We start from the raw sequence: 144,179 nt of genomic DNA on the forward strand, positions 1-144,179 counted from the left end.
TAAAATACCATTATATATTCTATCTTTTTTCTTTTCTTTTTCTTTCTATTTTTCCTCTCTTTTAGTTTTATTTTATTTTTATTTTTATTTTTATTTTTATTATTGTACATGTATATAAGTATTTGAATATAATTTAATTCATGTAAGCGTATTGTAATTGGGACAGCAGTCCTGTTATAGGTGACAAATAAATAAATAAATACCATTTTATTCGATGATGATCTGCCATTGTCCCAGCACACCATAATCCCATCGCTGTACAACTTCTGTTGTTTCTGGTTGTAATAATAATAATAATATAATAATAATAATAACTTTGTTTTTATTGGCTTAGTTTTAAATTAACTTTACAACATTCAAAAAATTCTGCAGAGACAGAAATAAATAAGTCTGATGGTGCCAGATCCGGGCTTGACAGTAGATGCATTAACACCTCCTAGCCAAGTTCTAGCTATTTTTGACGGATCGTTAAATGTACATGTGGTCGGGCGTTGTCAGTATGGTGTATTACAAGCTTTCTGTTGACCAGATCCAGCCGTTTCGTTTAAATTGCTAGGTGCACTCGCGGTAGGGCGGAGGTTCTGGGATTCGAATACAAACCTCCGACTAGGATCCAGATACTAGATCAGCATCCAGGATCCAAGACCATATTTCAATCCCAGATACAGGTACTCGGATCTGACCGGATCCTTATCCTCGGATTTAACAAGACCTGGATCCGGCCATCCCTAAGTAATATCTTGCAAGAAAGTGAGGAAGGAAGGAAGCGACCATGGACCTGTATGGTAGGTACCATCCTGATATTCAGTGGTGTCCACCCCCCTCATGTCCATGACGCACCTGACGCACCCGCCCCCTCAATTGTCTATCCGTAAGTGTTCTTCCATGAAAAAAAATTATTTTCGATTAATTTTTACACACTCTCAAACATATTTATATAGATTTTTACCCCCCCCCAAAAAAAAAATATTTCAATGACGCAGTTTGCGTCATGGTCCCCCTTTGTGGGCACCCCTGTGATATTTGCCTCGTATGAATAAAGAATAACCTTATTCAGGATGGCTGGCTTGAGAAAAACGTTACACCATTTCGATGAAGTGTCCCCACCAGGATATTTGTTAAGAAAACCTTGCGGAATGAGTTTATATTACGACTCAGAGGGTAATAATTGGATATTAGAGCTAAGGTTCTTTTTAGCAGCTAGCCTATATGAGATGTGGATCCACAACTCAACATAGAATACGAACCACATGAACTACTACCGAGAATCGAACTTTGGTCTCTCGCGTTCAGGAGGATAATAATAGAATAGTGAAGATGCTTAATATCATGTTTTCAGCTATGACATTTTACATTTACAATTCGTATTATAATGTTTTCTAATCAAATTTGAAAAGAAAAGATTTGATAGAAGGTTCCTCAAAGAAATGTTCTCACCCTCCGGGATACATTAGGACCACGCTCTAAATAAATAAATAAAATAAAAATTTAAACTCCTCCAAGAATTGAAACACACGAATAGATTTCTTAAAATATTCACCCAAACCACTTGACTGTTTCTTACGCCATCTCAAATCTGCCTCGTGTAAAGTGGTTTTCTGTTCCACATAAAGTTTTGTTTATAATCAGATAACAGTTTTCAGCAAATAACAGGAAGTTACACCTCTTACAATGTTTAAGCGTATTTTTCGCAACTTCTATTTTCTTCTATGTCACGATAACTGATATAAAACAGGTTGAATCTGTGGAAATAGGTGTTGGAATGATCGTTAATAATAACAAAGCAATAATAGAGTTGCAATAACAATTACTTAAATAATCAAAATTATGAAGAAAATTATTTAACTCTGTTTATGATCGTCTCTTCATAGAATTTAGTGACTCGTCGAGACTTACAGGAAAGAAATTTAACTAGCTAATAGCTTTTTGTTCAATTTGCTTGATTAGCCTAGGCAAATAGCTACCGTATCGGGTTTTCACGCGGAAAACCCGGGTTCGAATTCTGGCAGATCCAATTTTTTTTTAACATGATGTAATTTTAATTTCAATCCATACGCAGTGTGATAATCAAGATCTTCTCCTCTGGAGAAGGAAAGAAATGTTGGAATGACGAAAATGACAGAACTGGAGTAGGGCCACGAATGGAGACAAAGATTTACACACATATATATATGTCCTTCAATTGTTCCACATGGATTACTTTCAGTTAATTTCGACCATTTTCTAATTCATGTATGATCAGTGTTATTTCCTTGTTCTTCTTATATGCAATATGTAATGAAATAATACATTATACACACACGAGTTATAATGTCTTTGATATGTAGCACTCATTAGACAACATGCTTCTAACAATAGAGATTAATCTAAAAATAGATATTTTTTCGTGCTTGAACTCCACAGCAATAGTTTCTTTCAGCGCTACCCAGGTTTACCAACTATCTTCAGCTGCTGAAATTATGTGCAGCAAGTTGGGTTGCATCTGTCCAGGCATTTGCAATACCAGCAAAAGTACTGGACTCGAGTGCAAACACAAAGAACTGTAGAATGGAGTTATAAAAGTCATGAGAGCAAATACTTCTGTGCCTGACTGTACAATTAGTCTAGGATTTCATAAAATGTTTGAAACTGTAAAAAACATCGCGGAAAATAGGGAAAACTAAGAAAAGAAAATAACTGTATTAAATAGAAAAAACAAAGCTGCAGTATTAACAGAAATTCTAATTATAAAACCCGTGATACCAATCATCATCATCAGGTATTCTGCCCTTACTGGCAGGTCACTTGCAGCAGCTGAGAAGCTTCCATGCTCCACGGTCCTCCGCTAACCTCTTTGTCTTCACGTATGATCTTTCTGTTTTTATATCCTCCATTAATTGTAGTCTCCTTCGCCCTCTGCCTCTCTTTCCCGCCACCATACCCTCTATGACGTCCCTCATGATACAATTATCCTTAGGCAATGTCCCAACCAGTTTCTCTTCCTCTTCTTAACAATATCTAAAAGTGTTCTTTTCTCCCCCACCATTTCTAACACCCACTCATTCGTTTTCCGTTCGACCCAACTAATTCTTTCCATCCTTCTCCACACCCACATTTCGAATGCTTCCAGTAGTTTTTCATCACTTTTACGTAATGTCCACGTTTCCGCCCCATACAGTACAACACTCCACACGAAGCATTTTATGAGTCTTTTTCTCAACTCTCTATTCAAGGTCCCACAAAACAGACCTTCCTTCCTCCTAAAGGCTTCTTTCGCCATTCCTATCCTTGCTTTTATTTCACGTTCGCACTTCATGTTATTACTAAGAATACTACCCAGATATCGAAAACTATTCACTTGTTCTATTTGCTCCCCTCCCACTTTTATATTTGACACAGACCTCTCCGTTTCAATCACCATGATTTTTGTCTTTCTTACATTTATTTTCATCCCATATTCTTCAAAGTTCATCCTTAGGTTTTCTAACATTTTATTGATTTCCTTTTCAGACTCTGCAACAAGCGCCATATCGTCTGCAAATCTTATGCATCTAATCATTCTACCTCCTACCGAAATGCCGTCATCATCATGTAAACTCTTTTTCACTATCTCTTCTAGATAGACATTAAATAGTGTTGGCGAGAGGCAGCATCCTTGTCGAACTCCCCTGCCAATTGCGCTCTCTTCCGTCAGTTCTTCCCCTATCCTAACACTCACTTGTTGGGTCATGTATAAGTTTCTTATGAGTCTTCGATCTTTTCATTTCAACCCTATCTTCTTTAGAGCTCCCAACAACAATTCCCAATTCACGCGGTCTAAAGCCTAGTGATACCAATAATGTTCCAAAATGAAAATACTGTATATTGACTGCATTCTAGACCATAAACGGCCTTATCAATCCTCGACCTTTACTTCTCTTTCCAGGTGTGGTATATACAATGCGAATTACACGAGTTCCGACAAGAAACTAAATCTTGAATCGTGATTTGCATTCGAAGTTTATGCTCAACACAAACTTTCTTATTGAATAAATTCGTAGAAGTTAGTCAAATGCTACTTTTAAAAACAAAAATGTACTTTAAAATACAACCGTTTTATTAACATGATTGTATGTACAATGATTCAAAATTTGTACATCTCTCTCCAAAGTCAGTTCCGTTTGTACAACTAAATTTACAAACATAAGCAATGTCTATACTTTGATTTACATTACTTTTACGTAACACAAATAAATTCGTGTATTGTCTCTTTTTTATTAATGGAGAATCAACACACACATATATTATATGACACTTCGTTTAGAGGAAAAATACATAAAATTAACTGTTGTGTCCTTCATCTAAGGCAACTTATATATATATTTCACCAAACACATGTACAAAAGCAGCCAAAAGGGCTGTTACTTTATAGATGTAAAATGAAAGCAGTCCATGTAAAATGTTTTCTTTTTAAAAAGTTCTATATATTTATCTTTTTTTTTTAATTACAAAATAGTTTTAAAAATTTTACCATCATAGAGTTAGCTGCACCTGAGAACACACTCTAAAACATATCATTTCCTGAGTTCTTCATCTTTCACACTACCAATCAATCATATTGAGATACAGAATGATAAAATTATGCTTGGACTTAATAAACAAGCTTAATGTTAAAAATAACTTTCTTTGTATATATGTATGTATATATATGTATATATCTTACAAAGCACAGAAGCTTGTTTTTTTATCTAAGGAATTCTTCATGGCAAGGAATTAAAAATAATTACGCTTACAATTCACTTTTTTTTAAATATGTAATCACGAATGTTTAATTTAAAAAAACAAATACAAGAAGACTTAAGCTATAACGATATCTTGTCTCCTGTAAAGCAGTCTTTGTTTCTTTGTATAGCACCAAAATAATCAGAAGAAAGCAAACGTTAAACCAGGGGCGAAGATTTCTGATCACAGCGCATTAATTTGTGCTTGTGCTCCTGTTCCGTTTTTGAGTTTTTTATTTACTTTATTTTTTAATTAGAAGACCCGAAGCCTTTCAAGATTGGCACAATTTCTTTTGATAGATAGCACAGTAAAAAATATCTTTTAAAAAACTGCATTGATAAAAAACTTGTTTCTATTTTATGTTATACAGAAGTATGAGTAGCTTCTGTTGGCCAGTTCTTGTTCAGCTTCTTAATTTCTAACTCAAATTCTGAATCGTCAATGTCACACAAATTCGATAGATCACTCGTACTCGTACAACCCCCCATGGAAAGAGACATTTGTTCGTGTTCATCCAAGGCAGTGATAACTGATCCTTCAGGATTGAAGGAATCTTCAAGTCTTATTGCTTTGCTTGAGCGAGGAAATCCATATGGCACTATTTCATCTTCAGTATCATCACTTGCAAGATTCGATTTCAGAGGAATATGTGCTTCATCTGTCTCAGTCTCGCTTCCAATGTTGTATTTTGGAAGGTACTGATTCGGATGACGCAAATAGCTGTCCTTTTTAAATTGATATTCTTCACTTCCACTGTCCGGTGCATTATTCAAGAGATTTAAATTAGGACTGTCAGGGTAGTGTTGACTATCTTCGTACTCTGTACCACACTCGGAGTCTCCAACGTACTCTGACTCTTGGTCTTCGTTAAGAGTTTCTATATCCCGTGCAGGATCAACAGGTCCAAGCACTAAAAGAAAAATGAAACATATTTTACTGTTATAATGGATTACACAGTTCATGAGAAAATATATGCACTTAACACATGCAATTACACAAGTAAATATTTGACATACAGTAGAATGTCAATTGTATAAACCAATTAATGACCTTCTGTTTTACTTCTTAATAAGCCGCGTAGATGAACATTTAATTTTCCTTTTTCGCACAAGAAAAGTGTAGGGTCTGAATCCCCGCAGATGGCAATCTGGGAGTTTTCAAGTTTTAGAGCAGTCCGATCAGATGAATGTTGGAATGGTACCTTTATATATAGATCCTATTTTACTTTTATTGGGAAGGTCTTTTTTTGCATTTCATTGTTCATATTTCTAAAGTAAAATCACTTATATCGGTAGCATCTGAAACCTCGTACAAAAATACATTATTTGCCCCCATGGGCATATGGGGTTCTTTCATTCTTCTCTGGCTAGAAGTTTCAAGATTTGCCTTATTTGTGTGAAACAATGGTCTCTAACAAGAGTTTTCACTTCGATTTCGTCCAACAGGCCTCTGGTAGCGAAGAGATATCTACCACGAGACTTCTGACAAGTAAACTAACAATTCAATTTACAAAGTGTAGATTACAAACACTAAAATGTTCTTAGTATCCAAGCTATGATGAACTTCATAGCGTAACTTATAAAATTAGTAAATGGAAAAATAAAATTAACAAATAATTTGAAATCAATTATTGCATCTAAAGAGTCATAATTGTTTTGTTTTCTTTTCTAATCTGGAATGCTATGTGGTGATGTGAGATATATTCAACATTCTACTGTATGAAAAAGGCATAAAACAAATTCTTCCAAACAAAGCCATGCGTGTTGAAAAGACGAATACCAATTTAACCTTCTACAATTCTATACGATTTTTAATTAGCCGTCTTGTAAGTACTGTCTAATGAATGACAACTGTTCACCGTTTTATTAAATGTGATATGACAACAGTAACTGGCAACTTCTTAGAATTCCAATGTAACATGTACAACTTTTTGTATAGTGTCTGCGACGGTTTTTCAGAAAAACGTTACATTTGTTTCATTTGCATTTGATTAAAAAAAAATTGAATCTGATTTCTTATTTGTGTAGGTGGTTTGATTAACTACCTTTTTTAAAAAAAAAAAAAAAATCAGTATTCTAACATGACTAAACCTATAATAAAATAGCAATGTTTCCATATAAATTATAATAAATTATTTGATAAATTACAACAACTCTACAACACAATGATTAAGTGATCCTGCGAAGAGCAACATGTCGGTTACCAACAGGCAGTCACAATGAGCACAACCAAAACTCATTGCTAAAGCTCGATTTTGAATCTGATCAAATTGTAGAAGTCAAATGATGGATTAGTTCTTGTATCCTGTAATGTGCGTGATCTCCGTTACCTATTTTGATTTTGTGGAACCGAAGACAAGCCACCTTGCAACAGTTGACCCCAAATTCAATGTTGTGTTCGCAGGGAAGTCATGAAGCGAATCATCTAGCACTGTCTGCATTATTACAGATAAAGCTTAGTAGTGTCCAAACAAAAAAAGATTCTTTGGCCAATGAAACATCTTAATGACTGCTTTAAAATTGCATGGCTTCGAGAGATATTTGTCTTTCTCTAAAGGTAGACGGTATGTTTGAATTGGACGCCAGCCTTACAAAACAATGCACTCGTCAAATGATGTTATATCATTTGAGATAAGTATGTGATTCTATGTCAATCTAGAATAGTATGAAATATCTTCAGCTGTTTTTTCTAAGATCATCACAGATCATTTATCATCTGTCAGTTATTTATGGTCACTGTTGTTTATAGTGTTTAAAGGAAAATGCTGCAACATTTACATCTTAGAATGGTCTTCTAGATTACTTGACTTTTATGGAAATTCAGGAACCACGTAGATGGCCCTGTTTGAGCGTAGATCACAGTACAGTCCAATCTACGAGATTTGTGGTGTTAACCATACAAGGCGATAGTGAAAGATGATTCCACATATTGTTATGATCTCAGTGGTGCTTCAGTGTATATCGTGGAGGATTAAAGTCATTCATGATGTGATTTATTGTATCAATAAGTATCTTATGTACCAAGTTTAGAATTAAGAACTAACACCTTCTCCATCTTATTTTCACTTTTCCCACAATCTTCATATACAGTGCTAATTTTTCTACAATCCATCTAGGTAATGATCTCCATTTCTTCTAACACTTTGTCAATACTATGTAACTACTCACTTCACCAAAAAGTAATATTGTGGAATGAAACTAGTCTTCTATTCGTTTAGAGTGTTATTTTGTGCAATTCTTATATATACATCTTCGTACTTTATACTAAACCATTTAGGTTATCCGTATCTATCATGTACTGTACATCTGTAATCATGTGAATGGTGCTCTCGTGCTATTTCATGGTGTTTTTACATCTAATTATGTCGCAGTCTCACCTTAGAGAACTGATAATATGGATATACCTTTAATTACTCTGCTAAATACTTTCAGGAGTTAACATACAAAAGCAATAACAAATAATAATTTTAAAAAGAACATTCAAATAAGTTTATTTATATAGCTTGTTATTTTCTACTATTTATGTGAAACAAAAAACATGCGCGTTGACATGCTACATATGATCACTGAGTTTAGTCACAATACAGCAAACGATTGTTTAGTGCGAACTCCGTGTCTCGTTGTAAGCAAAACAAAGTGAGTTAGCACACCAAACCGCATACCTTACAGAGAATCTATTGATTTTGGCACCCCCAACAAAGTCCAATATTTTTCTTGAAGATTCAATATATCCATGTGATTTTCTCACTTGTCGCTAAAAGCAGATAGACTACACTTAGTGTCTAATACCTAGCCTAATGACATAACTGAACTATGAAATTATTATTAGCAGATAAACAATTCTTTAGAATGTTAACAAATAATTAAAACTGGAGAAAGTTTCAAATTTTCGCAAGATTTTTATAAGAAAAATACATTCCCAAGTAATGCCCGTGAAAATTTCAACGAATCTATTTTCTTCTTCTTATCGTACAAAAATTCCATATCATCAAAGCTTAAACAGTACCACGGACACACACAAGCGTACACCATTAGGCTCATCTTTTCCACGTTTTTATATTATTACCATTTTATATTTATACATACATTTGTGCTATCCAACAAGCATTTAATTCGGGCAACAAGGAAAGATAGCAATTTTACTAATTTCCTAGGGAGCAATTAACTCTCTATCTTACTGAGAAGTACACGAGTTTCAAGATTCGGTTGCTTCTGGCTCAATGATATTTGGTGTTTCACTTTGTGTTTTCTGAGGATTAAGGTAAGTGTAAAGACTCGACTATCACCAATAGATGGCACTACGCGCCTATTTTCTCAAATGTGTTTTGTAGAAAGTTACAATATTCATAACAATTGAAATCAAATTCAAAGAGATGAATACTTACACTTTGTGCTAAGGCAAGTAGAATAAATAATCAGAGAGTATTCCGTGGATTTTTTGATATTTTGTTCCTTTCATTGTTGAGAATATTTAACTTTTAAACGTCCATTGGCGTAACTGCTGCGCCAAGGCTTTAAACCTCAGTTGCTCAGCCCTAATTAACTAGGAAGATAACTTTGGTATCAATGTGTTCCTGAAGAAGGAAGCTTTCCACCGATATGCAAATTATGTATGTGAGGAGGTACCACGACAGAGGGGGACGATAACGTTCGTGTGTGTGTGTGTGTTTTTTTCTGTTTCTTTGCAACAGGTTTTTGACGGCCATCCCCTCCCCCCTTGAGGGTACACTTATAAAAATTGGTGTGTTAAGTAATGAAGTAGTCCACTACATGGTAATACTCAGTATGTGTATTTGTTACTTATATGGGGGACGGGGCCAAGGTGGCCAATTTCTTAAGTCTCATTTTTTTTTTTAACATAAATTACATTTATTTTCAGGACGGTTCCATATAAGACAAGATATTTTTTCACTGAATTAGTCTAGAGGCGTAATTCTTGTTGCTGTACATGATGTAAATGTTAATTTGGCGGGTTACCAGGACCGCCAACTCGAAGATATGCAACAGCCCTTCGAAAATTATTTACAGGGCGTTTTCATAGGAATTTTGTTCTGAATTTTAATCTCGTTTTGTATTGCAGCAATGGCTACCAATTGTTATAGAGTATTGCCTACATATTAGCATCATTTTGTCAGCATAGAATGACTACAAGAGTTGCAATACCTCCCTAATTCTATTTTTCTTTTCATATTTTTTAAAAACTTTTTTTGTTTTTATTATTATTTTACGAATAGCGCGGGAATTGCACAAATGTTACCTGTGTTCCATAAGCTTCTCAACGATGTATCAATTATGACTCTGTGATAATTAGGGGCTCACAAGGGCCGCCAACGTGAGAGTCTGCGATTTCGTTTAAATCCCCGGCGGGAGTAGAATGGCTAAATATTATTCTTCAGAAATATGTTCCCAATTAATAAAACTCAATACTGAAAGAAATAAAGTATCAAAACACTGCACGAATTCTTCTTTGAGTAGTTATTCAACTTGTCTTTGCCCAACATTTCAGTATTCATCTTTTGAATTTAATTTAATTGTTTTGCATATTTTCGCTCCTTACAAAATACAGTGGAAAGATAGGGGGCACATGCTGCTATCTATCATTAGCACTGTTTAAACTCATCTCAATATTTAGAACGTCTTCGGAGTCCTCTAAAACTGCTTCATAAAAATCAATATAGGATTTTTTTCGGAAACGAGCTTAACAATAATATTGATTGATAGGAGTTTTTTTTTTCTAATCTCTAAAGACACATAACTGCTTTATGCTTACCCTTTCTTAGGTTGAACTGTAATAGACACTTCAGCATTAATATCAACTGTAAGTAGCTATTATCATGAATGAAGTGTGGTTGCGTGTAACTAAGTAACTTAAATTGAAGTACACTATCTATGTGATTATATTGATAATGCTTGGTAAATAAACTTTTTAACGTTAAAACTCATTGAAATAATGAAAATTTTATATTACAAGTACACGTATCTTTCAAAACAACACCGACAACGTTTAAGAGGTGATTCCTGATACCAAGATAAGACCAAAAGTATAGACCATCCTGGGTGCACAAATGCTTCCTTTCGGAGTTACAGACTGCCGAAATCATGAAAACATAAACTTTAAAGGTCCATAGCTCCAAAACTATGGGACCTACCATAGTCGGGTCAAGACTTAGGAACTAGTATATCCCCTATGTTCTATCCAAATATCCAAGTTTCATAATCCTGCGGTACTTTTGCAACAATGTTTATAGACGTAGTTGGAGAGTACTTCAAATAATATGCCCGTAGCTAAACTCCCTTTATAAAAATTGCTTCGTGAGTACTTTAGAATTCTGAAACATATATTTTTGGATAGCATACATATTAATTCCTAAGTGAAGTCTTGACCCCACTATGGTAGGTCCCATAGATTTGGAGTTATGAACCTTTAAAGTCCATTTTTTCATTTTTCGGCAACCTATAACTCTAAAAGGAAGCATTTGTGCACTCAGGTTGATATATACTTTCTGGCTTATCTTGGTGTCAGGAATCACCTCTCAAACATTGTCGGTGTTATTTTGAAACATCCTCTCTCTCTCTCTCTCTCTCTCTCTATATATATATATATATATATATATATATATATATATATATATATATATATATATATATATATATATATAGGATGTTTCAAAATAACACCGACAACGTTTGAGAGATGATTCCTGACCGTGTATATGTGTCTGTGGATTTATTATATTATTATTATGATGATTATTATTATTATGATTATGATTATGATTATTATTATTATTATTATTATTATTATTATTATTATTATTATTATTATTATTATTATTATATAAATTCCTACAGTAACGTGCGTGACAATTTTAAAACATCTTTTCCTTCTTCACAACATAGTTATTGTCCAGTCTTCAACGTTGGCAAACTCGCCTTTCGGTACACATTAAGAGTCGATATTCCATACTCCTGAAGTGCTCAAATACAGACTTGAAAGTGTTCGTGATTTATTTTCACAGTCCGAAAGTCCATTCTTTCCACTTACAGAGAACTACCAATGGCTCGATCCATACACAAGGTGCTACGCCAATGTCCGTAGAACGTGAAATTGTTAAAAACACTTGCGCCGAACAAAAAGAATTCGAATTAACGATGCTGGATAGACAGAATATCTCTAGTTTCACGCACATATTTGTTTTCCGAACAAGAAAATTTTTCATGTACAGTTGCATAGACAAAATGTCAGAATTGGAAAGTCTAAAAACCCTCATGTGCTTATGGAACTTAAGAGAGATGGAGATGGTCCTAAATTCAATGTGTGATAGTGTTATACACAACCGAATCTGTAGACCGTTTTTCCTCAGTGAGAACACAGTGAAGAGAAGTGTTTACCTGGATATTCTTGTGAGAGTATGTTGTGCACAATCAAAGGACCTTCAATAAGGTAGTATAATTAGGAAGGTATGCCATTACGTTACGGACGGCACGATCCAGTTGCACGGCTACTTTGTTCCCGAAACGTTATATCTTCTTTTATTTGTATGTTTGTTATATGAAGATTACTGATTTATTAGACAAAGGTATAGGATGACTGGTAAACTGAAATCGAAGATCAATACTGCCCACTTTGACCCTTACTAAGTGTCGGCTAGATGTGCTACACGCAACAAATCGTACGTATGTATATTGATATTTTATAAGTAAGGTTTAAAAAAATAGTTTTAATTATATCCCCAACCACATTTGTCTCCCTCGAAGAGTAGCTTTCTAATAAATGTGACAAGAAACTTTACGGACAATCTATATTATTTATATAATTATTAGGAATGTATATGCTTTTGCTTAGGTTGATTAGTTACACGCAACACCATCTTTTTCCATTTGTACTGAGTAATTTTTAAGATAATATCTACTATGGAATGTTTCACGGTAATTCAATATTAAACTGCAGATTCATTCGATGGAAATGGGTAAATAATAAATTAATCTCATCAAATTTCTCATGTTTTGAATGCTTAAAATAAACAAATAGGAATATAAATAATAATTACCAAGAAATAGTGCAACATCTGTGTGTTCCACAAAATAAGTTATTCGGGGCAACAGAACTCAAAAGATAAGTTTGATTATCCTATATACCAAAATTGTAGACATTTTTTGAGATATCGTACGTTACTAGGTAAATAAATAAATAAAACTACAATTTAAATGTAACATAAAATAATTAGATGATGAACAGAATTTTAGTAACAAAACTGATCATTTTACTTAGTAATGTTTTATAGGAACTAAAAAGCTGAAATTAGAACTTGAAATATGGTTTTGATTTAGTGGAATATTTTGGGGAAAATTGGGAAAGAGAGTTACGAACAAAGACATAGGATTCTGAACTGTATTAAGATGTACTTCTCAGTAATAAACTTAATAGTTTATTAAGTTTGAATGTCTTTGCTTTTACCTAGCATTTAACCTTTACTTCAATTCAAATTAACTAAGTATTTCAGAAGCATTCTTTGAAAGATTAAAAATACCAAGAAGATAAAGATTTAATCTTCTTTGTTCTGGTATGAAGTATCCACCACGACCATATACTAGTGATCTTGTATATTAAGGTATAAGAAATCAACTAACCGGTTAACATATGTTCAGCGTATCGTTTATATCATAAATTTAGTTCTAATTTTACACATTGAGTATACCAAACAATTTCTTACCTGGGGGAAGAGAAGTACTCCCCGGATGTGTATTTGATTCATTACTTTCATTGCTATGAAAGCTAGATGAATCTGGAACTTCACTACCAGGTACTTCTGTAATGTTCGGTAGAGGATTCTGACTGTGATTTGCCCAATCTGAGCAATCCCAGTGATAGCCTGGAAAATTGAGTAATAATGATATAAAATTATTTTAATCTTTACTTTACCTACAACATGAAAAGTTTCTTTACTAATTTAAGACTGATACAACGTACTGAACAAGAAACATGTTTACTGCATCGATAATATATTAAAACTTATAGAAAAACTGCTAAATAATTAGGGGAGAGATATGCCCACAAGTTAATAGATGTAGGTAGCTATTAAAATAGATACAAATGCAGACACACATATACATAAGTAAAAAAAAAAAAAAAAAAAAATACTGTACTGTTGAGTTCAAAGAAACCTGACCACACACCTTTAGAGGTTTGCTATTTACATACGTACGTAAGACAATTTGCATTTTAGTTTAAGAAAACCATTTTAGACAGAAATAAGTTTCAGATTCACATTTATCTGTTTTACTTCCACTATGAGGTTATTTAGAGGTAGATGGCCAGGGTTTTTTAAGCATGATTTGATCCAGACTCAAATTAATACTTTCACAGTTTTGTGGAATGTTATTCTACAAGATACACATCCTCTGTAATAGTGAGCTGCGGTATGGCACCTTTTGCTATTCTACACCACAGTAAATATTTTGTTCTGAAATTTTCTTTGGTAAAACTGGTATTAATGTATTATTCCTTTGATATTAATATATTATTTAAAAAGAAAAACTACCATCAAACATTCTTTTATTATTTATATAGACAATTTCAATTTTGCACTTCACTAAGTAAAATTCTTCTAATAGTTCTATATGTGATATTCTTATTTGTAATATCGTTTTATATTTTTCTATATATATTTTTTTAAATAACTTTGTTCTACTTGGTTTAATTAAACTCTGCTTTCAAAACACCACACCAATAGTTATTTAGTATATTATTTTTGCTTTCATTATAAAAGTGCTCCTATTACATTAATATTAGTAGACACTTTGATATTTCTCATAGCGAATAGTGAAATTCTGATGCAAACAATATGCAAGCTATAATTAATTCGTTAAAAGAATTAACGATTAATCAGTTAAATATATACTTATGAAAGGACGAAACAACTGATTGTTTTTCTTTACATATCAGATCCTTTATAGGTGCGAATTCTATAACACACAGAGTGAAAAAGTAACTGACTGGACCGAGACTCGAACCCGGGACCTCTGGCATACCACGCCGATGCGTTAACCACTACGCCACCCAGTTCTTCCCTTCCCAGGACAGCCACACACTCTCTCACTTTCAAGGTCGGTGCTCTCACCTCGGACCACTTGAGAGTGAGAGAGTGGCCATTCTAGGAAGGGGAATGAGTGGTGTAGTGGTTAATGGTATGCCGGAAGTCCTGGGTTCGAGTCGGGTCCAGTAAGTCACTTTTTCATTCTTTGTGTGTAATCAGTATTTCTTTTTTTAATTTTTAATTTGATCAATCAAACTTTTAAAGGTTAATTTTTAATTGATAATATTTAAAAAAAAATGTAACGATTAGACAAATCGATCATTAATTTGACTCGGAAACCCCATGTGAAATTAATATTTCTGAGTTTTATGATCTTTTAATATTAATGTTTATTAAGGTTCTCTCCTAAGCTAATCACAACCTTTCTTTTAAGTTTAGTGAATGACAAATACAATGGAGAACACAGAAAAGCGGAAAATGAGCCAAATAATTTGTGCAAAACAATAATATATGAACTTATAATTGTTTCCAAGGCCTTATATATTATGTAGAAATTTTGGTGCCCAACAATTGCGACGTCATAAACTGCACACCCAAATTTCTGCTCCATAAGAAAAAGTCTAGAAATGGTTATTAGTTTAATAGCATTTAAATATTACCTGGCTCACTTTTCATATTTTTAAAATTTTTCATCGTCTTTAAGTTATTCACTAAATTAAAAAAAAAAAAAATGGAGGTGAGCTTAGCGAAGAGCCTTAATTATCAGTTTTTTATTTATTTTTTATTAATTTTATTTATTTATTTTTTGAAAATAGTAACTTTTCATAATAATAGACTAATTTTTCCTTGCCCCTAACTTTATCCGTTACAAGACAATTCTAATTGCATAGTAGTGATGCCATCTAATTTGTATGCTCTTTTCGGCTTCGTTTTAACATGTTTTCGCAGTCTTATTGCTCTTTTCTTAATTTCTTCAGTGAACATTGTTCATGGTTAAGCAGTTACAAACTTCTAAGCCTACACATTTCGTAGTACTATTTTCATTCACGCACTGATTCAAAGTAATCTGCAAAACTATCAGTAACTGTTGTAGTCTGTTTGTAGCCAGGAAAGAGCTATTAAACGTAACAATGGCGCCCAAGTGGACGATCTATAACTACTCTCTGATGTCAAGATGTTTAGACATTTTTATTTATGAGTGTCAATATTAAACTTCATACATCTTATCCTCACTAAATACCTTTCCTTAGGTAAGTCTTTGACAACGCTGACAGCTGTCACCGAAAATTCGACATTGAATATGAGTTTTGAAATTAGAAGACCAAATTGAGTACATTTTGAGTATATTGGCACATTTACGTTATTTATTCTTCTTCCTATCTCTTGCCCAATCCTTCCTATTTCAAGTGTTTAGCGAAAGTACATACAGCATATTTCTTTATGTTATATGATAATGTTTTCATTGTCTTCTTGTAAATAATTTGCTTTTTAGCCCTGCTTCAGATTTCATTTGCCTCACTATATGATACATATCCCTGAACATAAATAAGTACGCTATTTTATATTAGATTCCACTTATTTTTAATTTGTAGATTCAAACTAACTGGCATATCTGACAACAATCCAATCCCGTGTATGTTGAGTGGTCGAACTGAACTAAAATTTTATATCACTTTCCACTAATTGATATATTTAGTTGTATATGCCTTCACAAAAATAACAATAATTATTACCTCCCACCATCCGTGGAGCATCCTCAGCAGAACTCAGAGATGTGACTGATATACCACTTGGAGTACACCGACCTGGTTTGCTGAGAATTATTCCCCTTGTAGGCACTTCTGGGGGGATTTCAGAGGCACGTTTCAAGTCTAGGAGAAAGTAAAAAAATATATTGCATCAGCATCTTTTCAGATTTTTTTTATTATTTTTAAATATAATACAACAAATAAACTTTTCGCTCTATCCTCTTACTATTGGTTTAACTTTAAAAAAAATTGAAAAAGGGTTGATTCAATACGGTGACTTGTTATCACAGATCACTAAGCGCAGAAACATCAAATAATTATGTGAAAAAGTTCTTATCATATATATATATATATATATATATATATATATATTAAGGCTATTGTTTCTTTAGCAGACATACAATTTATTTCGACTTTAATATTCTGTATAATTTCAGTTTGAAAACTACAATATTACATTATACTTGCTGAAACACTTGTTAATCGCACGAGAAGAACAGAATTATAGAAAATATTTGGATCCCCTTTCTCCTTAACGTACTCATTTGAATGGAAGTGTAATGACAAAAATCCGTGAGATACTCTACTTTTGGCATAAATTTCGAAATATTTTGTCCCCACCTCATTAAATACGTCTTTTAATCAAAATGACATGATTAAAACCCAATTTGAGGTGAGTACTACGTTCGAAGTCATTTCAAATGGGTCAGCAGTTTTTCCACCTCCAAAAACTATGGATTCGATATTAATTTCAGTCATTTTGAATATTTTATTTTTCACCTCTTCTCACTCACTATGCCGGTAGATGCTGAACTTCAACTTAACCCTTTAACCGCCATGAGGCATCAATGCTCTGCCTCTCTGTTTTTATAAATTTGTGCCACTTGGTACTTACGGATGCCTCATACTTATTTTGTTTTCGAAGATTATACACATGCAGTATGCAGAATCAGTCCAAATACAATGACAAAAATCAAAATTACGTTTTGGTCCCAGGGATATAGTTTTTGCTAATACATTGTGGCAGTTAAAGGGTTAAACGGCATGTCAGAAAATAAATAATGATGCACATGCCCCTTCAATTCTCAGCCAACTGACATGCCTGTTCTTATTTCAATTTGGATTTAAAGGCCATCAAAACCGTCACTAATCAGCTTAGCGACCCCAAAAGCTATGTAATCGACATTAATACCGATCATTTCCAAATGTTTTTACATATCACCACTTCCCATCCTCAGCCCTAAAGTTGATAAGGATGTCTTATCCCCTCGACTAAATTCAGGTTTACTGTCACTAACTACCTTAGCGGCTCCGAAAACTATGGATTCTACACAAATATCCGCAGTTCTCGATTATTTTAACACGTCATTCCCTTTCCACTATTATAGAGGTTTTAGGAATGTCTTACCTTCATAGTACGGTATTAAGAGTGTTACTATTCATTTGAGCGACCCCAAAAACACCTAAAAATTCGACACTAATATCGGTCGTTTTTGATTATTTTTACATGCGCACCCTTCCCACCCTCCCAGGAGTGCTTCCCACAGGTCTTGCGTGGCATGATTTGTTTCCAAATTGTGAGCCATACACGTATATGTGTCACGTTTGGAAAGTTATTCTAGGCGTTCCAGCGTTATGCTGGAACATATATATGTGCATACATCCATATTATATATATGTTCGTCTACTTTTAATGAGGAGTTTATCTATCGAGTGTCATGTTCCTAGTTTGAGGGATTAGTGAGATACTCAATTTTCAGCATAAATTATGACCCTCCTTAGGGTACTCATTTTAATCAAATTGATATGATGAAAACCCAGCTCAAGGTAGATGATAACTTCTTTCTCTCCGTCTTTTCCTACTTATATGGTGTTGACGTTTCTAATGAGTCGTCTCTATAAAGCCCTGTTCCAGAATTATTTTCCTATTAGACCTTTCTCCCTAAAATCATTCTTAACCATGTTCATATATTTCCTTCTTTTACCTATCTCCCATACACTTTCACTGCCATCACTCTTCTAACCACATAGTCGTTTATGCAGTGTTCCTTCTAACACTTTCTTAGATAACTCTACAATCATGGTTGTTCCCCTTGCTGTCACGTTCCCCACTCTGTCTCTTGTTATCCCATACATTCAAGTTATCGAGGTAGGTGATATCTACATCTAAAAATCACTTCGATCGGTTCAGCACTTTTCCCGTGGATCGATGATTCAAAAGATCACTTTCATTTTAATATAATAGATTTGCAATTGCCCTCATGTGTTATGTGAAAAAAAAAAAAAAAAAAAAAAAATGTGCGTTTCTCCTGCAGAAAATTCGAACGTATCTTATAGGACCTTAGGGAAATATTCCTACCTTGTTCCTTCCATTCTAGGTCAAATATCCAAAACGCTGAAATGTGTGTGTAATTATTTTAGATAAAAAGTTCAATCACCAAATTCTATGTCTCTAACGTTAAGGGGCTCCGAGATATAGACATCTTATTATAACAATTGTAATTACACCCATTTTTGTTTGCTCACCCAATTTTCTTCTCTTGGAGATAAAACATCAAAAAAAGCTGAAACTCTTATTATTCTAACTGAGAACTCCAAATATAAAAGTTTATGACTCTAACCTTAGGAGATTCTGAGATATATATGCATCTTATAATAATAATTTTAATCCCCATCCCTAAGACATATATCAAGAAACACTGAAATACATGTCTAATTATTTTAAATGAGAAGTTCATATACCAAATATCAGATTTCGAAATATGACATTTTGATATAATAATTATCACCCCTATTTCCCCCTTCCTTGTTGAATTTCACAAAATCCTTCCTAGGTGTTATTTTACGTCACAAATTCCATGCATTATCCAAATTTGAAGTTTCTAGCTTAAGAGGTTGGGCCTGGCATTGATCACTCAGTCACTCAGAATTTCTTCTTTTATGTATATGTAGATATACGTAAATTATATATAATTTTCCAAATAGAATACTGTAAACATATTAAACAAAAATACTAGAAACAACATTATTTATCAGCTCATAAAATTGTCGACTTTCGTCATGGTAAAATTTTATTTTCATATGTTCGTAAAAATAATCTTAATGCCAATCATCATAAAGCTTATCTTCAATTTAGGTAGGAAGTAAAAAGAAGTGTTAAAAATGTAGACCATGCATAATAAACACAACAGTATCATTCTCACCTTCATATTATACAGAGCAAATGCTTAAATGAATACTTCTTTCCACAGCTTTACATTAGCACAGTGTTCCGGAAGTTTGAATCCAAAGTAAAAATAATTAAGAAAGATAACAGTCCTTTTAGTTGCCTGTAGATTAAAATGTTCATCATTCTCAGCTATACAAATTTACATGTATGATGAAGGCTTCGCTTAGATGTCTCAGATCTTTCGTTCAAAGTTGTTATTGAAAATCTCATTATTAAAATTCGGGTACGGTTTTCAATAGAAGATCACTGACAGAGTTCATTATTTTCTTTTTCTAAATACGGTCTTGCATTCAATTCAGAAACCATGTGATGAATGAAACATTTAATTTATTATTTTAAAAAAAAATCCAGTTACAGCTTATCAGAAGGCTAACTGCCACCCAAATCATTAACAATCATTATATCATCATCATGAATATCACAAGAATGGGAAAGAAAACGAAAAGATACTTTGAACATTTACCTGGTGGAACTAAGAAACATTCTTCAGTTAGAAAGATTGATCGAGAAATACAACTAGGAACATCTCGATTACAAAGCAAGAATGAATGATAAACACTAGCATACACCCAATCAATGTGTTTTACAACTAAGTTTGTGTGGAGAACATCGGTTCGTGGGTTTTCTCAGAGTTCTCCCACATTCTAATTTTACCGTACTATATCTTTCAGAACCATTTCGTCTCCTTTAATCTAATGGTCATAGTCTAACGTGGAATGTTAAATGAAAGATTTCATATAATTTTTTTACGTTCCCGTAACATTTATCATATTAAACTGTTCCAAAAAAAAAAAAAAAAAAAAAAAAATTAAGAAATCCTATGAAATCCAACAATATAATTTTTAAATATATCGTTTCGTACAACAGATTCTTTTTAATTCATGGTGTCTTATATTTAAAAGAATATGTCGTACACTCCTTCAAATTTCACATTTAAACAATAGTCCTTAACAATAATAAAATTATGATACGAAATTTACGATAATTACACAAACATAAAGGTATTTATAATGAATCTTATATAAACATGGTTTACAGTATCCTAAAATGAGACAAAAAAATCTTGTAATTATTACATAAACACTGTTTAAAAAAGGTACCATTGCATTGACAATCACGAAAAATTAGATCCTGGTTTCAAGAGTCCGAAAATTAAGAAAAGAGAAGGACATAAAATGTGCAACGACTATACTACAACATAAAACACAAAATTTTTAAATTGTAAGATCAAGTACACTATACACTATACACTATACTTAAAATACACTATACTACTGTATCTATAATAATTGCTATTTTGTGTTAATATAAGTGTTTATTAATAAAAAATCTGCCTCATTCAACTCAGAACATTGAACTATCTGACTTTCCATATACGCTTATATATACCACACACATTTGTACCTCTATATACGTAAACCGAATAAAGTTACAAAGTTTGTTTAAATAGTTCATAATAATAATGTTAACACAGATTTCACATTGGCTAATTAGACACGAAATATTTTAAATCTTTTGAATTTCTTGGATCATATGGTGACTGAAAAGTCGGTTTTTATCTTTTACACAAATATTTCATATCTATTTTGCAAATTGAATTTTAATATTTTAATCCTTTTCTGGTATGATCCACCTACTCATTAAAGGTATTATGTAAAACACTTCAAATTCAGACTCCGAAGAGGACCGAAGCTCTAACTGCTGCTTTTCTTATTATGCTACACAAGCAAGTGAAGAAAGTTCTTTTTTGTCAGCTACTAAAGTGACAATTCATTATTATTAACAATAAATAAATAAAAATATTCAACGAAGAAGCATTTTCTTGGCTGCTTTACGAATGTTTGATCAATACATAAAACTAACTGACATGTATTTTTGTCTGTCCATAACAATGACCATCAAACATTTGAATCTGCTTTCATTACGGATCACAAATAACCTACAGAACAGACACTATTTTTTTTTATCATACTTGGGATTGTACAGTACATGAAATCAATATGAGCGATTTAACTTGAATTTTATAACATTCAACATTTTCTGCAGGCTCCTCTGTGATGCTCAATTGCTGTCTGTCTTTTCGTCTTTAGGAAAATTGTTGTAAATGCTTGAGTGACTGATTATATACCGATATGTACATAAGAATTGACATTGGGTGTCTCGTCGCATTTGCAAGATTTCATTCTTTGAAAACCATTTCAATTTTGCAGCTCTTAACAAGTTTACAACTCTGCATCGGAAAACCTACTCATTGTGAACTGCGGCTAATTTGAATCAAATTTCATCTGCAACTAAACAGCACAAGCTAAAGTATGTACAGCTCATAAGCTCATCCTATCGTGATTGAGCTGTGCGAGTTGTAATTTAGGACTGACAAAGAATGTATAAGCAATGTTCCTAACAACAATTTCAGAATTCAATGAATTTAATTTGAAATTAATTGCATGTTATATTACTGTAATAATTATTATAAAAGAGAAGTTCATATTTGCGCCACTTTAGGTACAGTCTTGCAGTCCTGGTTAGAAGAAAAGTCACACCTCTCGTTTCCTTTCCAAGTTATCTTAGTCCAATGTGTGCGTATTTCTTTATATGTATTAATGAATTATCAAATCCTTCTTGAGCAAGACTGTACATACACAAATATAATGCATAAGCTTATGTCTCATTTATTTCTACCATGCATTACGTTTAGTTTACATGCACTACTTTAAATATTATCTGCTTTCTGATTCCGATAAGCATTCATCATAATTTAATTGTAAAGTTTACGCTGAAAGAATTTTAACACTGGAAAGTGAAATGTTTATTGCACGCCGGTTATTATATAAGTGCAACTAACAACCTAAGACGTAGGTACAAATACAAACTACTAGTTTTTAACAAGTAAAGAAAGAAAAAAAAATCTTGAAGACAATAACGCAAATAATGAAGAAACTTAAACTGAAAAGTACTACTATTGAACTGTAATTTGTAACAAAAGAAAACGGAAATTACAAATTTAAAACAATTATTTACTCTAGAGAAAGAAAATTATTGATTCAGATTGGTACAAAGGAATCGCTTGATTTCACAGAAAGAAAGGAACTTGTTCAACACACTCACCATTCTTGATCTTATTGCCATCAATAAAAGTACCCAGTGGAATGTGTTCCGAGTCTGCCCAAGGTTTGTGGATGCTCTCTGTGTCACTGGCAGGATTAGAAGACGGAACGGGAGGAAGTGACGGAATGGCACTTACTGTGTTGCGATTTAGGTTGCGGAGATAGTCAGGAGGAACATTCTCAAGCTCGTCTCCTGCTGAGCCATAACTTCGGAGAGTATCTAGGTTGTTTAAGGGTGTGTAGGTTGTTTCATTGGTGCTGGGGGTGTAGGAAGCGGGGCGCGGGGGACACTGGGGAGGCACCTGAAAACAACAAAAGCAAAATAAATAGCACAAGAAGATGGGAAATCATGCTTACAAGCAGAACATGCACAAAAAAGAAAATAAAAATTCTACTGAAGAAGAAGCATCTTGATTTACCATGCTTTAGAAATGCTTTTACTACATTTTTCTTCACTAGTATTGAACGTACGAAACAATACCATCAAAACCATGGTGCCATGCACTGGTTTTTTTAACGTGCTGTGTGAAATAATCCTCTTGTTTCGACTCTCTGATAAAGCACAAATAAGGAACAGATATTTTTGTTAGGAAAATTATTTTTAAAAAATTGTGATAGTACTTTCGGTTTTTGAGTATTTTTTTATTGAGGAAAAAATTAAAAGTCAAGTGTAGGTATAATTTTATGCACTTGCACTTTCATATGTAAAATTTAAATATTTATATATAAGCGAATTTATAACTTAAAATATTCGTGCATTCTATTACACTTAATGTTTTTCTTTCTTTTTTTTTAAAAAAAAAAAAAACAATCTCACAATAGTATAATAGAATAGTTTTATGAAATTGTAGTTCATAGTTATTTAATCTAGAACTAATTCGGAAAAAAAGTAACAATACTGAGTTTGCACTGTCACAAAAAAATAATAAATAAATATCTATTCCATGCATATTCTTTTCTTCAATAACTTCGGAACGAAAGGACTAAAATGAGTGAACTATTCTTTGGCTCGTGAGTGATCCGAAAAATTTCCCTCTAATTGGTCTACTAATTCCAAAGATATTGACAAAAGAACACGTAGAACGTCTAAATTTTTGTGGAGATAGTTAAAGCCCATCTTTCATAAATAAGCTTTTTCAATAACGAGATTCGATACGTATTAATAGGAAAACAAAGTCAAAAAGAAAAGGAAATTCTCTCAATGTGGTAAAAAATTTAATACGCTGAGATCTCACAATTAGAACTTTAGAGATTGACATGATTCCATATACACATTTCTAACGTCACTAACTTACAATATATACAAATTTTAAAGCAAATTATTTACAGTACAATAAAAAGAAATTACTAACCTGGCTCACTTCAAGATTGCTCAGTTTTGAACTTCTTTTAAAATCTGTGTCTGGTCCCCGAGTTGAGTTTAACATTATATCCTTTCTAGGGTCATTATTTATGTTATTGGACCTTTCCCTGGAACGTTTGACACGAAACCTACGAAATAAAATGAAGAAAAGCACCAGAAGAAGAATGATCAGCAAAGCAACGATTATTCCAATAAGCTCCTCCACCGTGATGCTATGCTTGTTGGATGTTATCGGTGTAAAATAGATAGGTTTATTACAGGAATCTCCAGTGGAGTTGGGAGGACAAATGCACTTGTAGCTGCCTGGCTCATTGATGCAAGTTCCACCATTTAGGCACGGATGGCGTTCACACTCATTCACATCAATAGTACACAAATCACCCGTAAATCCACGGCACTTACAAATTGGTTCATGATTCCCTTCTTCACACACACCACCATTTTTGCATGGGTTCGGATTACAATACTGGCCATACTCACACCTCTTACCGCTCATATGAAGCGGACAGTCACACGTAAAATCATTGTTTGTACTATAGCACCTTCCGCCATACAGGCAAGGGCTAGAGGCACATGGGTCATTGTCAATTTCACAAGTAGCACCAGAAAATCTAGGATAACAGAGGCACTTAAATGTACTTCCCAAATCCTCGCAAGTACCACCATTTTGGCAAGGTTGGGAACCACATATACCGGGGGAAACAAGCGTTGAATCGCAGTGGAATTCAACGTTAAAAAAGCGTTTCAGTGTTGCTACGCTACTAGCACCACTCATATGGAGAGGGACTGACACGTGGTCGATTTTAATATCATCCATACAACCTAAGAATCCTCGCCGAATATCATGAAAGCCAAGAATTGTTGGATGCACTCGAACTTCCCCGCCGAAATACAATTCATCAGATTCTAAGTTGAGGATATCACTGATTCCTGGAGCTGCTCCGTGGGCAACGTGCTTTCCATCCACAAAAATTTGTGCATTGTTCTCTTCTCTCTCGAGTTTCACCTCATGCCATAGACCGTCGCTTACATATGTACTGCTCACACGAACAATGCCCTCTCCGCTGCCTAAATCAAATCGGTATTGGACAACACCATTCACAAGCTGAAAAGAGAAATATATATGTATATTAGGTTGCTAAATGTGTTCATTATCTATCTAAAATGCCATTTACATCTCCAAGTTTCCCATTTTCTCTTTTAATCTATTATCACCATTCACTTGCATTGAATTTATCATCTGTCTCCTTTAGCCTAAGAAGCATATGCATCCAATTATTTATTTTTTTGGTAAACATTTCACCAATTTATTTAAAATAAATTCTATTTATATAACTTACTAAGGGAAGTAGCGAGGTGTTATTCCGATTTCATATCGATACTATGTTCATTCGACTCGTTTTCACATATTAAACAATTAGACAACCGCAGAAATCCTCAATCGTAAGTGTCTTCGAATTACAAGCGTTGAATACATTGAAGTCAATAAGAACTCAAGAGTGACACCTCGCGACCTTTCCTAGTTAGAATTCCATACTCCTTCACTATTAAATCAAACTTCCAAGAGTTTGTAAACACAACGCTGTTTATCGTCTCTTCTTTCATACAATTTGTGGCATAAATTGTTTCATTATTATCTACATTTTTGTACTATCGTCTGAAATGATCATCATCTTATTCTAACGTAACAAATTACAAAAATATTTTGCATTTCTTGTGGTTTTACTTTTTTAGTTTTATGGGAAATAGTTCTATTAAAATATATGAATATAACTGAAAAATACTAATCGTAAATTCTTGGAGATTTTAATCTTACATTAGTCTTTACATTAAACATTAAGCTTTTAATCTTTATTCTAGTTCATTTTCAGGAATTTATGATGCAGCACATATAACTTATCTTTCCAGTATGTTTTGCAGGGTGCGACAATATTCGAAATAATTGAAATAATTTCGACAGATGAATATTCGAAATTTGCTCAAAGATAAACTGAATCAATAATTACAGAATAATTCGTGCACTTTTTGATTATATTTTGTTTTTTTCCTTGTACAGTGCACTTAATTTTACTCTTCAAAACCATGCTTTCAACAGAAAAACTCTCTCAACAATGAAAGGAAACGAAGAATCACAAAAGTGCTGTTAGCGTTTGAAGTTGTATCTTAGAATGTTCAGTTAGTAATTTAGGAAATTCAATTAGTATCTCCTTTCCAACTATACTGTCTGCAGTCGGATTAACTAAAATAGGTCTGAGCCTCAGTAATCTCGTTAGTTATTACTTTGGGTTAATTCTGTATTTAGGGGGCCAAAACTAGGTTAAAAAACAGAATATTTATAGGAGAAACGAGTTATTACGGAAGGTAATGAATGTGTAAATAATCTGTGAAGTGAAAAGAATTGAAATGCAGTGTGTGCAATGGAGAAACACGAAATGTTGCCGGGTGGTAGTAGGAAGCAAAATAGCAGTTGTCGATCTATACAAACCGTAAAGATAAGTACAAAGTTATACTGCCCGAGAAATATCTAATGTAACCTAACTAAAAGTAACATAAACTAACTAAAATTAGGCTATATTTTGCAAAAAATTATCAATTTTTAGAAAAAAAAATAAGTCTGGCCCCCCAAAAGCAGAATTTATCAATTACTTTAAACCCGAAAGGTAGATAATGTTCCTAAAGCAACTTGTAGTATATGTTTCCAGACTAATCACAAATTGCCTTAACATTAATACTTCTACTTCCGTATTTATCATTCATTTACCAATCCTTTCCTTCTTTTAATACGTATGAAAAGTATTATTTATTGTCGCGAACATGAATCATGTAGACAACTAACCGTTGTTTAAGTTGTATCAAAATGGATAAAATTATTTCAATAGTTACAGCACAAACTGCAACCAGAATGGCACGGACATGAGTTCGACATTGCCTGTATTGAAGTGATATGTTTAAACTCTTGAAGTATTATTAAAATGATCCTGAGACTAGCACCGAATGTGTTCTTCTAAACTACATAGTGTGAAAAATCACATCGATACGCGAAAAACGCCTTAAAGGAGACAGATGTATTAAAGGTGAGTAAAATCTTTGCCACTTAGCTGTCGAATTCTTTTTTTCTCTTAATTCTCGTAATGAAGAAACTTAATTCTTCACAACGATAAAATTAATCCGGAGTCTTTGCTCAACTTTCAATATAAATTACTCTCATTTACTAAAAATGCATTTAACCTAGTACAACTTATCTGATTTTACAATCAAAAATAAACAAAACACATGAAAAATTAAACTACTAAAATAGCCTGTGCGAACCTTAAAACACATTTCGCCTAGTATCTAACATCCTTCTGGCTCCATACAAGAAAAATAATCTGGTGTGCTTTTACTTCATATTCTTTTTCTTTAACATTATTCCATATTGTTTCAATTACTTTCTGATTCACATAAAGAAGTTATTTTGATATTGACCCATTGTAGATAATTCCTTTAACAGGTCTTTACTGAGATTATTTCAAAGGTATTCTTTGACGTGCACAACGAAAGTACCTTGCGTTTTCAGGAGGGCAAAGTTTTGCTAAACAAGTTGCTCGGGTTTCTTCTCTAATTATTGATTCAACTCGCCATTGAACCAAGTTTGAATATTCAACTTTTGGAGTTCACTCAATTATTGTGAATATTGTCGCTCAATACAAAATTTATTGGAAAGATAGGAGAAACGTGCTGCCATCTGTCGGTAATTAGCACTCCTTTAAACTCGTTTTAAAGAGAAGTGTCTAAAATCATAAGGCGACCACTTTTACGTTTGCTAAGCTGGATCAATTTAACTGGGGGACAAATGGAAACGCATATATGTAGACTGAATATAAAATTCGTGCTAAGCGCAAAAAAAAAAAAAAAAAAAAAAAAAAAAAAAAAGTTGAGTAAAAAGCCCAGACCGTGCTTCAGAACTGATAGGACATATACCCACGCGCATTATTCTGGGGATTATCTGAACTACTTCCACAGTGAATACTATATAGCCCGTTTTTCACTGAGCAGTATTAGGCACATAGGCCACATTTTGACATTAAATCGAGCTTTTCTATTTTTGGCACTTAGCACGGATTCTATAGTCAATCTACATATTTCTTGTGTACGTTATTCTGAATTCGACTTTTAACATGGGTACTAAGCCTCTAATAAATAAAAATAAAAATGAGCAGGGATTGGATCCCACTTTTATCAATGTGTTCTTGATAAATGATACTGAAAAGGGAATTCAACTACAATAATTCAGCCATTTACAGGTGCCTCACGATTTCAATAATAACGTGGAATATTAGAATTACTTCCTATAACTATTAGTGTGCTGTTGTGTATTAGAATTATTTCCTAGTGTACTTGAATAAAATAGTGTTACTTGTAGATCTGCTTTCAAGCATACATCTTTTTATATACTTTTTATTAGTGCATTCATCAAATCATCCTTCAGAATCAAAGGATTAAGTTTAGTTTTTCAGCCACATGAAGTATATTTTTTTGAAGGTATACTAGTAATGATAATTTGTATTCTGTAGTATTATTTATGAATACCTCCTGTGATCGTATTCAGTTCTTAAAAATGTAAATTTGACGTGATTAACATATAGGCATATTGCATTATATGTTTCGGAAATAAGCATGCTCATAAAATTTAACGAAAACCGGATCCGTAGTATGGGGATGAAATATTAACTGCAAAAATTAACCCAAACAGAGAAGGTAAGCTGAATAAAATTGAAAAAATATGAGCTGAGCTAAGTTTGTTTTTTGAGTAAGCATTTGGGATCATACAATTCGTCAAGCAGTTTATACGTAAAGTGAAACCTGTCTATGTTGGCTTGAGTTGAGTTGATTTTGAGTTTAAAGTCCCGTTCAGCAGCGAGGCTATATGAGACGTGGACCTACTGATTAACGTGGAATCCGAACCACATGAGCTTTCGCCGGAAATCGAACCAGGGTCTCCCATGCCAAAGGCGCGTACGCTAACCGTTTAGCCACGGAGGAGCTCCTGTCTATGTTGGCCACCATCGCACCGGTTTCATTGAAAAATGGCCAATTCAACAAAAACTATAACAGACTGAATATAAACCCTTCTAATGCAGTAACTAATTATCCACGTATTAGTTTATATTTTGTAAGCAATATATAGTAAAAATCATTTACATAACATAAAAACACAGTATCTAATAAATGTGAATATTAGTTTGTCATTCGCTCATAATAAAAGGGATTCAAACATGTGACAATGATAAAGGGTGGGCACTTATAGTTCAATAAATCCATCTGAATGCGAAAAATTTTGCACTGTAGAACATGAATATGTGACAGCCTTAGTGGCACTATCTTTCCATATGCTTGTAATCAACAGACATAAAGGCAATAAACAGAACAACCCGCTGCTGTATTTGTGGAAAAAATAATTTCAATGGACAAGTGTTTTCTTTTCTCCATTTGGTTTATTGACCTCCAGAATCATACAACACTAACAGAAGTTCTGGAAAGGTTTTTAATAAACGAAGATCACGTAGATGTCCCACATACAGAAATGATTTTAACATTAACAAGTTAGGAATAACATTGCTTCAGTATGAAAAAGTTTCAAATTCAGATAGGTAGTCAACTTACAAAGTAATATGTAATACAAGTCTTATAGGAAAATAAAGTTCCATAAGAACTGAGTCAAGATACATAGGTAACAGGTTTCACTGTATTACATTTATTTTGCTTACGATACTAGATACCTGAGCAGAATAAAGAAATAAAATAGAGCGAAATTAATAAGGACTTCGAAAGAAAGAAAAAAAAGCTCTAAGCAAATACTAAAATAAGCACATACCTCAAGAATGTTATAGTCGTATTTTCCTGCAGCATACATTAAATTTCCTGTAGGTTGCATAGTACGGATCCTGAGTGAAAGTTTCAGGTGTTTCTCTAAGGCCTTGTCAACAGCGTACTGAGCATAGCTTTTACCACTGAATGAAACAGGATTCCTGGGAATGTAACAGGATTCGTCGTGGCACTTTGAAATGTCTATGTTACATGTGGATCCCGCGAAGCCTTCTGGACACTGGCACGAATAACCTTGCTTAGACACATCAGGCACACAAACTTTGAAAGATGGACATGGTTCCCGAGCGCATTCGTTTACTATTATTTCACATCGATCACCTGGAAAATAATAAAATTAAAAGATAACTGCATGTATTATTAAAGAAATGACAACATTCTATATGGCTGACAGTAACCCACAAGTTATTCTTGTCTTTAGTACTCTTTTTCTTTAATTCTTCCTATCCCAAATATTCAGTATGTTTTTATTCATTACTCCGTACTTATCGAGCCACTTTTCATCTTAATCTTTTATGTGAACATTGAGATTCCTACGTTTTAACCCTACACACAAATCCAACGTGAAGTTACATTATCATATCGATATTCCCTCTTCATACAATTATTTTACTTCATTTAAACTATAATCATCATTAAGCACACCAAAGCTTACGAAATCCACCAAATACTTGTAAAACTTTCTCCAATACGCAGAACATTTGCCTAAAATAAATTTCCAAACTAACAAATTATACTGAATATTTGTTGTTTATCAATGGTATGTCATTAAATTAAAATTCAACACTTCAAACCACTCTTTCATACGTCAATGTGTGTTTCAAATGTGTGTATCGTATCCTAAAATACCATCTCTATCTGCCCGGCCAGCAGACTTCAATCCTCGCAGGTATTTCTAAAAATTGTTTTAGTTGAAATCATATCTAGTAATAATTTCACAAGATTCTTCGAAAATTTCCGGTCCTATCTTTGTAATACCAAGATTTTATTGCTGTATAGTTTTGCCACTGTTGGAGTATAACTTGTCCCCAACTGTTGTCAGGGTTATTTTGTTTAGCTCCATACAATCTTTAGTGTTTGTTGGACTGCCAAGTTCTTTTCCCTTTTCTTCTCGGCGACAGTAACAAACACAAAGAAAATATGCCTTCAGAAACAAGGGTAGAAAATTAACTCTTACTGAAACACTGGCTCTGAGATTAAACATACATATGTTTCTACCGTGATATTATGACTTGTGTGATAAAGTCACAATTTTCAAATACTTGGGAACTGAGGCAAAAGCTACTCCATAGAGTTCACGAAAACTTGCAGAATTAACACTGACACCTCCAAGATTTAGTTACACCAAAATGTGAACTCAACAGATCCAGCTGTTTTGTTCTTTCAGAGGAAATAAAAGAATCTCGATGTTGTTTCGATGTTGTTATATATCATAGACTAACAGAATATTCCACAAAATGTTAAGACTTCGGTGGAGTTTATTCACTCGAAATTATAAGTTTTCAATTATTGTGGACAAAAATGGATGCTAAAGGTATATACCACTTTCCCAGTCTCTTTGAAATAATATGACAAGAATAGGTGGACAAGCAAAACGCATTATTAAATGTGACAACCATATACATACACAGGTGCTCAGAGCAAACTACTCCCTTGACAACTTAAGAACCCAGAAAATTGTTTTCCTATGAAAGCAACGCTCTCTTCGGGAAGAAACTACGAATTTTGCTTTCAATTCTATTAACATTTTTATTCTTCATATATATATAGAAAAACATATCTGGACATATATACAACATTTCTAAATTTCGGACATTTCCTTCGTCAAGAACATCGATTCTCCAGAAATTTAGAAATGAAGAAAAGCATATGTTGAGCTACATGGATAACACGAACCACTTCGTACTTTAATGAGACACTTTATGGCTTGCATTATTTCCCCGATCTAAAAATTAGATACAAGGCCACAATATGCAGTTGTTCTGAAGGGGGAAAAGGGGGTTAAATTTAGCCTGTAATTAATCGAATGTTTTGAAATTAATTTAAGTTCATGAAGTGAACTAATAGAAGAAATAACACATGATGTTATGGTTTTTTTTTTTTTTTTTTTTTAATATTATTACTAACAATTTGGAAGATTGAAATATAATATGCAAATTAGTATTATTATTACTCAAATAAGAGATGAAGGCTGAAAATTTCCAAACTCTTGCGATAGGTGGTGCCACTCGATGAGGCACTCTTTAAGTATAGTGAAATTCTGGTTTCGGCCACTAGGGTAACTTCCGTTGTTTTGTGGAAAGTCACCCCTACCAAATACTAATTAAACTTAGGCTACCCAATAAAGGTTGTAGGTGGAACTAAAAAATGAAATCATTGGTAAGGTAGGAGCATATTGAAAATTTTAATTATCATTTATTTACGGTCAGAAACCAATAATAATCAAGTGAGTGGCGCAAGAGATGTGTACAATACCAGAAAAAAATTTTGAAAGAAAAGTGAAAAGGCTGGTTTTAGTTAGTAGTGTTTCATACATTGAAGTCTACAGCTGACTATCTACGTTTCAGTAAATTAACTTTATAACTAATTTGGAAGGATAGTTTTGGTAGCCATGTGTACATATTAATATTTTTTATCAAAGGTTTGAATTGGAATACCTCAAAAGTTCGAAGTGTTCATCACTCGACTGGGTTTAGGTTATTGTTGAGAATGTGATGTGTGGAAGTATACACATTAGAATTTTTTTTAACACGCACCAAAGACCACAAAACTTTAGAAGTTGCTATTATCTCGACTATATCAGACACCTAGACGTTTGCTATCAACGAAGTATAAATATACATATAGATATTTTGTACTGTTTAATGTAACCTAAAACGTGCTATCACTAGTGAACAAATGCGAGTAAGGAAAGATTTATTAAGATGGAGTTCTAATATCTCTAAGAAAATACTATGAACTTTTCTCATTGATAATAACACAATTGAAAGCCCCACCTGAACATATAGTAACTAAGTCATGATAATAATTTAGCATTTGCTATTCAGCCCAACTTCCCTTGTCAATTGCTTACAATCTATATTTTATTGGCATATAATTATTGTATTTCCTAAATAAAATTGATTTATGTAATTATGAATATTTACCAATAAATATGTTGTTCATTTTAAACAATTTAATTCATTAAATTTAACCCTGAGATGTAATTTTAATTTACGAACGAGGAAGTTTGAAGATAAATAGTTCCGGCAGGGAATCGTAGTCACCACCATCGTTTCTAGAGATATTATTATTATTGTTATACGATATTTTCGTGAGTATGGTGTCGGCTTGTGGTTGTATACTTTCTTCTATCTATATTTCCCCCACTACTGATTTTCTTACAAAAGACAAAAGATTGAAATAACAGTCGACAATGAGATATGTCAATCTTGTACAGATGACGAAAAGTTACTTTTACATGTGAAATGTAAATATAATTAAGAGACCTACCTGCGTAACCTTCCTTGCAATCACATTGTACTTTATGGCTATGTTGTGGCGAAACAAAACTTGTAACGTCTGTGGTCACTGAAATCACCAGCGCTGTATCAAGAAGTATGCGATCAAAACATTTTCCGTATTTGCAGTAAGTTGGAGTGCACTTTTCATGAACAATTTCCAGAACAGCTAATTTCGTTGTTACTTCCATATCTTCCTTGTGATCTTGGATTTTCTTTCTCACAGTATTTGCTGGGAAAAAGCCAGCATGGGCTTTTCTCACAGCAAATAAAACATCAAGATTTGGTTTAGATTGCCGTGAATGTCGCTTTGTTTCGTTACCACTTGCTTCGCGCGACTTTCGTGTTCTTGAAGGTTGAACACTAATAATTATCACATCTTTAGGTCTAACACTTATGGCATTGCGCACTGATCGAATAAAACCTTTACGATAACTCAAAATAAAATCTTCTGGGCTTACTTCCCTAAATCTGATAATAACTGCTTCTCTGATCATATCTTCAGTAATCAAATTAACGCTAACTTTCACATTGGCAAATGAGGTAAATTTTCCATCTGAAACAGTAACGTTAACTAAATATTCTCCAACATCCAAGCGAGGCAACGCAACTAATGTTCCATCTTCGTGATCTATTTCAAATAATGCGGAAGGATTGAGCAATGTGGATGACGGGGACAAACTATACACCAGAGTATCATAAGCGTCTTGGTCACTTGCATGGATTCTTCCAATAACCCCACCTGGAAATTCATCCAGGAAAGAATTGACAGAAATATCCAAAGGTGTTATTATTGGAGGATATTGAGACTCTTCTATAACCTGGAACAATGAAGAAGAAAAAAATTAAGGTTAATTATCTACGATGAAAAGAAAGAACACAATTTCAAGTACAGGTGTAACGTCATCGTACACTAACACAAATAACAATGAAATATCAGAAGGAATCTTGGAAGTTAGGGAGGACCTATATATAATGATACAATTTAAGCACTCGTTTGGTTAAAATGGGGAAATATCCCTAAACTTTTTGTCAATATAACTAGCTGCGGGATTTGAACCTCAGATTTTCCGGTTGTGAAGCGAGAATGTCAACTATTTATTAATAGTTTTAGACACCGTTGCAAATCCATTCTATTCCGGATATGGCAATGAATCACAAGAAAAATTTTTTGCCGTCAATCAACCAGATTTTACACTTCAATGTATCATTTCAGTATCCGCCTACTAGAACTAAGGACACCACACCGAACATTCAATATTTCCCATCTGGAAACCGTTCATTTAATGATTAACAGAACTCTAAAGCTACAATTTATTTTATTGACATTTCCATTTCGTTTTTAATATTCATTTGGGAGAGATAGGAACGTTAGGTGATGGCTAGAGTCGTATTTAGTTGTTAAATTCATAACCATATTTAGACTGAATTTCATGCAAGGAAATGAATTACTGGGTTTGAAAGTAGATCACATTGGATCACTTTCTCGTATCAGACTGCTCAGATATACAAATACTACTGAATTCTTTTTTTCAAAAAGAAAAAAGAAAAAAAAAAAAAGAAAAAAAGGAAAGCTTCAATTACAACCAGTTACTTTAACTACATCTTCATACTGTCTACTAAAAATGATATATAATCCTATGTGAGATTTTTTTTTTAAAGAAAAACTTACATAAATATATTAACCTAATCTCAAGAATTATACACACCTTAACAGTAACCCATGTGTCTGAATATAACGGTGGTGTTCCGTTATCAAATACCCGTATATGAAGATGATAAGTATCTTTTAGTTTGTGATTGAATTTCGTTGCTGTGCGTAAAGTTCCATCCTGCACCAATCTGAAGACACCGCCATCGTTGCCAGCTCGAAAATCAAAAGTATATGGAGCTGCATTCGGAGCACTATCAGCATCAGTAACAATGAATTTAAGAATTGTAAAGCCCAGTGGTTTGTCCTCCTGGAACAGAAAATTATTATATAACTTCCTGTATATAAATCACAATCAATACTGAACGGCACATAAGTAAATTATATATAGATTATACTAAGATTACTAACATGGTGTATCAAACATACGAGGTCCTTTTCCACACAAGTAAAAAGTGGAAAAAAATTGCATTTTGCTGTGCACATTATTACAAAGATTGACTTATGTTTTAATGTTACTTATGTATTATATTATTAATGCATAATATGCTAACCGGTGATGATTTCAGAAGATTGTACACGGAGGTGAAAGTACTACTTCAAGTATATTGGAATCTACGTTGAGTACGATCAGAAACATGCTCTTGGAGGGGGAGGGGGATACTTCGTCGCTCTGCGTGGGAAATTCCCCCTTTGCCACTCCTGAAATCATCACTAATATTAACAATGCCAGAGTCCACACTACGGATCACATTGGGCCAAATACCAAAATGGCTTCATATATAAAATAAACCTAACTTATTTTTGACTGGCAGAATGAACGGAATACAGTTACAGGATAAAATTAGTACCAACGTTTTTTATATTTCTAGAAGCTGAAGTAGTTTCTAATATTTCTGGCACCTAAGTGAAAATCCATTTTCGAGGACCATAGAGGCTTAAAACATTTGAAGTATGTGGAAATCTTACTGCATAATATGTTTTAATCCTCTATGGTCCTTGAAAATGGATTCTCGCGTATGTATCGGAAATATTGGAAACTATTTCAGCTTTTAGAGAGAGAAACAAAGAAGATTGGTGTTAATTTCATGTTGATTCTGAATTGTTGAAGATGTTACATAAAAGATAAATCGGAACTTGTATAAGTATTATGTTGAAGGTGATCAATGAGAAAGTTAATTATAGCATTATTTGTTTTCACTGTCAAGTGTTCTTGGTTGCAGTGTAGTTAATCGTACATAATCGTAAATAAAAATGAAAATTTTAGTTTAACGTCTCATGTTTATGCACGTTAGGCTAAAACGCATGATTAAGGCAAGCGAATGATGATGAAGCAATCGGTGGAATGAAAATATGGGAGGGAACGAGAGTACACCGAGAAAATCCACCGACAATATGTCCACCATAAATTGATCGAACCAGAGATTCTATGCAAACACTATACCACTCAGCCACCATGTCCCACATTTATAATTGTATTGAAGTATCACTATTTATAACTAGAACTGAATATTTTTTTAAAAAAAGAAGTTAAACATTCTGTATGTCATTTTAAAAACTCATGTAGACGATTGTTTTATTAAAAGCAAGATTTCTGAATTAAGGACCAAACACTGTTCATATCACGTGATTTCACCACCCGATTCTGAAGCCCATATAACTAATATTCGGAAAACTACCCAAACATTTAGTTTATGTTGGTAATGGAAGGTACTTAACGTCACAGACGATGACGTATAGCGTGATCTCAGATTACCGCATATTAAGACAATAGCCTAAAATGATACTAGTATTTAAACACATATTATCAGATATAAAATATCCAATATAAATTATATTAATATAATACTGAAGAAAAAAAAAACAAATTCATTATTTTTTAAAAAAATCCAATAATAACAACTATGGGAAAAAACGAGGAAGGAAAATGGCATATCCAGGCATTACCTAGAGAAATACAAACTGAAATCAGAACAACAGGCCACCGGATTCCCACCCAGAACCTTCTGATTGTGAAGCACGAAGGCTGTACTAAATCTGTACTAAATCGAGTACATCGCGAATAGTACATAACGGCTAGAAAAAATGGCGATTTCATTCTTCCTCGTTCCTTTCTGTTCACGGAAATTGTATTCCTCAAAAATAACAACTATATTTTAAAAAAGAATGATATATTAGATATTTTTAACTTATATCATCTAACGCTATTATACTAAATATCTTGAGTGAAACTTATAACATAATCAAGAATTAAGGAAGGCGGAGGAGTGGGAAGAACACGACAAACAATTAATATACTCACATATCATTACAGATCTGTCATTCGTACTTGGTACCAACTTCTACATGTAATGTTACGTTCACATCGTTCGTTCAAACTATATCGTTCGTTCGTTCATAAAATTTTACTTATTTTTAGAATACCTTACTTATAAAGTCTTTGTAAATTGTATGTAATAAATGAAAAAGTATTCTCTACTGCATTATCAGAAACGAACGATATTTCAGGAGCCTAATGGGAACTGAAAACGAACACTTCTTAGAAGTCAGGGATAGGACTCATGCAAAAATACCAGGCAGATACGAATCTTCTACCGTTTAAGAAGGATATGATGAAATTTGGGGAGGAGAGGTGTTGCTATTTTTGACGAGGTTCTTCTACAACATAACCAAACACTAATATCTTTCGGTCCGACAAAAAAAAAAAAAAAAAAAAAAAAAAAAAAGTGTGTTATACAACGATTGTTTGCCCCACTGCTCTACGTTTCTCAGAAGAAAAAGGAGCGAAAATTTATTTTCCGACTTCCCCTCATAATTTTTGTTTTCGCAAGTAACATACAAACATTCAATAAAATATGACTATCTTCAATGTTTCAAAAATGAAATAAAATCATTCAGTTTAACGTCTCACGATTATACCCTTTATAAGTGAGACGAATGATTAAAGCAAGTGAATATTGGAAGAATGAAGGAATGAGAATGTGGGAGGAAACGGGAGTACCTCGAGAAAACCTGTTGTTGTTTTCGACACCATGTTGTTTTAATGTTTCAATAATGTTTTAAAATATTATGCAGTCAGGAATCTCGTTTGTATCTTCGTTATCAATCTAAACTAATTTTTGTACAAAATAGTAGATTTTTTGACATCGTTCTTCATTTGTTCAATTATTTGTTTGTTATTTACTAAATGATCATTATTTATTGACGATCGAAGATTAAACATGTTTGAAAATGTACTTAGTTTAAAAATCAAATTAATTCTTTTATGCCTCACAGTAATTTGTATTTATTATAAGTGACATACACTTTGAATAACCATATACGTATTAGAAACCAATTTTATGAAAACTCCAGACAGAAACACTTACGTGAAATATCTGTTCAACAGTACATCACTTCATATTCATATACCCCATACAGTACAAGAAAAGCACACAAAAGATAAAAAGTATTTTAAGGTGTAATTCGAAGTAGCCCAATTGTCTGGTGTAACATGGTGTAACAAATTAAAAATTAAAAGAAATTAACATGCATACAAACAGCATACTATTCTTTTCTTATTTTTTTGAGTAAGTATTCTGAGAATATATACGGTATTACAGTAATACATGCAACACCAACTGTGTAGAACATGCACAAAAAACTAAAACTCCATCTATACTCAAAGTTAAGTGTTGGCATCATATGGTAATGGAATAAAACTTATAGAGTGATTCAAATTGTTGATATTCCTTCTTGACATTTTTCTCTCGCGGTAAATGCGTGTATTGACTGCTAATTGGCAGGACAGTTCAGTGTTGGCCACGGTTGCTGCTAAGTTGCATGTTTATTTCGAACGGCCGAGGGATGGGAAAACAGAAAATTCGAGCTTATGAAATTGGTTTATAATTCTAGTGTACTGTTGTAATTATTCGGTTCTGTAAGTTTATTATTTTTGCTGTATTTACTCCATGTATTATGAAAAAGAATGATATTTTAAAAATAAATTCTCTCACACAAAACATTTGTGAATCTAGTAACATATTAAACTAGGTAAAATCACAATAAAGGCAGAAATAGTATCATATGACGCGTATTGAAGCACTAAATGTAATACACTTTTCGATCTACACGGAGAGTTTCGTGAGAATAGCAACAACATTCTTCTTCGATGAAGGACAAGTTTTCATAGCAGACATTGACAAATACTTTAAGTTTACTTCTTGACCTTGCTACATTTTTAGAAGCAACATAGCTTCATTTATATTAATATCTGAAGTTGGACAGTTCAATAAACAGAATTGATAAAGGACATTTATTTGAAGAAAGAAAGAAAGAAAGAAAGAAAGAAAGAAAGAAAGAAAAAAAAAAACGAGTAACGAAGTTTCAAATCTCCAGCCAGAACAGCATCGAATGATGGATGATTTATTTATTTACAAATGTTTCAGATACAGATCTTAGCCCATTTTACACTGAAACATTACCCTATAAAGTATACAAAAAACAACAAAAAGAATATATATATTTATAATATTTACAAAGACATTAATTTTATTCTGAACTGTTTCTTAGAGTCAAAAATATCAACATCAAATGGTAAACAATTGTACAGCGACGCAATGTAGTCTTATCATTATCAAATATAAACTTCAGATATTTGTCAAAATATGAAAGTAAAAGAACGTTGTACAATTAAAAGTCTAGGCATAGCTTTGTTAATAGCGAATGGGGGACTACGTGTAAGGCAAGAAGGTACAAAATTGAAAACTGAAACCAAAAGCTCGAAGTCAATAATTCCATTCATAATCTTAAAGAGAAACAGCAAATCGACCACCATGTAATGTATATGTGGATCTGAATATTAAGTTTATTAATGAGGTGAGTTTTGTTAAGAATATGTACTGAGGGAGTACAAGTCATGTTCCATATAGACGAACAATATTCAATTTTAGGTGACACAAAATCTGGGAAGAAAATACTGAGAAATTTAACATTGCTAATTTCAGTAAACCTGCACAGAATACCAAGCATTCTCATAGTACTCTTCACAGCAGCGGAGATACGATAAGCGAAAGTAAGTTTCCCATTAATGTCACTTCGAGATCTTTATGCGTATCAAGTCTATCAATAGGACTGTTATTAATACAAGACAAGTAATGAATTTTATTTTTCTTGAAAGAAATACTCAGAGTGGAACATTTTTTAGGGTTTAATATTGAATTGCAGATCGCACACCAGTCAGTGAGTTCAGAAAGAGTTTGTTGAAGCCGTATAGCGTCATCTATGAAAGAAATTTCTTGATAAAGCTTAAAACTAACAGCAAAAAGCAGAAGGTTCCTAGATTATCAAGAAATGTAGAATGGGAGATAATCCATTTAAAGAAGAAGCAACAAGGTTCCTAGCTTATCTGTAGAACTATTGAACATCAAGATAATGTGGCTGCAATCTTATGCTGGTGTTTGATGTCCATACAGTTCAGTTCCTCAACTTCAGAGTATTTATATTTACAAGGAACATCTCTGTACACTACATGGATGAGTAATTCGTAAATCTGTAGATACGCTTGAGTTGAGGAGCTCAACTGTAGAGACAAAATATCAACAATTTAGCTCCTTAACTCTAGTGTACCTACAGGTTTACTAATTACTAACCCTTATTATCTAGAGAGAAATGTTTCTTTCTAGTATCCTATTAGAAATCGAAGGATGAAACAGTTAGCAGTTCAAATAATTAAACAGTTAACCAAATATTGTAATAATTTCCAGCTTCCGACACAAACACAAGTAATAATCGTTTGTTATGTATTATAAATTAATGCGTTAAAGTGCACACTAACATTTTGCGTAGATATAATTTAAAATCTTTTACTTACAGAGATAAAAGATATATTAAGAAACGAGATGTAGAAACTACATTCTTTCAGTTTTCGACCACTTTTGGCATCAATATATAAAGCTGGTTTGATATTTATTATGTTTCTATGCACTTATTTATCACAAAATAGAAATACACGTATGAGAAGTTTTATTTCCGACGCTGAGTTCTCCTGTGAATTGGCAAATAGTAGCACGCTTGCCGCGAGAGAAAACCGCTACTTGCTTGTTCAAGCCTATTGGGCAGATGTGTAGTATTAAAGAATCTAGTAATTATTCAGATACTCAAAATTCCCTATATGAGAAACAAGCAGAAGACACCATTCATGACGAAAAAATTAAATTCGTATTTACAATTTCGTAGAACGAAGAAACATTTTTCAGATTAATTCAATTGCTTACGCTGCAGATACCGTCAAATGTAAAAGGACATGAAAAAGGGTTAGAAAAGACAAGAGGTAAACATTAGATTTCATGAGAAGTGTAAGTAATTATTCTAATCTTTCCACCCTTATTAATGACTATAGTATGTGATGAAAATATGTTCGGTTTCTTCACTCCGTGGAATTTTAATTTATTTAATATTATTCAAAGTTCCATTATTGTAACATAAAATATAACTACTATTTTAAAAAAAAAAATAGTACCTTTTTTCAAATAAAAATATTTAATTATTTTCGATTAAGTGCTATTAGATTAGTAACAACCAAATGTTAATAAATAATTCTTACATTATGAAATTAAATGTACTGCGAGATACGATAGCTAACTACTGAGTTTTAAGGTTTGTTTTCTTGGACATACCGGTACTTGGAAAATACAAAATGAATAACGATTTCTTATCATTGATGCGTAGCCCCTCAATTACAAACTCCAAATCCATGTTAGAGAATATATCACAAATACACAGAACAAGAACAAATTACAAGAAAAATCTACACTAGTAGAACATATTATTTGACATAACTTACTTAATTACTTGAAATAATTATAAAGCATTAGTAATAATAAAGACATAATGCACATTTAAATCTGTACACAAAAAATAGCTCAGATTTTGATTTCTCTGATAGAAGATAAAAAGTTTCGTGCTGAAAAAACAATGTGCAATACGTGAAATTATACGTTGGTGGTAGCACAAAATAAAGAGGCTACGTACGTACAACATTAAATATATCTACTTACATTCAATTTATCCAGCTAAAACATCAAAAAAAGAATACAAGGTTATTTCCATTCGTATTCGATGTATGAACTTAAAAGAATTAAAGTTGTATGTTCCATCAATAAGTGCATTTCTACATTTTAATTTCACACATTATGCATAATAATGTAACGCCAAAATAAGGAATTGTTTCAATAATAAAAGTATTATATTCGTGTTTCTAAATAGATTCTCCTTCGATCTCTCTCTCTCTTGATTCTGAAAATGAATAAAGATCCTACTAAGCATAAAAACGCGACGAAAAAAAGAAAAAAATAGAAGCCTTCTTCAGATTTTAAGAAAAAAAGAACCGGTTCTAACGAATTTTCCATCGGCAGTATACTTAACTCACTTCGAAGTAATAATTAAAGATACTAAATAAATGTTAGTGCTACAGGATAAAATTGTGATAGTTTACTGCATTCTTATATACATATATTGTAAAAAATAAAATAACCACCTGAACAATTGCAGTATAGTTGGGCTGTGAAAACATGGGTGGATTATCATTCGCATCGGATATCTCAATGTTGACCAGTACAGTGCTACTCAAAGGTGGTGTTCCATGATCTTTAGCTTCGACTTCAAGAACATAACTGGAGATCTGTAAAGAAAACAGGATATTTTAATTTGCCCCATATTCACAGCTGCACAAATTATATATATTGTACATATAATTCTTGGGCTCAGCATTCCAATAAGTGTCCAATTTGACACTTTTCTCAGCTACTTGCCTGTCGCTAAGTTTTTGTCTTCCTCCGTCTTCCCCTCTCATCTGATGAAGTAATAGCGAAAGTACTTATAGTTTACATTCTTCTGTCTGAAATATATACAGTGTATATAAGTAAATACCAGAAAATAGTACAGTCGTAACAGAAAGAAGAATGTAAACTATAAGACTTTCGCTAAGTACTGTATATACTGTATATGCTTTATTTTTTTAAGCGAAACTTCACGTAACTGCTTTCACGCCTCTTTTATCTTCATCCCTAATGAGCAATATCAAGCGTAGTATGTGTAATCAAAGTAATACGAAACAGTCAACATTTTATTTTTAAACTTTCGCTTAAGTCATGGTGCGACTTTTCTGGTCACCATTAACAATTAAATGTATTTTGGTTATATAGCATGTGGCCTTGACTTTGCTTGCTAAATGTCAAATGGCGACTAAAATCTTTAATCTAGCAACTAGATTCAGAACTCAAATTTCGTGCCCTAGCATAAGAGAACTTGATTCGAACTGCAGATTTAAGCCTCACCTCGTTACACTACCATTTTATAACTATTTTCACGTAGCTAGTTTATCTATTGTCTACTAGAAGTGACACTCATACAATCTGATTTACACTAGACCGATAATAAGCAACGTAAAAATGTATATGATCCATGTTTTACCCCTTTTGCGGAAATCATATTATCGATCCAAAATTAACGTATTATAACAAGACAAGAAAAAGAAAAGAAGCATGAGAAGTCTAACGATCAAGACGTTCTATGAAAATAAACCTGAAAGCAAATGAATGCTAAGTATAAGAAAAGAATGCACGTGGTTTATGCGTTGCTTACTACTTATGTAACTCTTTTGGACACGAACTGAAGTCTAAAATTGTAATGTTGAGAGTATTTTAGGATACAAAGCAATTACTTCAAATTTTGACCATGTAGTTCAGAACTCTTTTCTATCATTTATTATCGTACTGGAGATAACCACTTCAGCCTAAATTAAATATTCGAAACAAATCAGACAACTATTGAACCTGTAACTGCAACCCACAATAACCAGGTAATTTAGATATACATGAAAACTGAAGCTAAAATGTCTTAAGAGTCAATTATGTTACATTCAAGTATTGCATATTTTATATTCATGGTAATACTTTCACAGTTAATACATTAAGAACTGAACTGAAAATATGTGATATTATTATTAAAATTTAGCTATGAACTTGTGACACAAAGAAGAACTTCGTTATTTCATCTATAATTGCTATGAAAAACCCTACTATTGGTAAAAAGGAATTTACGAATGGCGAAGTGGAGTAAGAAAATTACTTGCTAACTGTAATTCGACTTCAGTTGAGAAACTGCATAAATACAAGTAAAGAAAGAATTGTAATACAGAACACACGAACAGGAAACTAGGACACTTATATTACGATTATTATAACACACGCCCGTATATTTGCATTTTACAATGGTTATTATTTATCCTTCTTGGAATAAATTTAAGTTTCAAAGTCCAGAAAACTTAGAAACGATTATAATATTTTAATAAGCCCATAACGCTTGTTATAATATTTTTGTGTGTTTATACCAGTGTTGGGCAAAATCAATTGAAATCAATTGCAATTGATCAATCAATTGAAAGTAATTGCTCTGAAAATCAATTGCAATTGATTTCAATTTGTAATTGACAATTAATTTCAATTGCAATTGAATTCAATCATAAAATTTGCAATTAAATTTCCGTCAATTGTTAATTGTTAATTGGTCACCAGGCAATTGAAACTTTTAATTGTTAATTGTCAATTGCAAAGGGTGCAATCGAAACATTCAATTGTTAATTGCAATTGACAATTGAAACTTGTAATTGTTAATTGTAATTGTTAATTGCAATTGAAATCAGCAATTAAAACGAAGATAAGAAGATGTGTGTATATTGTATTGTCCACTTGTTACTGTTTTACATATTTCAAATAAGGTACTTATAAGAAATGCTGGATACCTACCATCCCTCCCCCCCTGGGAAGAAAGCCGTGAAACTAAGTATTTTTTAAATATGTTATGTTTATGGTTCTACCCCCTCGAAAGAACTCTATATGCCCTCATGCATACAATAGAAATGAGCACGAACGGGTACGAGCGAGTTTTCTTTAAAACTCGACTCGACTCGAAGCAGACATCTTTGAGTTCGATTCGAGATCTCGGCTCGAAAAATTTCCCCCAACTCGATTCGAATTCGGATCGAGTTTCCAGTCGAGTCGAGCCAATTCGAGCTAAATCTTTTGTGCAGTTCCAAGTACTACTATCTTCAAGTATCCTACATAGACAATATAATTATCAATGATACTACTACTATAACTAATTAATATTATAACACCGTGTCCCTGTATAAACATGGAATACAGGCGGTTTGTATCGGAATACTAAAAATTAGTTGACTGTCGTCCTCGGTAGTCAAGAAATCTTCAGGAGGCAAGGACATCGTTAACGAGGTTCTTGGTTTGAGTTCAGGAGGAGCAAGTATTCGGGCTCGAGCCAAAAATTGTCAGAAGTTATGGGACTCCAGCCAAACATGTTTAAAACTGCTCGACCCGGGTTTAGGGTTGTCAACGACTCAAGCGGCTCGCTCACAGCTCATTCACTTATCGAGCTGAACCGAGAAGTGAGCCGAGCCAACAGCTCATACAACCGAGCCAGCTCGAGCTGATGGCTCACACGAGCCGAACCGAACCGAGCTGATTGCTTACCCCAACCGAGCCGGTTCGAGCCATTGCCTCAGTTAAGCTGACTCGAACTCAGCCTATGAACTCGTTTCAACGGAGCTGGTTCGAGCCATTGGCTCCAATCGAGCCGAGTCGATAACTCGTCTTTACCGAGCCGGTTCAAGCCATTGGCTCAATTGAGCCTAGTCGATGGGTAATCCCAACCAAGCTAGCTCAAGCTGTACGCTCAGTTAAACCGAGCCGGGCCGGTTGACATCACTATTCTACTTTGGCTAAAAAAAAATGGACCGTGCAGTTCTCAGTCTTGATGGTAAGAACTACAAAAAATGATATGAAATCTTTAGTTTTACGTCCCACGATTATGCCGGTTGGGCTAAAGGAGACGGTGATGATGGGAAATGAATGAAATGAAGAAAGTGGGAGGAAACGGGAGAACCCCGAGAAAATACACGAGCATGGTGTTTGTCCACCAGAAAGTCCAAACTGCGCGAGCCGGGATCGAACCAGGGACCTCAAGCACCGGAGGTGAACGCTCTACCACTGACCCACCGCGCCCCCTGGTAAGAACTACAGTATATACTTATATTGGTGCTCACGGCGTCATTAACTTGTTCCACCACCAACGAATTTCGAGGTACTTTGTTTTGCATCTTTTGTGCGTGTTTTGTGTCGCTTTGTGCGCCTATTCCCACATTTTGTGCATCACCGGAAGTGGGTCAAAATGGGCCTACAAATATTGCGGAACAAATTATTGCTCTTCCGCCACCAATGAATTTCGAGGTCGTTTCCTTCACATCGTTTTGTGCCGTTTTGTGCGTCTACTTCCGTTTGGTGCGTCATGGGAAGTGGGTTAAAATGAGCTCCCAAGGTGGGACGAAAATGACCATGAGTTCCGCCACTATTGAATCTCGAGGTCGTTAATTTCACATCGCGAACACTTGTGCGCCTATTTCGACGTTTTGTGCGTCACTGGAAGACGGTCAAAATGGGCCTCGAAGGTGGGACGAAAATGACCCACTGCTCTGCCACTACCGAATTTCGAGGTCCTTCCTTTTGCATCTACTACTGAATTTTCGTGCTGTTTCGTGCCCTTATTTCCACGTTTTGCGCGTCACCAGAAGTGTGTCAAAATGGGCCTCCAAAGTGTGACCAAAATGACCCATTGTTCCGACACTATCGAATTTCTAGGTCGTTTCTTTCGCATCGTTTAGTGCCTATTTTTTAAAAATGTTTTCTGTACCTACTTCCTCGTCTTGTGCGTCACCGGAAGTGAGTTAAACAGGCCTTTAAAGTGGGAGTTAAATGGCTCACTGTTCCGCCACTATCGAATTTCGGGGTCGTTTCTTTCGCATCGTTTAGTGCCTGTTTTGTACGTTTTGTGCGTCACCAGAAGTGTGTCAAAATGGGCTTCCAAAGTGTGACGAAAATGACCCACTTCTCCGTCACTACCGAATTTCGTGGTCCTTCCTTTCGCATCGACTAGTGAATGTTTCGTGCCGTTTCGTGCCCTTATTTCCACGTTTTGCGCGTCACCAGAAGGTTGTCAAAATGGGCCTCCAAAGTGTGACGAAAATGACCCACTGTTCAGACACTATCGAATTTCTAGATCGTTACTTTCGCATCGTTTACTGACTTTTTTAAAAAGTTTTCTGCACATATTTCTCGTCTTGTGCATCACCCGAGGTGAGTTAAACGGGGCTTTAAAGTGGGAGTTAAATGGCTCACTGTTCCGCCACTATCGAATTTCGGGGTTGGTTCTTTCGCATCGTTTAGTGTGTATTTTGTACCGTTCTGTTCGCCTACTTCTACGTTTTGAGCATCACCAGAAATGCGTCAAATGGTCCATCAAATGTGTGAGGAAACAGAGCCATTGTTCCGCCACTATCGAATTTGGATGTCGTTTCTTTCGCATCGTATAGTGCCTGCTTTGTACTGTTTTGTGCTCCTATTTTCACTTTAGTGCGACAACGAAAATGGGTCAAAATGGCCTACAAGTATAGCGGGATAACTTAATGCTGTTCCGTCACCATCGATGTCGAGGTCGTTTCCTTCACAATTTTTATGCATGATTTGTGTCGCTTTGTGCATCAGTGGGAGAGGGTCAAAATGGACCTTGAAAGTGGAATGAATATGTCTTTTTCTGCCATATTTGTAGGTCGTCTTTGACCCACTTTCGTTGGCGCAGAAACGGTAAAAACATGCACCAAACAATACGATTCGATACTGGTGGGAGAGTGGATCATTTTTCTTCCCACATTGAATGCCCATTTTGACCCACTACCATTGATTCACAAAACGTGGAAATAGGCTTACAAAACGGTAGAAAACACGCACATGATGATGTGAAGGAAACGACCTCGAAATCGTTCCTGACAGAACAGCATTAACTTGTTCCGCCATATTTGTAGGATAATATTGGCCCATTTCCGGTGACGCAGAAAACGAGGAAATAGGCGCACAAAACGACACAAAAAATTTCCTGTAATTAAACTAAATTTCCATTTAAGTTTGTAAGCTTAATTATATGGAAAATTTTATACATTTTATTCAGTTTTCCACTGAAAAGTATCTATAATTCAACAAGGAAATAATTATTAATTATAATTATTATCTATATAATTGAATTCATTGTAATTTGTTCCATAACAAACACTTTACCATTTCGTACTAGCTGTTATGCCCGTTCTTCGCACGGATCAGATAAAATATCAATGTAAACAAGCTGAACAACTGGAGAACAATTAAGAAACATTTCTAAAATTGGATATATTTTGTGTGAATATATATCCAACAACGTACATGTGTTTTCATTGGGAAGGGCGATGGGGGCTGAATTTGAACGTAAACACTATCGGGGGTGTCACTATACGTCTGAGCAACCCCAATAAATATGGATTCGACACAAATTCTACTACTTTTACATGTCCCGGTGAACCCCCCCTCGAACCCCCTTGGTTCGTATTGTGAAAAAATGTCCTCTGGCCCCCACCAACCCGCAATCAATACCGCGAAAACTATGAATGTGACACTAACATCTGCCATTTTCTACTACTTTTTACATATGCCGGTAAAAGTCCCTATAATCCTCTGGTTCCAATTTTGAAAAAACAATGCCTCTGGCCCACAGCCGATGGGGGCTGTATTTGGAAGTCAACGCCTGTGGAAATATCACCATTCATCTCAGCGACAGCGAAAACTATGGATTTGACACTAATATCGGTCACTTTCCATTATTTTTACATGTCTCGCAATTCCCCACCCCCGGTGACTCCCGGCCCGCATACAATGATGGCTAAATTTGAAAATAATCGCTAATGAAAGTATCACCATTGATCTCAGCCACCGCGAAAACTACGGATTTGACATCGGTCATTGTGGATTATTTTTACATGTCTCGTGATCCCCTTTATAATGCCCCCCTTTCTTAGCTGATGGGGGCTAAATATGAAAGTAAACGCGGTCTTGAGTTTCACCATTGAGCTCAGCTATCCCGGAAACTATGGATTTGACATTAATATCGGTCATTTTCGATTATTTTTACATGTCTCCGAATTCCCCCCTCTGGTGACCCGAGGCCCGCATACAACGGTGGATGAATTTGAAAGTTATCGTTAATGGTAGTGTCGCCATTGATATCAGCAACCGCGAAAACTATGGATTTGACACTAATATCGGTCATTTTGGATTACTTTTACGTTTCGGTATCCCCCTTCCCCGTTGACCCACGGCCCGCAGCCGAATGCGGTGAATTTGGAAATTAATGCGATCGGAGTTTCACCATTGATCTCAGCGACTGTGAAAACTATGAAATCGACACTGATATCGTTCAACTTTTACATGTCCCGGTAAACGCCCCCCTGAGACCCCCTGGTTCGAATTTTGCTGAAAACGCTTTGCCTTGGTGTGGGATCTGGACCAAGGTATCTTTAACCAAAATTTGGTAACTCTCGGTCGACTTTTCTGGCCGGTCCCGGTAAATGTCCCCTGGAGACCCCCTAGTAAGAAATTAAAAAAAAACTCTTTGTCTTGGTCTGGGGTCCATTGACCAAGCTACCCATGACCAAATTTTGAAAAGTTTCGTTCCACTAGTCTCGTCCACAGGCCGCACAAAGATAGACAGACAGACACACGAATAAACTCTATTTTATTTATATTAGAAAGGTCAGATCCACCGTTATTGTATTAGTGCGGTGCTTGAGCGATTGATCGTAGAAATTCAAACTCCGATGAGTGATAATTTTATACGCTTGTTTTATTACAAGTTTAAACTCTTTAGTTAGTAGAGAAGAGGGCGTGAATCATGGGTCAGAGTTGATGACAATGGGTTTTGGTGGGTCTGTGGGTCACAGTGGGTAAGAGTGGTTTATGGTGGGTGGTGAATCACAGTGGGTCACGACGGGTGGTGAGTCAATTGCTCGTGGCTAAAGTTTTCATTGCCCCACGTCCTCTCTGAACTACAGTGTTGAAAATTAATCAGTGAAAATCAATTGCAATTGATCAATCAATTGAAAGTAATTGCTGTGGAAATCAATTGCAATTGAATCAATTGCCAATTAATTTCAATTGCAATTGAATTACAGAATTCAATTGCAATTACTTTCCACTACAATTACTTTCAGTCGATTGATCAATTGCAATTGATTCTCCTCTATTAATGGCCAACTGCAATTAACAATTAACCATTACTTATTTCAATTGTTAATTGCAATTAACAATTAAATTTACAGATTAATTGTTAATTGTTAATTCAATTGAAATTTGCCCAACACTGGTTTATACTTACCATTTCTCTATCAAGTTGACCAGCGACTGATATGTACCCTGACTTCTCATCAATTGTGAACTGATTGTGTCTGTCGCCTCCAACGATAGAATAAGATATATTTCCATTTTGTCCACTGTCAAGATCATTTGCTAACAACTAAAACAGAAACCAAGAATAAATATTCGTACACTACAGAAAATCTACAAAAATTAACCTACAAAATACATAATTTTGAAGAAATGATTACATATTTAAGGTTCTAGAAGGAAAGCAACACAATTAATTTATTTAGAACACGAAAATCTCCCGAATCTTACCTGAAAACAAAAGAAATTACATAAAAAACAAATAAAAATAGTTCTTGTTTTAAACATAAAATTTCTATTTTCATGGAAGTTTAACGACACTTAATACAAAAAATTGATTGCATATCTTGCGCATTTTTTTTCTTGCTATTCATAACTAACCCTTCGGAGATTCGATCCTGTAAACTATGTATGTATACAAACTCGTTTGCTTCTTTACATAACATACGCAAAATGTACACCACATATTTCTTATTCGATCAGTTGCCTATTAGGAAACTTTACTGGTGTTTTATAAGCTATTGAAAATAGAATTCGTTTTAACTTATAAAAGATCAAAGAAGTAAACACAGATCACGGTAAAAGTAAAATAAAAATTCTACATTGTTTCCTTATATTAGTAACTACATTACAGGTGCAGAAGATACAAATGTTTAGCGCCTACAGAGTAAAAGAACTATATACCATGCGAAGAAAGAATTTATATATTCATACAGATGGGGAACATACACCAAGAACAAGCTTAGGAAAACTACACGAAAAGTTATGATTCGAAATAGGTAATTGTGTAGTAATAACTGCGATATACACAAACATACAAGGAATTATTGAAAATGATAAAAATACAGAAACAGCTCAAAGAAAGAATAGTACGAAGATTACACTCAAATAATATACAGTGTACACAGCATACGCAAATAATACTTACTTACAACTTTACAGATACAATTACGTTAGAGTACCGTTAACAAATCATGAACAAAAAGTAGAAAATTCTCACGCTCCATTAAACTCCAGTAACAGAAATGAAATTATTCTCTGGAATTTTTACAGACATTCCAAAACTATTCATTATTTAATTCAAAGTAATCCAACAAAGAAATGATACAGCCTTAAAGTAATGCAACAGAAAGAAAAGCGAAAAATATCTTCAATATTTAGCAAATCGATTACACTTATTGCTAAACGAGTATTTTGAATAAAATACATTTGTTTACTAGTATGAGTACTAATTTATATGAAAAAGTATATTATATTCCAGAGGAACCCTATTTTCTTTTGTATTGTTACATAATTTTCATAAAGAAAGCACACTTGGAATAAGGAGATAGAGAGCTCACTTTTTGTCTCCAAATATTTGTGGCAAATAGCAAAAATTACCTGCACGCGTATTATTTTATTCCGAAGAATATGACAAGTAATTTAAAAGTTATTTTCTTCCCCTACATCTATTACGAAAATATTCAAATAATAGAATGCATATTCTCTGCAAATTAATGCTAAATAAAACTACATATTACAATACATCAATGTGCATTATATCTGCAATTTCGTCAATCACATAATTCGTAAGTGGAACAAAGAAACAGTAAGTGACAGGGAATTGGAACATTATCTTTTAAAGCTCTACTAACCTGCACATAATTCTGGTAGAAAGCAGCGAAAAAAAGAGAAAACAAATGAAAAAGAAAGGACTTAGTTATATTTTATTGCTTAGAACATCATCTCTACTAACCTATTATAAATAAAAAGCAAAAACTTTATCAAGATAAAGTTCTACAAGATGAGGATTAATACTAGTGATAAGAATAATTATATAGTTTCTCTTACAATATAGCTCTTTACCTAAGTGCATTTAGATACAGTAGTAAAAACTGCAATTTCAAACAAATCACTTTCTCAAACTTCTAGTAACAGAATTACATGGAGAGTAAGGGAGAATGACAAGATATCTGTAAGATTTAATACTTCCTCAGATGAAGTTAAAAATATGTCACAGAACATTGAATTTATTTCGCTCGGAAGACACTATCATCAGGAATTTATTATTAACATGGTTCGAGATGTAACTGCATGAGAATATTTCCGGTGAAACGCTGACAGAGAGAGAAAAAAAATCTTCAGAGGTTTATTATTTAAGAACCATACTGGCTAGCATTCGATAGGCGGGCACGCAGAGAGGATTTAATAAGTCTGTTAATATTAGATCGCTATACTTCTGTATTGAATTTCATACCGTATAGGATTATTATTATTATTATTATTATTATTATTATTATTATTATTATTATTATTATTATTATTATTATTATTATTGCTACATGTCGGTTTAAATTGGTTTTAGCTTAATAATCTGACGGGCGTCTACGGGCAAGTGCAAATTATTATTTGAAGAGTTCTCCAAAGAACTTCCTGACTATATGACAAGTGTATAGTATTATTGATTTTTGTATGTTTGTCAGGAGCTCTTTTACGTTTTTCTGTTCCAGTTGCGTCACATACTTTTAGGAACAACTGCTGTAGTTGAGATAATAATTAGTCTTACTGTAACTGTTACCTATAGTAATTGGTATTATTATTATTATTCAAAATGGGTGAGGGTTAAGCTCCAAGATATTTAAGATATTTACATTGTGTACGACTATGAACTGAAGAAAGAACAACTTAAAAAGATTACGGTAAACATATGCTAACAGTTCACACTTTCGGTGAAATCGGGGAAGGATTTTGAGACAAAATACTGCGAACACTACTGCATAGAAGCTAGCTAGATCAACATGATACAACAAAAAGAATGCTTATCTATTTGATCTATGGCTAATACGAGTGGATAAAATAAAAACTGAAACACCACGATTCTTAGAGAACTTGTGAAAAGGATTATCAAAATAAAGTAGATGACCATTTTCAATATTACACATACATAAATTACAAAAAATCCGAACTACAGTTCTCTTAAGCACTAAAAGACAAATTCAAAGGTAGTTTATAGTGATCGCAAGGAGTAATGATGCTTCACAAAGATTTACCGATTTCACCATCTATATAATGTAAAATCTGGTTGTTAACCCTCCATTCGTGAAATTTTGCCACTCCTATCTCTCATGCTTTACGAATAACATCTGAGGGTACAGTACTGTCAGACTGCCCGTAAGATTCATTTTGTTTATTTTTGTTGTTATTGTTGCAGTCGTTTTTTATTTGCACTGTTATTGTCATTAGCGCTTTAATTCGAATAATTGTTACCGTTCGTGTTATAATTATTTAAATGTGTTTCTTGTTGTTCGTTCACCATGTCTTCAAAGTTTGGTGCAGTTCTGATCTTTGAAATTTTATCCCATGTGCGTTCGGAAAGCAGTTCTACGAATCGTACTGAAATCTTCTAATATATCACACATGACGCAAAACAATTCTATGATTGGTACAGAGCTTAGACTTCACGAGTCATTGTAACCATTGTAGGCAACATTTAAAAAGAGAGCTTTTAAAATGCATTTTACAAGTATTACCGCATTTTATTGATTATATTCATCTTAGTAATAGTGTATCAAAAATAATGAAAATTCTGCATATTTAAAAATTACCCTGGGAAATGAAAAATGAACTATAAAGGGCGGAAAAGAAATTTAAAAAACAATAGAGAGGAACGTCCTAATATGTGAAAAATATTTAATAGATGAAATATTCTCGAAAGTGTTATTATACAATATCCTCATTTGTCGTCTTCCAAACTTCAGAGATTTCAGGTAAGGATTGACATGAGGGATTATTATTATTATTATTATTATTATTATTATTATTATTATTATTATTATTATTATTATTATTATTATTATTATTATTATTATTATTATTATTGATATCGCTATAACAATAGATTCCGGAGAAGGAGAAAACTCGTATACAAGTTATATCAAATTGCAACTTCCACTTTAATTACAATAACAAGATTCTATCATTTCTTCTTTTAAGAATGTAAGTTCAGAAAATGTGTTAGCAATGTAAACTGAAAGGACAATGAAGAAAAAGTATTGGTAACAGTCTTTTAAAAGAAGTATCTGTAAAATAAGAGGCAAGTGAGATTGAAGTATTCTAAAATCTAGAAAGTTCTATGAACTTGTTACAGCTGTGAAAATATTACCATTACATTTCATTAATGTGGGCAAATTGCTATGCAAATGAATAAAGCTTATCGTCTATTTTCACCACTGAGATATGGGACGCAGGCCTGCAATTTAAAGTGGATCCAAACCACGTATAGAAACATCGAGAAATGAGGCCGAGTATTCGGTCTAAAAGTCAATAAGGTACTAGTAAGGTCTGAAAAGCTTTTAAATTTACATATATCACTGTAATTCTAAGATCTTTTCAGCAACATAACAATAAAGCTATTGTTTAAGTTTACCTGTAGTATTCGGTCTCCGATTTGTGCGTCTTCCCTAATACGAGCACCATACGAAACTTGATTAAAGATTGGAGCATTATCGTTGCTGTCAGTTACGGAAATGTTTACCGTTGCATGATTGCTCAGAGGTGGAGTGCCTCCATCGATTGCCTGGATTGTCAGAAAGTAATCTTTAGCTCTTTCGTAGTCCAGCTGCTCGGAAATGCTTACGACACCTATTTATTATAAAAGAGAAGGGAATATAATTATTATACACTAATAACAATAGTACTTAATTTAACAAAAGAAACCAACCAGAATGGATTACAAAATTCAGAACTATCATTCTTGCAGAGGGGTGATTGTAACGAATAACTTAGTTTAGACTCAACATAAGGAAGCTGTTTTGGGTTAAAACTAACAAACCCTCTCCTAGGACTTAAATGGTACTAAGATTCATGCCTATGGATTAGGAAATATAAGGTTTAAAAATGTAAAGAAACAGACTAGATCCGAAAGGGTGGTGCGGGAAGAGAGAGAGAGAAGGGATGCACTTAAGGTAGAAATACGAGCACAGTATCTCTATCATGACGTGTGTCGAGTCCTTCGGATTCCTAATCGATGGCTACAGTTGGACACGCTTTTTGTACAATCGGAAAATAAGCTAGCTGAGAAAATCCGTTACGATGTAACAACTTAATTCGTCGACAGCCAGGGACGAGGATAAGGTGCTCTGGTGGAATCGAAGACGTGAATAGACCGTTCTTTTCTATTCCCATATTGGACTTCGTTGTTTAGGCAGCGTTCAACCTCGAGAACTTTCGCTGATTCTTCTGCTCGGAGACAACTTCCCGTCTCTCAACGAATGGAACAAGATCCACGGCATTCTTCATCAATAACAATAGAATCTGTTACGATTCCACCAAACAGCTGGTCTTGTGTCATCAATCGAGGTGACGTCAGAACGATTAATCACCTTAGGGAACTATGCTCGCAGAAACGAGAGTCATGTTTGTCTTCAACGGAATGTGGAAGTGGAAAGTCCGTCGTTTTATTTCTTTTTGTTGCAATGTAGGTGAAATGAATTGACAAATTCTTAATGAATCTGATTTAATTTAAAGAATAAATATCTTTTTTTTTACAATTTATACTTTTAAAATAAGATAAGACTGGGGTGCAATCAGGTCTATTCACACATTAATTAACATTATGAGCACAACAATACATTAGATTCATACGTAGAGGGATTTCCTTCAAGTCAAACTAATATCGTATAATTTTAATCTAGATCACAACGAACTCCTTTTGTTTACAAACATACTTTCGTAAGAATACCTTCGTTTGTTTGTTAGGATTTAACATCCAGTTCAGAATCCATATTATATGACAAAAGATTTATAATTTAATTAATGTTTTCAACATGTTACATACTATTTACATCCATATTATACTTCTTATACTTCAGTTTCAATATTAGCCAAGCACTAGTTTTATTGTGAACCACCTAATCATAATCAAATCGTAAGTTCGAACATAGAGCCTATAGTTTCAGGAAGAAGAAAAAATAAATCTCTCGGCCTGTGTACAGTGATGAGCTCTAATGAATTTTTGTTTATTCATATTTCAGTTTCCATGTAGTTTTAGAGTAATTTGTTATATTCCATGTAGTTCCATTAGGGATAATACGCATACATGAACATTAATACTATCTTTTAAAAAAATATATCTAGTTACATAAGAAATTAGAAAGTACAGAAATAAAATCTGAAATATATCAAATAAAATCCACAAGATATCAAGAATTCCACTCCCTGATGATGTGATAAGTGCATACCAATAATAGCTCAAAAACGAATTGTTAGCTATTCAGTATATTCAGAAAGTCATCATCATCATTCACTGCCTTATGATTATCAATGTTTGTTGGGAAAAAAATCTACCATGCTACAATATTAAAACGAGTTAAATAGCCAATATATTTTATTTTATTTAAGACTGTATTGTGATTCAGGCCTCCACGAAATTCTGAAGTTTACACTTGATAAAATGATATTTTAAGTCACTTTCAATTCACTATAATAATTTATTTTCGTTTATACAACCCTCCTTCTTTCCGAAATATTTAACCTTGGTTTCAATCCTGGTTCAAGAAATATGATGGAACATTACACACAAGAAAGTATGTATAATAATGACGCAAATATCCGAATTTTATATTATTGCAGGGCTCATAGCGGTCTGGTCTCTTGTAAATAGTTGAAAAGTGACGAAAAAGCACACGAAAAAGTGACCAAAATCTCATCATGCCCCTTTTTCCTTTGTTAATTTCTTCATCACCTCTCTCTTTGTTTGTTGTTTTGTTTCATCTTTTCTTCTTTGAGCTTCCTCCTTTCTTTGGTTTTCTAAGTATGCTTTGTAGTTACGGTAAGCAGACTTAGCAGATGTAAGAAGCTTCCGAGTAAACGGAACCAGTTCTGGCCTATTTCCGAATTTCTACATTCCAGGCATTACATTCAACTTAGCATTGAGAGCATTCATCACCTACTCTTAAGAAGAACATGCAAGAAGTATAACACAAAACGAACATGATGAACCCCCCCCCCCCCCTCACACACACACACACACAACGTTGAGAGAAGCGTTAACTATTACGAGAGAAAACTAAAAGACTATTATGATAGAAGAAAGAATAGACACGGAAGGGTTCTCAACCCCACCCTGAGAGCTTAAGCATCCACCAACCATCTACTGTGCTTTAGAAAGAATAAAAGCTGAAGTGAGAGTAAAGCTGACTGTTTCACATGTGGCAGCAAGTACTGACGCTTTCAGAAGAGTACTGTGTAACAAGTTTCTGCCTTTTCCATTTATTTTATACTATTTTTCTTAGAAAACTGCCAATGTAAAACATAAATCACACGAAAAAGTCACTTTACCTCCCCCAAAAAAGTAACTTTTAGTGACAAATTTTAAAAAAAGTAACTTTTAGTGACTTTCTTGAAAGAAAAAAAAGTAACTTTTAGTTAAAAAAAAAAAAAAGTAACTCGCTATGAGCCCTGTTATTGGGAAAATACATTTATTTTGAATATATAAACAGGAAACCCAAAACCTGATGCCAAAACAGTAGATCTGTCTTAACAGACATACATACAAATATTTACACAAAATATTCACTTTTAGTTTATTGAAATAAAAGTAGCTGTTACATTAGGAAAAATACAGTAACAACATGGTTGACGCAAATGAGAAATTGAGACTATTGTCCACTTCGTTTCAAAGAATGAAAGAAAGAAAAACATTTTTAGCTGAGATAAAGTCATAAGAACTCAAGTTCGGTTCACACAATTCTTTTATTTCGCGACGCATCTTACTTATAAAATACGGATGCAGTTCCTTTCATAGCACTAACATACTAGTAAATCAGTGATAGTAAATTGGCTTACCTGTTTTTGAATTAATTTCAAATTTCTTATGTTCATTTCCGCCAACAATAGAATATGTAATTTCTGCGTTCACTCCACTATCTTTCGAGGTTGCAAGAACACGAACAACTTCAGTACCAACTCCTGCAATTTCCGGCACAACAGCATAGTAGTACTTAGTAGCAAATTCAGGCGGGTTGTCATTTATATCCAAAACAAGTACAATCAGACCAGCAACGGAAGATAACTGTGGTGTTCCTTGATCAGTTGCTTGAACAGTAAGGTTGAACATTGCTCTCTGCTCTCGATCTAATGGTTTAGCTAAAGTTACAATACCGCTGTCCGGTGCAATTTTAAAATGTCCATTAGCTGAGTCTATAAAGGAATATTTAATCTTCCTGTTGATTCCTGGAAATATAAATATAAATACAAAATTATACTTCCATATGGTCAGGTGTATAGGATCTATGCGAGTTCATTGGCATTTTACTGTAAACGTATAAAATTCTTTTATGGCCGTTTAGGTGAAAATTAATTTATTTCTTTTATATTTTAAAAATTAAAGCCTAACATCTGATAGGTTTCAACAAGATTTATGTTAGAAGTCACAGAAAAACGTTTGTTAAATATGAAAGTTACATTTATTAAATCAATTGGAAAAACAGACAGTCATACTTGTAATACAAACCCCAGGCTAAACAGACAAAACCATTATTAGTAGCAGCGAAGCATTATCCCATAAATAGGATAAAATTAAGATAAATTAATAATGTAAACATGATTTACTTGAGTAGTACGGTCTTATTTCCTAGACTATAGTTACTGTGTATTCAGAAACAGCTGTCAATGTCTGTTATCTTTCCCTAGCAACTTGTTAAGCTTAAATTGTAACAGAAGCTTTTATAAGAATTCTCGGTAGCGGGAAGACAGTATGATAGCACTTAAAGTTACTTAAATTAAGGCAAAATATTTAGCAATATATTTCAGAAAGTACACAATGAAAGTAAATTTATCCTTTGTGAGAAAATATATATTTCTTCTTCTATACGTAAGGCTTGAACACTTCACAAAACTCGCAAATACTATTATTGAAAATTGTGCTTGAATGAATTCATATCTTGACTCACGGATGTTAGTATTAAACCTTGAGTGTTTATTACAAAATTTGCATTAAAATATATCCTTTATCAGAATGTGAAAGAAATTGCACCAATATAACTTTTCTATATTTATTTATTAGAGCCAAAGGTCGTAGTCGGTAAAGTATCTACCTACCAACAAAGCAGCTTGGGTTCAATCCCGGTTGCGGCAGAAAATTTTTCTCGTTCTAATGCAGCTCAGGTATTCACCCAGCCTCTGTAAAGGGGATGGATACCTTGAGAAACTTTAAGAGTAGAGGCGGCACAAGCGAAGGCTTGACTACACTACTTCTTTTATATGCTGAAGTCTACACAGCTTGGAGTCTTACTCTCCACCCAGTCCTTGGACCCAATATAACATCTCCCAAATCGAAACATATATATATATATATATATATATATATATATATATATATATATATATATATATATATATAAAAATTATATTAGCTCAGATACCAATAGAAGAAATTCACCCTTACCTATATCTCGATCAGTTGCATGAACTTTTGTGACCAATGTGCCAACTTCTGTGTCTTCAGGTAAAGTAGCACTATACGCCTCCATCGAAAACTCAGGGGGATTATCATTCAAATCAGAGACCAAGATCTCCAACTGAGAAGAGCATTCCCATCCTTCATGATCTTTATCCTGTACATGGGCAACCAGTTGATATTTAGATTGATCTTCTCGGTCCAATGGAGCAGCAGTTTTAAGATGGCCTATGAACATTAAAATTAACATCAATGATTTGCAGCACAGAAAAGAAGCAAGGCAAGAATAAAGTACTCAGGTAATAGAAAAAATACAACTTGAAAAAAAAGACTATATTCATAAGATCTTTCTCCCCCAGAATATTTTAGGAGAAGAAATAATAATAATAAAAAAAATCATTTCCTGTCTTCAACATATTGTATTTAGGCAGTTAATACAGAAAAAGAAGCAAGTCTTATCTAAAGTACTTTTTTTCTTACATCAGTAAAGGATAGCTACGCTTGTTATGCATGCATAAGTATAAAACAACACTCGTTACCTCTGGAACTCCACTGGAATACTGATAATTCAATATTTACACATAAATAACAGTATTTTCAGAAGAAAAGCACAAAGATTCTCAAATAATCTTATGTTTTTGATCTATAAGTTTTAAAAAGGACACACTGGCTCAATAGTTGAACACTCAACTTGAAAAACTCAGAAGAGAGGATTTTTGAAGAAAAAATATATTTATAAATATTTATAAATATATTTACGAAAGAAGAAAAATGAGTCAAAAAGGAAAATGAATAAATCAAAATCTACATTATATGAAATAATAAATAACATTTATGTGTAGTTTGTTGCTAATAAACGGACTCAACACGAAAATAGATGTTTACTGGATACAGTTTTTCCTTACTGGTCTTGCTGTTTCTAGATTCAACAAAATATAATGTAGCTTAAATTCAACAAAATATATAACTTGGGATGGGAAGTAGAGATCGCACTATAAAATTAACTTACCAGCAGACATATCTAGTGAAAATTTTTCCGCTCCCTCTCCAGTCAAATAGAAACGAAGATTTCCATTTGATTCTTCATCAATATCAGTAGCAAGAACAGTGAGAACATAATTTCCAGGATGTACGCCTTCGGATAAAATTTCACGATAACGGTATCGAAGGCAATAAGGTGGATTATCTGTAATTTATAACAAAGGAAATAATTAACTTTTTCATTCACTTATACCAAAGAGAATGATACCAATATTTAACTTGAGAATTCACGTTATTTAATATTCTTGAAAGACAAATGTGTTATTGATAACATCCCTGCAAAACTTAGATGAAGCAAAATCAGTGTTCCTTAAATTCGAAGATAAAACGATAAAGGAATACTCAAGTTAATGCCTCAAGCAACGGACATTTTATTACGTATTTAGCAGCAAATTCTTGATTCTAACTAGGAAAATTCTGTTTCTTTGGAAATTCGCAATCTAACTGATGTTTTTATGAGTTTTTCTTCTTTTGTAAGAATATTTTATTTTCTTTTTCCTTAACACCCTCCCCTTCAGCATAAAGATGAAACTAGCTATAATTATTTTATGTCAAATATACGACAAGGTTAAATAAAATCAGATCAATGATTTTATATAATGAAGTAAACGAAACAAAACAAAACAGACAGATATTTGTCTTAGTCTTACATAATGTGTTATATACACATATTGTCTAGTACTTACCATTTGCATCTAATATATCAATGGAAACTTTGGATTTAGCAATATATTTCCCATCAGTTCCAGTAATATCCAAAATATAGCTATCAGTAGTTTCTCTATCGAGAGGTTTGGCAACATATACTTCGCCAGCTTGACGAATCTGAAACTGGGATCTTGGATCGCCCCCAGTAATGTAAAATTCCACTGGAGAAGCAAGATCTATATCTCGATCAGTGGTACTGAGTTGCACCACAACTGTCCCAGGAAGAGCATCTTCATTTACTAGAGATATAAATAAAAAAATTAGTGACACATTAACAAGTAGCACACATGATATTTACTATTTTAATTTATTTCCTACTAAATTCTCTACGTGTAATGAAGGAAATACAAATATCTGATTTTGAGTTTAGCGTCCCTTTCAGCAGCGAGGCTATCTGAGACGTAGACTTACAGCTTAATGTGGGATCCAAACCAGATGAACTTTCGCGCGGGATCGAACCCGAGACTCCCACAGCAAAGACACGTACGCTAACCGCTTAGCGACAAGGAAGCTCGAAATAGAAAGAAATATGTAAAAGCGTAGAAATAAGTAACTTTCTAGAATATTTTATTAGTCCTTATTCCTTCTATTTTTCATGTTAAAAGTTTATGTTTTTATGTTATAATTCCAAAATTTTTAATACTAATTATTATTATTAGAAAGAATCTTAATTTCTACTTTTACAGACGTCTTAACTTTGACAATTATCAACTGTTATTCAAGAGAAACTTTCCAAGATATACGACAGTATCCAGTTCGAAAAATGAAATTATAGAAATTAGCTAGAGTTTGTAGCATGAGGAAAGGAGCCCCCTTTACTTGTCTATATGTTATTTTATCAAACACTGGTAAATCGTCCCCTAAAACATAGCCATATTTAAGAATGTAAATACCCTATGCTAAATACAGTACTTTCGCAGAAATTACGTTTACCGCATTTGCACTATGTCAAATAATAATAACTCTATATAATGTTTTCTGATTAAAGAAGTCTGAAATAAGAAATCATGTCTCGCCTTCTTAGCTGCAAATAATTAGCAGAACCTACAGCTTAACGTAGGTTCAACTGCATAAAAGTGCAGACAAGAAAAACTGCATAAAATAACAGCATTTTAGTAATTACTATTTACAAATTTAATCAAATAGAACATCCAAGAAAAAAGAAAGTTATGAATGTAATGAACAATTACTTATTGTATTATCGTGAATTTATACGTAACACTTGAACTCATACTTTAATGGTACTGTAAAAGAAAGTTTGACAAAAAATTGTCTACTTTTTCATCTCTGTTATATTCTATTCTTTTTACTGAATTATTTTTTCTGGATCTGAAATCCAAGATCTACCTAAGCACCTTAACCTACTGAATCATGTTCTTGGTTTACTATTAGAACCAGAAAAAAATTTTTTTTTTTCTAAAGCTATACATTATATTAACTTACCTGCTGCAAGGTAATGTCCCTGTGTAAAAACAGGTGGGTTATCATTGTAATCTTTGAGTTTTATTAGCACTGTTGTTCTCGAGAAATGTTTGGGGTTTCCATTATCCACAGCAACAACTTGAAACTCATAATTAGGCTGAGTTTCCTTATCCAATTGAACGAGGGTAGTAATCCAGCCTGTGTGAGCATCAATCGTAAACACATTTGCAATATCCCCAACATCTGATCCAAATGAATAGCGAACTTCTCCGTTGTTTCCTTGGTCCTTATCGTGTGCGATTACTGTAAATGTACATATACAATAAATGTGTGAATATGAGTGTTTCATATTTTAGTATATCAAAATTACAACACAAGAATTATTGTAATTTGTATACCCAGGTATATTTAAATTTTGTTTTGTATATAAATATGTTCTTATACGTAATTATTTAGTTTAAAATCAAAAACATTAACTGTCTAAATTAACTAAACTAAGTAAGAGTTGTTTCTAAAATCTAATTCAGATTATTGAAATAAACCCAGAACCTATTTTACTTTACCAAACACACACGCAAAATTCTCCAAAACCGAATATGAATCTCTATGATGGTCCGGAATGAGTCCCCATCGAGATCCAGGTTAATAAACATTCATCTGACCTCCGTTCTGAAATTCACCAATGCGAGTAGCATATCTCCAGACATCCAAAAGGTAGTTGCAGGAAAAGATGTCACGTGTCAGAGAAGAAACTACAGGTATTCATCTAATATCCCAATTTCTTTCTTACTTAATACGTATGAATATCACTTTTGTTAAAGGAATTTTTCTTACAGCGCGCACTGATCACTGTTTGGACCACTTGAGATACTGAGTTTGACATGCTTGCCCTACAAATTCAATAAATGAATGCCTGCCAAATACAATTCAACATTTACTAGGCTTATTAAGTGGCGAAGCGTAATCCCACAAATAGGGTAGGCCCGATAAATTAATAACACAAATAACATTTAACGTATCATAAAATGTTAAAAATTATAATCAGAATTCTATTTTCCTTATTGGGTTAAACAATAGAAACTACCAAATCTATTTATTTTAAAGAGCTTTCTTAGCTGTATTTCTAACACTGTTTAGAGTTAAATTTATGTGCACGTAGGCCTATACATAGGAGTTTTTTCGTTATTGTTTAATTTAACAAGAAAGAATAAATATTTATATAAGCAAAAGGAGACAGAAAGTAGTCTATCATTATCATTATCATTATTATTATTATTATTATTATTATTCAAATATTTACATGGAGGAAAACACACAATGTGTATTAATGGAATATTCTCATTTAGCTCTACTACAAATATTTTGAAATGCAGTTCACATTTTCTTCTGCCTGGGATTTACAGGGAGGATGAGGGGAATTTCCTCCTGACTTGCTGTTTTTCATTTCCTGCATATTTGAAAAATGGAGGGAGAGAAAAAGTAAGTACGTTCTTACAGTTAACTGTCAAATTTCTTGGATAAAGCGTTTGTTACTTGCATCTCCCACTTTAAAGTGAGTACAATACTGCATTTAATCAATGCATCACGTGATAATGACTTCACTAGAAATGTAAATGCTCAGAAGGAATTTCATTTGAATCAACGCAGGATATTTAATGTTGTATTCTATGCAGAGACATATTTAAGGGGGAAGGTTTTTGGGCCTAAGTACTCACCGAAATTTTATCGCAACTTTTTATTGTTAGAATTTTCACATTTCTAGGAATAAAGTTAACAAAACCCCTCCCGAAACGAGGAAAGTCCCCAGAATCAAAATTGTAAATACCCTACTGATTCTATGAAATGGAAAACAATTAAAATTACACAGAAATATTATTTTATCCTGTATGGTAGCATTTGGCAAATTTATATACATGTTTAATGTATCAGACTTATATTCTACAGGCTATTATGGACCAGACCCCATGTAGGAAAAAAAAAATACATCTACTCTGAATAGCTCCTGAGAGTATATACCTAAATTAAACAAGTTATCACTAATAGAAATACGTAATTCTACACAGAAACTTCTTACTCTGTGTTAAGGAAATCATTTTATAACATATTAGCACTGAAAGATGCCTTCAACGCTAAAACTAAACTCCCAGAGGCGAGCTTTCACACCTTCCTAACAATGTATGCAATCCCCAGCGATAGTAGCTTCGCTCCCTGAGCAGCATAGCCCGTAAGCCTTTCCAGTGAGCTGGTGAGACCCAGACGGAAGGGTCTCCAAGTGTTTCGAACCTACTATTTTGTTACCGAAAAAAAAAAAAAAAAAAACGAAATATGGAAGTACTGACTTTATTTTATAAGAAACCAAAGATAATGAAAATATACGGTAGAAAACAGGGTAGACCCGGCCTCAGAGCCTCATAGTATGCTTCGCCACTGGGCTCATTATTATGTTGCTCAAATCTCTCAACTGATAATGTTGAAGGGTCTACTAATTTATAAGGAAATCTTTGGTTAATTAGCCAATCGTTCGACGACTTCCATACATTGGCCTAACATTGTTTATTAATAGGGTATCGTCAACGTACACATCAAAATACATGCATGCATACCCTTCAAGATTGATGTTCCTTCCTCCACATTTTCTGCCAATGTCAGTCTGTAAGGAGCACTTTCAAATTCCGGAGCATTGTCATTCTCATCAAGAACTTTCAAAGTCACATCAGTTAAGCCAGTAAGTGCAGGGCTGGATTCTGTTTCAGCCAGTAGTGAGATTATATAGGTATCTTGTACTTCTCGATCCAATTTACCAACAACCATGAGCTGTCCTTGAGAATCGACATGAAATAACGGATGATCAGGGTTGTGATCAGCAGATACTATTCGGAAATGAACTGAATCATTTGTTACAGTCTTCAATCTTGTAATTATTGTACCTACAAGAGACAAATAACTTAATTTCAGTTAAGAAGGAAATCACCTACTAAACTTAACGCAATTTCAACTTAACGCAGTTTTCATGATCGTACTTATATTATGTATGCTACAGTCCACTACTTAACACATTGTTCTAATTGAAACCACTATTAACAAAAAATCAGATTACATTGTATTAGCAAAAATACTCTGCACAATATATTACATTAAATCAAGCGTATTATAGTTAATTTCAAAGATTGTCTTGACACAAAAACAGTCAGATTAAAAAAAAATCAATATTGCATTCATAATATACACATATTCATTTAACATAACCAGACTTTTCGCTTCGCAGAAGAAGGCAGAGAAATTCATTATGCTTAAGTCACATATAAAATTGTTGATCTCAAGGCACCATCCTCTACACTTCTCTCTCCACATTACTTCTGACTCCAATATACAGTCATTTTATTCCTGCAGATCAATTTTATTATGCATTGCTTCTGTATTGCTCCGTAAGTAATGGAGTATATGATATTTGCTACAATCCGAATATATATTTAATCTCAACAAAGCGTAACAATGTAGTTCTCAAAGTAAAGAAAACGTGTCATTACAATGCCAACAATGTCACATTATTTGTGCAAAAATAAGCGATCTCTAAGAAAATGTATATTTAGGAACAGCAATGTTAACAATAATTGAATCAAGCATTTACGATTTCTTTTATGTTCAGATAATATCATGTTCTGAAAACGTAATCTGAAAGCACAAATTCACCTCACTGAATGCTAGTATCTACGGAACGTGTTTTATTAAGTAACGGTAAGTGAACAAACGATAACCTATTCATATTACATTCATTAGTTTCATTTATAGTACTAATGAAACTAAATTCGTAAAGAAATAGAGCTTTATCTTTACACATAAAAGATAAAATTATCCGACTGTTTGGTAGTTTAAGGTTGTGGTTTATGCACATATTTAGTTTGCTTATCACTAAACAAAAGGTGTGAATTTCATACCATTCATGCGTATCAGCTGCAACTTGAGTTATATTTTAACTAACGCATATATGACAAGGGATGTTCTTTTTTATTTAGTGCTGCACCAACAAGTTAGACACATTTACGCTCACCTTTGTAATTACATTTCAAAAAAAATAAATAAATAAATAAAATAAAATAAATAAATAAATAAAATAAAATAAATAAATAAATAAAAAATAAAATTGGCCTCTGGTATCTTGTTGCTTTGTTTTCTTAAATTCCCTTTTCCCTTTTCTCCCCTACTTTTAGCACTGCTAATACAGATTCTCAAATACAACTATTACCTGAAGGCGAGTTTTCTGGTATGAAAAATTTATCGTCTCTACGTTCAAACATTGGAGGTGATTCCTGAGGTCCAATAATATATACTTCAACAGGAACGTTAGAATATAGAGCTGGTGAGCCTCGATCCTGAGCACGTACAAAAAACTGGAAGACTTGATTTTCTGTTAAAAAAAAAAAAGGAATAAACATTATGAATTTATTTAACAAGATAATTAGATCAATACTTTTTTCTCAATGTCTTATTCTCTATAACAGATGTACTTGCTCCAAATCCAATTTATTATTATATTTAGAAACAATGTTCATTCATCGACTATGATTATCTAGAAAATCAACAGGAATCAATATACAGAAAATAATCCTTAATTTCATATGTACAGATTTGGGTCTCCGAGTATATTTCCTTAGCTGTATTTCGTGCTACTCACATGAAGAAAGAAAGAAAACAAAAGTCAAATCTTTTAAACACAAATACGAACAACTTTCCTTCATACTTATATATATTAGGGTGGGCCGAGTTTCAACTTTTTTCGAAAATCAGTTCGGCGAAGCGGTTAAAGGGTGTCTTTTAGTGGGCAAAGTGTGCCAGATTTTTCTCAGAATTTTTAGTCAACGCCTTCATGTGCCGCATCGAGGTTTTATGAAATGTATGCAACACGCACTACATGGTACAATTTTTCACGTTTTTGGCCGTGTAAAAAACACATATTCTCGTCTTTTTTTAAAAAAAATTCAGCCTTAGGGGCAGCTTGAACTATACCTAATTCACGTTTTCAAAGCCCACTTATGTGCAGTTCTTCGCTTAAATTGGCCAAATTTCAACGCTTAAGACAAGAAGATTGCGTTTTTTATTTGTGTGTACAAAAAATTGATTTATTTTGTTTAGCCTAAAAGTAGAATTTATTTATTTATTTATGTATTTATTTATCTTTTCCTCTAATGCAATTCACTATCAACATTCTTGATCATTTATTCATTGTCCAAAATAACCCAGAACTCACCACGAGGAGGTGACTGCACTTCGAGTTCCACCCACCTTTAGTTCCGCCCTCCCGCTCTGTCTAATTTTCTGCCACGGCCTTGCTTGCGTCCTCGCTTACTTGCTTTACTTTTCTAGATGGCATAGTCTTTTCTCGATCCGAGTTTTGGCATTTCCTTGCTAGAAATCAAGGCACAGCGTATGAATCCGTCGCGACTTGCCGTCCTACACACGGATTGAGAAGCTTGCGTCACCAAACGCACCATTCGCTCTACTGCCTGGATATGACATGGAAACGCAGTTATTTCTTCTCTGGGCAGTTTCACTAATCGCTAGTACAGCAATTCAAGATGAGAAGACATTTAAACGGAGCGCAAAAATCTTGTTATTGATAAAAATAAGATTAGAAGGGATAAGAGAAAATTCAGAGCAGCTGTTCAAGAAAGTAACGACACAGCCGGAAAATCTGTTAGAAGTGTCTTCTTCGATGGAAGAAAAGACCAGACCCTAACGCAAGCGAAAAAGGGAAAACATTGGTATCGACGACAGATCGAAGAAGAGTACTTAACAATAGTGGTAGAACCAGGTTCAACATGTTTGGGCAACGTCGTGCCGAAGTCTGGTAGTGGAGAGGACATCGCCGCGTCTGTGTACGAATTTCTGGATGAAAACGGAACTGATCTGTCAACGGTGGTAGCAGCTGGCTATGACGGTATTATACCAAGCAATAAATCTTGACTGACTGGATGAATTCGCAAAAATTGAAGACCTCAGTGCAGACCAATAATATTTACTAGCAATCTGCAGAGCAATTCACTCAGTATACTGTTCTTCAAACTTGGCGAACAAGAAACCCGGTCCAGTGATCCAGTCACGTTGGCTCAACAAGGTATGTCGCATTCTTCGTTTGTACATTAGCACAGCGAGACCTTGCGAGGCATTCATGTGTCTTGTACAATACATTGTCATGGTGTATCCCCGCGTCTGGTTTGCCATCCAGCAAAAGCCATCATACTGTGAAGGACCGCGGCATTTTTGGAATTTGGGACAGCTAGCCCAACTTCTACCCACGTAACCTAAGCAGATAGTATTTTCTGTATTTTCCAATAATTCGCAGTTCTTAAAAATAAATTTTGACACGGACGATTATTAAGACATAGTGGAGTGAATGATCTTGTCCCCCGCAGAACCTCCGCTCACCAGGATGCTCTCCGACGACGAGATTGAAGAAAATATTTAGTTAGCTGCACTGCTCGGAGAAGAAATGACTGCGTTACCATGCCATACCCAAGCAGTAGAATGAATGGTGGGTTTAGTGACGCAAGCTTCTCAATCCGTGTGTGGGCGGGCAGGTTGTGATAGATTCATACACTATGCCTTGGTTTCTAGCAAGCGGATGCCAACATTCCGATGTAAATAATACTATGCCATCTAGGAAAGTAAAGCAAGTATGTGAGGACGCAAGCAAGTAAGGCCATGGCAGAAAATTAGACAGAGCGGGAGGGCGGAACTAAAGGTGGGTGGAACTCGAAGTGCAGTCACCTCCTCATGGTGAGCTCTGGGTTATTTTGGACAAAGAATAAATGATCGTGAATGTTGAGAATGAATTGCATTAGAGGAAAAAATAAATAAATACATAAATAAATAAGTAAATAAACACTACTCTTAGTCTAAACAAAAATAAATGTTTTTTTTTTTTTTTTGTACATACAAATAAAAAAAACGCAACCTTCTTGCCTTAAGCGTTGAAATTTGGCCAATTTGAGCGAAGAACTGCATTGCGAAGAACTAAGTGCGCTGGGAAGGTGAATTAGGTGTAGTTCAAGCTGCCCCTAAGGCTGAATCTAAAAAACGAGAATATATGAGTTTTACACAGCCAAAAACGTGAAAAATTGTACAATGCAGTGCGTGTTGCATACATTTCATAAAACCTCGATGCGGCCCATAAAGGCGTTGACTAAAAATTCTGAAAAAAATATGGCACACTTTGCCCACTAAAAGACACCCTTTAACCGCTTCGCCGAATCGATTTTCGAAAAAAAGTTTAAATTCGGCCCACCCTAATATATATTACTACAGATAAAAATCTGCAGTGATAACTCTGTGAATTGTTTCTGTAAGTCAGTCAACTGCTATTTTAATTATATTGAAGCTATTTAATTATATTGAACATATTCTCCGCCCAGCTATTTATTCCTGCTAATACCTTCATAATTATTCATATAGTGCACTATATCGCCTCCCATTCTCGCAAAAAACGGCTCGGGTTTTATAATATTACCTACTCTCAGCAGCGTATTCGTATTTGTACTCCCCTGCAGTATCCATCTTAACTTCCAAACTATCTGGAGCCAGATTACCGTGTATCTCAGGGATAGATAGAGAGATATGTACTTTATGCTTTTCTCTAAATAATGCGTTGTAAAAAATCCTGTAACCAGTGATAAATTGATAATACGTTGATGTATTCAGTATTTTATAAGACTACTGTTTCACCTATTAGGCAGTAGAATCCTTCTGCAAAGTGTAGGAACGTAAATATACACTCAACAATAATATAAAACTATAAATTAAAAAAAAAAAAAAATAACCCACGTGTTGAAAACGTACGCAGGTCATACCTAAAACGGGAGAGGTATAATAGTAAATAGGATAATTGGAAAACGTCACCTGCTAACACCAAGACAAAAAGAAAGGAAACAGCATAAAAGTTATACAAGAAAAACAAAAAGAAAAAGAGAAACATCTACCACAAAGTTACTCAGCAACCTCCACCATATAATGGGAAGAAATGTTTATTCAAAACTAATTCATAAATAAGTTGAATCTGGGGATGTGGACAAAAATTACTCATACATTACGACTTCAAGGGGATTCTCACATATGGAATTGACTATCTAGTATGGAAACTGAACTGAAGCCTTCTAAGTAAAATAATAAACCGGGAAAGGTAGTAGGTAAAAAAGAAGGATTGAAGGACATCCTCAAACACGGTACCTTGATGTAAGATGCTACTGCCTCCATGCTGACTCCCTCCTTCGTTGTGGAGATGGGCTTTCGGGAGAAGAATAGCTCTTCAGTTGGTCGGACCAGACAGCTGTCCCACTTGCCCGAGGCTGCCAAGTCAAACCCTTGCTAGGCTCCACTTGGATTCTCTGGTCTCGGTCCTGAGGGACCATGTGTTGGACTATGTTACATGAGGAAATGGGCCAATCCCTTGGCTGGCTTCTAACCACGCGCTATTTTATCACCATTAGTTTTTATCCAAATCCAATCCATTGGCTCAATTTCCCAGAATATATAAATGAAGGGGAAACTACGAGTCAGCACTGGAGGCTTTCTGACTGTGGTAACGTGTGAGGATGAGTAGCGAGTATGAGGAACAGAAGATTTCCTGTCTTTTATTAAATAAGGAAATTATACAATGTATTCAAAGTAATTGCAACAACACTTCATTCCTCCATGTCTGGCAGGCTACAAGGTGTACCGTTGGGAACTGTAACCAAGGTTACTTGCAGGTTATGGAACTCAGGTTATTAAAATCATTTTACAATATTAGTTACCTTTTAAGAACATCCGATTCGAACATTAAATTAATCTAAACGCTACTTCAAATATTATATTAATACTCTTTAGCGCAAATCAGGTATCTTTCTGAATGAATACGAGGTAATATTAGTATCATGAGAAATATTTAACTAACCTCTAGGAGCAGCATTTTTGAGCAAGTAAATTTCTCCAGTATGGCGATTTATCCCAAACAGTTCCTTGACTCCTGAGTAATCATTTTCGTAGATTGTATATTCTACTTCAGCTGCCAGCCCTTCATCTGCGTCAATCGCTTTCACCTGAAAAAACATTGTTTATTTCTTTTTTAACCAGAAAATACTTTTGATAAATAATAATAATAATAATAATAATAATAATAATAATAATAATAATAATAATAATAATAATAATAATAATAATAATAATAATAATAATAATAATAAAATTGAGCTGAGTGAGCGAAGCTCTTTAGATTCACTTTTGCTGTTCTTATCCTAAAACTCCTACTTTTTTGAGTAATTTTCCCCCACATTCGGAATATTTTAGAAGTCGCCGACAAGATATTTACGCCGATGTTTTTCTTTCACTTAGCATTGTAATACATATAACATTGTAATCTTTGTCACTTATCGCTTCAACACTTATCAGAAATCCCACCTGTAAGAATCTATTTTCGCCATCTTGTGATTGAATTATGAACTTTATCAATCTTTGCGAAAGGAAAACGGAAGTGTAAAGGTATGCATTGTTGCATTAGGGATAATCCGAGAGCAATGTGAAGGTAAGGCTCTACACTTTAATGATTTCGGCAGATAGAGGATAATCAGTACAATGGTCTGGTCGCCTTAACCTCCCATATTTCCCAGGTCCATGTTTAACAGAGGCCGAGTGGATCTCTGAACCGCATTTGGACGAGGGTAGAACGGGAAAATAATTTTCTTCACCATCTGATGAAAATCTAGGACGTCCTGTTGGAAGGTCGACTCCTTACTGAACTCACCATTTTAATGCTCACTGAAAGTAGCACTCATGGCTCTGTGAACCTTGGTGCTAGTTAAAAAGATAGGGCTTTTGTCTTTAAATGTAAGTTTACACAACTATATGAATAAAGAAATTTGTCCCAAAATAAGTAAAAATTAGTAGTGATTATAACCAGATATTGTGTAGCCCATTATGATATTTACTAATCATATACATAAAGATATCCGTTCTATATTTATTTCTGAACTGTACATTCGATAGGTTAAGATTCCGAATTCGTCTTATCTTTATTTGACCGTCAATAGGAAGAGGAAAATTCGAAAAGCAGATTTGTGAATCCACAACGGAGTATCAAGACCTATCAGTTATATTCATGAACTATTAATTATACACGCCAAGGTATCAAGGATCAACTTAAACCTTTTTTTATTTAATTTCAAACAAAGTAGGTAGAATTCCCGTTCACAGCATTTACTGTGGAATTAAACACAGTTCATTCGTCAAAACATGCGCTGCAAGTTGAGGATATTTCAGCCTTCAAAAACATTGCAAAGAACTTGGAACATTGGAAAGTGTAATTTGAGTGTGTATTTGTTACATTTAAAACGAAAACATTAAGAAATTAATAAAATAATATGCTATAATTGTGTATGTACTTTCTAGCCGAAGAATATTTTTAGACCAAAAATATTTAACTTGTCATTGTATTATCTAAATTTAAACATAACCCGTGCTTTCAAAATTACTCTTTTTAAACACAATTAGATATAAAGATGATTAGTGAAATATTAAATTACCACACAACCTAGTACGGGAACAGCTAAGTAGTGAAAATCCAAGGAAAATAAAATTTTTATCATTATCATGTAACTTTCTATATGAAATGTAATAATAATAATAATAATAATAATAATAATAATAATAATAATAATAATAATAATAATAATTTAAAAAATGATTAAGTAAATGATACATAAAAAGAAAATAGTACAACATAGTGGATTACCTTTATTCTCTAAAACCAAAACGAACAAGTACTTAACATTGTAATTTATACTGACTAGTATAATATATTATAGTCAATTGAAATTCCGAATCGTTCTTTATTGTAATAATCTCGCAATTTACATCAGATGAAATACTTACTATAATTCTTATTCAAGTTTATCGTGTTTAAACATTTATTTGATTCATTGAAATTATGAACATTTTTTTTAATTAGTAAGTTTTTCTTAAACGATGTTAAAACATCGGCATATAAAGTAAAAATGTTCAGTGAAATAAAAAAACGAAGTGAAATCTAAGTTTTACGTCCCACGATTATGCCGACAAGGCCAAAGGAGACGGTGATGAATGAATGAGAAATGAATGAAATGGTGGAATGAAGAGTGAGAGGAAACGGGAGAATCCCGAGAAAACCCAAGCACATAGTGTTTGTCCACCATAACGCTCACGTGGTGCGAGCTGGGATCGAACCAAGAACCCCATGCACCAGAGGTGAACGTTCTGCCACTGAGCCACCGCGGTCCCATTCAATGAAATAAAGTTCTAATTATATTCTTTATTGCTGACGTGAATATAATTATATCAATTACTATCAAACTAAGGGTTTTCGGGAGCTCCATTATTTAAGACGTTAAACATAACAACAACATGTAAATAACAGAGAAACAATTACTGAAATATTTACTTTATCCTTGGGAATTTGGGTATTAGTTTGTTCTTTTTAATTTACAAAGCTTTCGTATTTAACCCTTTTCAAGTTAGATGCAAAAAGCAGATTCGAAGGTTAAAGGAGTGTAGAGGGTACATGAAAAAGATTAAAAACTATTAACAGCTTCAAGTATCTATAACACTATCGGAATAATCAAACATACTGTAGTATATACAGTTACAAGATATTAAATTACGGAACTGTTGAGAATTGAACAAATCATTTATCAGATTTAGGTTATGCACTTTGATAATAAAAAATGTTCAGAGCCTACAAACAAAAAAGAAAGAAAAAATATTTCTGTATTTCATTTCCTTTCTCAAGAAGAATTGCAAGATCCTGAGTATTATGATTTGTATCTCAATTGTTTTGATAAACATGACATAGGAGATTCTGTTTTGAATCCATAATGTGTTCCTTAATTCTGATGCTTGAAATTCTTTGATGTTCTCTTCGTTTTTGCTAGTTCTATGAAATAAGGTTTAAATTTTGAATTTTGTTTTCTAACACTTATAGGTTCAACGCAAAGTCGTTTCATATCTATAGAGTTTATGGACATGAAACTACTTTGCATTAAAATCTTTTTGACCGATTGGATCATGATACCTGACATGGATTTCAGTCTACAGTTGTTCAGTTTTCCTCAGTTACAATTTAATTTATATCCTTTGGCCTCTTCTTTTTAACTTAATCCAATGAAAAATTTCTTTTGCAATTGACTTGAAAACGGCTCAAGGATTTAGACCCAAAAGTTCTACAGAAGAAACTAACAATAGCATACAAAACACAAGGAAGTATTTTAATAATTAACTAGCTGAACCTGCGCTCTCTACACAACGCATCATTTACATACGAGCATAAATCTCCTTGTCATTCCTCACAACATGTGTACGTGTCCTTTTACAGACACAAGTGAAGGATGTTTTGTTAAAAATCGGCAAGGGGGATCATAAAGGGGAGATTTTTTCGATTATTTTTTTTTTCAATATTGCGCACCGTTTGCAAGATTTGAGCCTGCTTGCGGTTGGAGTTTCTAATTCATGTATGATCAGTATTTTCTTTCTTCTTGCATGCAGTATGTAATAAGCAAATACATTACACACACAATTAATTATAATGCCAGTGATAAATGATCTTCATTGGGCAAAATACTTCAAACAATAAAGATTCATCTTGGACTGGAGAAATCGTTAACCTTCGTTTTTCACTATCATTTAACCATGAAACAAACGCCGGAGAGATATACTAACCCCGAATACAAATGTGTGGTGTTAGAATGTACACTGCACAAACTTCGCAATCGATCAGTGAAAATGGTATCCTTCTAGAGCTTGTGGTTTCCGAGATATCACTGTCAACAAGAATTGGTTACAAACATATAAAGCTAGATAGCATTCTCTGCTGTAAAGCTAGATAGCATTTGATATGTAGATAGCATTCTCTGCTGTATATCCATGCCTTTACAGAAAAATAAATGCAGAGTATACATACCTTCAAGAAACCTGTACCAACAGAAAGATTACTGTGAATACTAGTTTTGTATTCCTTTAACAAAAATTTCGGGGCATTGTCGTTCTCATCTTCAACTTTAACTCGAACAGTAACAAATCCTGATCTTCCTCCACCATCTGTTGCCATCACAGGAATTTCATAAAGTTTCTTTGCCTCCCTGTCAAGTTTCTTTTTTGTTATAATTTCTCCTGGAAAACAATATATTGTTTAAATTAAAATAGTAATCAAAAGTTTCTAAAAGTTATACAAAAATATTTAAAGCTACAATAACGAATCATATCATCATCTTTACAGCTTCAGTTTGTCTATCAAGATTACACTCCATTCACTTTCATCCGCAAATTTACAAACGAAATACAAATATTTTGTATTGAAACCACTCTGTATTTAAATTTCTCTATTCTCTATTTCATTCTTATTATCTCTCTCGTGCAGAACAATTTGTTCTACGTGGGATTTGATCTACTTCTTCATGAAAATGAACAATCGATTTATCATCATCATCATTATAAGCATCCTAATATTCTAAAAACTCAAATGCACGAATGAGCTTTTCATGGTTATATGGTTAACACAGGCGGGAGGTTCAGTATGAGCTCATGTGGTTCGGACCTATGCAGAAAACTGCAGGATTCATGTCTCATATAGCTCAGTGATAAAAAGAATTTTAAATTCCAAACCAATCAACTAAACGATGCTGAAAGAAAATAATAAATAAAAATAAAATCACCATTATTTTCGAGCATTTAGTGAAACTACCATTAAAAACGATTCGAACAATGTTTATTATCAGAAAAAGGTAAGAAGTTTAAGAGCACGAATGCACAAATTACCTGAGAGTATTACAAGAAAGAAAGAAGCACAAAATAGCTTAATGCCCAAAAAAGATGTAACAGTACATAATTGGACTAATATGACTACTGTATTCACTATAAATGACTTAACGGTGTCCTTGCGAATATGCTTTGTCATATTTTATTTATACTACCTTGATCTGTATTTTATTTTTTGATCTTTTGTTCCAATAAAGAAGACTTTGTGGTTCTCCAACAGTGGAGGTAATGAAATAATTTTCGTTGAACTTCTTTTCTAATGAGTAATTCCCTACTTAATAATAATTTGTAAGAAAGTAAACTACATTTAACATAAGTTTCTGTGGAAAATTAGGTTGCATCATATAAACACACGGAAGAATATTTCACGACCAAAAAAAGAAAGAATAATGTTATTTTCTGTATCAACTCATCTTTTTTTTTCTTAAATGTTGGATCGATCTGTTTATGTAACTATTTCATTTGAAATTATGGAATTTTTTAAGTACAATTATTTTATTTTATCATAACGCGAAATTAAAATATGTACGAGACAGTTAAGGTAAAAATCTCTTGAAGTAATTAGTTTATTGTTGAATAAACTGTAACAGTACCCAAAAAATAAAGTGTATCAAAAAGAACTTTACAACTTTGAAAAAACACATTTACTTATTTATTAATCTAACAGACATTGTTTTGGTGTCATTTTGTAGCAAAATACATCAAGTTTTGACTCACGTAGTACACTAGTTCAGAAACAAGCCACCGCAAGCGATAGGAGCAGTTACAGCAAAGATGGCTACCATTACTGGTCATGAGTGTGCTAGATGTGTGTTTTGGTTTGGAGAATTTAATTCTGCGAGAAATGTGCAAAGTAATTTTCGTACAAAGTATGGTAAAGATGCTCCCAGTAGGCCTACTACACTATTTGTCAGTGCCATAAGGGTTTTATTGAAACTGGAGGTTTGGTAAGACACAACAAATCTTCAGGTCGTCCCCGTACGTCTGAAGGTGCTGTAAAGTAAGTGAGACTTCAGATGAGATGTGTGTTGCATCACCAATGGAAGCCACCTTGAACCTCTTTAGGCATAAGGTAAAAAAAAACTTGATGTATTTTTGCTACAAAATGACACCAAAATCATGTTTGTAAGCTAAATAAGTCAATATGAGTTTTCAAAGTTGTACTTTTCGATACATCCTGTACAGTCATAAGCAGAAAGATTTCTCTCACGAATTCATAGAGTTTTAAAATTCTTTGAACAATTTTCTACTCATTATTCGAAGATATATTACTATAATTACTCAATTTAGTTGTTGCGCCCGAACCTTTGGTTTTCTGTATGCTAAAGGTTGAAATGGAGCTTAATTAAAAGCTCTAACAGTGCTATAATCTAAATATGATTACAGCCCTCGTCTTAATAGTAAACAACAAGGCATGTTCATATTCAGCATCATCACTATCCATTTTAAACTAATTAAATAGAATCAATACAGTTAAGTGCATTAAATTCTCACAACACAACTGTAGAAATACACGAACATTAATGTTCAAATCTAAATATGTTTCTGGTTCTTGTCTATTCTGAAATAATTTAATTGAAGTGTTCTAGTTTTCAACAATAGTTTTAAACTGGCAAACTGCCTAGACACTAGCGAGATCTACTAGTGGCAGGTTGGTAGGCAGTGTAGGTAGCGACACCTATTAGCAAGACTATTTACTATAAGAAATCAGCGTGACGCATAGAAAGGACCAAGACTTTTTCGTTTTATATTAGTGATAATTATAACTATTGCATATTCTGGAAATAACTGGAAATAACGTAGTTGTATATTTGGAAAAGTACAACAAGGCAACAACAAAAGAACGCACGTAGGAAGTGCACTATAATAAATTTTACAATTCTACAATATACGAACAGAGTTTCTTCTTCAAAAATTACATCCGGCTTTCGATTATACCGTCATTGTCATTCTACGTGTTTCATACGTATCTCGTCAAATACACTGTTTTTTTTTTTTTTCGGGCACGGCCCCTTGGGTTTTGCGGTAGCGCCACCGAACACTCTCGGTGGTTACGGTTATGTATTATATATGTGTGGTTCACCGTTGCTCGTCTCCTGCATCCATTTTTCGCATATCAGTCTGTCCACATCAGTATCTCTTCCTTTGAGAAATTCCTTGCGCCGCGTCCCTTCCGCCCTGCTTCTGACACCACTGTGTCATACAGCCATTACTTTCTCTAAACTGTTTGGACCGCTTGCTGTTGCATCTTTCCTTTGTCCGCAACGAGGTGTCATACGTCGTTTTGCCGCCATTTGCGACAGTTTGTAACTCGGAAGCGACGCTGAATTTAACAAAATGTCGCGTAAACTTTTTGTTTGTTTTCATGAGTAGATTCTTCTCCCAAGCGTTGTAAACGGAATTTTGCCCCACCCTGTAATGTATATACAAAAATATTGCTTATGCTCCCTCAGCTGAAATATTCATCGTACTGTATTGCTTCTGCGAATACCAACAGATACCTGGTTTGTAGAGGTTTGAGGATTAATATGCTAAAATATAATATTTACTGTATCGCTAATAGCTCATTAGTTAAAATAACATCTGGCAAACTAGGGGTTGGGATTCGAATCTCCACCAGTCCAAACCTTTTTTACCTTCTTACATTTAAAATCACTAGTTTTGAACTGATATACACATATAAATTTAATCTTCCAATTTTTCTCTTATAGAATTATTATAGGTAATACATAAATTAGAAGTAGCAAAATAAAAAGCCATACCTGTTACTTGATTGATGTCAAACATTTCTTTCAACTGCTCAGACGGAATTGAATACAACACATCTCCATAGTCGCCTCGATCCTCGTCTGTTGCTATTACCTGTGTTACTAGTGTGCTGTGTGGTTGATTTTCTTTAACTTTTACTTCAAATTGCATTTGCGAAAATGTAGGATTATGATTATTAGCAGACAAAATTTCAATTGATACTCTGGTAAAGCTGGTATATACTCCATCTGTCACTGATATGTTTAGGATATACATCGGATGATCGCCAAAATTTTGTAAGTTGATTAGAGAGATAATACCTGAAAGAATTAGAAATAACACTAAGTACGTAGTGCATTTATAAGGATTATTATATATAAAAAAGTATTAATATTTTAGTTTTGAAAGTAGTACGTACAATATATACACATAACTATCATTTAACAGTTCATATTTAAATGAAGTGTAAACACTTGTTTGAAATTAGAATATAAAACAAATAATTCCAGTTTTTGACATAAATAGCTTATAGTTCGATACGTTGTTTTATCTACACAAGCTTCCATACATAACTATATATTTCTGAATAACTGACAATCACCTACCTGTTGTAGGAGCAATTGAAAATGTTTGCTGCTCATTACCACCTACTATGGTATAAGAAAGTTTATCTTGGTCCACATAGTCTGGGTCACTGGCGGTAACAACCGTTACGAACTGGCCCCTTTGTGCGTGTTGTGACAGGAAACAAGAATATGAAGGCTGCTCAAATTTTGGAGGATTGTCATTCATATCCAGAACTAGAAAACGGAATATATATTATTTATTTATTTAGTTCAAGAATATAAGAGTATTCGTAATGTAATTTCATCTTATACCAAGATGAACTTCTTTTATGGAACTAGTTAACTAATATATATTTATTTATTTTCACAGAAACAAGAAAATCATGTCAGAAAACAATGCGTGATCTACGAGGTAAGTAAAACTTAACTTTTTATCTCATCTAAAAACATAATCTAAGAAAAAAATATCACAAAAGACACTTTTAATGTTAATCGACAAATTTACTTGACGATTAATTGGTAAATGGTTAGCCACCTTTGAGGTAAAACAAATTAATTTAAAATTATATTAAGCTGAAACCATTAATTTGGTTAATTATTGGAAAAAGAAAGTGTCATTACTTTTCGAGGATGACAATATTTCATGGTTCACTCTGTACGTAAAACTTATTCTCTATTACACTTTTATCCCTCATCGCAATGCTCTCTGAGGATAGTATTTGAAAATAATCAATCATTCATATACTTATTCTCTATTAGTTAAAGGTCTTTGGCATTATTTTGAATGTAAAAGAAAAGAGAGAATACACAATTTTCTACTTGCTAGGAGGATCGCACTACACTCTTTTCTTATGTCTTTGTTGATAATAAATTAATCAGGATTATATAGTGGATAAACGACTACTCTGGATTTTATGCTGACTGATGAATACATAAAATCATTAAAATTAAATGAGAATATGAAAAAATGAGAATATAATTTAAAATATAAACTGAAGGTCCACCTACCAGTCACCCACACATGAGCAGTACTTGATAGAGCAGGCACTCCAGCATCAGTAGCAACAATCGTAAAATGATGAAAATCGTACTGCTCGTGATCAAGTGATCTCTTAAGGTAAACTGTTCCATCATCCGGATCAATGTGAAAATATTCCGATGAGTTATTTGAATCATTTTCAATGGTGTATCGTACCCTCTGGTTTATGCCTGAAAAAAAAAAAAAAAAAACAGAAGATACATTATATTTCAACAGAAAATTATTCAGGTGTTGATTCCATTGACATAAATTATACATTGTTGTTAGCGTTTAACGAAGACAAAAATGTCCAATGATGAAACATATACATATAGACAGAATTTATTGAGCTGAGAATTCATTGAGCACTCATGCGTAGTTTTCGAGAATTTGAACAAAAAACAATTAATTTGAAAACCTAAAAATGATGGCGTATAAGAAGATAAGTTGATTACGGACCCATTCTTGCATGATTTCCGCTATTTTTTGCTGCACCAAATATCTGTCGTTACAACAACAATGGATGCAGCAAGACGGAGCTACTGTTCACACTGCAGATAAGTAATTTGCTCTTCTGCCCACGAAAGTTTGGGCATCGATAGATTTCCGGTGGAATCGATTTTCCATATCCTTCCCCCTCCCCTAAACTCGTGGCTCCAGATGCCTACATATGGGGTATGCTGAAGGAAGCAATTTTCCGAAGAGAGAACTCCCTACCACTATACCGGAATTAAGAGAGAAGATTCGGTCATTTGTTTTGTCGTTCCAGCAACTCGTGTTCACTAATATGTTCATCGATCTACCGGACCACTATGAAAGAATCTGTGCGACGTAATGGTCAACATTTTGAACACATGTTGTAGGTACAAGCGCGATTCTTTCTTAATTTACAATATGTACTGCGTAACACTGAGTTGATATCCATTTGACATTTCATGTTTTATTATGTTCTACAACAAATAAATACATAAATGTCAACGACGTGATTTCAGTACTGTTTGTTTTGCCGCATACTGTATTATAACTAGGGACCAGATTAAAAAACGCTTAGCAAATGTATACTATGAAGGTTGGTGTATCTGCTATGGATATACGCATAAGTCTGCTATTTAAACTTACGTATTATCTTACAACTTTTAACGTTCTAAATAAACAATAAGAACTCGACATTCCTTAAGAGAGTATTTCTCCCATCTTTTGGAAAGTATTTATCCTACCATTAAAAACTAATAACTGTCAATCAAGATAGTAATTTTACTCGTGTGTATTTTTCGAAGTTGCTAAAACAATTAAAAAAAAAAAAAAAAAAAAAAAAAAAAACATCTGGAAACTCAAGGTACATCCCTGTAAGATTCACTCGAACTTGTTAAGGGAACAAATTCTTTAAGTTCTGCGCAAGGCGAAACTGACAAAAGGTTAGAGAGAAGTTGAGTAAAGTGCTTAGCTCAAGTGCAAGATTAGGAAAGACTGAGTCAATCAACCAGTAGAAGTGTAGGATCAATAAATCTCTGTCAGATGAATGTTCTGAACTTTCTGTGTCATTGTACAAATATTGTTCAATCACGTCAATTGATATTGAAAGATCATTTTCTATCCATAAACTTATTTTAACAGATAACAGACGACATTTGACATGAGAAAATCTTGAAAAGCTCATAGTAGTGTGCTGCAGAAATTCGTTCTGTGCACAATGAACACCGTAAACAAGTGAATCTGAAAGGGATAAATTGTTTCTTAAGCGTATATTATTTTATATATAGTGCACATTTTGTAACTTTTGGTGTATATTTTCAGGTTTTTTGTGCATAAAAATCTGTGCCGTAGTTATGAAAATTAAAAATTATTTTTTATTAGTTGAGGTTACACATTCAATAATTTGTATGTTTAGGTAGTCTACACAAACATTCATACAGCAAAGTATTTGTCTACCTGTGTCGTTGTCTCTTGTATGAACTTGGAGAATGGAAGTTCCAAACGGCGCTGCTTCAGAAACTGAAACATTGTATGCATCCTGGCTAAATTCGGGAGGACAATCGTTTACATCTTCTACCAAAACACTTACAATGACTTCAGCATAAACCCCAGATACACTGTCTGTTGCTCGAATCGTTAACTTGTATTGCTTCTTGAGCTCATAGTCCAACTCATCTACAACATAGATGACACCTAAAACAGAAACAAATAAAGGTATTAAAGTTCTGGTTTTACAGCAATATGATCGTGTTTTTACCAAATAATCATTATTTAGTATAAAGCAAAGGCATTCAAATAGATATTTTAACGATTATCAGATCACGTTTCACCCTTTAAGAAATTTGATGACTTTACGCTGCTCATGACTATAAAAATTGCCCATAATCAAATGTTTTCTTCAACTTCTGACAAAAAAGGCACTTATTATAACTGTTTCACTAACAACTGGTTATATCCGTCAAGACTGGTTTCTTTTTGTGAAGTAATTACTTTTCATTAATACAATAATTATAGTAACAGAAATTTGCAAAAGGAAACTTACCGTTGATAATTTACAATTAACATGCAACTACGCAATAAATACCATACATATGGATAAAAACTTCGAAGCTTTTAAAATTAAAATAGGAATTAATAGAACATAAAGAAACTGTTCTTGTACTGTATCGACATTTAAATGTGTTGGGAAATACGTCCAAAGAATAAAGACAGGTTTTACATTTTAATTTTCGTTGTTTATTTTTTCTGAAAAATCACGTTACCTTGTCAGCACATTCTATTTCATTGGCATATAGATTATTATTTTTATTACTATATCATATATCCAATTATTACGAAACATACGCGCGTAGAATATCACACTGAATATTCATTATACAAGACATGATAGCCTTACTGTTGCACCAAAGTACTCTGATTCGTGATTTTTAACAGAATGTACTTCTATAATCTTATAAAAATAACTAACCTCAGTTTCCGCCTTTATAATATATATAAATCCAAAATTTCATAGATACTATATATAGTATTTTCGTTCTTCATGTCTGCATTTATCAATATATTGATTTTAATTAATCTCTGTATTACTTGGGTCTTCTGAAACGAACTATCTACCTTTTCTTTCATATGACTACGTGTATAGTATAAAACGCCAATGTAATCAATTATGAATTACGATTTTGAGTTCATCAACAGTTAGAAAGTGCTCTCTGGAAAGAACATTCGATTGTAGCAAACAGAATACTCCACCTTTGATCTTCCAGTTTGAGTCAAACAGCAAGACGGTGCAGATATAAACATGAACGATATCGAGTTCTGAACCCTGAACACATGTGAACACTGAGAATCCCACCAATTGTGAAATGCGGAGTGAGACAAGGTTTTTATATCCAATTGTTCCGAAAGTTGAAAGATTATTTCTTCCAAAAACATTTTTTCACTACTGGTGAATTCAAAACACGCTTTGAATACAGAAGCAACAGAATACGTTTACGATATGGAAAAACTTTTACAACGGTATAACAAGTATTTAAATGTGTGTGGCGAATATGTCTAAAAATACAGTAAGGTATGTAGTTCTTGCACTATAAGTACCAGTTGTTTCCCCCGAGCATTCGACTCATCTCCGAACTACTTGGAACGCTAGTAATATCTCTTGGCATCATGTAGGAAACTTATTAGCCTGACTGTGAACTATTAGAAGCGTGCCTGACAGACTGAGGCGTCTTGGTTTCATAATAAGAATTATGTATCATAAGCATACATCATTTATCGTTTGTTTCACATCAAAATGTTCCTTTTTCGCTGGATGACTCTTGCATTTAATGGAATTTTGTACCTAAATTATTACTATTATTACTTCAAATTCCTATTAAGATTCTGCGAGAGATTACATACATATATGCATTCCCTAAATTATTTGGCACAATAAATAGTATGTTTCAAAAGGAAATCTGAATATTTTGATGAGTGGTAGTATTGCTTATTCAGAGCAAATAAAATTAGATATAACAGTGTGAGATTCTTAATAGATTCAGAGATGAAATTATTTAAAACAAGAGCGTAAAATATATAAATATGGTATAGTACTATTTACTGTAGAAATATTATTTACATTAAGAACGGTAAATTACTTATTTGATGATTGGCTGTTAAGAGTGGTGTAAGATAAGTCGTAAGTAATCAAACCACAAGTATCTATTTGACAAATAAAAATTTAATTATGCAAAATGAAAGAAGGAAGAAAAGCACTGATTTTTAATAAAAGATCATACGCCACTCTCAGAACAAATTTCCAATATCGATTCTGAATCCTCATGTTGATCTAAAATTTATACGAAATCAACACCATATAACAGGAGGTCTACGCAACGGAACCTCCATTTTTCCAGTATGATCGACTTTCTAAATATTGCAAGTTATCCATTTGCATAGTTATCTATAAAGTACTAATTTGTATTTTGTACCATTTAAATACCAAATAAACACATTAATCATTTATCGTGCATGTTACTACTCCGAATAAAAGCTTTGATCTTTACCAATATGAAGTGAAGAAATAATAAAAGTAAAGCATTGCTTTTAAATTGTATAGACATTAAGGTTAGACGGTTACTTACACGGATGGAAATCTTGACGGATTAGGAAGACGGGAAGATGGAGGAAAAAATGGGAAAGAAAAGATGATTACATGATGAATGGAGAAAGCAAATAAAGCAGACTTCCACAATATGCGTCAATGACCAGTGTCTATAACCGGCGGGGGGATCTCAATAGAATAGAAAATATGCTCGTAATGCATAAAGTGTCACCTAGAAAACTTCTAGGAAAAGATGCTTAGACAGGCCAAGAAGATAGTAATGAAAGAAAGACAAAGATCTAAGGAAATAGAGTACTAATAATAATTCTGATTGTATTAGAATGACACTGGCTAGGATTCATTAGCAGGCTTCTGTTTCTACATTTTAATCACAAGGTTCCTTAAGTTATAGAATGAGTGACATATCTCCTCCAATCCAACACATATAAGTAGTTTTCTACACATAAGATTTTCATATATACTGAAAAATAATGTGTTTTAAGAAGAAAAAATATTTAGTGTCATCTGCCAGAATATTTATTCCACCAACTTAAACAGGCTTCATTCTTAATAGCATTTGATAATTCTGCCAGGCACTAACATACTAATTCTTTTATTGTTCACCTTACTTCCCAAAATAATAGAAGATAGACATAAATTTAAAATATATATATTTACACTGGTATAAAAATAACTAAACGCATAAACTTCCGGGTAAAATGAAGTGTATAAACTAGTGTACCATAACAGGAGAAGGCTAGAAGCAAAAGAAAAGAAAATTTGGAGAATAATGAAAGAAATGCCTATATACATTTCTGCGGAAAGCTACAAAAACTAACGTAATACTAATCTAATCTACGTAATCTTGCAAAGCAAACCAACATGCAACGCATTTAATCAATGTTAATTGTATTAGCGTAATATTGTCTAAATATATTTGTTTAGTTATCACAGAGACACATCTTTCATGCATTGCATGCAAACTAAAAAAACACGCATACGTAAACACACATAATAACATACATATAAAAATTGTATATACTCACAAGGACCATTGTTACTGTCGGGGGCTGTGAAGGGAGATATAAAATATCAGTCATCAGTAACAAATGTCGGTGCGTATACTAAATATAGTGATCTGAGAAAAATCTAGACATGCTTACTTTTTCCCTATATAAGTTATTGGCTCTTAAAAACCAAATTACTTCCTTCACCAGAACGTTAATAGTTGAAAAATCAAACATATTTAACTTCACTCAAATAAATCAGTTATATTTACCCACTATGTTTAGGAAGAAAACTACGAACGAATTCGCTGTGGTTGTCAATAAATATACTCTGTTAATAGTAAATAAAAAATATATAACTGGAATGTCAAAGTGAAGTGATATGTGTTTGACATAAGTTGATATGTTAAACAGAGGTTTTAGTCTTCTGTTTTTTTTTTTTTCCTCTTTCTTCTTCTTCACATTCTAGTGTTGTGCATTAATTGTGGAGTTTGAAACTACGATAGCATAAAAAGCTAGTCAAGTTCAAGTTACATATATCACAGAAGGCGTTTTCAAAGTATCAAAGACAAAACCGAATATAAATATCCTTCAAGGAAAATTTTATTGTAACACCATAGCAATCTTGACAGAGAGGTCATTAGTAGTTTCATTACTCTTGTAGCATCACTCATGGTTATCTTCCTCGGTAAGTTGCGCACAACTGACGACGGGTTTTTTCAAGTTCGAAATTAAATATGGTCATTTTAACTTATCCAACCAATAGTACTGATTACGTTAATTACAATAAGCTGATAATTTAAACCATAGTTGTCAAAATTGATGCGAAATGCATCTCATATTCTCGACGTAACAGAGAATACCATACCTTAAACTCAAATAAAAAATATGCAAAACTGATTAATGTACTCAAAATTTCTAGCGAATATACTAACAAAAGGTGGCGCCACGATCATTGCATATATCATTCGCAATATTGTAAATAAACTCACGACTCGACTATTCGTCTTGAAAAGTTTTGGAGATTTCGGCCAAATTCGACGAAATTATGCAAAAAATAGATACAAAAACTCTAAATGGACTCAAGTATTATTACTATCAAAAGAAATACACTCATGATTGACACCAAAGTTTTAAAGAGATATGGATTCAATTTGTATTATATTTGCGCCCAATTTATGTATACATTTTCCCTGTAATTTGGAGTGTGTAGGTTGTGTTTCTCATGAATTCTGAAAACTTTGTTGAAATAACTCTGAAGTCGAACACCAGTTCAATTACTTGCATTGGGGGTTAAATAATCAGCTCATTGTAATTAACACATTCTATTGGTTAGTTACATCAAATGGCATTATATCTCGAACTGGAAAGCGTCCCTCGTGACTTTACTGACACCAGGTTTGTTAATATAAGACAGCAACCTAAAGCTCAGACTCTTTATCGAGATCCACACCATTATTAACAGCGGAAGCATTTTCCTATTCTTGTTCTAACCTTGACTTACTGTTTTATTAGATGTATTTCAACACAGAAATCATAATCATGTCACAGCTATTGTATAAAAGTTGCTCATAGATTTTAGAAATGACCAGGTAAATAGCATAAATGTATTTTCCATTTATTTAGCACCTCACTTTTTCACTCCAGTGAATTTTAATACAAAATTACTCATTTCTACATCAAAATTAGGTTAATTTTAATTCTAAGATAATAAGTGGTTATCACTAGTTATATTATGCTAAAATAATATGTTTAAAAACTGTCCTGAACTGGTTATGCTTTATTGTTTATTCCCATAAATAAAGGAATATGTTACCACTGAATTGCAATACAAATTTAACTTGACTGGTTTATCATTAACTGTGAGCTGATAGTTTATTTCGTTCAAACGTTCTTATTAACTAGTACTTAAAATTATTACATTTTGGAGAAAACTAGTAAATAATAGCATCTCTCTCTATACCAACTGAAGGACTTTAAGAGAAAGTAAAAATGGCAGTAACGTTAAAAAGTTGAGGATGCAATGGTGACTTTAACTAATAGAGTTTGTACTTATTCATTCTGCAAGACGCTCTAAAAGTAGTAGGATACACCTTGGAAAAATCTATAAAATATGCTAAAATCGACTTGAAATTCTAGCACAAAGAAGACGAGACGAAAAGAATAAAGCAAAACAATTTAGGAAAATTACTAATAGATTTGAATTTAAACTTCACGAACTTCATGCACTCCTCAGAATATTTGAATTGAAACGTGTTATTTCGATCATTTACGACAGGCTGTTTACAGCTGGTATCCGAATGCCGAATCCAATGTCAAAGATCAACGTAAACTGAGAACACAAGAAAGAAAATAAAAAAAGTACACAGGAATAAATACGTGAAGGTACTCTTGTTTCATGATACTCTATATTCTGATTCATCAGAACTTCACCTGATTAATAGCTAGCTTACTTTAAAACCACGAAAACCTGCTATAATCAAGATCATTTTGTTAAATTTCTCTTGTTTACTTATTTGTACAGATTATATATATATAAAAAAAAAAATCTGTAAAAATTTCTATTATTATCGGATGGAAAGGATAAATCCATGCCGAATTGGTCTCAATGGAGTAATCAGACACAGAATGTCCCTGGAAAAAGAAGCAGTTCTTCCAGAAAGATGGTAGAAATCTCAAAGATTGGTACGGTAATCTAGCATCAGCTGCAAGTATGATCAAAGTTATTTCAACGGCTTTAACGCTCAGAGCTTGAAAGTAACGGGAAACTACCATTCTATTTTCCATTAGTTTCTCAAAACGGTAAGAAGCAATAGTCTTCCACAAAGCAGAAGACTCCAGTGATTCATATCTCCGGGACGGGAATGTCTTGAGAGATTATCATAGAAGAAAGTAACAATGTGGGAACGACAGCTGGAGGAAAAGAACAAAAGAAGAATAAACATGAGACTTACAGGAAGGAAAATTCAGAAGTCTTAAAGAAGACATGGAAAAATAATTTAGTGGAGGATATGGCTTAGACAAAATAAATCTGAGAGAAGAAGAACTGGTCAATTTTGAAGACAGAACACACTCGTAATTGGAAACACTTTGTTCAATCAGCATGTAGAAAGTACATATAATACAGGGTGTCCAATATATAATGCAATCCGGAGTTTAGGGTAGTAGAACTTTTGAATGGGAAGCGGTACACAAATAGTGGTTATACCAAAATGAAGCCTTTTTCATGCATATATTTTTAAACTAGGAAGCAACGATTGAAGTACACTAGGAACTACACATCGTTGCCAGATGTAACCGAAGGTGTAACTCAATTTTTTTTTACAAGTCACGTAAATTGACTCATAACTCATACGTATGGATGTTCTGTCGTTAATTTTCAGTTTGTATAGTTGAAGTAGCTTGGAAATTATGAAATGGAAAAAAGGATTTTTCATTTCCACCGATAACTAATCGGATGAGGCCTCTTTAAGAGGTTACTAGGAAAAACGTGGTTTTCATAAATTAATATTCTGAATTGGCAACAGTGCTGATGTTTCAGTGCATCAAAAAGTGTGTTAAGGATCTGTCTACATTATGCAATTCCTGAAAACAATGAAAAAGTAACTTTGAAATTATCGTGATAAAACTTTTACTTACATGCACCCGGCATAATTGCTATTTATTACGAACTGAATTGTCAGTTCTACGGCAGATTCTGTAAGTGTCCCAGTTTTGATTTAATGAATAGCAGTATTGACGGGTGCATGTAAGTAAAAGTTTTATCACGATAATTTCAAAGTTTCTTTTACATTGTTTTCAGGAATTGCATAATGTAGACAGATCCTTAACACACTTTTTGATGCATTGAAACATCAGCACTGTTGCCAAATCAGAATGTTAATTTAAGAAAACCACGTTTTTCCTAGTAACCCCTTAAAGAGGCCTCATCCGATTAGTTATCGGTGGAAATGAAAAATTCTTTTTTCCATTTCATAGTTTCCAAGCTACTTCAACTATACAAACTGAAAATTAACAACAACATCCATACGTATGAGTTATGAATCAATTTACATGACTTGTAAAAAAAAATTGAGTTACACCTTCGGTTACATCTGGCAACACTGTGTGGTTTCTAGTGTACTTCAATTGTTGCTTCCTAGTTTAAAAATATATGCATGAACAAGGCTTCATTTTGGTATAACCACTATTTGTATACCGCTTCCCGTTCAAAAGTTCTACTATCCCAAACTCCGGGTTGCATTGTATATTGGACACCCTGTATTAGAATCCAATAGACAAATGGAAACATAAATAGACTACATTATGCTATTAAAAAAAAAAAAAAAAAAAAAAAACGAACAGTTTAAAAACGCAAATATTCTTGTCTAAACCGAAATCTCTCAGATCATAGTTATGCTGGTTCCATTGGATGTCCAACTGAAAAATACAGCTCAAAGAAATGTAGGAGATAAAACCAATGAGTTCAAAAATGAGGAAATGAGTAATTCATAATACGAAAATTCAAAGAAAAAATATTGAAATTAGGAAAAAATGGACACATGTATTAAACGGGGTGAAGATATATTAAATTTTCTATGTATCAAGCCCTAGGAAAATTAGTAATGTATCGCAAACAGCAGCTAAGATATCATAGATTACATAATAAATATTGAATAAATTGAGAAAGAGAAACGAGGTTTGGGAATATATATATATTTTGAGAGACTTGCCACAAGGAGAAAGGAACACGAGAGAGAAAAGAAAAACACTGGAATTGATGAGTAATATTGGAAAAGATAATTTTGCCTCGATGATAAAGATAGCAGGAACCGTAGAGCATGAACACACTCAAATTTAAGAGGCAGTGATCTGCCAATAATGCAAGAATACGCATGGCAATATACAATTAGTTATCACAATAATGGAAACACCTGGTGTTGGAACATGTCACCTGTCTGGGTTGCTAACAGTCAAGTGGCGTGGTGTTAAGACAAACTACATACTAAGTACTGAAGTGAGCAGACGACGATGTGTGAAAAGCGCAACTTCCCTGATTTCCAAAGAGGACAAATTGTTGACGCTCGATCTGTGGAGTGAGCGTGACGAAAGTGGCAAGCGTGCTGCGTCTGTCGCGAAGAACAGTGTCCAGGTAATGATGACCTACAAAACTCACATCAAAACTACATCGGCGAATAGAACAGTGGTCGGAAGAAAACCCATAGTAACATGTCCCACAGAGCACTAAAGCGGCCTGTCACTCAGAATCTTCGTGTCGTTGCGATGCAAGTGACGAACGAACTCAAGCACCATCTCTCACAGCCTGTGTCTACAATCATAGCCCGCCATCGAGTTGCATGATATGGACATACAGGATCGGAGTGCTGGGGTGAAACCGCTGATTAGGGACTATAACATTTTAGCATGACGTCAATGGTACCCAAAATATGTAACATGGACCACTGATGTTTGGTAACACGTGATACAATCGGATGAGTCATCGTTCACCTTATTTCAAACCATAGCTCGTATTTGTGTGGCGGACGCCCGAAGAAGCGCAACCATGTCTCCGCCCAACCGTGAAACTTGGCGGCGGCACTGTGATGCTGTGGGCAACAATATACTTATTTTCAGTGGATCCTGAGCTAACATTTACCGTTCGCATCACTGGCCATTATGTCGCCATTTTAAAGGACCCTGTGCATCTTACGGTCTAGACGTTTCCGAGCAACGATGCAATATTCCAGGGTGATAATATGAACATCCATACAGATGGAGCTGTCGCGGCGCTGTATGAGGAACAAGCTGAACATCTCTCCTGGCTCACTCAATCGCCAGACCTGAACATAATTGCACATTTGCAGTCAATTTTGGAGACATGAATCCGGCGCAGAATTCCGTTCCCATCTTCTCTCACGGAACTGACTGATGCACCATTGCATGCAGAATATTGTAATATTCCACTTGCTATCTTTCACGAGCTCTATGATTCCATTCCACGTAGCATTAGAGCTGTTCTGGGCGAAAGATGGTCCAACGCGATATTTATCTGGTACGCTGCACTTTTTTCAGGTGTTTCTATTATTCTGATAATCAACTGTACATACATTAACATTATACGCATAGGAAAATATTTACCAGTTTTTCTATTATATTACCTATTCCAGTAATTTTCATGATCTTTCCTTCTAACTAATAAAGCTAATGCTGAATCACTATTTCCTCCTAACTTTCCTACAAGTACTCTAGCTGTATATTTTTCTTTTAACGTAAGATTGACATCTTCCTGAAACTTACCTTGGAAATAACTTACACGAAGCAACCTAATCATATAACATAAATTTATATTTTACTGGACTATTAACAAATAGTTCAAATGGGAATAATGAAACTGAGGAAGTGCTCACAAGATTAAAAATGTCATCTATGTCACTTAAATTATGATAATCAAAGTAAGAAAAATCTTTCAAGAATTAAAAAAAAAAAATCAATTAGATTAGGATAATATAACAAAAGCTTTCTCACAGTTCCTTTAGTCAATTCTTTTTTTTTTTGTTTGTTTGTTTGTTTGTTTGTTTTATAAAATGATAAGATTCTATAATAAGAACTTCATTTTTTATTATTATTTCTTTTAACCTCTTTCCGGAATGTGCTATTATTGATACGGATTCTTGACTATTACAGAATCTAATATAGTCTCTCTAGCGCTATCGAATACGAAAGACATGTGTTCGGAGAGACCTTCATTCAGATAGATTCCTAACAGTTTCACTATGTTGGATGCATTAAAACCTTAATTGACGTACCAGCTATGTCAAACAAGAGATATAGTTATCCAATTGTAGTTAACTTCTACATATCAACAAGTACGAAAATGTCTACCCTAAAATTAAAATTATATTAAGACCACACTTCGTATGTATGCATACATTATAATATGTATTTTGCCTAGTTCTGAAATATGGATTTTAAATACATTATTTAAACGTACAGTCCTTTACTGATTTTGGTAATTCACATAGCTGAAGTCTTTGCAGTATATATGCACAATGCATATGTATTTATGAATTATAATGGTTATTTAAGAATTTAAAATTTCAGTGATCATATTCTCCATTCAAGTTCGCAAGCTACAATTCTCCATTCAAGTTCGATCAGTCCCCATACATCTTCCACAGAAATATAGTTTTCATGTAGCATAACCAGTGTTGATGCAGTATTTTAATATAAGTAGCTTACAAATTCTATTTTGTCAACTTTCATCTAATATTAAGCTTTCTACTTTGATAAAACAGTGCTAGTAAGGAAATAGAAATCCCAATACCAAATTTAAAAGTTATGTTATATAAAAAGTATCAAAACTACTAATAGTATATAGTAGTAGTAGTAGTACAAAAACCGAACAATCACAACTACTGACGTCATCACTCGCACTCAAATTCTAGGCAGAATTAAAACTACTTTCCATGCTACAGTACACTCTCACGTAAACGACGTACAAATACAGTAAAAAGACAAGGAAAGATATGGGAAAGAAAGATGGGAAGATGGCAGTATAATCGAAAAAAAAAAATGGAAGAAAATTTCTTACCAGTATTGAAGTCCAATGCAAATTCTTCGAAATCGTTTCCTTTAACAATGCTGTAAATGAGTTTCCTTCCCAGAGGAGATTCTGCTTGAACACTAACGGTAAGCGGAGAGTGAAGCTCAATATCCTCAGGAATTCGATCTGAATAAAACTGTTTATCAAATTTAGGCATAGATTTATCAATCACCTTTATATGTACAGGAACTTCAGTAGCGCACGGAGTTATTCCTGAAAAAAAAAAATTAAATTTGAACAACAAAGTTGATACGGAGTACTATAATGATGTTTCAAATTTATATAAAAGAATTCACGTCTAGACGATAGGTTAGTAAGAGATTATACTGTTTACAATATTTTTAAAATTTCAAAATTCAAAGTTTCGTAGGGTGACAGTAATTGAGACATTACTAATATAACAATGGAACTGGAAATAATGTGTAAGGATTTCCATAAAACAATCACTTTTATTTATAGTGATATATTTCTTATGTAACACTTACTTACTAATTTCATTTCCACAGTAGAAAAAAAAAAAAAAACTTTGGGTTTATAACTATCTTGTAGACAAAGTGCATATATTCACTTTGTCTACAAGTGAATGTTATCTTTAGGAATACCATTATAATCTTATTGCTGTTTGCAACGATAAAAACACACTTCTCAGAATTCTGAGAGAAACATTATTTATTCTCCAATTTACTGTATATTCTTCTACGATGCAAAATAAAAAGTTTAACGAACCATGTCGATCAATACAGACAGAAACGCTTTGTTGCAAGTATTACCTTGCAAATTACTTTACAGTTTTCTATCCCAATACCTAAACGCTTAGGATAATTCGAAAGTATTTGAAGTAAATAAACAGTAACTTGATATGATTTGACTTTCAGTTTAGCGTCCCTTTTCCGCAGCGAGGCTATATGAGACGGCGACCATATCATATGTCTGATACTGAACGGATTCGAACCACATTAGCTCCTGCGAGCAATCGAACGCTAACCGCTTAGCCACGAGGGAGCTCTATAAACAGTAACAATTAATCAAATTTTCATGATAAGAGTATGATGCTATAATTATAAACATTTTTTAATGTTACATGTAACTACAAATACACTTAGCTGCGCAAAAACTTCCTCATGCTCATTTTGCTGTGGAATTGTCACCAACATTCAAACTACATTTGAGTAATACCTTGCACAAACTCCTGAGAACTGCGATACTGGTATTCTTGAGTAAAAGAAATGACTTTCTTATTTCTATATCACGTCGAATAATCTAACTTCATAATATTCTCGAATTATTTCTCACCAAAATTGATCTTCTGACAACAGTCTTCCAGAATCATATATCTCTGAAGCATACATGTTTTTTTTTTTTTTTTTTTTTTTTTAATTATTATTACTAATCTATGCATGTATACTGTACTATACACCTTTTCTCTTAAAATAAGAAAAAGAAAAAAAGAAAAATCCTCCTAAACTTTGTTTCAATATTATTGAGAAAATAAGTTAATTAAATATTACAAAAAGTTAATTGATATCAGTTTCTTCATGAAAAAAGAATAAAGAAAAAGAAAAAAAAACTTTGCGTTAATCTATTGTATTACTTTGTAAAGAAAGAAAATAAAATGAAGAAAAATACACCTTCTTTCGGTGCTATTTTCATCATAAGCATTAATAAAAAACTATCAACAGAAATAAGCATACACTGTTTAATTTTCACTGTTGTTTCATCATAACCCATCTAATTATTTCCTACACATACTGTTTGTATTTGGTTAATCAAATTTGAAATGTGAGTCGAGTTTTCCTGGCAATCACAAATACAATCGTATTCAGAAGAAGTTAAACTAATGCTTTAGATTTTCATATGTGTTATATAAAAAATGAAACAAACCTCCATCATACGCTGCTATTATAAGTTCGTATTCACGATTATGGCCTTCCAAACTTTGTTTTAAGGTCACTTCTCCCGACTTTCTGCATACTTTAAACAATTCTCCATGACCTTTTATCAACTCATACCGCACTTCTCCATTTTCTCCTTTGTCCATATCAACAGCCAAAATCTGCAAAGTAAATACTTCTTAGCACGGAAAGTTTCGTAATAATAAATAGCATTACTGACAGCAAAGTGAATACATTAAACTGCATTGTTATTGAAAAAGTTCGTTTCGGAATTCTTCTCAAAGAAAAATAAATCATAAAGCAAAGTAAAGCTGACACGAGTATTTTATAGTGTTTTGTAATTTCGGTTTATAAATACCTCTATTACAGTCATTGTATTGTTCAAAGACTATTCTTCAAATTAAATTATGTGGAATTCCATAATACAATGTATGTCTTAATTGCAATTGTTCATCCGTTATAACCCAACTGTTGATGCTCTAATGTTATTGCTATTAAATTCTCTATTTTGGCCATGTAAACACTGTTTCCACTGATAGATTTAACACTCCGCAAATACAGTGAAACCTCTACTAACGGACACCTCTATAAAGCGGACACCTCCCGTAACGGACATATTTTGTAATCCCCAAACACTGCAATAGGGAAAAACATATTGGCAAACCTCTCTAAAACGGACACTCTCTAGTACGGACACGGACAGTCTTTTCTGTCTTTTATAGGTATTATTTACCTCCGTATTACGGACACTTTCTCTAGAAACAAGTAAAAAAGTATAGTAAAAATTCATTTTTCATATATGTCACCAAAGAAGCAATGTGACATTTAGCTTCCTCAACTGTCTGCTCAGCAACCCAAATGAAGCGTCTCTGTTTAGTAACACTCTCATGTATTTTATATGCATCCCACTCCCACCCAAGCTATTTTAGACACAAAAGTGATCGACAGTTGCCCGACGTTTGGGATGACATGTTATGCTACTGTCCCTCTGGAATCTCTGATCAAGTAGAAGACATGTTTGATATTTTTTGCCCGCGGTTATGCATATTGTCTCAAAAAAGACACTTCTGGACTGCAATTAACCAACAAATTAAAGCGACATACTGAAAACGTAGTAAGTAGTGATAAGTGTAAAGTGCAGAGAACCATAGCATCTTATTTCAATGTTGTGCCTCGAACATAGAGTATTGGATGGCGAAGGGTAATGCAGATATCGTAACATTTTGGTAATATTCGTAAATACACGATTCATGCAAAAATATTTTTTTCTAATTACATATTACCTTGATTACTAATTTACGTAAGAAAATATTGAAACCTCTTTAAGGCGGACACCTCTCTATAGCAGACAATTTTTGATTCCCCACGGCTGTCCCCTTTAGAGAGGTTTCACTGTATTATTGTGAATTTTAAGACACTTTGAAAATAAGTACATAGCCATAAAATGTTTTTTTTTATTTATTTATTTTTTTTATATATAAAAACAACGATTCGACTCTAGAATACAGTGACAACAATTATGGTTAATTAAAACCAAAATTAATTCTAGAAAACGGTTCTTTATAAGAAAACTTAAACTATAATAAGAAATGTAAAAGTACGGATCCGGTGACGCAGTACAAAACTGTTGCTGACGACATTTCCAACGAGAGAAGAAATATACAATTAAAGGAACAAATAAGAACGCATAAGGTAATTCACTTTTCTTTTGAATATGCGCCCTATAGCTTCTATTAGTAGAAATCCGCGAACATGTTCGTTAAATAATACCTATAATTATTAACGTAATCTGGGAAAAAATAGAACATACGAGTTATCTCATTTTATCAATATTTCATATTCTCAATTGGAATTTTAAAAAATGCATTCTTACTGCATAAATTCTTATCCGTTTTGCTCCCGTTATTTTTCGCATTAATATATTTGTTACTCTCAGTTACAAAGGTGGAAGAATCGAGGAAAAACAAGAACATATTAAAAATAGAAATATAAGAAACTGCATTCTAAGAAAGAAAATTGTAATATTTCGCTTGAACTAACAATTCTTAGAACCTGATACACACATGTTCCTTATATTTTTAATATTGCTACCGTCTCATGTGCATACTGAAATAATAGTGTTTACTCACAATAACTAAACTACAATTTCTATCTACGAGTAAAGATATAGCAAATACCTTAATAACAAGATCCCCTTTTTGTGCATCGACAGAAACAACAGCATAATAAGGCAAATTGACAAACATTGGACAATTGTCGTTGATATCCATTATTGTAACGTTCACAATAACATGAGCAATTCGTGGTTTCTCTGCGCCAGTTTCTTCACTGCGAGCCTGCAGAAAATTACCATAGCAAGAACAAATTATTTTATTGAAACATCATGAATTACAAGTGCACAATGGTCAAAAAACAAACATGAAATAGATAATACCCAATACTTAAAGCAATACAAGAAATTCTCTTTGAAGACAATGTTAAATGTAAAATGAATTATATATGAAACTTGAACTAAATTATATATTTGCAAATTACTATTTTGATTTACCAGAGATCATGCAACACATATTGCATTTGTTGTGGGATAAATACATATAATTTCCTTCAAACACTTTTAGTTAAAAATGATAAATATTATATCAGAACTAGTTTCACTTACGAAAACTAACGCAAAATAATTTATATATTTTTTACTAGAATATGAATAACGAATGTTAAGTTCATCAAGCAATTTTCATTGCATGCTGGCATGCATATCATTTTCTATTATAAAATGAATGTATACAGCTTATAATGTACGTATAAGCACAGTCGTATTTATGAGTGGGTATTTGGGGCATCTGCTCAGTATAATACATCTTCTAGATGGTAAACTTTGAGAGTAAGGTATACAGGTTTACAGGTAGCGTGTACATAATAATTATTAATTCTAACACCAGATCATCGTTTTCACGACCTAAATGATGTTTCTAGGTATTTCAGTTTACATCACAATTGTTTTGCATACATCAAATTAGTATAATTACTAGTTTTGTAATTTTTGTTTTGTGACTCACTGTAAAAAATATTTTTCCAAGATTTCTTGTTAGAATTTTACGGAAAATACGGTGGTACGGTGTTGATCGTTGAAAATATATATATATATATATATATATATATATATATATATATATATATATATGTGTGTGTGTGTGTATTATTTTCTACTTTGAAGCTCGGGCATTCAACACACAATGATAATAATTAAAATTTAACGTCTGTTTTCAACATCGAAGTTATGTGAGACGTAGACCTACAGTACAGCTTGACGTGAGATCACGAGCACGTAAGCTTCTACCGGGATTCGAAACCGAGGCGAAGACACATATATGCTAATCATACAATCACGCAGAAGCTCCAGAATAATAGTATTGAATTTGAAGAAAGAAAAAAAATTGCCAAAACAATCTCCTATAAAGCGCTCAGATAAGCAGAGTACCACTATCAGCTACTACTTCCTAAGTTTAAATATCATTTTAGAATAAGTGTTTGTCTCTCACGTGTTGAGATCAGAACCAACAATGTAAGCAAAACATTTAAACACAGCAGTATATTTTCTTTTTTCTAATCTGAAAAACTCATTGTAAAAAAATCCTAGCTCTTTCTGACTTCAAGAAATCTATTTCTGATCAGCATACAGGTTATACACTTACCTCAACAATTAATTCATAACTATCTTTCACTTCTCGATCGAATTTTTTCCCTGTAGTTCGTATAGCACCTGACGTTGGTCCAATTTCAAACATGTCGGTGGGATTTAGAATACTAAATTTAATGTGTTCATTTAAGGCACTTCCAAGGACATTAAGTACAACAACATTCGTGATTTTTGTCGAGTTTTCTAATATGGTCCCGTAGTATTTCTCTTTGTGGAATATCAGTCCAGAATTTTCTGATCTTTCCACTTTAATATTCACAATGGCAATATTAGAGTACTTTCCATCAGAAACACGAAGATGTAATCTGTAAAATGGCCTCAAACCCTCTGCACTAATAACAGTCACAACGCCTGTTTCAGAATTAACAGTGAATTTCTTCTGCTCATTTCCTTCGATGATATCGTAACGAAGAACAGTTTTTTCTTCTGAATCTGGATCAGTAGCGTTGACCTGAATCACAGCTACGTTATGATATGTCGGAAGAAGTAGTGTAGCATTATACTCGCTCTCCAGGAACTGAGGAGGAGAATCGTTCACGTCCGTAACATAAATTTGAACTCGTGCAGTTGTTTCAGATGATAATCGTGGTTTTCCCAAGTCTGAGACTTTCACGTGAAATGAGAACTCAGGATATAATTCATGATCAAGAGCCATAACCGTTCGGATAGCACCTGTCAAGGAAAAATTATAATTATTAGCATACGAACATAGTTTTGTTTCGCGTAGAGTTCAGCATTTTCATCAGGCCCTATTACTTCTGTAAGTTTCTCACAATACTATAAAAACAAAGAACAATTTCTTTGTCTATTTTTGTGATACACACAAAACAATTTTCGGTCAAATAACATCAAATAATACGTACTGTCGCACCAATTACGACTTCATATGCTTTCAACACGAACTGCTGAACACTAAGTAATAGTACACACAGAATGTATTAAATTATATTTTCAAAATACTAACAACTATTTTGCATCTACTAACAGAAAGGCTTTAAGACTAGTTTTTATTATTATTATTATTAGTTTTATTTTAGTAATATTTTGAAAGGAAAACAGGTAAGAACAGATAAACGCACTTCATGCTAAATTAACTATAAACAAAGAGAACTGCTTGCGAAATAAAATCCAGATTCCAATATGGCACTCAACTGGACGGTTCAAAGTTACTTCTCTGTTTATTTTTAATATCTTTTTTTCTATTTTAGCTATATAATACATCCTACTTCTGTCCAGCTATGGCCAGTTTTACCACCTAACAGATACTTGGGCTATCAAAAGAGTACTGTACATGCCAACAACGTAAATCCTTAACGACCTCCTTTAGTACCTCCCAAATATCTGCACTTCTTCACCGGACACCCTGTATATATCAAGGATCTCTACGATCCCCAAGCAGAAAAAGACATGAAATTTATGAACATCCTATCTAATATAATTTCAAATCATTTCTAAACAAAGAACTAAATCAAAAGTTTCGCAAATAAAATTATCATTAATCTATTTTGAAGAAAGTACATTGTTACTCATGTATGACGCTACTTAGACGTTAACCAGAAGTAAGCAAGTACGAACTTACCGGTGCTGGAATCAATTCTAAAGAATTTTCTTGGCAGCCTTTCAACAATGTCATAATTTAGAAGAGCATTCAGTTCAGAATCTTTATCTTCAGCTTTGATTACTAAAGGTGTGCTATTATTCGCAAGCACTAAGGAACCAACACTAGCTGATTCGGTGATATTTCCAACATAGAGATCCTGCAAAAATCGTGGCACATTGTCGTTTCTGTCCAGTACGTGGACAATTACATTACACCTTGCTTTTGCTCCAGCCTGTAAAAGAATGTGAAAGTGTGAACTTTTTTACAGTCACTATAAATAATTTCCAATTATTACATGATTCGTAAGATATTATCTTAAGCAAGTAATGAAATATACTTTACATTTACATACACATACACATACACATACACACACACACACACAAAAAAAAAAAAAAAAAAAAAAAAACGGATGACAACCTTTTACAACAAATTTCGCCTGGTCAGTCTGGTATATAGTAATTTTGATTTTTTTCTGAAGAAATTGTATATTTATTTCTCTTTCAGTATAGAATATCTATTGAGCTGTTGAAAAACAGATCACTGAATTGTATTCCTAACAATCCAATGGTCCCGGAAGGGTTCCAATCCAACCAAGTAAGTTTTCTGCTTTATATAAATTGCTTTTTGGTTGACTTTAGACCCAAGTTTAGAGACTATGATCCGTGCAAGAAGTATTATAATTTCGAATTATTTATATTTCTATTAACTTTAGTAGTTCTATGGACAATGTACTGACAACAATGTTATAATTAGCAAAGTCCATTGAAAACTGAAATATTCTACACGGTGTTAATAAGTTATACCGACAAACTGTAAGAGATGATTCCGTACATTAAAAAAGAAAAAGTTTATATCGGCTTGTGGGGAAAATGCATGATTTCAGAGCTAGAGCCGTCCAAAGGAGTTGGAAAGAATAAATTGAAACATAGGTCATTTCAGACACGGGGATCTGTGGAGTAAATAATGTCGCACATGTCATCTAAAAATACATATTTTAGCAATGCGCAATGGGTGCTCAAGGGATTTCCTACAGGGCATAATTTCCAGGCATGCTCTCAACAGAATTTCTAGACTTAAAGGTGGGTCAAAAGTAGGCCAAAAGTACGCTTTGACAATAGTGATCACGAAACGTGTCGTCGGCGGTAAGTAGAAAGCCTTCCCCAATTACCCATATGAACTTTCTTTTCTTGCATTCAAATTAGTCTAGAAATGAAACTAGGTAAACCCCTATGAATTATGATTTGAACAAAAATTATCCTTTCTGATTTTTTTCAAAAAGATTAGATAATGACGTATCGTGAGGTGATTTTAACACAAAATATAAACAAAATTATTAGAGTTAATTGGAAAATAATATTAGGTAAAAAAGATAAAAAAAACATCTAAGTTCAAAATTTAATCCGACTAACCCTGTTGAAATTTGAATAATTTAATCGAATATTTCAAGATAATAATCACTAGAATTTATTTAATAAGCAAGTAAGTATTGGAAAAATAAACAATCCAATAATTATTCGAATCGTGTTAAAAACATTAATTAAGACTTATCAAATGAAGAGGATCCCAGCCCTCTGTATGTAAACACGGACACAGCACTCTCGGTGTAAAGAATCATAAACTGTAAGTCTATCAAAATTTCAAACTTCATTTTTCTCACTTTATTTGTCTTCATTGTATCACATGACAACAAGACTTCCCTTCATTCCTTTAATTGCTTTAAAATCTTTGAGTAATAGTAAACCTGTGTTTACACAGTACTTAGAAGCAAAATGATCTATGATCTATGTCTTCAAAATGTTGTTTATTCGAGTAGATTATATTTAATCAATTATGACATCACAAAAAAGGAATAAGTATTGTTAATGACAACCAACATCTGAATAAGATCAAGCATATTGTTTCACAGTATTCTATTATTATTCTCCCGTCATAAAGTCAATTCAGAGATAGCTTTCAACTGTTTGGAAAAATTCAAGACAAACTGCAAATTAACAACGATACGATTTAAGTAAAGTATATCATTATAACATTTGAAAAATATTGCTTTCCAGAATTAGTATTACCAATCTCCTCGTACTCCAATAATTCCCTTCAAGTCCTCACTTACCATATTCGTTGTTTCCACTGTCAAATTATAAAACTTGTTCAGCTCGTAATCCAATTGGTGTTTCGTAATGATGACTCCTGTACTTGGATTAATGAAGAACATGTCATCTATATTTCCATTTATAATTTCAAAAAACAACGAAGAAGTACTTCGAGCTTCAACATGTTTTACATATGTTCCAATAGGTTGATTCTCATAAATTTCAGCAGCATGTTCTTCTTTCGTAAATCTAGAAATATTGTGAACAATAGTTACATACAAAGATATAAAATTAACTGGAAGTAATTCTAACCAGAGATAATTTTAAACTGGCACTGTTCAATACATTATAAGTAATTTTACATTTTCCACCAGAAATATTTAACTTAAGATTTTTCACAATGTTATTTTAGAAACGCACATTTAAAAAATATAATTTAAGAAGGTTAAAAAACAAAATTCGATGCCACGCCAGCTTGAAGGACATGTTTAAATTAAGATAAACAACGAAAGAATAACGATTTCAATTACATCTTTAGGATTACATGTAATTACTTCTGAAATAAGTAACTAAATATACGAACACTGAATATTTTCCCTTAAAAACATTGTGGAGGATATTTTGTAGTAAATATTAATGTGAATAAGTAAATGTAGAATGTAGGTCTTCATATGTTTCTGCAAAAGGGCAAGTCCCTTCATAACATTTAAGTATTACAAGTTTACTTTATAATGTAATTCTTCCTTATACTTTACACGTCTCCAAACTATCCTTAATATTTTAATGAAAGCTTAAGACGATATAGTCTTCACAACATTAAGAGATAATTCAAGATACAGTAACATGTTGTTAGAAACGTAAAATTTAATATATATCCTTATTTGGGATGGATGTTTTGAACTATGTGTCTATTAGCTATGTCGCAAAAGACAGGCTGAGACTAACTATTTTTCTTTTTAGTGTTATTTCTGCATTAGACTAGAATAACAATTAATGCTTTATTATCATATACTCGTAAAAATTATACTATATCTCATTTTCGAAGTGATTTAAAACAAACTCAACTTACCTTGGTGGAGCGTTATCTGCCATCGTAACCATAATATGAACAGGTACAGTAGCGAAAAGAGAAGGAGATCCATTATCGCTGGCTTTCAAAAGCAACATGTATTCAGAAATAACGTTCATGTCCAATTCTCTTGCAATTTGCAGAATACCAAGAGTAGGATCAATAGTAAAAGCATTGCCTACATTACCTGTAAATTGAATTACAAGTAAAATTAGCAAAATCAAACGTGTAAAACTATCCATAAACTAATTAAAAGATAAAATAAATACATAAAATAATTCAAATTATTTACTGTAGCTAACAACCTTTCTATTAGGTGCACTGTTAAAAATATAAATAACGTGAGTATCAACAAGAAATTACTCAATATTCAACAATTAAGTCCTGAACAATTGATTCATGGTTCAATGTACGTTGTTATGAAACTGTTTGATTCTTAGTTAAGCTTTGAAGTAAGGTAAGTAAAAGGGTTTATTTTTCATTGTGATTTTAATCAAATATTTTATTTAAAAGCAATTTAAAATAATTACGTTTCTAATTAATTAGTATAAACATATGTACTATTGCAAACTAAAATAAGCACAATATACTAGATAACGAATACAACAGAGAACATTACCCTGAGAAATTATAAAAACTATTTTTAAACTTGCCTGATGTTATTGAGTATGTTATCTTGGCGTTATCACCTCGATCTCTGTCGATAGCGTAAACCTGTACTACAGCTGTCCCAATACTAGCCGTCTCATATACTTTCCCTTGGATGATATCACTAGTAAATTCAGGTGCGTGATCATTGTGATCGTGAACTGTTATTACCACTCGCGCATAATTGCGTTTCGCTGGTGTACCTTGGTCTTTCACCATAACAGTTAATATATGCTCTTCAATTGTTTCCCTAAAGAAGAGGAAGAAAAAAAAAGATTATTAAGAAAAAAAAATTATATTGCAGAAATACAGTAACAAACAAAACAGTTTAGCCTAGCGGGCATCCGTAAATAATACAATCGCATCTTGGTTTACACAAAATAGCTAATACTATGATGTTCTTCTTCCAGAAGTAAATTTTGTAACGTTCTTCCATGTAAAAATTTCTCGTCAATAACTTGTTGATTGTTAATAGATCGTGTTATGGAGGTAAGTACGTTTCGGCTATTTACACAGATGATGTAATTGAGAATAAGAATTTATTTACTTAAAAGCAGTAATTACAGACTATAAAAATACTTTTTAAAAGTATATCAACTATTCGAAATATATAATCTTATATTTAAAGATCCTGGCATCAGCAATAATCAACTTCTTCCACAATGCAACACGAGGTTGTAATATTTCACTCACATTTAATACGCAAAATTTTACTGATATACGAGAACGAACAGGAAGCACTAACTGTATAGCCAAATATATTCGTACAGTAAATTTACAAAAAGAATTTAAAGGTTAATTTTAAAATTAATAGTTTAGACATGTAATTAGCGAAATTTTAGAAAAAAAAATTAGGTTATGAATGAAGTACACAGAATTTTATCTTTTTACAGAAAAAGCATTTATTTCGTCAACATTGCAAGTGTTACTCTATTACCAAATCTTAAATACAGTATTCTTATCTTCTGTAAATACATTACGTCATGTATCAATTAACAATAATAAAATGATCTATAATAATTACATGCCTAATATCGAAAACTTAATAAATAAAATTTTAACTTACCTATCTAATTTCTCCACTAACGAAACCGTGCCCTTCATAGAATCCACTCTGAAAATGGACAGAGAAGCAGGATTTCTAGCTGAATGGAGGCTGAAAAACACCTTCTTGTCTTCATCTTCGTCTGTGGCTATCAACTGAAGAATTTCAGTTTCTGGTTCTACATTTTCTGAGATTTCTACCCGATATATTTTCTCCGAAAATTGCGGTCGATGATCGTTTATGTCTATCACAGAAACATATAACTGAAAGAAAACAATATTAGATCACTATCGTATAGAAATCTCAAATGGATCGTATAGACGCAATTACATGTGTACCTACAAGAAAAATACATTTAAAATTTTCCTACTTGTAAAACTAAACTTCGTAGCAATGTAATAATTAGATCGAAAGTTATTTTTTTTTCTTTTATTGGGCGTTTAAATCAGACTCTCTTTATAAAGGAACATGAAACTAGAGTAAATAAATACGTAAATTTCGTATTTTTTTTAAAAAAAATAAACTGTTTACATGAAAATAAACTAATGATAAGAAAAGAAAGAAGCTTCTTTCGTTCCTATATTGAAATTCTAGTTTGAATAGTAAAACGACTACAGTTTACTCAGAATTCATTCATTGAATTTGTTAACTATATAACAAAACCATTTAAGTATTTTTAAATATATTTAATTGGCCTTTTTAACTCTATATTATTGACGAATATATCAAACATACATCAATGTAAATACTACATCTATAATAATAATCTACCCACATAAAATTATTCTTCTTTTTCTTTTTCGTTCTTTTACATGGCATGACACATTCCGCCTTTTCTCGCCAACCAAACTACTAGTTACCGTTGTAATAGCTGTATTTAGAGAACAAAATAGAACCTAAATTCTTTAAAATTAACAAATACTGAATTATTGCATATATCTCCATAATATATACCAACTTACTTGTGTGTACACCGTATATACTCCATCTGTAACACTTATTGTTAAATTGTATTCACGTTGTGTTTCCCAATCCAGTTTTTTGGCTAGTAAGACATTCCCCTTATCTCGACCAATATAAAACTCATCCTTATCATTTCCTCCTGAATAAAAAGAACAGAAGTTTAAAAAATCAATGAAAGTATATATGCAATTAATATATCTATTTAACTACTCATTTTATACGAAGCACAAACAAAATGAAGGTCGCTTGTTAATCTTGTAATTTTTGTATTAGTATTATTATTTATGTAGACAATCTTCATAATTCTGATGTTAGGGAATCGTAATTCCGTTTCTCTGTATGTATTACGAGTTAACTACAATGGTATACTCCTGTTGGATGTTGAGGGCAGAAAGAATTATGGTTTTGTGCACATGTTCTCATCTAAAAAAGATTTTGGAAAGAATATAGAAATGGCGATTATCTTTTGAAAGAAAGTTTGTTATTAAGTGGTTATGTATGTATGTGCTGTGAAGCAAACAGATAGAAAACAACGGTAGCTTGCTCATTCAAGATAGTTAGTAAGTAATGAAGCGAGTGTTATAATAAGGTAAAGGAACATATAACAGCTGGCGCAGTCGGTAGGATCCAAACCAAACGTGAAATCAGGAAGTCACGATACAAGAATACAGTTCCTAGAGAAGTAGACCGAAGGTTGGAGACAAATTATCAGAATGAAGCAGAGAGAGAAGAGCCTGTGTTTGTTCATTATTATAATAATAATAATAATAATAATAATAATAATAATAATAATAATAATAATAATAATAATAATAATAATAATAATAATAATAATAATAATAATAATAATAATAATAATAATATAGTCAACAAAGGGAGGCAATAGGTCAAAGATATGGGAAAAAAATCACAAAGAATAAGAAGACCTCCTGATAGATGGGGATACGGACAATAGTTATCTTTTTGAAGGTAAATGTCTGTGATAGAAGTTGAGCATACATAGAGTAGCTGTATTATATTTTTAGGAGAAGGAGTCTCCAGTATACACTGAAGCTTGTCTTGTGCTGAGAGAAATATCATATCTTAGATATTTTATGGCGTCAACAAAGAAAATACTTTTTTCCTTGTTTACACGTTATGTTGAAATCATTGAATCTAGTTAATACTTGCACTGTTCTTTGATAACACTCCTCAACAACTCCATACTGGTTTTCCGATTTAATCATCTAATTTTGTTTTATAGAATGCACTGAAACGTGTTCAGAAATTTGATGGCCTCTTTCTCCTTCCCTAATTACCGTATTTGCCTTTGAGAATACGCCCAAAAATTGAATACATCTTGAGCAGCGATACTCAGAATTGATTATTGCAATTTCAATAAGTATTCCCGACACCATGTTTCCTTATGGTGCATAACAGGATTCCAGTTACGCACAGCTCAATGACTGAGTAAATGTTTGGACACAATCTTTCTAACTACCGTTTTACAGATGTATGCTTTTCTCTTTGATAATTCCAGATGTGTTCCTTGTTAAGATTTCATTTTAATTTTAAAAATGAAGTTAATATATTTTTCTCAAAATTGAATACAAGAAATAGGGTGCCTTATATGTCGGCAAATACGGTACATGGAAGTTTTGCAGTATACTCGCAAGTCATATTGAAAAGAAACTACTAGATCAAACCATAGCATCACTTCTTACCAGGGGCGTCAATTCCCCCCAAGGATTTGGACACAAACAACAAATTTACCATTCTGCCCCTGAAATGTACCTTCCTCCTTCCAAAATTTTTCACTTTCTAGTTTGATTCTACCACTTACAATAAAAAAAATTGTTTCCCTTCCAAATATTGTCATGGGCGCAGCCAGGCCCTAAAATCCGCCTATGAGCGCTCCTATTTCTTGTACTATCTCCTACTTTTATTTGCAGGAACAATACCTAATTTTCCAATTCTTGCTGAGATTTCGAAGAAGTATTGTTCTTTCTCACGTAAAAGCAGGAAGTCTTACTATATACACATTGGTTAGGATAGTTCGATTAATCAGTGATTTCAAAACAGTATATCAAAGATGGAAAAAAATAATTATATTTTTATTTGCTAATTTGCTAATGATTATTATTATTATTTATATCCTCCTATTCAAACATTCATTTTACATACTCTTTTCTCTTCGACTTAATGGAAATTATGTACATCAAAATACTTAACCTAAAGATGTACTCTTAAATATTTTTACACCTAAATACTGCTTTGACGTAAGCTACATGAAAGAAAACTAAATTCTACTAATAGCTCCTCGTTCTCTAATATCATGCACAAAGACATAATCATAATGACATTGTGTCGCCATAGACATCCGCAAATAAATTTGCGAGCTTGCATATGTAGTCATTTACTGTTTGACACTAACAAAGGAAAAATAATAATATTAACAATAAAACAATTACTATTAATGTAACGTACTTATTTTTTTCTTTGTTTGTAAGTAGCAATGCTTCTAAGTGATAAAAAAAAATACTCTGTGCTAGGGAGAATTTAGCTGTTGAAAAATCTTCCTGACACAGTCCTCCATTTTCCCTACACTTTAATTAGAGAAGCTACGTAAAGATGAAAATAAGAGAGGAAAGAAAATGGGAAAATGAGATTATAATAAATGGATGAAACAAGGATTCAAAAGGCTTAAAAGCATTTTACGTCCTGAGACATTCATTGTCTTGACAGTTTTTCTATTACACGACACGAAAACCATGATGATCAAAGTTTTATCTTTCATGTTTGTTTTTTGTTCAGATAAAATAAAAGGAAAAAATTATATATTTTAAACAGTGTTTACGACTAAAGGAAACTAACTAAATAAATAAATACAAAACTTACCCACAATATCATACCACAATGCATCCCCGTCTTCATCATCTGCTTGCACTAATGCTACTAGAAAACCTATCGCATCACTTTCTGTAATTTCTGCATGTTGATATGCGTTTCCAACTTGTGGTGGATGCAAAGACGTTTTAGGAACTGAGACCACTTGGAGGGAAACTCGAGTGGTAGAACTTCTCTGGGGTTGCCCATTATCCATTGCCCGTATCTGGAAAACCATTACGTTTATTTTACTTTTCTCAAAGTATTTCATTAACGAAGATTTGAGTGGCTATAAAAGAAGAAAATCTTACTGATTACTAACGTTTGGAGAATTCCTTATGAAGAAAAATATCGATTCATGAAACATGCTTCATTAATAGTTCCATTCTTTAAAACAAAACGTTTCCTTGTTTCAAGTTCATTAAATTGTGGGTGGGGGGAGGGGGAGACTATAAATTGTTTTTCATAACATTTTGATTTAAAAGAAAATCAGTCTGAGAAATATTACCGCACATGCGTATCAAAAATTTTATTTTTCTATTCTGGGATTCAAATACACAACAGTTTTTAATCTAACAAAATATTTCGATATAAATTTGTATGCTATTTAGAAATTCTGTAATTGAGAAGGAACGAGACACATTCATAGGCCTTGCTTAAGAATTAAACTATATCCCTACTTGGTTTAGCAGAAAGGAAAGTAGGCGTTGTTTGAACATTTTTTTTCTTAACACTGTTGAGTACTTTGCTGACTAGGACGAACACAAAATAATGTCATTTAAATCATGTATGAAAGCACATAAACAAAACCCCATCCCTTCCAATCGCTAAAGCATTTCTTATACACGGTACCCTACTCGTTGCTTTCTGTAACTTAGATATTGTAAAGACATTTATACGAAAATTTATAGTTTATATTATTACATGAGAAAGAAAATAACACAGAATGCATACGAAATAACCGCCTTTAGCACTCAAGTAGATCCAAACGCGATTCATCATATTTTGGAAGGTTCTGGTCAGCACAGTCTCCAGCAACTGCCTATATTTCTCGGGTAACGTTTGACTTCAATGTGGTGAATGAGTAAGGTTCGTTATTATAAATTCCATCTTTCGGATAGCCTGACCCTGGCGTCAATTCTAGTGCTGTAAATCTACAAGTCTGTTCAAATTTACTTTCTTATCAAAATTAGACTCAGTTTTAGTCATGAGAAGTATGTTATGTCGTTCCAGGATGCTGGAAATATCCAATAGATTTCTCATCGTCCAATTGGTTCACGGAACTGTGAGATTTTATGTCTACAATGTAGATATACTAGAATCGAGATATACTAACATCACTAACTCCGCAAGTCACACTATTGCTACTCAATCAAAACCCATTTCGTATTTTTTTCTTACATACTAAGGTAACTCCAATTCAAATATTGTTGTAATAACTTTATTAAAACAATTACAGGTAAAGTAGTAAGTAAGGCACCCTAGAAAATATCGCATTATTTTTAATGTTGATCAAATTAGAACAGTATTTGTCTTTGGCATGCACTTTACAACTGTGCAAATGTTCTTGACCTTTAAGCATCAGCTATTTTTTACACTCGACGAGTCTTTATCGAATGACAGGAAAAATAGAAGACAAAATTGCGAGGGATGAATAAAAGTAACAAGTAACCAACAATAAATAAGAAGGGAAGTAACCTAATGATATTACTCACTTTCTTTCCTTACTTCTAACTGAATTCTGTTTCATAGCTGCAAGGTTCTAGAAAAGGAAGGAAGGGGAAATAAAACGATGGGCTATTTTCAGTGTCATAAGGGTTCCTCTTTGCTCTGTCAGAAACAGTAGGTCAAAAGTATAATATATATATATTATATGAGTGAGAGAGGGGGAGGGGAAGCAATTGTCAGGACTCGTCTTTGCCGAAACATAAGAATTTTTATGCATTCCTCATATATAGAATAAACGCGCCTCGCTGATTTCCAAGTTGTTACTGTCCCATATATATATATATTGAATATAATCTGATGACTTACTATAAAACGATAACAGTCTCGTTGAGTTTCTAGTATCGATCCGCAGCATTAGACTTGTAGTATGTATTAATATACTTGTTGGTCTGGATTATTCGGAGATCTGAAATGTGCTTCACCTTGGGAGACTGACAGCAATAGTTGTGCTTTTTCTACGCGTAGAAGAACATACTTCATTAAAGATTTTGTTCCATTTATGATGCAGACTGCACCTACTGTGAACACTAAGTAAAAACGTAACTTATCTGCATAGAAACTTTCCAATTCGCTATAGTAAAATTGAATTCTCTTTGACTCGCTGAAAACATGTTGGTTAACAACATGTTTGCAACCTCAGTTCAGGTAAATAGAATGCACAAGGTAACATACGGTAACATGAAATACATGTACTGCAACATATGTTGATAATAAGAGAACTTCCCCTCTGTTTATCAGCAAGATGTATTCCTTTTCCTGCAGAAATCTATATTTCAAGAAAATCATTTCGGAACCATCTCAAAAGAAAAGTTTAAAAATCGACAGACGGGAACATTGCAGTAATAGCATCTCAGAACAAAGAACATAGCATCTCAGAAGAAACCAAAGCAGCTCACAGATTCACGAACCGACCGTTCTTCCTTCCGCCATGTACATACATTTTCAAAACTTAGTGGCTACGCATGAGTATCAATTTGCTGCGTGTGTAAATGATCTATTCAAAGTGTATCTAAGATTTGACCGGAGATCTGAAATTTCAATCCGTTTCAAAGTAGCTTCCTCGAGCGCTGAACACAGTTTTTTCTACTGGTCTCGTCATTATTTGAAGGATTTCCGGTAGCTTTCGGGAATAAGTATAGAAGGGCCATCTCGTTTTGCCTATTGTTTCCTTGTGACTGTAATCGGGTCAATTTCAACGGCACATTCACTTTGAGAAACAGAAAAAATAATAAGAACCCACGCTGGGAGAGTACGGAGTTTGACGAACCACAAATGTTGCGTTAGCCAATTTCAATCAATTATGAAATGACGGATGTCTTTCATGATGCAGTTGCAGATATTTACCAGCACATAGTTAGTTCGGTTATTTGCATTGCAGAAAACTAAGGAGGTGACAATACTTCTCTAACAATGTTTAGATCTTGTGGTACGTGTTCTTGATACAAGTCAAAGTTAAAAAAAAAAAAAAAAAAAAAAAGTGTATTTGTCTTTGTTCGCACCTGGTGAGTTCATATTGGCTATTATGAACTTTCCCCCCTGGACGAAACTCTTCCGAACTGCTTCATTATACTTTTGGGAAGCTTGATGCAACACCGCTGTTCAAGTTGTTTTCCATAATTTCGCAGCAATAAAACTCCGATGAGAGTCCACCACTTTACTCACCCACTCAGAGGGGGTACGGTGGCTCAGTGGTAGAGCGTTCATCTCCGGTGCTTGGGGACCCTGGCTCGATCCCAGCTCGCGCCGTGTGGACTTTGTGGTGGACAAACACCGCGCTCGTGGGTTTTCTTGGGGTTCTCCCGTTTCCTCCCACTTTCTTCATTCCACCATTTCACTCATCTCTCATAATCACCGTCTCCTTTACCTTAACCGGTATAACCGTGGGACGTAAAACTTAAAGATTTCATTTTTCACCCACTCAGACTTCTGCTAATGATTAACCCTCTTTGAAAAATTCGTGTACATATATGAAGCTAGCATATACCTCTCCACCAGCCCTTTGTATTGCTCATATAGCTTTGGAAATATTTACGAGTACATGTATTAATATATTTTTGTGCTTCACGGTTTCCACAGAACAAAAGAGAGTTAAAAAAAAAAAAAAAAAAACTACATCACACACAAACAAACTCTGGCATGGTAGCATTGCCTTTCTGTAACATCAAAGAAGAGCTCGGAAGTCCCAATCGCTCATGTTCAATATCCCGTACGTGTATGTTTCAAAAATACTTTGTTTGGTCTTCATGTTTTTTACCTCCACAAACCTGTATTGATATAATCAATTATAGCTTTGTGTGTGAGTGTACTGTGTCAAGGGCTTGAACAAATTTGTAAAATATTGAAAACCTGCATTTTTTAAAAAGAAACTCAGATGCTTTTGAAAATTTAGCTTACTTAGTTAAAGTATTTATCTTTGCTTCCTGCTTTATCAGTAAATTCAAGTAGTAATAGATAACTAAGTATTTCAGCATTTTAAATACGTATTACAGAAAATTAGAAATACTGGATTGGTGCGAATGGATTTCCCCAAGTGCCCCAAGCGCGTCATTTCCAAAAGGTCAAAGAACAATACTTGGTTAATCAAAATAGTCGTCATTTGCAATCACACACTTTTGCACTCGCTCAGCCAACAACTGAATTCCGTAGCGAAAGAAGTCCGCGATGCGAAGTACTCCTCAACCGCATGTTGCATTGCGCAATCATAAGGGAAGGTCTTTCCTCCCAAGAGAAGATTGGGGATGAATGAAGAGATGGTAGTCAATGGGAGAAATATCGGGGAATACGGAGTGAAGAAAGCTTTCATACAGCAATTCATAGAAAGTCTGCACGGCCCTTTGTAAACTGTGTCGTGCAACATGAGGACACCATATCTGTACACCACTGTGGTATGCATGCTTCCAGGCAAGTCTGCGGTGCATTTCATGGAGTTCAGCATTATACGATCTGCACAGATGGTTTCATCAGGATCACCATACCAGCAAAAATTAGCTTCTAGGCGTTTGGAAAGCATTTTGACTTTGATCAAAATCCAACCAGTCACTATTTTCACAGCAGATCGATTTCTCATCAAAAGTCACAATCCGATTTAGGAAACTTCCCCGATTATTCCTTACACTCATGGAATTAAACACCTCTAGATGGCGATGCTCATTGGCTGGTGTAATCTCATATGGCATCAATGAGTTAACACTTTTTTCTTCTTATCGACTGCACGGAACCACCGAATCACAATGATATGGTGTATTCCTAACTGGTCTGCAATGACATGAACGCTTTTTTGAGGATGTACTTCTACGGCGTTTCTGAGAACCTCATCCGAACATGTCTCAGTCGGTATATACAGGGCTCATTTTGAATTATTGTCACCGAAACGAAATGTGACAAGTTAACGGTGAATGTTGCGTTCACTTACCATTCCTGGCACAAATGCCTTGTTGATGTTTTTGTGAGTTACTGTACAGAATGCTCGTTTGAATTCGAAAAGAAAATTGTGGTTTCTCCATGGTATACTTTTATATGATCCTGTTCAACAACGCACTGACTCCTAACAGTCTGGGTACACCAGCCTGTTTCTTGGACGTCTACAAAGTTTGAGACGTTAGACGCGTGATCTTAGTCCATCCCTGTATCATGGTGCTGAGGTGAGTTTCAAACCAGCCGTCAAAGTAGACATTTCATTCGCACCCATCTAATAAATATTTCAAATTTTTCGTATACCTTTTTGGAAAATTTACTAATTTTAAATCCCACTTGCCATATATGATCTAGTACGGGGACAATAAGTTACAAATTCCATTCGCCTTTGTATTTGACATTTTATTGCATTTGAACTAAAGTGCTTCAATAGGGATTTCAACCCCAGTTTACTTTTCAGAAATTAGATCATAAGAGAAAACACGAAGTACAACAATACCTTTCCTTCTGGATTTCTATCTGATAATAATTGTTTCAAGCTGTGGTAAGGTGTATGACTAAAATATCTATAGGCTTCATCCATAGGCTTAGGGATATTCTTTTTTCTATGTACTCTTGCTGTCAGCAAGTTTGATTTGGAATGGTAAAAAGAAATAGTGAAACAAACTGAATTCGAATAGCATTTGACTACAATATTAGTTACAATGAGAATATTTGTATAGAAGTGAATTATTGTATTTTTGTCATAAAAACGAAGATGCACTTCGTGGACTGAGTAATTGCAATTATCCATTTCTTGACTACATTACGAAGTTTCCATGTGAGTAAGTGGTTAGCATACGCGCATTTGGCGTGGGAGACCCGGGTTTGATTCCCGGAAGATGCTCATTTGAATCCGATCCCACGTCAAGATGTAGGTTCACGCCTCATATAGGTTAGCTGCTGAAAAAGACGCTAAACTAATTATTATATATATATAGTTTCAACACTTAAGAGACCTAATCACTGCGAAATTAAAACACCGTTAATTTTACAGTAATTATGTGATATCTTCAAATAAATAAAAGATAATCAAAATGTGGAACAAGAGCGCCCTAGACAATATTATTTTGCATGAGATAACTTTATCACAAGTCACCTAGTAGCTTTCCGTTTGCAGCCAGTTATAAATGGGAAAATAAATGGCGATTTTTTAAATGGTTGCAAACCGAAAGCAGATAAATGAGTCGTGATAACGGTATCTCGTGTAAAATAATATTGTCTAGCAAGCTCTTGTTCCACTTTTCGATTACCTTTGAGCTATTTGAAGATATCACATAATTACTGTAAAATTAGCGGTATTTTAATTTCGCCGTGATCTGGTCCCTTAATAAAAAGCCCCATATGGACACATTCAAAATCAGCTACCAACTCACGCATTCGAAATCACAGAATAACATATTTTCTTTTTATTAAATATATAGTTATCATTGCTTTTATCTACTTTATTTTTCCATTATAATATTTGTTTATGATATACAGGTATTGTTCATTTTTATCATCTCGTGCCCATGTAATGTATATTAGTTCCACAAGAGTAACTACGAGATTAATATGCAAGTTCTGCTTCTTCAGAAACTCTACATTATTTTCGTCCAACAGATAAAATTTGAAGACCTAAGCGCATAAAATATAAAATCCTACATACGGAAGTAAATGAGTAAATATAGTTTCAGTACAGTAGTTATAGTAGTTATAGTTAAAACTTAGGAAGTAAAATATTTTTTTATAATTAAGGAAAACAAAGGTGTCAGTAACACTATACAGAATCATGAGATGAGGTATAAAACATTTTCAAAAAGTATTATTATAAAAAGTTGAAAAACTAATAAATAAAAATATTCAAACATTTACCACTAAATCATACTCCTGTCCTGCTTGAAAGCCTCGCTGAGAATAAACTACTCCAGTTTTGGGATGAATTTTGAACTTCCCCTTGCCGCGTCCAGACTTTATGCTATATTCAATATCACCATTTGGCCCAATGTCCTGATCGTAAGCCAAAACCTGAACAAACATTCAATATACATATTATTTCCTTACAATAATTTAAACTAAGAAGAAAAAAAATCAGTGAAATGATTCAGTCAGTACTACAATATCAAAGAAACACTCAAACAGCAAAACATGACTAAAAAACTTAGCAGCACTGCAAACAGTATACAATTCCTAAGAAAAATACACGATATATCAAAGAATTACATATCCATTTACAAATGCGAGTCACATTATTATGCAACTCACTTTTATAATTATTATAAAACTTCACCAAGCAGTAAGATTTATATATATAAAAAAAATATTTTTCCCATAATGGTACTGACATTCCAAATATATCAAGAAACAGGAAATACGTCATCATTCCTCACTCAATCCAAATCTACGAGGGTTTATTGACTTTAGCAGGGATTTTAAAGTTTAGATTTTAATGGCATATGTAAGGGCAAGGCATTTAAGGTGAACATTTAAAAACTTTCAAATATTAGGTTCAATGATAAGTGCAATTGTCTTGCTTTACTACCATTCCCAACAGCCACAACCAATGGCATGCATACCAATTTCAAACCCAAGGCATTTTTAATTTATTCCATCAACTAGACAGGCATATGTTAAAAATAAATAAATATATAAAAAGGTCCAAACAAATGCAAATTTCAAAATGGTTCCTTACCCTGAATAGTGGATCTCCAGTAAGACTCTCAGGATCAAAACTCTCCCACGTTCCATTTTCAAGTAAGGTATCAAACCCCAGCTCGAGTTCCCCTGTGCCATTCTGTGGCATAAAGAGAATTCTACATTGGTGTTCAACTAAACTGGCTGACTTTCTTTCATAAAACATACCCTTTTTTCTTTAATTTTTTTATAATTTGGTTAAACTGAATATACAGGACAAATAATCTACAAATTTCATTTACAATAAATTTTACTCAACTGACAGCCACATTCAGCTGACATTAAGAATACGAACAAACTGAACTGAAATTGTGGAATATCTTGCTTTTGAATTTACGAAAAGTCATATTAGTTTACCTATGAAATATTTTACATCAATTGTTAAATTTGCATGAGGTTCAAGTTAGAGAATCAAATTATTTTTATTTGATGGAAATTGCAGTTGCCCATTTTTGCGTAAAGTTAATCAAAAACTTCCTTTGCAGTTTTGAGCTTATATATATATTTTAATCATCTCTAACAGAAATGTTCATGAAGACCTACCCTACAAAATGTCTTGAGTATCCTATCTCTAAATGTGTAGTTTGAGAGTTAGACCTGCCTGCATGAAAGTGTGTTTTTCACTTCGCATGGAAAATGATTTAATAGGACAATGAATGTGTTTGTAAGGCGGACATTGGCTGTGACTATGTTAGTGTAAAGCCCTCTGAACTATGCGAAATATTAGCGAAGAGAGACTATTTATTTTTCTCCTTCCAAATTATCTACACCCACCTGAATTAGAAGCACGTACTCAGGGAATAAACAAATAAATAAAATTGAACGAATGTAACACACAGCATACAAGTGACGTGGAATCTTGCACCTACAGTGCACGTGAATATCAGGCAGGCATATTATATGTATAAAATGATCATGTGATGGTGTTATTTTTTGATGGTGCATTCTCCTAAATAACTGAACTAGAAATGTATCATAACATTCAGCTTTAACAGTTAAGGTTACACATATCACTGCCCTCCTTTTTTTCTGTTCTGTGATAAATTGTATTTATTTTACATGCACGGACAAAGGATGAGGAGGAGTAAAAAATGGGTAGGGTCAGGTGAACACTGGCATGCAAAGTGATCATTCTGAGCACTTGCAGTGATGACGGAATGTGACCAGAAAGATCTTACAACATTGCCACAGTATGGAAATGTTCTTGCCATTATTCAGATGACTGTAAAAATTTTGATAAACGCTACAGAATACACTGTACACAAATAATATATTTTGACTATCCCCACAGAAATATTTAAACCTTAGACGAAGTACTATTACGACAAGACGAAACGAATAATTCAATTTACTCTCTCATTGATTTAAGAAATCTAAAGGACGACAGTGTATTATAATTTGCGATAAGCTAATCCGATCAGGATTGCTATTACTTATCTTCTTCAAAGCCTATAAGAAAAAGCTTTCTCCCATTTTTCAATTAAAACCCAACTCATCTAGCACGTATTTCCAATCCATCATATTTTCTGTTTCGATCTATGAGATTATACTGTGGTACATTATGTGACATGAAAATAAAAATATTCAATATATTTAAAAATTCAAAACTTTGTACGAAAATACGTGCTCGATTGAAAGAAATTTTAGGTCAAAAATATTACCTAAGAATAGTAACAATTTCTTACATATTTATTTTATACTAATAGTAGGCGCGTTGTTCACACAGAATGAGGTTTAACAAATATAAAACAGGAAATTAGGATATTATAGAAATTGTCCCCCTTCCCTAGACAAGAAATTTTCAAAAACGCTGAAAGACGTATTCCCTTATTTTCTTTTCAAGTAAGAGTATACGGTAGAAAGAATTTTACAACCAACTTAAGATACTTACACTTATCATTTATCGAACAAAAAATCGGAAATTTGAATATTCCTTTCCTCGTTCAGAAGTGAAATTTTTACAAACGCTGCAACGTACGTTCAATTAATTGAAATGGGAACTTTATATGCCTAGTTTCATCTTCCTTAGTTCAGGGATTCGTAAGATAATCTGTACACACAAACACAAAATCCTTTACCCCATCCCCTCCCACTAGAATACATTTCCAAAATTCATTTCTTATCCACTGCTTTCGTAACAAAAATATTGTCTTGTCCAAATTTCACGTTTTTACTTATGGTATTTTGAGCTGGGCATTTATGTAACGAATATTTAAGTAAGCACGTTTTTAAAAGAAAAATTAAAAGGAGCATTGATAAATTTGGTGTTTGTAGATATGTTTCAACATTTGACTGAGAAAACCAATTTAGTCTGAAGTAATAAAATAGCATGTTGTAAGATCTCTATGGCACAATGGTGCGAGTTTACAAAATCGGAAATAAGTGAATGTACGGAATATCTGGAGATCCGTAGTTAAAAATATCAATAGTCAAGCGAGTAAGCAAAGCAATACTGTTTCAAGTTGAAAGAACCTATCATCTGACAACTAACTTACAACTTACTTTCACTCCAGTAATTCTGTACATACACTTCCATAAAGATTCTTTTTTAACCTCAGATTGTTCTATTGCAAATTAGTAAGCATAAAAACATACACACCTTTCCCCTTTTATGCTACCAGTGATTAGTTGACAGTACTAAAATCGAAAAACCTATTCTACATAAAGTCAATTTATGCATTCGTTTTCGGGAAAAAAATAGGCAATAATATGTATATATGAAGTATAAATTTAAAATACATAGACAAAATCTAATGTTTATACAACAGTTAATTTTAAAAATACCACAATACAAGAATATCCTACTAAGACCAGCATATCTTGAAGAGCTTTTTCAATCTGAAAATATAACAGGAAGAGCGAGAGAGCGGGCAAAAAACAGCATAGGCATTTATTTACAAGAATTGAAAAGACAACAGCTTGAACTACAGAAATATTTAACTCTGTATGACTTTTGAAAAAAGAGAAAGAAAAAACTGTTATCTCTCTCTCTCATTTCTTTTTAAACATAATCAAAACGATGTATTAAAGGTAATTACTTTTTGTATGAAATATCGACTACTGAAATTAACATTATATTCAATTATAATTAATATGAAATAAAATAAAAGGCATGTGAAACGTATGAAATTTATATACAAGACATTCACACAGTGCTTATCAGAAGCTATCAACAGGGATAGTGTTTTTTTTTTTTCTCAAAAGAGTATTCACATCCATCCATGCATAATTGAATCACTGTCCTCTGATTTACGCCAAATAATAAATAAACAATACGTACTATGTATGGGGTACCACAAAGGTCAGTTAATATCACAGATAAAAATTACTGGATCAAAATAATAAAGAAAACTGATAGCATACATTGCAAACATAGTCCGTTTCCCACAACATTGCTCCAAATCACAGGAAAAATGAAACGATAAATGACAAATGTAAGGACGTCTCCTATTGCTGGGAATCATTCTGTTGTATCATTTTCTCAACCTGTTCTCTCTCTCGCTCGCTCTGAGTGTAAGAACTCGTTCCTACGTCATGCATCGACGATTTGGAAACGACTATCATGTAACGTTATCTCCTTATTGATTGATTAAATAATTTTGTGCCTGCAATATTAACCAATCTTTGGGGACACTCTTATTGTATTGCTTCAGGCTGAAAGATATGGATGATCTGAAACTTATTGAAAGCAAAACTGCTCTTACGCCTGTCATAATTTTACTTTTATTTTCTTTTAACTTTCAACCTAGTAACCTAAGCAAGACTTCTCCTGTTTCAAAAAGAAAAGAGGCCTCTTTATAATGTATTCGTTTGTTTGGACTTACGAACATTTGCTAATTATATGTGAAATAATCTCGTATTTTTCACATTATTGAGTTAATGAATCTTGTGAAAGAAAAAAAAAACGTTTGTGAATATCTTCTTACATGTAATATTAAACTTGTGCAATTTCAAGATCCTACATTCGCAGTTGAAAATAACATTCTATTATTCACTTGATTTTTTAAATACATTACTTCTTATTTATGTGCTGAGTTCCACCAAATTTCTACAACCATTGAATTTAAACATTGTTTCTCTTATTGAAACTCATCAATCCAATAGCAATAAAATTCCATGAACTTTGTATTGTAAAATTACTCAAATAAATCTTGTATGAAAGTATTGCAAAAATTATAAGATAGAATTGTGTATTTAATACACTTCCATTTCAGTAACAGATACTACGAGGTAACGTGTTTATTCAATTCAATCCTTATCACAGGATATACATTCGAAGAACGAAAAATCAAGTGAACTCTTAATTAATTAATTAATTAATTAATTAATCATAAACTTTTATCAGAGATTGAATTAGTAAGAAGGTGGTCAAATAACAAAGGTATATCTTTATAAAGATGATTTGCAGCAGCTTCAACGCCGTGTGCTTTCGTATGTTAAGTGAAATTGCAGGAAGCCACTAATACTATGTTGTATTTGACAAAGTATTAAAATCGGTGATGTAGCTGAAAGTTATTCCAAATTGGAAGTGTGTGTAATTGCCATATTTTTACGGTCAGATACAGTGGTTCAGATTAAGACAATGAAGACTGTGAATATATGGCCAAACATCAAGAAGTATCTGAACATCAATAAGTGTCCATCATGCATAAATTAAAAATCCAAAAGGTAGCTAAATGTCACTGATTAATCATTCAAAAACAGGAAAGAATTTCCGAAGAATCAAGTGGAAATTAAAAGTTAAAGAAGAGCTACTGCATAGTCCACATTCTGCAGCATAAGATTTTCATCTATTCGGTCTAACCAAGAAATTACACATATTAAGATTTAAATCAAAACGAATTAGAAAGCACAATTTTGCATATTTTTTTTTTTCGAGCATCTTAACAAATATCATGTTGTCTAAAAAGTAATAAGCCTTTGGAGATCAGCACTGAGAATACATTTTTTGTGATTTGAAAATTGCATTATGAAACCATATGACACCATTTTGTTCGATGACGTTCTACCATTTTTCGCGAAACACCATAAGCCGTCGTCACTGGAGAACTTTCGCACCATAATCCCGTGGTTTCTGTGACACGCAGTTTTCATAGGCCTCTTTTGAAACTAACCCAATATTATTTAGATAATTCTGCAGAGACCCACTGCATAAATGATAGTCTCCCAGTGCCAGGTTTGAGCTATACGATGGATGGATTAAAACCTCCTGGTGAAGTTATTTTAATTTCTGATGGGTCATAAGAGTTCTATGCAATCTGTCATGTGCTATACGACACCCTTTCTGTTGATTAGCTCCGGTCGTTTATTTTGAATTGCTAAGTGCACTCGCACTAACTGTTGACAGTAAAGGTTTGAGTCTATCGTTCTGGCCGGCGGAAGCAGCTCGTGATGTATGATGCCCTTCCATGGGCGTACGGTATAGGGATTCTGGGAATCGAAACCTTCCCAGAAATATATTAGAACATATTATATATATATATATATATATATATATATATATATATATATATAATATTTAGTACAATAAATCATGTTATTCACTTCTTTTTCACTTTAATGACAAGTTAATTATTGACCATTACAGTTACCAAAAACATAATCCTTGTACTCATGTATACCTTTTATATTCAATTCAAAAACTAGGGCAGGTGGCTCCGTGATAGAACGCTTGCCTCCTGGTGCGTAGGGTCCGTGGTTCCATAGTCCCCAAATAAGTAAGTTCGTGGTGGACAACATTGTGTCGTGGGTTTTTCTTGGGGTACTTCCGTTTCCTTCCATTTTCTCGTTCCACCGTTCTTTCATTATCATTCACTTGCTTTCATCAGTAGTGTCTCCCTTAGACTAAAGGACATAATCGTTGAACGTTAAACTGAAACATTTCATTTCAATTCAATTCAATTCAAAAATTATACACAATTTATCATAGTACTGTTCGAATTTATTTATTTATTTATTTATTTGGAATTCACAGACATTCTCTATGTAGAATTATTTATCTTATATAATTACCTTAAGACACTGTAGGCATATGACGCGATTGTATTTTGAAAATATTCAATTTTTGGCTTTTACGTAGACGCATCAACATAATTGTATTTTATTGTTAATTAATTAATGGCGTTCCAATTCAGACAGTTTATTGAATTATTTTTGAAGAAGCCATAGACTACAATTTTTCAACATCTACTATTTTCAACTGTAAGATGTCAAAAGACGTAAAGCGCGAACCGCTGCAACTCATACCCGAGATTTATAACACTAATGCCATCTTGGACGCAAAAAATTCAATACTTTTCAGATTAACTGATATTACTGCCGCAGCGACATGTTTGAACTTGTAGAATACAGGGCTAAATCTCAATCAATGTTGTCAATTGAAGGAAAAATACTATGAAAAATATGCAATAATGGACGAAAATTTCGAAGTATAATAATGCGGATTTTATTTCAATAATACAAAGGATTATTTTCAATGTGCAATTTTAAAAAAGTTCGATATTTCAACGTAGCGATAAAAAAATATCAACTCTCTATCATTGCAAATAACCATTTCGTTATGCTTTCCATGCTATTATCATTTGGTAGTAACAGAAGGCTGTTCCGCATATGCTTGATCAAACGCGTTTCCTTCCCCCCGCCGCAGGATGAGCTCGATCGTCAGGCGCGTCTGTTAGTGTAATGTGGAGCTGCGACAATGTCTATGTGTTTTCATTGGGCCGATAATCCCGCCCAAACTGAGCCGCATTCGAGAGAAGAAATGACTTTACCAAGTATTTGTGTTTTCTCGTTATGCCGCCAAAATTCAGCCGCTTTTGAAACGGTTGTGTTGAATTGAAGTCCTTTATGACGCTAAGTTTAGTGTTTCAATGATCAGGAAGCAGTGTATGAGAAAGAGTTGTGATATTAGCTTGACTTTAATCAAGAATGTGATCAGTAAGCAGTGGCGTATTTAGGGGGGGGGGCTTCCGGGCTTAAGCCCCCCCCCCGAAATCTTACTTACTATAGTCAAGTATATGAAATATCTTGCAGAATTTTCATATTTTCAGGCAAAGCCCCCCCGAAAGTTAGCAAAGCCCCTCCCGAAACAAAATCGTAAATACGCCACTGTCAGTAAGTATAAGGATTTTAAGGCAACAGTGTTCGGTTCTCCAACAAAGGGGACGGGAACACAGTCGTGCACGAAAGTCACCACCATCATGCTGGCGAAACTTTGCAGACGGGTCATACAAAAAAAAGTCTCCCAACCCAAAGACTGAGGAATCTTTAAATGTGTTTTAGGAACTGTCAATCGCACTTTGCACCAACGACTGAATTTTGGAAAGCTACTTAAAGCTAGCGGCCATCACCTTACCAATACCCATTGACGCGAACCCAAGTGTAACGCTCGGAGCTGTACGAGCGGCATACGTTCCTACATTGGATGAGGTGTGGGTGTACCTTTCCGGCTGTGCAAACCAAGAGCCACCATATACTAAAACGAAGACGTGAAGCGCTTCATAAAGTAGGACCGAGCAGAACAGAGGATCTACTGAAAGAGTTCGTGGTGGTTACTAATGTCACTGGAGCAAACTGAAGATTCGCATTGTAAAGAACTGAACAATCAACTCATAGTAATACCAGGGGTAAATGCTGGGGCTGATCTACGAGCATGAGTTATCAGAAGTGTACGGAAACGAGGTCATTATAGTCCATATCCATCAAGCTACAGCTTCTTCACACATCACATACCTCAAGATCGTCCTTCGCATTCTACCAGAATATGAATGGGGCTACTGGGATACCAACCATACATTTAACGAGGTAACTGTAAAGTCTCCAGATGTACACTCATGTCCAAAATGATTGTCGCATATCTATAACTGTTTTCCTTATAAGAATATAATTTGATAATGATTTTGCAGGGTACCGGTACTTTTAATACTGATACTATGTGTATAATCGGGAAATGTATATTTCAGTAAATTTCACAGGAAAAGAATTATAAATACGAAAATTAGAATGAGTAAAACAAAATGTTGCTAAACGGACAAGAAAGTCCGTTTTATTGTTCTTATTTACTGCTCTTTTGACATGAAATTTACCTTACGGGGTTTGGGCAAGAGGCGTGTGAAAACTTTGTGTGGATTCTGGAAAGCTGCGAAAGAGGAACGGTACACGATCCCCTCGTAATTCTCCAACAGAGCCTTCTGCAATGGAAATTATGTTGCTAGGCCATCGTTCAAAACCAGGGGAGACACATCGAGCAATGGCATACCCCATGCCATGGATTTTCGTAAATATATGGTAAGTACAATTTGGTCAGACATGCGCCGAACTGCTCTTGTATTACAATAGCAAGACTCGTCATCATACGTAACAACCAGAAAATTTCATCTCTGCAATACAGATATTGTCTAACTAAATTACCTTGTAGTGTGTAAAATATGCATTGTTGAGAGGCTATGTTTCAAACAGTCATAATCACAGCAAAACTACATACGAATTTCTTGAAGTAGATTTACGTAGATAAACAAGACAAAGAACACAACGCCTTTCCTTTCCAATAAATTAAAACAATAACAATAATACTGTGGAAAGACTACAATTACTAATATTTTTTACTGAAAGAAAATTTAAGATGAAAGAAACTACTGCACTTCAGAAAGGACACACTCTGTATTCTGATCTTAACAAGAGTGGCTTAAACATTTGTGTACAATGTAAAGATTTTGTTTCCGATTTTCAGTAATTAATATGGTATGTTGACGTTAATTTTGATTTGCACCTTAGTTATCAGACCACCCTCGCATTACTCCATGCAGGATGCTTCTGCATTGGACATTCAAATGGTTAACCTCAACAACTTTTCCCCATTCAAAATCTAAGTTCTTACCTGAAATACTGGTTCGTCGCTCTCTTGTTTCGGCGATTCTGGAATTCTGACTTTATAAAATATTTGGTCAAATTCTGGCGCATGGTCGTTTACATCCAGAACTGACACCACCACTCGAGTTGTTGAGGATAAAGTTGGGGATCCATTATCACTGACAGTAACCTGAAAATAAAAAAAAGAAAACGGTCATATCAATACCTATTGGTGTTAAAAGAGTAGAATAATAAATTAACTATTACGGATGTCAATAACTGTATCCTTAATCATAACATGATAAAGTAAACATTATTTTTTCGATATTATTATAATTAATCAAAAACGTTTGCAAGCATAGACCAATTCAGAGAGAAGTCAAGAATTAATCTGATGTGGAGGCATATACACGATGGGCAATTTCTTTATATTTCTTGTAATTTTTAAATAGATAAAAACGCTGAAACTTGGTACGATGCAAAGATCGACAGGGGGACATTCTTGACATACTCTGCAGTATCACCAGATTAACAGTGTTGACAACCCAGCATAAATTATTATATTTCAAATGGAATTAGATCATGTTATTATACGCCTTTATTTCTAATCTACAGGTTAAACACAAAAATACATGATATCACCAACATCGAAAAGCGACCAAACTTTGCAGGCTTCTACAACAGTAATAACACGAAGTGTTAAATACTATGATCATGATACTACGTGTTTCGAATAAATACGAATAGTTACAAGAAATTGAAAATTTGACTTTTTTTAAAGATTTATTTCGAAAAATTTCTTAGGTGTCACATCCAATCACAAAGATGGTTTTCAATCCCAAGGCAAGAGAAGGCAATTGCATCACAATACTGGATCAGTGCTCACAGTGTTTCACAGTAAACCTTTTCTGCACTCTTTCAAGACGGGCAGGTTGGCTTAGTGGTAGGGCGCATACCTCTGCTGCGTGGGATCCTTAGTTCGATCCCGGCCAAGTAAGTTTGTGGTGGACCACATCGTGTCCGTTGGTTTTCTCGGGGTTCTCCCATCTCCTTCCACTTCCTCGTTCCATCAATTCTTCCATCATCATCCTATGTATTTGTATCATTACCTTAAATGATATTATCTTTACTATGACTATACTCTGTCTGATCACCTTGAATTTGAATCTCTTAAAACACGAAGGCAATACAACAGCGAAATATTCATTAAGAAATTTAATGAAAATAAAATAAACAGTCAGCTTATTTTGAGCAAACTATTATTTCGAATTCCAGCCCAGGAAACAATAACAAAAAATCTATTATATATAAAGAGAAATAAACAATCACTCTTGAAAATGCTTATTCAACACTATAATATACAATTCAGTGTTACCTGAGTGTCCAAAATTGTACATAGCTTTTATCAAAAGAAACCATATCATACGCTTTGCAAATTTATAAATGGCAACGGAGAATAGCATGTAAGTACCTCATATATTATTTGTATAGCTTCATTGTATTCCTATTTCTGTAGCTATGAATTTTAGAATTTTCGTGGATGATATACAAGCAAAATGTATCTATTCCCATGTTAATTACTTTATCACTAGCCATCTTTAATCAACCTATTATGTACCTACAATATATAGTACTATACTGGGTTTCTGGCTGTTTTTACCACTAGAAATTCCAATAAATTAAATTAAATTATTACTTAGAAAACATAATTACTTTTCGGAGTTAAACTTCAATGCCATCACAATTACATTAATAAGAGGATATCATACCAATCGATGGGCAGGTAATATTCACGTGTTTTATTGTTAATATGTGTACTTTATTAATAGCCAATTTGAATACAAAGGGTCAAATTAAGTTAATTATGGGTGTTAAACAGATATTGAAATTAAATTTATTCTGTTACAATGGGATACTCTTAACTGAACGGAATGAACGAACTGTTGAAGAGTTTTACCATGGCCACTTACCTAAACGTGAAGATGGAAACCCACATAACATCACAAATTTAATTACAATCAATATAGGTGACATGTTTCTCTTCAACACATACAAAGCAAAAGGTCTAATTATACTTCGATTAGCTTCAATGACTGACCCACTCGTGAACCTTTTAATTCATTTTGTGAAGTCTCGTATGTATATCACTTCCAATAATACACTTGCCAATACCCTTATTGGAAACTTATACCCTATATACGTATATTCACGTTTAGACTATATATTGCATGATCACTAAATGAAACGTGAAGCAAGCTGAATAATGTCAACATCAATTATCGTATCTGTTTCTTTGTAGACTGTCAATAACTTGTTTCGCCCAGGAATATAGGTTGAAAAGTTTCGTTAGGTTTAACCAAATGACGTAATGATACCATGTACGGTACAATTTTCTCACCATTTGTGAAGAATAAGTTGATAATAAATGACATGAAAGTTTTACGTCCCACGATTATGCCGGCTAGGCTAAAGGAGACGGTAAAGATGAGAAACGAATGAAATAGTGGAATGAAGAATGTGAAAGGAAACGAGAGAAAGCCGAGAAAACCCATGCACACGGTGTTTGCCCACCACAAAGTTTACATGGCGCGAGGTGGAATCGAATCAAGGACCCCATGCACCAGAAGAGGACGCTCTACCATTGAGGCGCCGCAGCTCAAGAGTTGATGACAAAATCCATAAGAAGTCATGTAACAAGGAAGAATAGTAAAAAAAAAAAAAAAAAGGAACGGGGCATAACATATTATACGAATATGTATTACTAATGAGTTTTTTTTTAAAGGTTAATTAACTTTTATCATACATTCTTCACTGCTCTTTGCTAGACAGGCAGTAGCTCAGATACAATCACCAATGATGAAGAAAAAATCAAATTGCTTTCAAGTAGTAGCGGAATCTTATCAAAATAGGTATATGTTAAGGAACACTCAAACACTTGTATTAAATGTTAAAGAATTAGAAGACTTTACCCCTATTCATTAAATCCAAATCATTAAAAAAAAAGTTTGGGTCTATTCAGCTAATATATTTTACAAAGAGAAAGAAAACCAAAGTTCCTACCTTAGAGTAAGACAAAAGTTAAGAATGTCTAGGCAGCAAAAGATAATAGAAGATTACATTAATAGAGCTCTCCAACTCTGGAAGAAATGTATTATTATTATTATTCCTCTAGAGAAAATCGTAATCCGACCTAAATTGCGTATAAGATCTCAAGATTCGACTACAGGTGAGAAGAAAGAAAAACTGGTTATAACTTGAGTTTTTTTTTCTATGCACTTTAAATATGCAATTACATTTGCACATTTTAGCAATAAACTGGAAATCGTGCTTTCAGGAAAGTTGAATACATCAGTTTTACACCTTTTAAATGGAAATAGGCACATAGACTGAAATTCTTACAACGTTATAATGCAACTGCTTCCAATTTTGGTTTAATTTGGTTTTATACAGACACCGATAATAGATATATGGTTGTTCTAAGAGATACAGTACGAAAAAATATAAGAGAAGAGATATTCTTTAGCACACCGGCTGTGATCTTTTCATCAACTCCACACACAGATACCCGAAACTACTTTATATACACAGTTACAACAGTTACCATAATATGAAGAAAACTAATGTTTCCAACGTTTAATGTGCACATATATTTTGCTGCAAATTGTGTGTGTATAGGGCACTGATTTATCTAAAATAAAATTTCTAGATGTCTTTCAAAAACTATATCATAATCAAACATACTTTATGGATCGGGAGTACTTTTGTTATGGTAATAACTATTCATTTGATGCACGTATTTACGTTTGAACTGCTGTACACAAAGACATGAAATTTTATGTATAGGAGCTCAAGTTACAAAAAAAACTAATTTGTCAAAGGCATGACGGTAGAAGGGAATATAAAATCTAGCCCACTGTAATACATATGAGCATTTATTAATAATAATAATAATAATAATAATAATAATAATAATAATAATAATAATAATAATAATAGCAGCTCCCTCATGGCTATATGGTTAGCGTACTCGCCTTCGACGCGGAAGACCCGGCTTCGATTCCCGGCGGGAGCTCATGTGGTTCAGATCTCACGTTAAGATGTAGGTCCATATCTTACATAACCTGGGTACTGAACAAGACACTAATCTCCAAACTCAAACAAATAACTTTAAACACTATTACTCTATTAATTTTCTCTAATTTCCTTAGAGTATTATGCAATTGGAAATTCTAAATACCATAATTTTTAAACTGTTTCCGTGTTGGTATGTCTGTGTGTGTGTATGTATGCATAGGTAGATATATGCGAGTGAAAAACTCTTACACCGAACAAACTGCACGATCTGCTTCAACACACACTTCCCACATTCTCCTCCTATTAATCCAACATGCACTATGTTACAAGGAACATCTAAACGCACCCTACACCAGAATCTAATATATTGTCTGGTTTTCAAGTCAGGCAGGTTCATTTCACGGCTGAGCACTACGCTACCGACATTTCAGAAAAAGCCATTTGCGACATTCAAAACCAAAATAGCAAGACTCCAGGGCAACACGAAATTGTGTCTGCTACAAGAAGTAGCAGCGTGGAGTGTGAAAAGTAGTTTACCATCGCGAAGGAATTTAATAATGCCTTTTCCGTTCCCATGGGATATTGTAGCTTGTCATGTCATACGGAGGAGAAACATGAATTTGGTTCAAAGTTACGCTGGTTACAATTCGGTATGAAAGAGTTGTTATACAGTGTTTGAAGCTACGTAGAAATTAAATTAAAATAATGTATTACTTAGAAAAATTAACTGTATTAATATATACAATTTGCCAAACATTAAAGAATAATCTATAATTCAACTGGCGCGTTCAGTGCACAAGGGGATCAAGTTCACTTTTGATCGAGTCGCTTGTGGTCTGTATGCCACAATTGGAGACAAAAGAATTGCGAGAATCGTGGTATATGAAAACTTTCTCAACGGCAAATGATCTACAGTGATGGCAAATAACTTGTGATGGTGAAGAATTATATTTTTTCATACATTTAATATCAATGAATGAAATTTCGAACACCATTTTAAAATAATATATTTTCTCGTTTATCTTTACAAGACAAATGAACAAAATTTTATTTCTAATCCTTATTACGTTGCAGGTGAGCTCAGAGACAGTTTTTTAGCCAACTAATTAAAGCTTTCCAATACTTCAGAGTTCTGACATTTTAAAATGTAAATTATGCGCTTGTATTACGTATAACTTTTCAATTTAATTTGCTTTGAAGATTCACTTTGCGAAAATAATTTTTAACCATAATTAGGAAACACACTTTACTGCGTACTAAACAGACTCCTACCAAGCAAATAACGTCATCAATGATATACAGCACAAGACATGGAAAACGAAGTACGATTGACTATGATAGCGAATGTGTTTTCCAAATATGTCAATATGAATTTGATACCGGAAACACTAACAATGGAAGTGAGATGCACATCCTTAGAAGGCAGTGATCAAAGCAGGTCCGTATCCAGAGGGGGTCTAGGGGGGCTGCTCCCTCCTAAAATTTTCACGGTAGGCTTGCAAATGAACTATAATATGGTTGGATCGGGCCCCCACTAACTTCAGCTGCCTCCCCTACATTTTTGGTCTGGCTACCGGCCTGAATCAAAGTCTAGAAATATGACGGTTTTTTTTTTCCTTTAAATTCCAACAACATTCCGCGCAACAGTTAAATAGTTTTATTACACACAAGTTCAAATTGTAATTTGGAAGATGGATTTATCAGAATTTTTCTTGCTTTGCGCGCCACCAACTCCAGGAAAGGTGCCACAATTTATACAGCTACAATATCAAATAACTGTGTAAACTGCAGGTTTTCACCAGGAAAGCTGACACTCGCTTTCTATTTTTATTAGAAAAGTAAAGGCAGGCTTGCTTTAAGGCCCTTTTGCAATCTGATATACTGTATCTCTATTGTTTTCTCGTTTACAACACACGCTACAAATTAACAAAACCACGTCTAAAAATATTTATTTATCGGCAGTTGTAACATCCGAACAATTTTGAATTTCGGAGTGGAAATCTGAAGTATATGCATACGACCGATTTTGCAGCTAAGTTTGGTGTTCAAGATAAATTTAAAGTAGTGGAAAACCGTATAATCTTCAATAATGAATACAATATTCACTATTCCCAATCCAAGTAGTCCTGCTTTGCTGTATTCCTAGCATAAAGGCAAAACGATTCTCGTTCATTTACAATTAAAGGAAAAAGAATATTGTTCATGCTAGTTTGACTTTCTTTTTCTAGAAAGTTTCATCACTGTTGTTATAGTTCGAAACTTGGACGAAACAAATCTGCATTCTAAATATGGGGACGTTTATAAACCGATCTACGAAAGAAGAAAAGGAGGAGGAACAAGAAAAAACATATCTTATGGTTCTATTCTGGTACAAAGATTTACGGATTTTTATTGAGTGGAAGAGATGAAAAAACTTTCTGTTGGTAAAAGGGACCTCCGAGTTACGAAACGGAACTATTTACTACTTTCTACTCTCGGTCAATACAACGTACAATCCAGCTGAAGATTACGAGGGGTTGCAGCCCATGAAAGAAATTTGTGGATTTTCTTAATACCACACATTTTTTGTATCTTCATGGACAACTAACTACGAAATTAAAACAGTGAAGTTGTATTGCCACGTAGCTGAATGATTAATGTGCGTGCCTTCGGTGCGTGCATGTTGTTTCAAGTTTAATTTCCAATGGATACATAGAGCTTGCAGTATTGGCGCTGTATGCTGAGAAAACTGGAAAGCCATTTTAATTACAATGCAGTGAACTCGGAGCAGAAGGACTGCATAAAGGGGGACTGTATTAAAGTAGGTGCGCTGACTACAGATCTTACAAGTTAATACCATCTGGTCGGGTATAGAATTTCTGTGGGCCGTAACGCAAAAATTTTAAATAGTAAGGTTCTTGCCTTCTATTGCCAAGTATTTCCCTCCTATATATGTGCTATAAAAGAAGCAGGAATTATCTATACATTTAGGGAAATATAAAGAAATGTACGAGGAAGCGAAAAGAAAAGAAAATGAACAAAGGAAGATGAAATGTATACATTAAAGACTTAGCAGAGATAGACTGTGTAGCCTCGCTGTTAAAGAAAGAATGTAGAATAATAACGGCTTTACGCTACTTTGTGAAAACGATATCCTAAACGGGAAATGGGAAGGCAACTGAGATATAAAATATCATATATCAATGAATTCATTAGGAAAATGACGAAAAAGACAGAAAAGAGAAATATAAAAAGTATATAGAAACATATAAATACATATGAACGAGAAATTGTAAAGGAACTTGGTTGGTTTTATTTTTAGTTGGATCAATATGGTTTCCGTCGATGTGTTCAAAAACAGTACAACGGCCAAGCTCTATGAGCAACTAATAAAACAAGAAAAATGGAAAGGATACCTTTTTAATTAAAAAAAAAGCAACAATTTTCAACTGGCTCGCTACTAATTACATAAAACGTAAAGTGGAACTTGGCTGGGACAAAGAACAAAAGCAATTCGTCCTTACGGAATGCTCTGTTTTTACCTTCATAGCTGTCACATATATCGAAACTTCTTAACCTTGAACTTCTCTATTCGATAACCGAATTTCCAGAATTATAGCTGACTTTTGACAGCCACGAAGTATCCATTAATATTTTCCCTAGTTTAGGTTTCCCAATTGTGTCATATCGTGTCGCATCACGATAACTTACGTGTGCACGTCTAGGACCAATACTCTGCTGTGCATCTTGACTGCCTGGATGTTATGCAACCCACATTGACCTGACGCGTTGTTGGTTTCATATAAAGCAACGATAACGCTAGTTTACCAAGCCGAAGATATGAAAGGTTCTGGGAAGAACATGTCATTTTTTAAAACTTTTACAGAACAGAAATTTCAAAGGAAGGCCTGACATGTTCTTCCCCTCATCAGTTTTGTCTTTTTACAAATTATTAGCAGTTTTCCATGTAATCTACAACGAAAGTTTTACATTTATATTATAGTGTTGTTACTTGAAAATGCAAAATTTGGATTTTAACATTCTCTTCCCCGGACCTTTCACATTCTTCTAGTCATCACTAGAGATGTTTGTGTAGTATTACCTGACCAAGATAGCAGTGACGATTTCGACTGGGAGCGACAGCATTTACTGGGCGAGCGCGTGGGACAGAGTAGCGGAGAGTCTCACAGCTACATTGTATACAACAGTATCTCAAAGTTGCATTTTAGATGTTATAAATACCCTGATCTGTTTGCGCTTAATAAAGAACGAAAAAAATGTATAGTTGTTATTGAATGCATGAATGGTTCACCATTCTTAGAGTAATGAAGACGTACTAGGATAGCAATATATGCATGGGAATTACCAATGCAAGAATAATATAGTACAATTGACAATTCAGTAAGTTTCTACCGCGCATTAAACAGATTGTATAAAAATGGATTATATTTTATTCAATTTCATTATAAAACAGGAGCAACCTGTAAAAGGTGGGAAGGACGTGGTATGATCAAGGGTGTCGCGAGATTTTTTTAAAAAAAAAGACAGTATATTAAAGGAACGAATAACTTACGATAAAACAACACCTTATTAATTTCTATCCTTATTAATTTTCGTTCAGTGCATTAACTGTATGATTTAACTATTGATTTCTACTTATAAATTTTGCGCGATTAACATTCAATGATACCACGAGAAGTCTCTGTTCTTGTTGCGAGTCAATTATACCACGAGTTGCAAGAACAAGAGCACTAAATTCAGACTGTACAACGACCAATTTCTAAAAAAATACGTTTTACGTGTCGTACTATATCGGAGTGCTCAATGTATGGAGAAAAACTATCTTCGAATTGTGGATCCCCTTAACAAAAATGTTTATGGGTGGAGGCTTGGTGCCGTGTAAGCTTGTGTGTAGTAATAGGATGTCGCCATGAGGGAAAGATTCAAAAGCACTGGTTTAGAGTATGACGCAATACCTTTAAGTGTAAGTTCAAATCAAGTTAAGGTTAACGCTCAACAAATTCTACGATGATTGTGCTTGTGTTTTAAATATATGTTAGCACATAAATTGTTTTCTCGAGTTTCAGCCAGGAGATAATTCAGATATGTTTTCATTCGAGGAATGTGAAAATGCTGTACGCTGGTCTAGTGGGTAGAGCATATGCTTTTGGTACACATGATCCCAGGTTCAATTTCCAGGTGGTAAAACACAAAAATTGAATTTTACAATAATTCATTTGCGTGAATCACCAGTCTTCTTTAGCCTAAAGGACATATTCACCAGACGTTAAACTCTCTTGGCTTTCGGGGGCCGCGGCGGCTCAGTGGTAGAGCGTTCACATGTGGTGCATGGAGTCTCGGATTCAAACCCTTCTCCCGTCAAGTGAACTTTGTTGTGGACAAACACCGTGTGCATGGGTTTCCTCGGGATCTCCCGTTTCTTCTCACTTTCTACATTCCGCAATTTCATTCATTGCTCACCATCACCGTCTCCTTTAGCCTAACCGGCATAACCATGGGACGAAAAACTCAAAAATTTCATTTATTTTTCTCTTGTCTTTCGGGTTTTATTTGTAAAACTTAATTCGGGTGCATTTCCCTTTTAGGGTCATTATCGAAATCCACACCTTTGGTGAAGCCGGATAAGAATATTTGATAAAAACATGAGCATATGGGTGGTGTAAGCGTAAGTATCGCTGCTTCAGCATATAATAAATTCACAACTTCTATTTATGAGAACAGATATTCCGTGTAGACTCCCTTTGAATTTATCTCCGCTTCTAGCATTAACCAGAGATAAATACAGAGACAGGTTGAGGCACATCGTTGTTATGAAGATCCACATCTCAACCCCCCAGTCCGTGTGAGGGGGTTGAGGGGGAAGATTTCTCACGGGCTGAGGGGTTCAGATACGGTTCTTCATAACAATGATAAGCGTTTTCTTCTTGGCCATCTTTCTATTTTATATTTTTGAACTTTAAAAACAACATAAAGGTATATACAAATCGAATCCAGATCAATGCGCTTACAAAGTAGGTACTTTATCATTTTGCTATTAGTAAGCGGGCCAAAGAGAAACAAGACAGAAAAAAACTATGAGGAGAGAAAACATAATCTGAGACTTCCATAGATACCGTGAAAATACTAATGCTCAAGCATTAAAATTATTAATACTTGACTTTTGTCATAAATCAAAATGTATATACGAAGTACAGAACTTATATTTCACGCCCATGAAAAAGCGTAGTAACTAACTAACTCTATGGACTATGAAACCCAGAGGTTCATTGTCGTATTCACAAAAACTTTCCATTGATTTCTGTCCTTACCCAACTGGATCCAGTTTCTATTTTGTATTCATATTTCTGCGAGATCCGTCTTAATATCATCATCCCATCTGCACCTACGCCATCCCCACTGTTTTCATACACAATGTAATGTTAAAACCTAGTGTTACTTTTGTGTCTGTCTTAATAGACATAATAACAGTAACGTGTTTTTCTACTGAACAGTTTTTTTTAATAGTATTTGTTGCTTGATTTGAAACAACTGAGTTTAGCCTGGAAGCGCAAAGTGCCTATAGCCTAAATACTTCAAATGAACGGGCTTTTTAATAAAACCAACCCCCCTCCTCCGCCGCTCTCTAAAAAGCATGTATTGTTATCCACAGATCAAACCAAATCAAACGTAAATCGTCTTTAACATGTAATCTTTATTTCACGTCAAAATATTAAAATGTGCATGTGTTGCAAGAGACTGGGTTGCTAGGGTTTTCTTTTCAACAATACTGATCTTTCATATTTAACATTAGCATCCGCCTTCTTCATGAATTGGAGTAAGAAGTGATCGCGTGATTCTTGACAAATTGTTTTATCATTTCTATCTTCAAGCAATGAGATAACACACTCTACACGTTACTCTCGTCAATAACTTCGGAACGAGTCGAGTTAATCATAGAAAGAATCTGATTCTTTTTACAACATTGAGGTCAATTTATTCTCGAGCTATTACCGAATGAGTACTGATAAGGAACCGACATGAACATGTCATTCGGACATCCGAATCAAACTTAGTCCATTCGATAAATATAAAAGATATGTTCATGCGAAAAAAAAAATAGATGCCATGGACAACCGAGTAAGTCACCGGAGCCCATTAACCCGGTTAGTATAAAGAAAATCGTAGAATTGCAGCGAAATAGCTATTGCATCAACACTGTTCATTGGAAAGTCATGGTTTATTTCTTCACTCACTTCAGCATGAAACAAACTTTCCAGAGGTACAATGTATTGGAGCCCATAATGTACTTGAACAGGAAAAATTGGAAGAATATCGGGAAAATTTCCTCCAGAAATTCCTCACATCAACTTTGGACCCCTTTGGAGTGGCCCCGGGTAAAAGCACACAATCCAAATGTATTTCGATACATACTAGAGGGAATAAGAAATGTGTATACCAAGTTTTGTATTGATAGACGGAATAGCTATGATAGAAAAGCTTGTATAACAATACACATTTTCCCTTATATCTGTTCCGTCTATCAACACAAAACTTGGTATACTCATTTCCTAACTCCTGCAGTAATCTTAGAGATACATTTGGATTATATGCTTTTACCGGGGGCCACTCCAGAGGAGTCCAAAGTTGATTGGGGGGGGGGGTTTCTGGAGGGAATTTTCCAGATTTTTTTTCAATTTTTCCTGTTCAAGTACATTATGGGCCCCAATACATTGCACCTCTGGAAAGCTTGTTTCATGCTGAAGAGAATTAACTATAAACCATGACTTTTAATGAACAGTGTTGATGCAATAGCTATTTCACTGCGAGCCTACGATTTTCTTTATATTGACAGGGTTAATGGGCCCCAGGGACTTACTTCGTTGTCCATGGCACCTAATTTTTTGTGCATGAACATATCTTTGTTATGTTTATCGAATGGACTAGGTTTGATTCGGATGTCAGGATGTCATGTTCATGTCCTTTCCTTGTGAGGATGTATATACTTTTTTGCAGGAAATAACTTCTGAAACTGTATTTAACTTAAACATATGCGTGAAGTGGTCTATTACTAACAGGATAATAAAAACTATTTAAATATGATAGATTAATTACAAGTCAACCGGTTGGTAACACTGTTGTTTACATTTTAGTTACAAAACCGGCCGTTTATATTCGTTCGCTAGTCGGGATATACAGTGAAACCTCTACTAACGGACACCTCTATAAAGCGGACACCTCCCTTAACGGACATATTTTGTAATCCCCAAACACTGTAATAGGAAAAAACATATTGGCAAACCTGTCTAAAGCGGACACTCTCTAGTACCGACACGGACAGTTTTTTCTGTCTTTTATATATATTATTTACCTCCGTATTACGGACACTTTCTCTAGAAACAAGTTGAAAAGTGTAGTAAAAATACCTTTTTAGTAATTCATACATGTGTCACCAAGGAAGCATTGTAGCAACATTTTACCCCCTCAACTGTCTGCTCAGCAACCCAGACGAAGCATCTCTGTTTAACAACACTCACACCCAAGCTGTTTTAGACACAAAAGTGATGGACAGTTGCCCGCCGTTTGGAGAACATAAGTTTAGTATTTTTTGCCCTCAGGTACGTATATTGTCTCAAAAAAAGGCACTTTTGGACTGCAATTACCCCACAAATTAAACAGCATACTGAAAACGTAGGAAGTACTGATAAGTGTAAAGTGCAGAGAACTATAACATGTTATTTCCATGTTGTGCCTCGAACATAGAGTATTGGATGAAAGAGGATAATGCAGGCAATATTCGTTAATAGTCTAAATATGTGATTCATGCAAAAAAAAATCTAATTGTATATTACCTTGTTCACTAATTTACATAAGAAAATATTGAAACCTCTTTAAGGCGGACACCTCTCTATAGCGGACAATTTTTAGTTCCCCACGGCTGTCCGCTTTAGAGAGGTTTCACTGTATTAGTAGTTTTAGATTTGTTTTATGTCTTTTTTTTTTTTTTTTTTTTTTTTTTTTACAGAAGGTACAGTCCCTGCTTGCAGGGCCGTGCCGTGGAGGGGCGAGCGGGAATCTAATTATTGTTCGCAACTCACGTTTATTTTCGAATCAAACCACACCGAAATCACATGAAGGATTCCACGACAAACAAAAGTAACCCATTTCCTAATAATAATAAATTTCCTTTTAAATACAACTTAATGTCATTTAGTTTTCTAGTTTTTTCACTGAGTAGAATATGCAATAAAGAAACTATCAGAAGCTGAAAATTAACTTTCTCACTTAATTTGTGACACGTGTTGCATATTACATACACTTGAGATATACATAATTCATAATGACATGGGAAAGGCGTTAGCGAAATGCGCTGTGTTTCAAATACAAAAGTGAAGAATTAAATAATAGATGGGAAAGACTGCGAAAACCGCCAGAATTCCGGAAGGATCTCTTAAGAAAAACGTCATCTCCGGAGCTCAAGTTTGTCGGATAAGGAAAAAAAAAAAAGTACAAACGAAAGAAAAGAAAAGAACAGCTGGTATTTGAAGAAGAATGGAAAAAAAACTCAAGCTAAATCTTAGCAGTTCAAGGGGGCAAATTTTAAGTCAGCAGAAGTTTCTGACTTTGGCTCTTTTTTAAAAAAAGAAACAAAAAACATACAAATAAAAGATGATTTGCATCACTTACGGAAACTGAAAGAAACGTAAAGCAAAAGGAAAAAGAATATCAAAGAAAGAAATGAGTGTATTTTGAAACTTCTAACAAAGAATTAAAAAAAAAAAAAATACTGACAACTTTCTTGTGTACTTCGAGCGATGAACAAAGCACGAAAACAGAATTTAATATAGGTAGATTTTTTCGTTCTATTAAATATTGATTAGGATTAATAAACAAGAGCCAATAATAAACAAGAACAACAATAAGTACAAAAACATTTTGGATTCTTCTATATTATGTGCAGTAATATAGTAGAAAAAAATTATCAACTGCATATAATTAAAATGAAATTAAGTGCTTAGTTTAATATCAGTTGTTTATGATCCTTTACGCTAAAGAAAAGCAACAGATACAGATGAAGAACGATAAAAGAATTGTGGAATATGGAAATAGAAGGTGGATAACCCACAAACTCACGCCTACTGGGGGGTTAAGATGCGGATCTTCATTACAACAATAAGCGTGTTTTTTTTTTCCTTGACCATCTTTCTATTTTATATTTTTAAAGTTTAAAAACAGGTACCACAGGTAATAAACAACATATAGGTCTATACAAATCGAATCCAGATCAAATCGCTTACAAAGTAGAAGTCCTTTGCTATTTGTAAGCAGGCCAAAGAGAAACAAGGCTGAAAAAAAAAAACTATGAGGAGAGAAAACATAATCTGTTTCACAGATACGGTGAAAATACTAATACTCAAGCATAAAATTATTAATACTTGATTTTGCTCATATATATATATATATATATATATATATATATATATATATATATATATATATATATATATACACGAAGTACAGAAGTAACGTATATGAAAAAGCGTAATAACTAACTCTATGGCCTATGAAACCCAGAAGTTTATTTATTTATTTCGACTTATTTTACATGTCGAGGTTAAGGCTATATGAAGCCTTCTCTAACACCTAAACATGATACAAAATTGAAAAAAAAAATCAAAGAATATAGTTAACAATAGCAAATAGCAAAAGAAAAAAAAGTTAGAGATCGCATTCACAAAAACTTTCCATTGATTTCTGTTTTTATCAAAATGGATCCAGTTTCTATTTTGTATTCATATTTCTGCGAGATCCATTTTAATATCATCATCACATCTGTACCTACGCCTTCGTAATACTCTTTTTCCGATTAAATTTCTAGTTACAAGTTTCAAACTGTCCCTATTTTCTTCCATTCTGGCTACATGATCTCTGCACCTGAGCCTCCTACAAATAATGGCCTCTTAAAGATGTTAGGTAAACGGTACAAATTGTGCAGTTCCTCGTTATGAAGTTTCCCCATTTTTCCAATTCCGTCCGTCTTGGGTCTGAACATTCATCTTCATTCATTTGAAAATAAAAATACTTTCAGTCTCCGTTTCTCTTTTAGAGTAAGTAACTATGTTTCGCAACCATATAGCACAATGGCATTATTATCGTTTTATATATTTTAAGCTTAAAATTTTTTCGACAGAATTCGCTACGACAAGAGTCTGAACTGAATAATAACACAAATTCCCTGCTTTCAATCGACAGTTAATTTCTTCTTGGATATAGTTTCGGTTTATTTATGCTGATTCTAGATGTTTGAAAGTGCCTAATTGGCCGAAAGTATTACTTGATATTTTAATATATCCATAGAAAGTGCATAGTAGCAGATACAAGTACTAACAACAAACTAGTATACAATATCAAAGATGTGTTATTTATCGCATATACAAGAACTTCATCGCTATTATTAGAAAGTTTTGCAGAAGGTGAAAGGGTAAATTATCTGTTTTACTCCGTAACTTCTAACAAACCAATTTTCATGCCTAAATGCAGCAAATTACAGTGCATGTGAAGACTACAATTCTATATATAATTCAACACATAATCTTTAAAAGTAAGAAATATAAACTTTTTATATAATAATATATCAAATTAAATACGAATGAAAAAGATGTTAAGAAAATTAGTATCTCCCTTCTTCTCATTTCCCACTCATGATCGACTTCAGATTTAAATACCCAGTCCATTCTCTAATCAAGTCCAAAGTCGAGAGTTATATCCAACTATATCTAGTTCGAAAAAGTAAAAACAAGTTTTAGTTTCGCAAAGGTTCCTTCCATTGATAATCAATATTTTGCTTACATAGTTCACACACACTTTTAGGACCTACACTTTTAATGCATTTGCTTCCATCGATTTACTTCTTATAAATTAATGTATATTACCTATTACTGAAACGAAGAGTTTAAAAATTTAGATATTTTTATGTTATATATATAATGGATTTTTGTTTCAACAAATCTATATTTACTTAGAAAACAACCGTTTTAAGTAAACGAATTGTATTATATACAATAATAATATGTATGGTTATCGCTACACATGTTAATACTCTATTAAACTGAAAAAAATTAACAAAAACAAAATTCATTTCACCCTCTTTCCTACACTGAACTTAATGTTCTAGTTTAACAGTGTAGAATTCACACGTACCCACAGTTTTATCAGACTCTGCTATGGAGTGAGCTTTCCCCCCTAAATGCGAAACTGCATTTTATGGGCGACAATTTTTCGAACGTTCCTGCTGCAGCAGAAGGTTTTCTATTCCTGTCACACTTGGGTGTTTCATTAGGAGAAAAATGATCTCTCAGTTCTGCTACATTGAACACGCACACTTTGCCGAGAGAAGAGCCATCCACTTGATTCCACCCGACCCTTTCCGACCATTTCCTTCCTTCCTTTTTCCGTATTATGATATATGTTAGAGCTGACGAGCTTCTACATTCGTTTTCCAACAAATAGCTCCGAACAATTCTCAATAATACACTTTTTAATCCTGCGAACAATTTATCACGTAAGTACAATCTAAAAATAAACCGTGTCATTGTCTAATTCATTTGAAATGATATAATGAAGATCTCAACTCTTACTACAAAGCAATAATAATAATAATAATAATAATAATAATAATAATAATAATAATAGAAACATACAGTATGTTGATGTTCTCAAAGACGCTCACGAGTTATGTCCACGCCCTTCCCTCAAATCAACTCGTACCTCCCAGTATTTTGTAATTTTAAAGCTTTGAACACTCAAACATGAAGCTAATTATATACTTTAACATTTATTTATTTAAGAATACAACAGGCCTTTAGGACCCAACTACAGTATCCTGTATTGTATTCTAAAGTGTATTATATATATATATATATATATATATATATATATATATATATATATATATATATATATATATATATATAGAGAGAGAGAGAGAGAGAGAGAGAGAGAGAGAGAAGCTGAGATTTTTTGTTATATTAGTTTGACTGAAGGGTCTATCCTAAGGGAGTGAGTTAGGGAGTACAAT

The 144,179-nt window shown here is 33.5% G+C and overlaps 1 protein-coding gene across 3 annotated transcripts; it reads right to left on the reverse strand.

The window, feature by feature from the left end:
• Positions 1-4,054: 4,054 nt before the first annotated feature.
• Positions 4,055-117,520, reverse strand: LOC145670270 (fat-like cadherin-related tumor suppressor homolog). 3 transcript variants are annotated; one of them, XR_014128249.1, is made up of 38 exons: positions 117,386-117,520; positions 110,363-110,576; positions 107,485-107,624; positions 106,544-106,785; positions 105,483-105,727; positions 104,830-105,016; positions 103,781-104,009; positions 101,650-101,902; positions 100,066-100,742; positions 98,551-98,709; positions 96,363-96,534; positions 94,470-94,694; positions 86,939-86,962; positions 83,270-83,506; positions 81,331-81,531; positions 80,362-80,556; positions 79,771-80,076; positions 76,155-76,363; positions 72,123-72,267; positions 67,440-67,601; positions 65,800-66,123; positions 63,218-63,499; positions 61,753-62,013; positions 61,035-61,211; positions 60,014-60,253; positions 58,414-58,800; positions 54,995-55,209; positions 50,522-50,659; positions 42,753-42,896; positions 35,295-35,546; positions 33,578-34,406; positions 30,075-30,406; positions 24,210-25,325; positions 22,859-23,159; positions 16,510-16,647; positions 13,454-13,612; positions 8,402-8,493; positions 5,514-5,650 (listed from the first exon to the last, which is right to left on the reverse strand). XR_014128249.1 is itself a non-coding variant. In XM_081738696.1 (37 exons), the coding sequence occupies exons 2-37, from the start codon at positions 110,565-110,567 to the stop codon at positions 5,103-5,105; spliced, it is 10,056 nt and encodes a 3,351-aa protein (XP_081594822.1). In that variant the 5' UTR covers positions 110,568-110,576; positions 117,386-117,520; the 3' UTR covers positions 4,055-5,102. The 3 variants fall into 3 exon arrangements, 2 of the variants coding, with proteins under 2 accessions (XP_081594822.1, XP_081594823.1); XM_081738696.1 differs by lacking the exon at positions 8,402-8,493 and having other exon boundaries at positions 4,055-5,650; XM_081738697.1 differs by lacking the exons at positions 8,402-8,493; positions 86,939-86,962 and having other exon boundaries at positions 4,055-5,650.
• Positions 117,521-144,179: the final 26,659 nt, after the last annotated feature.

Source organism: Thermobia domestica, chromosome 14 (assembly GCF_964235325.1).
Source record: "Thermobia domestica chromosome 14, izTheDome1.hap1.1, whole genome shotgun sequence".
Lineage (NCBI taxonomy): Eukaryota > Metazoa > Arthropoda > Insecta > Zygentoma > Lepismatidae > Thermobia > Thermobia domestica.

Coding starts and splice junctions, on each gene's coding strand:
- LOC145670270 (XM_081738696.1), bottom strand. CDS start 110,567: ATGGATAATGGGCAACCCCAGAGAAGTTCTACCACTCGAGTTTCCCTC. Junction 72,268..76,154: donor TTGGTACAGGTTTCTTGAAG/GTATGTATACTC, acceptor ATGTTTTTTCAG/GTGAAAGCGATTGACGCAGA. Junction 16,648..22,858: donor TGGCAATAAGATCAAGAATG/GTGAGTGTGTTG, acceptor ACTTTCTCCTAG/ACTTGAAACGTGCCTCTGAA.